The 130,915-nt window shown below is 35.9% G+C and overlaps 10 protein-coding genes across 13 annotated transcripts; 4 read left to right on the forward strand and 6 right to left on the reverse strand.

Annotated features, from left to right (window-relative positions):
• Positions 1–2,877: 2,877 nt before the first annotated feature.
• On the reverse strand, positions 2,878–4,262 carry LOC129249433 (dehydrogenase/reductase SDR family member 7). The gene has a single exon (XM_054889245.1). It carries the CDS (start codon positions 4,148–4,150, stop codon positions 3,185–3,187), a length of 966 nt encoding a protein of 321 aa, XP_054745220.1. The 5' UTR covers positions 4,151–4,262; the 3' UTR covers positions 2,878–3,184.
• Positions 4,263–5,783: 1,521 nt separating this feature from the next.
• LOC129249434 (rRNA-processing protein UTP23 homolog) lies at positions 5,784–7,073 on the forward strand. The gene is made up of 3 exons (XM_054889246.1): positions 5,784–6,105; positions 6,162–6,362; positions 6,415–7,073. Exons 1-3 carry the CDS (start codon positions 5,986–5,988, stop codon positions 6,847–6,849), a joined length of 756 nt encoding a protein of 251 aa, XP_054745221.1. The 5' UTR covers positions 5,784–5,985; the 3' UTR covers positions 6,850–7,073.
• Positions 7,074–7,481: 408 nt separating this feature from the next.
• On the reverse strand, positions 7,482–8,309 carry LOC129249435 (exosome complex component RRP40). The gene has a single exon (XM_054889247.1). It carries the CDS (start codon positions 8,223–8,225, stop codon positions 7,536–7,538), a length of 690 nt encoding a protein of 229 aa, XP_054745222.1. The 5' UTR covers positions 8,226–8,309; the 3' UTR covers positions 7,482–7,535.
• A 664-nt stretch (positions 8,310–8,973) lies between these two features.
• On the reverse strand, positions 8,974–10,255 carry LOC129249436 (RWD domain-containing protein 4). The gene is made up of 3 exons (XM_054889248.1): positions 9,928–10,255; positions 9,756–9,865; positions 8,974–9,696 (listed from the first exon to the last, which is right to left on the reverse strand). The coding sequence occupies exons 1-3, from the start codon at positions 10,033–10,035 to the stop codon at positions 9,255–9,257; spliced, it is 660 nt and encodes a 219-aa protein (XP_054745223.1). The 5' UTR covers positions 10,036–10,255; the 3' UTR covers positions 8,974–9,254.
• A 1,471-nt stretch (positions 10,256–11,726) lies between these two features.
• On the reverse strand, positions 11,727–15,536 carry LOC129249432 (RUS family member 1). 3 transcript variants are annotated; one of them, XR_008582652.1, is made up of 8 exons: positions 14,925–15,536; positions 14,681–14,863; positions 14,329–14,628; positions 14,047–14,197; positions 13,821–13,977; positions 13,423–13,756; positions 13,067–13,287; positions 11,727–12,787 (listed from the first exon to the last, which is right to left on the reverse strand). XR_008582652.1 is itself a non-coding variant. In XM_054889243.1 (8 exons), exons 2-8 carry the CDS (start codon positions 14,989–14,991, stop codon positions 13,226–13,228), a joined length of 1,254 nt encoding a protein of 417 aa, XP_054745218.1. In that variant the 5' UTR covers positions 14,992–15,122; positions 15,258–15,536; the 3' UTR covers positions 11,727–13,225. The 3 variants fall into 3 exon arrangements, 2 of the variants coding, with proteins under 2 accessions (XP_054745218.1, XP_054745217.1); XM_054889243.1 differs by having other exon boundaries at positions 11,727–13,287; positions 14,925–15,122; positions 15,258–15,536; XM_054889242.1 differs by having other exon boundaries at positions 11,727–13,287.
• Positions 15,537–19,128: 3,592 nt separating this feature from the next.
• LOC129249106 (uncharacterized) lies at positions 19,129–25,234 on the forward strand. The gene is made up of 5 exons (XM_054888740.1): positions 19,129–19,379; positions 21,528–21,694; positions 22,811–22,947; positions 23,338–23,514; positions 25,116–25,234. The coding sequence occupies exons 1-5, from the start codon at positions 19,230–19,232 to the stop codon at positions 25,226–25,228; spliced, it is 744 nt and encodes a 247-aa protein (XP_054744715.1). The 5' UTR covers positions 19,129–19,229; the 3' UTR covers positions 25,229–25,234.
• A 21-nt stretch (positions 25,235–25,255) lies between these two features.
• Positions 25,256–26,773, reverse strand: LOC129249107 (antigen 5 like allergen Cul n 1-like). Its single transcript, XM_054888742.1, has 3 exons — positions 26,484–26,773; positions 25,890–26,296; positions 25,256–25,825 (listed from the first exon to the last, which is right to left on the reverse strand). Exons 1-3 carry the CDS (start codon positions 26,622–26,624, stop codon positions 25,657–25,659), a joined length of 717 nt encoding a protein of 238 aa, XP_054744717.1. The 5' UTR covers positions 26,625–26,773; the 3' UTR covers positions 25,256–25,656.
• A 1,915-nt stretch (positions 26,774–28,688) lies between these two features.
• LOC129249105 (protein pinocchio) lies at positions 28,689–89,515 on the reverse strand. 2 transcript variants are annotated; one of them, XM_054888738.1, is made up of 5 exons: positions 89,175–89,515; positions 87,540–87,762; positions 31,711–31,777; positions 29,400–29,649; positions 28,689–29,238 (listed from the first exon to the last, which is right to left on the reverse strand). In XM_054888738.1, the coding sequence occupies exons 2-5, from the start codon at positions 87,760–87,762 to the stop codon at positions 29,035–29,037; spliced, it is 744 nt and encodes a 247-aa protein (XP_054744713.1). In that variant the 5' UTR covers positions 89,175–89,515; the 3' UTR covers positions 28,689–29,034. The 2 variants fall into 2 exon arrangements, with proteins under 2 accessions (XP_054744713.1, XP_054744714.1); XM_054888739.1 differs by lacking the exons at positions 87,540–87,762; positions 89,175–89,515 and adding an exon at positions 35,235–35,695.
• A 2,347-nt stretch (positions 89,516–91,862) lies between these two features.
• LOC129247615 (TBC1 domain family member 23) lies at positions 91,863–95,583 on the forward strand. The gene is made up of 4 exons (XM_054886802.1): positions 91,863–92,139; positions 92,456–93,347; positions 93,530–94,030; positions 94,111–95,583. Exons 1-4 carry the CDS (start codon positions 92,123–92,125, stop codon positions 94,816–94,818), a joined length of 2,118 nt encoding a protein of 705 aa, XP_054742777.1. The 5' UTR covers positions 91,863–92,122; the 3' UTR covers positions 94,819–95,583.
• A 1,034-nt stretch (positions 95,584–96,617) lies between these two features.
• On the forward strand, positions 96,618–119,794 carry LOC129247886 (uncharacterized). The gene is made up of 5 exons (XM_054887248.1): positions 96,618–97,377; positions 106,415–107,077; positions 107,672–107,876; positions 117,911–118,266; positions 118,336–119,794. Exons 1-5 carry the CDS (start codon positions 97,215–97,217, stop codon positions 118,452–118,454), a joined length of 1,506 nt encoding a protein of 501 aa, XP_054743223.1. The 5' UTR covers positions 96,618–97,214; the 3' UTR covers positions 118,455–119,794.
• The last annotated feature ends 11,121 nt before the right edge of the window (positions 119,795–130,915 follow it).

Below are 130,915 nucleotides of genomic sequence, written 5' to 3' on the forward strand. Positions count from 1 at the left end.
GCACCTCATTGCTGCCTGCTTCATTTATGGACCTCGCATAAAAACCATAGAAATGGTCAACTAAAGACATAATCTTTTGTCCGCGTAGTTTTATAAAGGGTGGTCAAATTTCAAGGGCCAATGTTGAATGTGAACCACACCTAAACGTCAACGACACCGTTGGACTTCTTTCTTTGGGGTTATTTGAAAGAAATAATAAAGAGAAATGACAATAATTTCCTAAAAAAATGTATTTTATTCAAAATCAACACCGGCCCCTGAACATGTGCTACATCAACTATCACAAATTTTAGATGTGGCAACTCGTATTTTCTTGCAACTTCTGTCTTGCCATCTGGCACTCATGTTTTTGCTTTAGTATAGGGATGATCGATGTTAGAAAAACATCGATGTTGACATCGATGTCATAATCGAAAGCCCAACATCGATGTTCGATATTTGTCGAAAACTAAACATCGATGTTGGCTAACATCGTCGATTTTTGCATTAATAATCACATAAATAAAATTAAAAAAAAAAAAAAAAATTAAATTTTAAAGTAAACAGAAAAAAATAAAATATAGTTTAAACAAACTGAAAATGTATATATAAAACACAACTAAGATCAAAAAGATACACAACTAAAAATAACATAAATACAGATCAAATTATTACAAATTCCTATATTTTTTATCCACTGACTGAAGGAAAAGTAATTTTGATAGAGAAGAACCTTTCAATCTATTTCTTTGCTGGTAAAGAGGAGAGCCAGCTTTTGAAAACAGTCTTTCGGATGGCGTTGATGTAGCGATAGTACTCAAATATTTCACTGCTTTTTTTTTAATTTCGGATAAGTGGAACCGATGGCATTATTCCAAACTTGGATAGGATCTTGTATAAGATCAGACACTGGATGAGATCAAATGAGTAAATTATGACAGCCAACGCACGCACAACATAAATATTTATCAACAAACAAAAAACGAAACGAACAGAAAAGAGGCTCTCTCTCTGTTTTCTGTTCTCTCTCAGAGAGCGTGAGCGCGAGCGAGACGACGAAGAACGTCAACGCAGGAAGGGAACAACCCGTGCGCAGTGCGCACTCGCTCTACTCGCTTGATACTGTAGATGTAAGTTAACATCGATATTCGATGATCGATTCCGTTAACATCGATGTTATGATATTTTTCGTATAGCAACATCGATGTTAAAACATCGATGTTTTTGCTTTCAACATCGATGATCATCGAACATCGATGTTCATCGAGCATTCCTACTTCAGTATCTCATCCGCCCGGTATTGTTGCCAGGTCAACTAGTTCGACTTTCCCCTGTATACGATATACCACATCATTCAACCTTTTAAATACCTTGTATGGACATTCCCAGGTTGCAGTTTTGAAGAAGCCCCTTTCTTTCTTTGCGAATTATAAAGAAGTTACATTCACTAAATCCTTCAGAGTTCCCACGATCGGCGGTAGCCTTAAATCGCTTTAAAAGACGGTTCTTGCGAATGATTGGCCAGTAGTTTCATATGCAGCTGACCGATAGACCAACAGGACATTTGGATGTGACAAAACAGAAGTTGACAGAAAATATGAGCATGAGTGATTAAGCTTGAACATAAATAAAGCAAGCAAGTTGTGTTGCCATTAGCATATGACTTTTATTTAGAAATCCAGTGATCGAACTCAGAGGAATTGTAGAGAGACGTTTTCTTTGAGGAAAAACGTAACAACATGAAACCAGTTGGCATTTAAAATAATCGAAATAAGCCTACAACTAAGGAATTTTTATGACAATCAAAAAAAATACGTACGTCAGAAGGTATATATATATATATATATATATAAATATATAATTGGCGCGTACACCCTTTTTGGGTGTTTGGCCGAGCTCCTCCTCCTATTTGTGGTGTGCGTTTTGATGTTGTTCCACAAATGAAGGGGCTTACAGTTTCAAGCCGACTCCGAACGACAGATATTTTTATGAAGAGCTTTTTCATGGCAGAAATACTCTCGGAGATTTGCCATTGCCTGCCGAGGGGCGACCGCTATTCGAAAAATCTTTTTCTTAATTTTGGTGTTTCACCGAGATAAGGTATATATGTACGTATACATATATATTTATGTATATGTATATTTATTTATCTAGAAATTAGTCAAACTTGTAAAATAACTCCTCCTTTATAAGCCGTCTGGCGGTGGATATACATATATGCATGTATATACATACATATGTATATATAATTGGCGCTTACATCCTAGTTGATTGTTTGGCCGAGCTCCCCTCCAATTTGTGCTATACATCTGACTTTTTTCCAACAATAGAGGCCTAATTTTTTATGAGGAGCTTATTCACGGCGGAAATACGATCGAAGAGTAGAGTTTTAAATTATCGTTTCCTGCCGAGAGGCGACCGCTATTAGAAAAAATCTTTCCTATCATTTTAGTGTTTCAGGCTCACAGAGGGTTTCGACAGTTCCACACCAACCCATTTGATTACAGCAGCCGTATTGCTGATATAACAACAACATTGCAGCAGCCCTTCCCATGACAGTCGGTTCTACGTTACCGGAACGACCCGGATTTGTATTCAGCTAAGAACTATCACTCCAAGAGCATTCCCCGTGCATGTAGGGGAATGTTTGCGCTGATACATCAACAACAACGTTGCAACAGCCGCAAATAGCCGATTATGGATTGCATCTCTTTTAATGCACCTTAGTTCCAATCGGGCCTTATCTAATTTAAACAATCTTTTAGCATGGTGAAGGTCTCAAATTCTATACAAAATATAAAAAGGGATTGCAGAAATACTTACTAAATCTGCATGAGTATTCCGCACAGAACGTTTTTAAATAATGTCGCTTTTTTATTTTTTTATTTAATAGTTTTTATAAACAAAATTTCAATCGTTTTTAATAAGATATGGCAAATATTTTATATAAAACAAGTTAACTTATGATAAATCTTTATTCGAATTTTTCTTTAAAAATTTAAGTTTGCGAATACAGGCGTCAAAAAATGTAGTACGAAATATGCAAATGCTTCTTTAATTTACTTAAATGCAATACCTCCAAATGTGAGGTTATGTTAATCGCTGCACTTTATTATTGCTGCATCATTTTTATTACAACCATTTAATATTACGTTACGTTACGTATATACATATGTATGTATATCAGTATTCATTGTGATTAAATTCACAGCTTTCCTTCACGTATTTTGTTCATTGTGCTATTGCCCATTAACTTGAAAATAAGTTTTGATAATCCCGGGTATCGCGATGCATAGGCCAAAAAATTTACCGGAAACAAACCACACCAAGCCAAGTTCAATTTATTCGCAATCGATGCGGCAAATAGAGCTCCGCACCGTTCTGCAGACATCCGTTTTTGGTTAGCTGTGCTCCGCCCGTATTTTTTTTCTGGTTCTGAAGTAAAGGCTTCCTGAAGGAAATCCGTAGCAACTGGGCCCGGACAGAATGTGGTGACATCAATGTTACGGTGCTCCATTCGCAGAGTACTTAAATATGCATTTATGGCAGACTTTGCAGCACAATATGTCGCCGAAAATGGGACGGCACAGAATCCAGCAATGCTTGATGTTACTACAATATGTCCATGTCCACCAGCCTGTTTTAAAAAGTAACGAACAGCGATTCGTGAAAGATTAATAACCGAAAAAACATCTAACTCAAAAAGGTCCCGGTCAACTTGAACCGCTATCTCTTCCCAGCTTGCGCGCTGGGAACGTCCCGCGTTATTAACCAACACATCCAAACGCCCGAAGTGCTTTAGAACGCTCTCAAAGCAATTTTCATGAACAGACACCATTAACATATCCATCGGCAATATTAAAACATCGCGCTCAGACAACAAACCATTCGATCGCTCCAGGCAATCTTTTTTCAATGACTCGAGCAAGTTTTCCCGTCTAGCAGAAATTACTAGTCGCACTCCATATTTAGCAAACACAAGCGACAGAGCTCTTCCAATACCGCTTGAAGCTCCCGTCACCCACACAACTTGTCCACGCATCGACGAAACGGGTAAACCGAAATATGAATTATACCATAGTCCCAGATTACAATCCAGAATCAGCCAAAAAATTACATAAATGAAGTAGTAGCCAACTAAAAGCAAAAATAATAACTCTAAAAATGTCATCGCTCTTTCCTATACTTTAGTCTTATTTCCCGAAGAACAAATTATTACAAAACAGTCAAGACCTTGATGAGGAATGAAGATTGGCGATAGAAGCGAATACAGAACATAGAGCAAACATTGCTTGCACTTTGATAACTAAAGATTTTCACCACCAACGTAAACAGTTTTCACCTCAAACCCGGTAAAATATACAAATAAAGTAAATAAGGAATTTATGTAATACATTCCCAATATCTTAACAAATGTTTGCCATTTAATCATCTCAAACATTCTTTGTGGCAATTTTTCCATCGAATACAACTCCCAGTGGTGATAACTAAATAAAGTAGTCCCGTGCACTACCTGCCTCTAAAATCACCATGCATTAAATCAATTCTTCAAAAGGTAAAATTCGATATTTTTCCAATATAAATGTTTGTATTTTATTATTTTTGCCATGAAAATAGCATCCTTGCACAATAAATAAAAAAACTCATATCCCGGCGAATTCGTTGATGTGTGAATTCGCCTGGAATCAATAGCTGTCAACTGCAAGACAATGTTGGAAAGCGTTTTAAAATAGCAAGTAGAGAAAAAGGAAGTAGTAAAAATTATGTATGGGTTTGATTTTACAAATACATTTAATTATCAGTTAAGGTCTGATTATGCATACTTGGCATAAATCTTAAGCTATCAGGCAAAAACGTGTTGAATTTAGATGCTACTCAAAGTCTTGTTAAGTGACATTTCATATGCAGCGATACCAAACCTTTATTTTTTACCAATTTCCATGATTATAAATATAATAAAATTGTAGCCATAATATGATATTTGTTTTTAGAAATACTGATTTATGTATGTACATATATGATTATAGACGAAGCACCATTAATCTTAAGTTTTCTAAAATTTACCAATTTAATGTCTTGTTGTTCGAAATATATATTTAAATATTTTAATATCAAATATAATTATTTTTAGTTGCATTCAATGCGCACTGAAATTGCGCAACCGAAATAACAGCTGATGTTAAGGCAGTGATGGCCAGAAACTCGGTAAGAGAGATATGTTTTAACAATGATGTTCGTGGCCTACACTTGATATTTTTGTTCAGATATTTTTTTAATATCATTTAACATAAGATGTAAATGTGCCGGAAAATACGAATTGACACATTTTAAACTTACAATTATGTTGAACGTGTGAGAGTTAAATTAAAATTAAACAAAACAAGCAAGTTGTGTTGCGATTAGTTTGTTAGTTTTATTTGCCAATCTAAAGATCAAATGGAATTATAGAAGACGAATACTTATGTTTCCCTTGGCAATTGCATCTTTTGCATACATTAATATAATTAATAAAATCACACAAACGCAATGTATAACAAACAACTAAATAATGAAATTCGCAATGTAAATGTTTTTCAGCGTTGTTGCATATAAAAAAATACTGACAATTATCAGCATTCGAATTACTCGAGAATAGCTAATAATGACAGTTGTTGATCTTATAACGACTAATTTTAATTGGATCTGTTTTTGAATTATAGATGGTATTGTAATCCGAATTTGTTTTTTCGAATATTCAATTCGCCTTGGTCGTAGAACAATTAAACCGAGAATGATAGAGAAATGATACTCAATTCGCCTTGCAATTAAACAAGGAATAGGTGTGGTGAAATAGTTCACGTTGGAGTTTTGCTGGTTTCTGTAGTTTGTTTTTAATCTTGCCTTGTCTGTTTATTTTCTTTGTTCTCTACATCGTGATTCTTGTTAGGCTGTATTTGATTTGTTCCTGTGCAGGTCGATTTAATTCATGAACTAGGATAACTTGCGGTATATATAATTAATGTAGGGATGAAGATTTCACGCTTTAAGAAGTCACTCAAAACATTGAAATTTTTTGTAACAAATTTCGATTACCATGAACCCTACCAGGTTCTAATTGATGCCACGTTTTGTCAAGCGGCTTTACAAGTGAGTATACGCAATTATATTTAATATAAATTAAATCATCTCCATCAATTTTGCAGAATAAAGTTATAATCGAGGAGCAACTAAAAAAATATTTTCAGTCAACTATAAAATTGGTAACTACGCAATGTATAATACTTGAGGCTGAATCCCTTGGGACTCCTCTCTCAGGTGCCACTATGATTGTCAAACAATTTCATGTGCACAAATGCGGCCATGAAGGTGTTCCGGTGCCGGCTTCACAGTGTATAAAATCTATGGTAAATTATTTAAAAAAATATAAGAAAAGTTACATATAATTTTGTTTTGTAGACACAAGGTGGACGGTACATCGTAGCTTCACAGGACCGTACTCTGCAAACAAGCCTTAGAAAAGTGCCCGGCAGATGTTTGCTGTATTTGCATAAAGCGACGCCAGTTTTAGAGGAGCCCTCGAAAGCTTCAAAGAAATATATTTTCAAAAAATCTCAAAAGTTGTTAAGCAGTGATGTGGAAAAGCACATTGAACGTTTGAAGCAAAATGAGGGTTTACAAAATGATGTTCTTAACAAGGCACACAATAAGCGAAAGGGGCCAAAGAATCCAAACCCACTATCGTGTAAAAAGAGTAAAAAGCAAAAGGCTCAGACACAAAGTCCACCAAATTCGAATGGCCTTAACGAATCTAGAAAAACGAACATGAAGAGCAAAAGAAAGCGTATCAAGATACCTACACACGTTAAGGCAGTACTTAAAAGCCCTCAATAAGAAGCAAAAGAGGTGTTGATATATTCATAAATGTTATTAGTAAGTTTAGCACATATGTATGTTTCAAATATGTACATCTAATGAAAAGTGTGCCAACATACATATGTATGGGTGTATGTATTTGGACAAATGTTCGTTCATAATATTTCACAACTATCTCTATCAGAAAGAAGATATCAAATATGTAAATATCGTTCAATAAATTATACTTTGTAAACAAAAAATGCCACACCACGTCCAGTATGATTTGTTCGACAAATATTCATCGTGATACGTATGGGGTATCATATGTAGGATTGTAGTATGGGAGATTCGTTTTTTTTTGTCAAAACTCAGCCAAGTAAAATAAGGTGCACTAAAAGAATTCAGAAATTTTTTCTTGTAACTCCCTGGGGAGCAAGAAATAACCAAGTATGGTAGACTATTCTCTCAACTGTGATGTAGCCAAATAATCATAATTTAAATAGTAGTTTGAAGTAAATACTCTTTAGTTTGGTAAACTATATTTCTTGTAATGGAAAATAGGGATTTATAATAGATTAATCCCTATAAAGCAAATATTTGTTTCATCTACGCCCTCAACTTACAAACTTTTTTACAAATTTGCTCGAATAAAAAGGATCATATCATAATTAATTTCTTATAGTATGAAGTACGTTAGGTTAAAAAAAGTCTAGCGAAGTTTATTATGTAAATAGTATATTTCCAATATTTTCACAAATTTTTGGCATTTCCTCGTACGATGCATTTTCTGCTGCTAATATTGCATTTCCTAGCGCTATTGTCTCCCGATGGCTTTTCGCTTTAAGCCAAATACGTCCGTTTAATCCGACCGCGATTTCAAAGGGCATTTCTTTAGTTAATGCTTTCAATAATGGACAATCGCTGCGTAAAATTAAGCGCGCTAGGTTTAAACTACAGTTCATGACAAAACCGTCTGTCAGTACACCTAGTTTACCTTTCTTTCCTGCTGAATTAACGCACACCAATTCTGGCTCTAAATCGCGGCTAGCGACAATTAAGCGGCCATAAAGTACATCTCCTGGATTTACATCTGGTCGATTCTTCTTAGTAGCAGACTCAAAGGCTAAATATGAAAGTGAAGCCTGCTCGTGTGCTCCGATATCTACTCTGAAAATATCGCCTGCCTTTGCTGTTACTACACCGATTACAGCTTCACCTCTAGCAGGAACGTAGCGTTGCTGATAACTATCAACCCAGTAGGTGTTTGGTCCCTTGTGATGAAGTCTTCCTCCCTTGTAAGCGATCACTTGCTCATTTTCTCGTCGTAACCCTGGCCCTAGAATTACTTTTTTGCTCTTGGCTAATTCTTCAGCAGCTAAAATGCGATCACCTGGTAAAACAATTTCTTTCATTTTACAAATGTCCGGTATTTAGGAAGTAAATGAACTTCAAAAAGAGAACGTTGAAGAAACGTGAATAATACGGAAATAAAATAAAAACAGAAGCTGTCAACCAAGTCAATATGCTGTCAATCAGGCCAGTGTTGCAAAGCTATACCACTTTTGTGGTAGATCTACCTTTTTTTGCTAAATTCTATATCCATTCTATACCACCATAAGGTTAAAACCAAGGTGGATTTATTAAGGTGACAGCATTCACCCAGCTGAATTTTTCACCGTAGGTATGGCTTACGTCAAAATGATATGATTTGTTTGTATGTTTAGTGGTATGTTTACATTCGTATGTTTACATTTGCTTGCTGATTTTGACGTGATGGTTGGACCAATCGCAACAACAAATACATGTAGGGTTTTACTTATATGTGTTTGCTGTCACCTGTAATAAATTCGCCTTGCTTAAAACCTACCACATTTTAAAATTTTCGGTAATTAGTACTTGACGTTAATATTTTCAAATGTTCCTATAGACACGTGCAACTTGTAGTACAAAAATGTGATTTATAAAGTATATGTAATGAAGTCGAGTTCCTTTCATGCAATTACTGCAATAGTAGTATTTCCAACTAAGTTGTACAAATTGGTTTGTGGTTCAAAAATAAAAGATGGGTGCTCTGAATAAATCCCTTTCCATTTGAAAATTAGTCCAAGTATCATACATACAAATGTCAACTATTTGCATTTTTATGAAATAAGTGTCATGTAATAATGAAATATGGATGTGTATTTCTTTCGCAATAGCAATACATTTCAAAATATTGTAGTTTTAACAAATAGATAAAAGATGAGATAGCCCTATCACAATGTTTTGAGCCTATCTACCACTAAAAAGCTTGTTACACACTGAATTCACTTAAAACCTTTTTTCTATTCCAGTTGAAGCTAAATTTTTATTAAACTCAAATTTGTTGCCCATCTGTTTTGACTGTTGCTATGTACTTGATTATGGGAAAATCATAGTTTAAAAAAATATGAATCTAATTTTTATATATTAAGCGGCTGCAAAAGTGCACTCCCCGCAACCACACCAACATTCGCACTACTCATTGAGGTGCTCACTTCGTCGCTATCTTTACTACCGGTTTGTGAGAGATGCTTTACAATATCTACCCAATCCCAGCCACGTGGCCTGTCGCCTTTGTGATCCGTGCGCTCCCATTGACGGCGTTTTTGAGCTTTTGTTAATTGCTCTTTTTTTGGTTCTTTTTTCTTGTTAGCATCCGCATTGTCTGAGATCTTTAGTGCACTAACGCCAATACTTTCAAGATCAATTGATTGCGTTTGCACATGCTCAGGCTGATCAATAGTTAAATCATCATGCCGATCTTTGAGGCATTCAAACAAGGTGTAGGTCATGCCACATCCCAACCACTGTTCCGCCTCTTCCGTCAATGCTTGTTGTATTTTCTTTTTAACATCGGGTATTCTGCATAATTTAACACATTTGGTAGTTATCATCTTAAATCAGCTTAAAAAGTTACTTACAAATTGCGATTATAGAAGGTATCCATATTGATGTTCGGCAATTCATCCGGATATTTCTCAGTCCATTTAATTTCTACCAAAAACGATTTGTAGTGATCATCTTCGCCATACTAAATTTATATACACAATATAAAATATACAAAATATATAATTCAACTATTGGGACTATTACCTTGTACTGAAAAGTGTTTGCGTCAACCTGTTTAAAGTTTATGTCACCTTCGTATATAGATAGCAGTGCTTCTCGTTCATCAGCTTGTTGTTCCTGTAGTTCCGCCATTATTTCGCTCGCAATTATTTTTATTTTAGAAAAAATACAATAAATTTTTAATAAAATAGTATCCAAAACTACAGAAACAAAAAGTCAAAAACTAAACAATCAAAAGAAACAGCTGAGCGAATTTGCAGAATGTTGTCAGAAGAGGTAGAGATGCCAGACAAGCCACGAAACTACGAAAAATCGTGCGGATCGTCTAAAACCATCAAAACTGGCAAACGCAATTCACCGTAAGCAGTAAGTAAACAGAGCTGAGCGTAGACAGAAAACAGTTTGTGTATTTTGATAAACGGATATATTGCTCTGGCGCAGTTGTTGACTTGTAAAGCTAGACATACACGAGGCAACCGTTGAAGCAACGGGTTGCAGCAATGTGTTGCCTTTGTTTAAGAAACACGTTGCGACCGTTGCTTCAATCTCAGTATTGTGTATAACTGTGGTGCAGGAAAGGTACAAGCGGAAGATACGTAAAACTAAATTTTTTAAATGATCGACGAAATACGTAAAATTACTTCTCTTATTATAATTGACGAACTTTTGTACGAAAATGAGGAGAAGAGATGCAACAAAAGAAGAGAAAAAAAATTTGGTCCAAAAATTGAAAAAAAATCGAATTTTCGAACGAGAGGCTGCTGAAAAAACTGAAGGAAAATGAGCCAGCGGACTATAAAAATTACATGAGGATGGACGAAGCCCTGTTTAGAAAATTGTTGGACTTCGTAAAGGCCAAAATAACGAAACAAGATACTATAATGAGAGAGGCAATATCAGCAGAAATTAGACTGGCAATAACTTTGCGGTATGTTGCAACAGGAAACTCTTTTGCGGACTTAAAATTTTTATCAATTTTATTGTATTCATTTTTTAATTGTTCGTATGCTTTTTTTCTAAAATTGTTATTTTTATATTTTTCACTACTTATATCCCACAGCTCTCTCAAATTTTTATATTCGTTAATAAAATTAACATAATTTTCATTATTTTCAATTGCCATTTTTTCCTTTTTCACTTTATTTCACTCCGCACAAACCTTCTTCTTCGCTTGTTTTCAACGAACTGAACGAGTAAAAGCAGTAAACAATGATACACACGAAGCAACGGTTGCAGCAACCTATCCCAAAAATCAAATTTATTTGATATTTCAGGCAACGGTTGCAGCAACACGAAAATCAATTGGCAACACAGCTACACACGAGGCAACGGTTGCTTCAACATGGCCGTGTTACTGCAACGGTTGCCTGGTGTGTATTTAGCTAAAAGACAATAAAATCGTTTAGGCTATGTGAAAAATATGAGCGAAATAAATCGCATATAATTTCATTATTACGCAGAAATATTCCAAATATTCCTTATATTGAACCAACTCAGTTTCTTTACTTCTCTGTAAACGGTATGAAATGATCCATCAAAATTAGAAGAAGTTTTAATCTTGTGAAAAAACTTTTCATTTGCATTACAAAGTTCATAAACAAAAATACTCTTTTTTTCAATTTTGGTTGTATAAATCAAATTGCGGGATGCCTACGAATTTGCTTTTAAAATGTTTACTCTTTAAATTTCTGATTCCAACTAAATATTGTATTGGGTAATTAAAAACTCACGCCATGACCCGAAAGGGCTATATATCCAAGACTTCGTCGAATACTCTAAATATAAAAATAACTCCGATTCCCAAGGACCAAAATAGGAAAATTAAAGTTTCAGAAACCACTTCATAAAAGTAAAATTTTTATTCTGCAGATTCTTCACATAGCTTTGTATACATAATTTTTAATTAAATTTTAATATTGCGACGGGATGTATACACGGCCATAATTGAAACGACTAAGGAGTTATCTTATTGTGATTAGAACGTGCCTAAAATAGTCTTAATATTATTAAACCATAATTTTTTTGATATTTTTAGTTATTACATTCTACAAAACAACTCTTATTTACATAATAATTTGTTTACAAATAAATAATGTAAGCCTTACAGTGAATAATTGACTGAAACCTTAAATGTACAATATCTCATTCAAAAACTCAGCAACGAATTTCTAACGATCGAATCTAATTGCTATAATACTTTCTAAAAGATAAGTTTTCTAACAGATGTTAACCGATTTGAAATAAAATTGTGAAATACAAATCTAAGTAAAAATCCAATGATGGTAAGGTATTTTGTCAGATGTTATTTTTTCATACATACATTTTTAAATAAATTCACTATATACTTCCACCACCTCTTATAAATATTTCTACTTTATATTCGTAAAATGTTTCGTAAAATATGTTTATATTATATTTATTTTTGGTAAATCATTTAAAACTCTTCTGGTTTGGTATTTGAGTCTTCATAGTTGAAGTTTTGTATTTTCTGAGATTACATATGTATTTGAAACAAAATTTTGCGCAAATATTTTTAAAATTTATACCTTTTGTATTATTGACATTTCTTTAGTTGTTAAATAAATTCATACAATTCATGAACATCCCCGAAGTGGTAAGGCTATAGAAGGTTTTGTTACAGACTTTACAGTTATAGATATATCGAGTGAAAATGGTTGAATTATTAAGTTGCACTTTTTATTTTGTGTTGCCTAATGACGAAGAACGGCACAGAAAAGGAGTATGCGTTAGATTATTTCAAGCATCTTACAAACGGCGTCCATCCGGTCAGCTAACGACATTACATGACATTCACCTGAGATTAGTGAGAGGAGCCCGACGAAACAATCAAGCTTAAATGCTAGAATTAAGCTGCAAAGTGACTCTATGAAGATCATATTAAAGAGGAAATAAAATTAATAAAGAATTTATAACGGCTGCTGTATCTACTACATATACATCACAATAAGCTATGAATATTTTATTTTGAATTATGATATGAGATATGTGAATATCACTTCCTTACATTCTAGTATCAAAAAGAATTTCTCAATCCAATAGACTATTTTTTAATTAATATGATAACATTGGTACAATAGTTGATTCCACAATACTATTATTAGTACAAAGCTCAAAATATTTTTGTATCAAAATGGGAAATTACCATCTTATTTCTTCGATGTCTCTTAAAACAAAAAAATTCTAGCAAAATTGAGATCTTGCTTTACAATATATGTCAAAATACTTTTTCTAAAAGCCAAAACTGTAAAATTGCAAACTCTCTTCGACCAATCGGAATGTGGCTTTGCTATCCAAGATATACCTAAGCTTTCCAGTCCAGTCGATACTCGTCAACCATAAGTAAATGCTGAGTCGTAAGCCAACCTAAAAAGTAATTTAAAATAATAACCAAACTCTGGCGCTTTCACTTGCGGTTAAATAGTTGACCATCAGCCATACATATTGCAGAAAAATAAATATTACATTGCTTCTGGCAACATTTTAACAATAGAAACTTGCCTTCTTTTTGTGCCAGAGATACAAATTCTTGCCATTTGGATTGGATTTCCCAATATTTGTCCTTTATTTGATTACGATCTTGTAAAAAGGAAACAGCAAAAAAATACGCTTTCAAAACATCTTGCGGCCTCGTGTCAAAATGCAAATATACTCCTATGTTTTTGTTGTTTTCAGCAATGATAAAACGTTCGTGCGGGTCGAAAGATGAAATTATATTTTCTATTGCGTGAGTTGTTCTATACTCGTCGATGAGTGTTCTGATGGACAATCCTATTAAGATCTTGAGCGAGACAGAAACTGTTTGACCAATAGTGACGCGTTCTATCTTATTCACCTGCCAAAAAAAAATTACTTTCGGTTATCAAGAGCAGCTTAAATATTTGTCAACAGTTAGTTACCTGTTGTGGTGTTAGCATCCGCCCAGATCGAAAATACTCTTCCAAAGTAATTAAATAGCGGGACTCATTGAATGTGCGCAAGCAGACAGCTTTGACTGCTTTCAAATTGGAGTAAAGATGAATAATAATTACGAATATAAAAACACTGTACAGTATACTGAAAAACACAAAAAAATAATTAAGGAAAATAAAAATCTAGAAGAACTTTGTATAATTTCAATATTACCTTTGTGATTTAATGAGTGTTAGCAAATAAAGGCCTATAAATGAAGCAATCAAGTTCACGAAGGTTTCTTGAGAACTGTCTTTCGATGCGACATCGGCCAAGTTGCCACGAATCGCATGATGCTGCGTAAGGGCCGCACGAGTTGCACCGCCTAAAAACAGCACTGTTAATCTATTTGTACTGGAAACTTTTCGTTTGTCTTAATTTACAAATATTTTTGCACATAACTCTTGCCAGTTCTGTCGCAATATAACCACTTTTTTATTAACTAAAATCACCTACCAGCTACTCCAACAATAGCTTTTATTACAGAAGTGACACACAATAGCTGCGTACTTAAATTGGGGTATTTGGGAAGCACATATATCTCGATACTCATTGCCAAATCGTTTAAAAAATCGGCTCGCAATCTCCACTTCTTTGAATCTACATCCAGCTGCGAGCCCTGCCACCACGAGAATAAAATACGCCCCAAGTGTCCGCTTCCCTCCTTAAGTATCCAAGCGACTGTAGCTGAATAGGCAGTTATGTTATCATTGCCTACTCCTATACCCTTTAGTATAGCGTGTGTACACAATGTGCCTGTAAGTAGGTGTGTAGTAATTAATAAGCTTATTAGCAGTGCTATGCTAACCACAAATGGTGCTGCAAAATGCTTGTATTGTATCCCACACTTGATATGCCGCATAATCTTCGCTGACGCTATCCGGATAGCCCTTCGGGAGGAAGATTTTCTGCAGAAACCGGAAAAGAAAAAATTTCTCCTGTATTACCAATTTGTCAGTTCGCAATGGCACGCGAACTATGCTACTTTGATCTGCAATCAGTAAAAATTAGAAAATTATTGAATTTCAATACGTAAAGATTATTAAAGTCACCTGCGGGGGTTATATAGAGGATTTCTTCTCCCTTCGTGCCGTATTGCTCGCGGAAATGCACCTTCATTTTTTTAAATGCCACGTTTACTTTGTTTTTTAAAGCAATATAATAGTTTTATAGATTTTTGCATTAAAACTAATAAATTGTCCCCAAGTTTAACTCACAACCAAGTTTTCTGTACTCGTCTTTCTGTTGACCTTTTTTTGTTTTTGAACTTAATGTAATTTTTTCATAGAACTTCCGCGAAAATTATTCTATTGAATTTTTGTCACTTGCTCTCGCATCTCTTGTCTACTCAAGTTCAAGCCAACACACAACACACATATACCCACCTCATCGAGACTACAAAATTGCGTGCCATCATCGCATTTTCGTACACCAAGGGCCTTGACGTTAGTTGGCAACGAATTGCTTAGATTTTATTTTGTTTTTTTTTCAGCACTAGTATTGCGGTGATTTAATTAACTAACTGCTATAAACAATTTTTAATCGTTGCTGCTGAAACAAAATGAAAATTTCAACCTGTTACAAAATAAAATCAGGAAAATAATCAATTTTTTATTTATAAGGACTTTGTGATCCTTTTACTCTTCTTTATATTATCTTTCTGTTGACTTTCATGTTTGACATCTTCTTAGTAGTGCAGCCAGATCGATTAATAAAAAGAAGGTAACCAGACACTCGTATTGACTACAATATTTTAGAATATTTGAGAATTCAATACTCTAGATGCAGGTTTTTTTCAATAAAAAGGTAAACGGAATTACTGCATTATAAATTTGTATATTCATGTACACTATAAAAACTCAATCATATTGAACAGCCAAAGCATGAACTAAAATCATAGATGCTAACTTGGCGTTTACACAGGACATTTTTGCAAAGTCAATAGCAGTAAATTCATACTTTTTATTAATGTATTCACAATTATCTCATTGTTTCGTCACTGCCTCTGATTTTTCGAAGACAGCAAATTTGGCGAATGGTTTGACGTAACTGGCCAAATCGTGACGTTTCGTTGCAATTCGTACGAAAAGATCAAGTAATTTGTACGAAACGACTCTACGCGGTTGTGTAAAAGTGACCTGTCTTTATAACTATCTAAACTCTTAGGCTACCCAAATAATTTTTCTCCCTTTTGACAGCTAATACGTATTTTCAATTGCCTTCAGAGCACTGTCTTGTGTGAACCAAAGGTAAGTGACGAGCTGGTTGAAGCCAGACACAGGAAAACTTGCATAATCATTGTTACCGACGGAGTCCCCACCAAACCTGCTGGCGAAGTTCTGATACAAATGCAAGAGGTAAGTCACGTTCTGATTTTAGTCTAAGCGAAAACTTGATTATTTGTAAAAGATTAAGGGCCCCACTTTCATTACTGCGGTCAACGGAACTCGTTGAAAATTATCATCCTACAGTCTGTAGGATTAGATCCCAAAGCACCTGGAGAAAATGTAGATATTTTAGAGAAGTCAATCGACGAGCTAGTAAAGATATTAATATTTTTAATTCATTAAGAAGGAAAAGGCGAATGAACTCTCTGAACTTTGTTCCACAGTCTTTTAATAGAGGATGGAGAAAGAAGTCTCTGTCAGGATGAGATGGAATTAGAAATCTATAAGTCCGAAAATAGGAAAGCTAGGCGGAGCTCATGGAGTATAGTCGTGATTCTTAGTCAACAAGATTCCGAGACATTCTCTCAAGGAATTCCATGTTCATGTCGTATTTGTGTAACGAAACGGAGTGCTCATTCAAGTTACTTAGTTTTCAATTTTGTCAACTATTAAAAACAATTTCGTTTCTCTAGTAATTGTAATCTTAACAAATATTTAAGGCTATCGTCGCAGAGGAGGTCAAGTGGTGTGATCATACTTTTGAGTTGAAGAGGGACAATTTGTTCGCCTATTTTGCAGTTTTAAATTTTCAAGGTATTATTTGAGTAATCTAAGCCATTATATTGGAAGTAGATAAAAGTATGCCTTTAAACAGCTTTTACATCATGAAGAACAGCAGCCGCTTCTGCAACGAGAATAAAAACGGCAGCACTGGTGTCAACAAAAAAATAAAAATAGCACATGCGCTAAAAGGTCCCGGGCCTAACACATAGTGGGCACTAGTTTTATTGCATTCCCCTCTTTTTCGGTTACCTTTAAAATACAGCTGTTAAATTTCATGATATTCTATTCATTAGTTCGTAGGTTATTGTGCTAAGAGTGACGCTACTTTTGTTATTTTCCAAGCAATGGATAAAAACGAATTTTGTGATTTCGAAGAATTTTACATTTCTTCTTGCTGGGGAAAAATACCGTTCGTATTTTTTCGTACTTAGCTCCCAATCTGTAATTAAAAAGCGAGATTTCCCATACAAAATTGCTCTCCCAAAATCTGAGTTATAAAATAATCCTAGATAATAACCATACTTTTTGACATACAATGTTTTTCTGTGTAATAGATCATTATTTTTCTGCTTGTAAAGGAAAACGTCAAAGTAAAAACTAAATAAAATGGATGCCGGCAAAGAAAACAGGTTTGTAGACATAGTTCTAATAAAATGTTTGTAAGGTATTATTAACTATGCACTCATATAACAGAAAAAAGCGTGTGTCCATAACGCTTTCTCCTCTTATTACTTATTATAAAATGCGATATTGAATTTCGTTTACGGATTTCCTGCAACTGTTTATTGCTAGCTGCCAATTGTGCAATTAAGTTAGCTATAACTTTTCCTCGCCTTTTCTTCATATCGTAAATAATAATTAAACAAACCAAAAACACCGAAATATTCCACCAAAATAGTTTCTATGAGGAAAAACCTTTCACAACAGTATTGACAGCTGATTGTCAATTTTGCAGGTAATCTACCAGATGTTAATGGGTAGATTAATTTTGTGGATTTATTGGTAATAAATGCATATGCGAACGCACTTTTAGCTGATATCGTAAAGTTATGAAAGGAACGTGTTGGCTTTATATTGCATTAGCTTTTTACTATGTTTTGTTTCTCACTCACTGTTTTGTTTCATAAAGACAACGCACCGTGTCACAAGTCATTCAAAACAATGGCAAAACTACATGAATTCAACTTCGAAATGCTCCCACATCCATCGTATTCGCCAGATTTGACTCCCTGCGACAACTGGCCGTTCGCAGACCTAAAAAAATGTTCGCTGGTAAGAAATTTCGCTCGGATGACGTGTCTTCGCTGAAACTGAGGCCTATTTGGAGGCAAAAGATAAGTCCATCTACAAAAGTGGTATTGTGTAATGCTAGAGCGGCACTGGAATGATTGCGTTATTCTTGATGGAAATTACGTTGCTGAATAAAGCTAATTTTGAACAAAAAAAAGTGTGTTTTTGTCAGGCCCGGAAGTTTTCAGCCCATGTGTTATGGAGCAATAACTGTTGCTTTTGGTGCTATTTCAATGCAGTTCATTTTCTTCGCAGCATTGTGGCTTCTTAACATACTTATGCGGGCTATTCATATTGAATGGGAATTTAGAATGATGTATACACTCATACTACCACACAAACAATTTTATAAACAAACCTTTTAATGCACTTTCTTTGGCAGTGCATTCATATCTTCGTGAACTTTTTAAATGCCTACGTACAGTACATACAAGCGTACATACATATGAGCAGCAGGTAGTTATGTACCCCATTGGAAATCCTACCCAAATGAATTGAAATTTAACCTTACCACCATGGCTTACAACTAAGTACAGGGTGATCCATATAGTGATTTTTGTTTTAATCAAATGTTATTTTGAACATGACAGCTCTTGACAGGAGATCTAGGAAAGTCAATATCATATCTCCGCGAACCGAAATGAATCGCCCTATGCTTGCACAACGTTAGGAAATATTAAAAACTTATGCTACTTCCTACTGGCGGTTCGAACGAACTGAACTTCTATCTGCCGAATCAAACACTATCCCTATGCTGTTAAGATAACTGACACTTTCTACGAGATTGAATTGTAAAATTATTGGTTTGTCGTATGGGAAGAGTTTCATATGGGGTATGTTTATGAGCATATTTACCATGCATACATACGTACACCTGTACATAAATATTTTTTTAAAAGAGTAAAGAAGGGTCACAACGAATGCCCACATTAGAAATTCATTACAAGATTTAGTACAGTATAAATTTTAGTCGAAGTCATCAGTATAAACTAATCTGTCAGAGCAGCCAGTTGTGAGCTGCTTTACATTTTTTTCTATTTTAAAGAGTTGAATTTGTGAATTTACTATATACCTCCAATAACCTTTGTTGAGAGCTAGGAAGCTAGCAAGGAGGAAATGAGTCGCCGTGTTTCATTTGCCTCAGATAAGCATCAAAAAGGGAATGCTCCCATCAACATTTCGCCTGCTCGTGGTTCTACCGTGATAATGCATCGACTCTCCGTATATATCCCTCATTTAATATCCCCAATTCATTCGACAAAAAAGGTATATAAACGGTATTTGTTGAATTATTTAAATAATACAAAAAGTAATTCCCATGCGTGCGAATTGAGGTGCTCGGAGCTAATACCGGTCCATTAAATTACATATACTATGAATAGTTTTTAAACAAAATACAACTGACGCTAAATGCACATATATATTTCATTATATATTGTTTATTATTATGTACATATTTACTTAATATTTATTTTTCCTATGCCACTTCTTGTGGTTGAACAGCTCATTAAGTTCACTAAATCATTTACATACAAATGTATGTATGTACTTAGCGGTCTTGCTAAGTAGCTGTTGTTGTCCGAAATTAATTGTGTGGCTGGACTTTATTTGCACTTTTCAATTATAAATTTAGAGTTAAAGTAGGTCCGAACTTTACACAGCGAGAAACTGAACGCAAGTGGCGTGACAAAATTCAATCGTTTTAATATTAGGCTTACGGTTTATTAAAATATAGTAATCGAAAATAGGATAACATCTACACGTATCTATAAGTACTAGGCATGTTACTGCTAGGATAGAGTGAACAAATGCATAGATCAAAAGAAAATATTAAAAGTATAATCGAGTGTGTGAAATACGAATGTAAGGCAAATTGAGCGATATCTAAAGGGCTAAAGGGTGCTCAACATGTATGTAAAAGGAGATCAATTTAGAGATATCGGATTTTAAATTGAAATAGTACGACGAAAATTTAAATTGATTGGGCAATCTTTATTATTTTTGTGTAGAACCATTCATAACAATTATTTTTTTAAAAATAACCCATTTCAAAGTTGGCCGCAACTGCGCCGTAATTCGGCCATTCATAAACATCAATTTTGAATGACTCGCTGGAGGACTTCGGTCGGTATCTCGTGAATAACTTTGGTAATGTTTTCTTCTAATGCCTCAAGCTGGTTTATCCACAAAGCATTTAGACTTTACATAACCCCACAAATAAAAGTCCAAAGGTGTGATATCACACGATCTTGGTGGCGCACCGAAAAGACGACGCAGTAAATCCATTGTTTCGCGGGCTGTTTGCAAGTAGCGCCGTCTTGTTGGAGATACGGGCTTCAATTACTGACATCAAAAAGTTGTTTGTCATGGGGATATTGCGTTCGCCATTCGCTGTTACATTGGCGCCAGCCTTGTCTTTGAAGAAATATGTGCTGATGATTCCTCCAGCCCATGTACCGCATCAAACGGTTGTTTTCAATGGCCGCAATGGCCGTTCTTGAATGGCTTCGGGCCTCATAGCTATACAACATAAGTTGGTCTTAGCGCGCAATAAACACGTAAACAATTGTACGATTTGTAAACGTTGTTGAGGCGTAAGTCTTTCCATTATGAAATTTCGAAATGAGGAAGGAGCTGTTGCTGTTTTTTCCAAAAACTAATCAGCTAAAATTCGACGAAATTTAGTCCCAATAAAAGGGCGTAATTTGCCACACAGCGAACTTAACAATTGATTTATTGCAATATTCAAGTCACCACTGACGCCATACGCACATTGAACTGCACCTATTTGAACACGGTGCGTATACGCAACATACATACGGACATATTTTGTCTATTTGGAAGCATCATCTTTAGAAAATTATAGGTATTTTGATTTTCTAATCTTGAATATATGGCAAAGATGTCTACTGCAAAGAAAAATTACTTTCTATATTCAGTCCTCCCAATAACTCCAGATAAGTGCATACTGGCACCAAATAAAACCGCAACCAAAGACAAAAATATAGACAGCACCAAATTGAGAAATTATAGACTATATTTTTTGCTATTACTAACAGTTTTCCTTATTCAACAAAAATTAAGATTTTGGATGGTAGTCGTTTTTTCATTGCTTTAGACTGGGCTAGTTTTGAGAAGGGCCTACACATAGCATTAACAATTGCCCTTAATGGGTGCAGCATTGCACCACCTTGTGTATTTATATTAATGTTTATCTCAATAAAATTAGATCCCGTTCATAGCAAGATTCCGTTTAAATAATAAGTCTAATTTTAAGAAGGTTAACACCGAAATGTATATCTATGTATGTAAGTAAATAAATCATATTAAGTCTCATAGGGTTATATATTTTGAAAGTAATAGCAAGGAATTAGTGTAATCGATTAAGATCTTTTGGTTTTCCTTTTTAATCAGCTTATCGTTGAAATCAACAGCCATGTAGCCTTGTTCCGTGATAAATTAATACTGGTTGGCCAATCAAGGGATTGCCCTGAGCTGCGAGAAAAAATACGAAAATTGCGCCGAATTTGCGTTGATACTTGTAAGCACACAGGACAAATAATATTGCCGCAAGTGAAAAGGTAATTTTGTAATACGACACTGAAAATTTATTTATTTTTATTATTTTCATGCTTAGACAAATTTTAGGCTTTTATAAGTTTTTACAATATGGATGTTTTTGGGGTTAGCCGATTAGCGGTAAATGCATACGAATGCACATTGACTCTTTAAGCAAGCTGCCCTGTGGTTACAATTGTCGCCATATCACTGCTTACTGACTCCAATCTTTTGTATATTTTTTCCATCAATTTCTTCTTGATTGGCGCTATAGCTGCCCAAGTGCTTGTTGCGTGTCAGTTATATACATAATTTGCAGGTAAATCCTTTATTGGATGACCGAGCTTTTCCTCCAATTTGTGGTGGACGTCTTAATGTTGTTCGCCAAAATGGAGGGATTCTCAATTTTTTGCTACCTCTGAATTGCAGATCATTCTTTATGATAAGCCTTTTCATTCCAGAAATACATTAGAAAAAATGTTTTCTATCTTTTGGTGTTTTATGGCCACAGTGGATTTCGACCACGTTCCCTACCGAAAGGTAGTCACGCACAAACCATTCGGCTACGACAGCCGATCTTTAAAAAAGCTCATAATGCCGTTAAAGTAAATGCTACACATGCTGAGAATATGAAAATTTAGAAAGTAAAGAAAATAGCAAATTATTACTTATTAAAATGTGCAACAGTAAAAGTTATCCAGGGAAAATTGCATATGCACGTGAAACTATAGATTTTATAAAGTAATGCAGCATAGCCAGTTTTCAATTTCTCATTAATTGAATTTTTTAAGGCGTAAATTTTCAGTAAATACTTACACTTACTCTATAATGTTAATGTGGATATCAAACGACTTCAACCTCGGTCTTCTTCTTGTTTTAATGAAGCGTAAAAAAATAGATCAACTTTCCTTTGCAAAATTAAGTATACGCAATGGATACCTCCTCTTTGCAACTATAAAGCCCTTTAAAAAATTAAGGTGATCAGAAAATAAAAAAATATGAGTGCATAACATTACTGCAAATAAATAAAATCTATAGTTTCAAGTGAAATATGAATTTTTGCTGCGTAAAAATTTTTTTTTTTGCCTCTCGGTGTTATAAAAATTAATAATTGCTATAGTTTTATACTTTCTCTTTAGTGCAATGGAGGACGGTATGTTGGCTGAAAACCCAAACTTAGTTTTATTGTTCTACTTAGTACAGCTATTTTTACGTGAACTGCTAAAGAGTTATCGGCTGGTTCAAGTGGTGCCAATGGATATGTCTGGCTATTACGGTAATCGTACGAAAATTTATATCTATATTATTTTTTGTTAATCCTTTATGCTAAAGCAGAAGAAAAATTCATCAATTAGGAAGCTATAACTTATGTGCACTTATGCTCATTTATGATCGGAGCTGGTAAACATTTTTTAAATACAATTAATTCTCATTTCATATTATTGAGCACAAGAGATTAAATGTGTGCGATTTGCTGCGATTCGATGAAAATTTAATTTAATTTTTACGTACCAGTAAAACCATTTCAGACGCAATTAAACATCTACTACAAGCCATGTGGAATAATTAGCTGCACATTTGTGCATACGTGAATAAAAAGCATTTTTACTGAAAAAGTGTGCCCCTAAATTATTATAGAATTTATTGAGGAAAATTGGTTTTGCAGAAAATCGTGCTGGACCATCAAATCTGGGAAACGTTATGAGTCAAATTTTGCTGTGCAAACAAATAACACCCGATTTCAATCAGGAAGAACTGTGCAGTATAGCAAAAGACTCTCACGAAATCGGGATGCTACTCACAGAACTGCAAGAATATATGCCACAGAACGAACCCTATCTTGGTGAGTATTTACGAGTACGTGCAGATGAAGTGCATATATATGCATATACTATATTGATTATGCATGTATAGAGATTTCTTTACATTAGAGCTCAAGATACCCGAGCAGTGGAGTGTATTTTTCTATTCTTTTGGAGAGAGCCTACATAAATTCAAAACCAATATCTCTTAAAAATTTGAAATTGAAAAGACCTTGTAATGCCGGTAAACTTAAAAAAATCATGGTCTTTGAGAGAAGGGTTCTATCTTACTATGTTGGCAGGAATTACTCAAAAAACTCGATATAGTCGAGTTCATGCTCGAAAATTTTCGATTAATGAACATCCGAGAGGTATGCGGGTACTCGTTGCTCATACGCCCGGGATGTTCGAAAATGTGCCAACAAAATCTAGAGCTCATTTTTCGCGCACATCCGTTAAGTGTTTGATCGAATTATCCTACAGTTTATGATGTTAAATGGACGGGCCCACAATTCTACAGTCTGTCTTATAGAACGTGACCACCATAACTAGGAAACTATTTGAGCAATTCGGGCAAACTATTGCCCAAATATTTTCAATATGTTTGGCATCAGGCGACTGTGGCCAATCAAACATTTCAATCCCATTTTGCTGTTTCCACTCTACACACCTTCGGCTTCGATGCTTGGGCCGTTGGCTTCTTATAAAATCCAAGGTTGGCTTGTTCTTCCAAACATCTTCGCAGCTGCAGCTAAAAATACTTCAAATAATTCATCAAAACTGCAGAGATTTTTTTAGGTCTTCTACACGTAAACGTCCTCGAATTGGGTTTTTGGATATATTAACACAACTTTTCCTTAAAACCCATTAAGCTTCACACAACGATAAGTTTTGCTTTGCGACAAACAAATCTATGATCTTCTGATCTTGCTTTGGAGAGGTATTTTGTTTTTTTGCCTCGTCCGGGTAAGTGCTCAACGTTTTCAACTTCAGTTTACCCTTCCACCCATTTAATTATGCACGTCTTCCACTCTTTCAAATGTTTAGCTGCAGATGCACGTGACATTTTTGGGCCTTTAGGGTGTGCGGATAGGAACACTGCTTCAAATCGTTTTTCATGCGAGGAACTCATTTTGTAAAAACAACGTACGTACAACAACTAAATTTTTTACAAAACTAACAAATTGCGAAGAGGCGTTATTTAGCAGCATTTCAATTTTGTCAAGGAATTTTGCCGGTCACTCTTCTATTAGACAGACGTATGTCTCTTTCGAAAGGCCCTAGATGCCTTCAAGAAGAAATTTTTCATTTGGCACAAATGCACTCGTCCACAATGGGCATTGAATTCGGTATCAACTGAATCAATTTGTGGTGCATATTATAAGCCAATAGCATAATTTTTAAGAACTTCCTTAGAATAGGGGAACAAATCTAATGAAAACATTATCAAAATATTATGTTCAGGAGAGTTTAACTTGACTATATGGTGTCGCATAATAACTTCCAGTACTTTTCGGAAAATATACATAAGTAGCGCATGAGTACATTACTTTGTTTTTGTTTCACTGATGGAAAAATCTAAGAGAGTAGAAGGTGCAACAAAACCGCATTTATCATTTATATACTTGATTATTATGCACAGAACGCAATGCAGCCATGGACTCCGATGTATTGCGGCCTTTCAAACAAGAACGGAATTATACCCACAAAAATATTAGCTTGCTCTGTTGCGTGTCACGACCGAGTTATCTGTGAAGGAAACGAGGGAGAGAAACGAAGAATTAATTCGATACCGAGTACCCCATGTAATTGAGCTCACCATTTGAAATGTTTGTCACTAATCAGCCAGATGTTTAAAGGAGAGAACATTTATTATATTTTTAGAACGTATGGAAGAATAACACCAAGAATTCTTGAAGTTAGATAATGTGGCAATTAATTAAAATTTATTACGGCGATGTATTTGCTGGCTTATACGTTTATGAATACAATGAACATCAATTGTTGTTGTAAGAAAACACTAATGACTATAAGTAAGATATTAAGCAATAAACGTAATCAAATGCATGGTTTAAGTAAAAAATGGTTAAGATAAGTTCATTTTGGATAATGGCGTCCAATAAAACTGCAGATGTATAAAAAACGGAATGACTTAATTTCGTGTGTTTTGCTTTAAAGATTCGTTAGTTCTTTTGAAAGTTTTTGCCTGTGTTATGGCAAAGATTTGCATACTTTTCGTCCGCAACCGAATCCCATACGTTGCATTTGGAGGCCGCTTTATCGCCCGTTTCTTGAGTGGTCTCGCCTTCCTTATGGTCCATGTCATAAAAGCAAGATATGAAATAGCAATGGCTACAACAAGCCATTCGCGCGTTTAGTTAATGAATACCCATACGAATAGGAAACATTTACTTACTCCTTTTTATCCGCGCAGTCGACACAGTGGCCGATGGCACAGCCTACACGAGACGCCTGGTCGTGCGTGAGCACTTTGTGCGCAGTGGAACTATCAGGCTCCCATTCCTTGAAGGAATTGGATATAAGATGATCGATTTGTATGTAGTCTGAGCCGTTTTGTAATGCAGTGTTCAGACCCACTTTTTCAAAACGCGCAGTTCTGTGGCATTCGCTAGGATTGTTGGAGCATAAGCCTGTATGTGTACGAGCCAAGTACGCCAGCTCATTGTCCCAGATAAGATTCCGCATCCGCGTCGCCTTGCTACTGCCAGCCGTTTTGTCACGTATCTTATTGTGGTGCTCCAAAAAGAGACGCCGCACTTTGAAAGTCAATGGCATGTGGCGCTTGAACGTACCCTGCTCTTTCTGAATATTGGATTTTAATGTAAACATTTAACTATTAAAATATGTGCATATAATCGCATTAGTACAAATTCGTGGGCATTTGGCATGTGCAAGAGAGCTTTCTGCATTTTCATTGCAATATCTGCTGCCTACGCAGTGCACTTTGTCAAGTGCCCACAGCATAAGACGTACATATGTATGTACTCACAATTGCAGATGTATCACACATTAAGTGGTTTCCTTTCGAGCACCAATTATCACTGCTGCAAAAATAATTATAAGCCGCTATGCTCCAACAACAATCAAACAAGCCGAAATAAAAGATTACTAACTTAAACCGAAAGCTCATCGCAAAATGTAGCTGTATTATAGAGAAAAAGGAATATTTACGGCTCAACCAGTTCGATTTATTTAAATTTTTTGAAGTAAAGGTATTTCATAGGCGGATTCGTTTGGTATGTCAAGCTACGTATGTATGTATTTTTTGTAAAGAAGAGTACAGTAAAATACAAAGATAAGTGGGGGCTTCTTCAGGGCACTTAATAGAAGCGGCAGTATTGCGCACCACTTGCAAATGCTCAGCTGATACCTTTCTGATGCTAGGCGTTTGTTTGCATAGGTGCGTAAGTAAATATAAATAGTGTTTTTTTCATAAATATTTTCCTTGATAATTTCGATATTGACGGCAATTTTCTATTGAAATTGACAAAGAAAGCAACATCTGGTTCCATTTCTAGTCGATACCGTATAAGTAATTTGGTTATAGAACTGCTCAGTTTTTCACTGAAATACTCATAAAACAAAAATATAAATAATTATGCATATATACATATAATATCTTTTAATGCACATAACTATTTTGCAAAAATTTCGTCTTGCACTGCAATCGTGCAAACAAAATTGGTATTAGGCCAGAAATCTCATATTTATCAAATTTGGAATCAACTAGACGGACTTCATTAGGATTTCATGTAAATCCAATCCCTCGGCAGGCAATGGCAAACCTCCGAGTGTATTTCTTCCATTAAAAAGCTTCTCATAAAAAATATCTGCCGTCGGGAGTCGGCTTGAAACTGTAGGACCCTCCATTTGTGGAACATCAAGACGCACACCGCAAATAGGAGGAGGAGCTCGGTCAAACACCCAAAACGGGTGTACGCGCCAATTATATATATAATGTAAATCCAATTATTTTTTTATTGGTAATGGTTGGTGGTCCAAATAAATTTCTCGTTGTTGGCTTGTAATCAAAGCAACCAAGGTTCTTCTTCTGGGCATTACAAATTTATCCTAACGATACTACTAAAAATGTGGACGTATGAAGTTTAAAAGTCATTATATGCCTTTATTATATTATTTATATACCTTTATCACAAAGTTTGCTGTGAGGCGCAAAGTAGAAAACAGTTTGAAAACAACTGCGTGCTTGCTTGGGCATGCGCGCCTTTTAGTATCTTTTGCCTTTTTGCGAGCTCACAATCGCTTATTTGCAATATTTTGTTTTAATAAAATATGAGTAGCAGACACCACGCCCATGAACATTATGATCATCACTTGAGGAATAGAAGTCGCGATGTTCCATTTAAAATAAAATGTTCAATTTATTGTAGATTTTTTATGCTATATACACAAATGAAATATACTAATACGATATAGCGGAATAGAATGCAATTACATTCAAAAAACTTATATTTATTGTTTAAATAATAGCATAAAAATAGAAAGATTTTCACAGAAAATCTAAAAACGTATACTTCCGTTATTACTTCTACAAATTGTTTAAGGCTTAGCATTAAATCCGAAATTATTTATTAGACGCTATTAGTTAAATAGAGTTGGGTTTAAATTTTTCTAAATAAGTACGGCTCAGCGCTTATCAATTGAGCATTCGAAATGTATTTGGAGCAAAAGTTCTCGCCAATATTATAATGAACCCAAAATGTTGACTTAAATTCGGTTTCGAAAAACTTTTTCATACGTTATTTTGTAAGGATGCAAAATGCAACCATCTCATTCATTCAAGCTATCGTTAATTTGGTTTGTATTACAAATTACTTCAAAATTCTGTATATAATTAATTTATGTCAAATTCTTTCCCTTTTCTATAAAATTATTTTCTTAAATTTTTTAATTTTTAACTATTTATTTTTAGATAATTCCGAAGTCTCTGTTTTGCTATTCTAAATCTATTTCCCTTATAAATTCACAAATATTTCGCCCTGAATTACAATACATTTGTCAAAGGCTACAATCACTCCGTCGCACTTAATTATCCTAATTTAACTTTACAAAATAAGCAACTCCCTTCTTTTTTATGTATGCAAGTCTTAACAGAAAAGCCACAATTACAAATATGGCAAACTTAAATACAAAATCTTTTGATGATAGACCTTTTTTTGCTGATTACCAGGAAGTAGTTTCTATAATGCGGGAATTGAATCAAAATCTCCTTAATTCATAGTTAGCATTACTGAAGTGCAATTACAGAGCTAGAATTGTCTAGAGAATCACTACTGAACTATCTATAGAGGCTTAAGAGTAATGAAAATAGTTATAAAGAATTTTTTTTAATTTAAGATAACATATTATGTAAATTATCTACGACGTAGATGTGGATGCAAGTATTGATGCATGTAAGAAGATTGAGTTGAGTTGGTTCAGTTTAAATTTAATATTGGTTTTCAATGGATTCAATTGAGGAACTTTCAGGCCACTGCTGCACTCGCTTATTCGCGTCTAATTGTCGAAATGAAAAGCAATCACGTGTGAGCACTTGCCGAAAGTTGTTCCAAACGCAGACATAGTTCCTGTGCCAATCGCAAATGTGTAGCGGCATTGGCGCACGTTGATGGAGCAGCAGAGGAAGTAGCGGTGGCAGCAGCTTCGAGAGGATTTAAATGTGTCATCACCTCCTGGTAGCTGGGACACACACCATGCCAGCGAGCTTTGCCACACGCATGCGACTATAAGAAAGAGGAGAGGAAATGGTATAAGTAAATGTCTTATGGTCAGGCGACTTAAGAAAGAGATTGATTGCGAAGATCTTAACAAGCCACTGAAGCTGTGCGCATGCTGCACTTTCAGTTTCTTTTTTGTAGTAAATTTAAATTCATGTTATACCTACCATGGTGAAATCACGCTTCCATTGGACGTCACACTGGCCATCACATAGCGGGCAGGGACGCTCTAAGCTATAGCCCCCACATTCACTACAGTCAAGGGAAACATGGTCATCCGTCCAGGACACACCACATGTAAAACAGGACCCCATTTGCTGACGCAACTCCTCAATAGTGAGTACGTTGTCTACGGAAATTTCTAAAGGACTACCGACTAAATCCGATAACGACGAAGACATGCTGATACTGCTGCGACTGTAAGCAAAATAAGTAAATAGATTAATTATCATTATTTGAGTTGGAAATTTGTATGCATTCATGTATGTATTGTCGATGTTCAAATAAGCTGAGGACTTTAGCTCCGTGTCATATGCAAATATGGATGATCATTGGCGCCGCGTGTTGGGCGCGACGGTTATGCCGACTACTGATTTCAGCTGGGTTCCACAAGTGCAGATGAAGAGAATTCTAAGCATGTAAGGGACACGACCGTGAAAACCAAAAGCAAGACGATGCCGGCGTGGCAAAAGGCAGTTGCTTGTGCGAAGATCTACCTTGACGTGATGTGATTACTTTATTATGGTTACTTATTTGTAGTAAATAGTAAAATATGACGATGCTTTCCATTTCAATTCAACCGGGCTACTCGGGTCATGTTCTTCGATTTCGATGTAACTTAAATATGTTGCTCTTTGGTCAAAATAATGAGACACGTATTTTTTTGTTCGCCCGAAAAAAATTTTTTTCAAGAGTTATCGGCAATTTTGTTTTTTGCCTCAAACTCGATTTTTTTTAATTATATAAGAAAAAAATTTTTTGAAATGCCCATAACTTAGTCAAAAATGAACCGATTTTAATAATTCTGGGTTCAAAATGATCGTAATTACTTACACAAGCGACTTCATGTAGAAACAATTGCAAAAAAGTAGTTGAAAATTTTTTATTTAGTAAAAAAGAAAAAAAATTTAAATTTTTTCAAAATTCAATATTTCAAAAACAGCATTTTTTTTTTTTTATAACTTCTTCCAAATCAAAAAAACATCTCAAACTTTAATTGAGCTGCATGCCTAGTAGCTAAAATGCGTTGTTTTTGAGTAATGAATTTTTAAGTAAACACCCTGTTTCGCACTTTTTGTTTTTTGCAAAATAAAAAATTTTCAACTACTTTTTTGCAACTATTTCTACATGAAGTCGCTTGTGTAAGTAATAACGATCATTTTGAACCCAAAATTATTAAAATCGGTTCATTTTTGACTAAGTTATGAGTATTTCAAAAAATTTTTTTCTTATATAATTAAAAAAAATCGATTTTGAGCCGAAAAACAAAATTGCCGATAACTCTTGAAAAAAAATTTTTTCGGGCGAACAAAAAAGTACGTGTCTCATTATTTTGACCAGAGAGCAACATATTTGAGTTACATCGAAATCGAAGAACATGTCCCGAATAGCCCTTTTGAATTGAAATGGAAATAATCTATATAAGAAAATTTTTTTTAATTGCTCATAACTTAGTCAAAAATGAACCGATTTTAATAGTTTTGGGTTCAAAATGATCGTAATTACTTACACAAGCGACTTCATGTAGAAATAGTTGCAAAAAAGTAGTTGAAAATTTTTTATTTTGCAAAAAACAAAAAGTGCGAAACAGGGTGTTTACTTAAAAATTCATTACTCAAAAACAACGCATTTTAGCTACTAGGCATGCAGCTCAATTAAAGTTTGAGATGTTTTTTTGATTTGGAAAAAGTTATAAAAAAAAAAAATGCTGTTTTTGAAATATTGAATTTTGAAAAAATTTAAATTTTTTTTCTTTTTTACTAAATAAAAAATTTTCAACTACTTTTTTGCAATTGTTTCTACATGAAGTCGCTTGTGTAAGTAATTACGATCATTTTGAACCCAGAATTATTAAAATCGGTTCATTTTTGACTAAGTTATGGGCATTTCAAAAAATTTTTTTCTTATATAATTAAAAAAAATCGAGTTTGAGGCAAAAAACAAAATTGCCGATAACTCTTGAAAAAAATTTTTTTCGGGCGAACAAAAAAATACGTGTCTCATTATTTTGACCAGAGAGCAACATATTTAAGTTACATCGAAATCGAAGAACATGACCCGAGTAGCCCGGTTGAATTGAAATGGAAAGCATCTGACGGCATTTTTCCAATGTAATGCAAGCGATAAGAATAAGAGGAAGAATTTCTATAGAATTCTCAGCATTGTTTAAGTTAGTTCATATTTGTACTTGCACGCATACAAACATACATACATGCATGCACATGCACGTATATATAAAAGTTGATTTATTGAACTTACCCTAGGGGGCTGCAGATATCCGTGAATTGTGGACCATGTACACTGGCTAAAGACATTGTTGTTGGAACTGAAAATAAGTAGAAAAATATATAAACATTAAATATCGATAAACGAATCAATTACATATTACATATATAATTAAGCGCTTATAAATCATGAGGTATTATGGACGAATCTCTTCAAAAAAATATTCACGCTATTCAATACGAAGCTGTCTATGATGCACAAAAAGTAGTCTATACAAAACTTTTGAAGGTTTTTACAAAACAGTTCGCAACCTCTTCCTGCATCCCCCTACCGATGGAGTTAAATGTCCATGAACTGAAAAATCAGCTGCTGTCAATCGCACTGCGAGCAAGCACACTTATGCAAATATGATACTTACATACATACATATGTACATGAGTTTGCATTCCCATTTTATTTGTGTACCTGGCGTGGTGCTATTTTCAGAAAATGTCTATTTTTGATTTCAGAGCAGTGTATTTGAGTGGGTGCGACTGTTTTGTAGTTATTTTTGTGCTTTTCACATGACTAGAATACTGTACTTACAGCACAAAAGCACATCATACAAACATACATACACACATGTAAACGCCTATGTAAAAATGGAACCATGCAAGTAGGTGCTTTTGCATGTCGTCTAGGATAAATGCGGGTGTAAAAATTGCCGCACATCTGTATAAAAGTAAGTACATCTGTGTGTGTGAATATGAATAATGCATCGAAATAGATATACAAATCAATTTACTCGGCGCACAGTCGTTTATAGTGAGTCACACATATAAGTATGTACGTAGATACCCATGAATGTATAAGCAAAACTTTTTAGTGAATGAGATGTAGTGGAAACTTGAGAAACAAAGACACTATTCTAAGTTTTTGGTAAGTACATAAGCGTCTATGTATGTATGTATCTGTATTTGTGAATAATTAACAAGAGGTATGAAATATTGGGAATAACCGCACAAATTATCTGGAAGTTATAAAATAATTCATATTACTTGAATGTATCATTCCGGTTAAAAACATTGCAAAAATGCAAAGTATGTTGGTTCGAAGAAATTCAAAAAATAATAATTAATCGAGCAACAGGTTTAGAAACAAATTAGAAATCTAAGCAATGTTAATGCTCACACACAAAGGCCGTCGAACAATTTGCAGTCATGTAAAAATAAATACGAAGGTTCAAAGAATATTGTCCGAGTACGATTCATTGAACTCAATTCGTTGACCTTTATTTTCAAAATTATTTGCAGTACCTCCTACCTACCTACTTATTTTTGTGCATTTTGATGTTTTAAATACATATTTATCATACATGGCCAACTAGTTACTATTGCATACAAGTGAAACAGAATATGATACAGCGAACGCTCCGAAATGCATGAAATAAATCAGAATAACTTTAAAATGTGAAAAATAAAAAGAAATTCTTTAGCGTTCATGGCTTTGTAAACCGTTTCCCGTTTCTCTTTTGATATAGACATTTAATAATGGGCATATGTGTGAATAAGTCTCAAAATACAACTATGTATGTATGCATGCATGTGGACATTGATCTTTGGATAACATAGTCCATATTAGTGAGACGAAAAACGAGGCGTAGACTTTTAATTGCCGTGCACCAGGTTCACAGTCATGGGTATGTACACATGTTAATTATTTTCGAGAGCCGGGTAAACGTCCAAAAACTGGTCAAATGCGCTTAACGATTTCGTAAAACTAGATTTTGGTTTTTACTTAAAAAGTATTTATCATTTTATTTGCACTCTTTGCTACGACTACATCAGTGTAAACCTACATTTGTATGTAATGTGACATTGCTGAACACAAATGTGCATATGGAGCTAAGTGTGGACCTAAAGTTTATTAGTTCCCCGCTAATTAATGTCAGCTTTAATACAAATATGAAGCACACGATCTCTTGAATGTATCAATTTGCACTACTATGCTGATGGAGATACGCAAAATTTGCTCAGCTGTAAGTTGACACTTGTTGTTTCTTTTCCTCCACCTGTTTTTTATTTAATGTTTGCAAAGCCCGTTGACGTCAATGCCGCATTGCAGAAAAGTGTCTCTGATCGTCAACTTTAAGTCACACACGACAAAGAATAAAGCACTCATAGGAACATGTTCCATTACTGCAACAATTGATGCTCAGTGTTGGAAGATATTTTACAATAAGAGACTGCAGATATTCTCTCTCATATACTTAGAAAGCTAATAGAACTGAGCTTTATACTGTTATAGTATTTTTATTTAGCATAACTGTGATCAATGCCACGAACTGCGGAGAATGCTTTATTAGAAAAAATCTACATTGTCTTTATTCGCCGGAGCTTCTTTGGGGAATCGTATGCTAGAGCCGACGATATTTACAACTATAAAAAATAGTAAGATTCAACAGTACTAAGCAAAACAATAGGAAAGAGCAGACCAAGCAGAATTATTGGTCACGCTGTTGGACACATGCAATGTGCAATGCAATATCGCATTAATTGCCCCAATAGCAGCTTCTGCAACAACGGATGGCATGCAGCTACTGAACAAACGTACACACGCTCGTGTAATCAAAGATTCCATCATACAAATACACATAGAAAATTAATTGAATTAAAAGTGAAAACAGGAATGCAGAGTACAATCAAAGCCAAAGGAAGCAGTGCAAGCATTCTTTTATGAAATTAACTAACTACAGGGTCTTTAAAATTTGAGTATCTTTATTTACAGTTTTTGTCTTAACTTTCTACAGTTGTTAAACGGAATTCTACAATTTGTTAAAAGGAGTTCGAATTAGCTCTATAACGAATGAAAAAATAAAAATCCGCTACGAATATTCGGCGGACCTGTCAAGGCAAATAAAAAAGCAACAGATTCGAATGGAATTTCATGGGGAAATTTTAGTCAAATGGGTTGGCAAAAGTTCACAGAAGTCCCGGTCGTTACATTTAACATATCGCTGCTATAAGACAAGCATTGTAGCACAACAAAATGCAACTGGAATGGGTTTACTGTCAATAGATTGTGATATTGAGATATGTGAACAATCTTTCTTGGCAAGACATGACACATGCCACATGGAGAGTTAGACGAAATGTAAGGCCAGGTTCGATTTGAGTTGTGCGTCTAACGCTGAGCAATTAACAATAAAATATATAAAAAGTGCTTATTTGTTTCTTTTTTAAAGCATGCAACTAGTAGCAGAAGGGGCTTTTGGTAAATATATTTTGGTTCAAATACTTAAAAGGCGTCCAACAGAAAAACGTTTGTAATATGAAATTGCAAAGCTGTCAATTCTGTCGGCCAGACAATCATTTTAGAAATATTTATGTCCTTTACTTTTAATGTTTCTTCATATAGTATACATGTATAATATGTCTGCAGTAAGTCTATTAATGCAACTAGTAAAGTAAGGTTACTATGGCATTGGCTACCCACGGACCATTTATTTATACTTTGACGCTCACATTACAATAATTTAAAATTCACAACCAACGAATTTTGTACTCAGCAAAACTTACATATTATATTTCGACCGAAATGAAATCCAAATAAAAATATGCACTTTATGGAGAGGCTTCGACCTCTTGACAAAACCGTAGCACAAAGTTTCAATCTGTTTGCGTTTTGACTTTTGCTGACACAGTTTCATACACACTGTTCTCGGCTATTGTATCGACAATTTTATCAGCGACACAGTTCACAATTTGGATTCACGATTAATGTTTTTTTAACGTTGATGTTTCAACTATATTGAGCACCTGACTTTATTTAGACTGCAGCTGAACAATTTTACAACTTTTCCAGCTCAATTGGTTTTACTTATTTAAGCTATATTTTTTAAATTCATATCAATTTGGTTGCTTCCGTTATTTGTCCGCATTCAACTCTTTTGCTAATTACAAATTTACGTTATTTGCTTCAGCTACGAAGTGAAAGGCACGACTCAACTCAAACGACTGAAATCATACGCTGTGTGTGTCCGACTTTTATGAGATTTCGCACACAATGCAGCCACTGCTACAGCTGCTTGTTGCCTGGCGTTTACAGTAAACTGAGTCGACGACATCCAGTGTATCGGGTACGCTTTGGGTCCCAGCAAATGACTAAATGATATATACATATGTACATACATACGTACTTGCATACATAACCATATGTGTGTGACGTGTGCGTGCATACAAGTTTTCAAATTCGTGTAAGTATTTATTTCGTACATATGTATGTATGTATGCAACTGTGCCATTTTCAATGGGAACACTGAACCAAGGAAACGGAAAGAGCACGCAGAGGCGGAGAGGCGAGAAGCTTTGGGATAGAGGAAGCACCGACAACCAACGTGTCGTATAAGTGGTCTGCCAGCTCACCGCCCTCCCCACTACAAATTTTTTTATGAGCCGTTAATATGCGAATTCGTAAAACTGATCGGGGAGAGAGAGAGAGAGAGAATGAGCGAGAAATTACAAAACGATAGTGATAAATGCAACTGTAGCAACAAAATTTGGTGTTAGTATGGTTGATTTGCAATCATGAGTGTGGGGCACGCGTGTCTGACATGATGGCGCCAACAACAAATTCATTTTTACTTTTGAAAATTTTTTTTATTGTCTGGTGATTTTTGCGTTGGGTTTTTATTTTCTTCGCTGAGTAGTGAAATCCGTCTAAGTTGATAATTTGTTTAGCTTTTATTACGAAAATGAGACGTAGAAACAAAACGTATAAACAAATGCCGACACTACAGACACACATGCACATATGTACGTACATATTTAAGTACATAAGTGTATAGATAAGAGGCTAAAGACAAAGCCAGAAAGCAAAAGGAGAGTGATGAGGCTGATCAAACTACACCAACAACGTATACTACTACAAAACCTCGCCACAAGCTTCTAAAATCACACCGCACCGAACACCGAATACCGTGTCAATACGATTTCTAACACTTACGGCATATGCCCAGTCATTCTTTATCTTATTTGATTTACAATACAATATACGCGTAAGGTTATACAGATATATGTATATAATTTTATTGTGAATGAACTGAGTCAGGCGTGAGTTTAACGCCGCCCTCAATTTGAATTCTCTATGATTTAAATACTTACTAAATTTCGGTGTGTAATTTAGTGCAAAAATAACCAAACCGTCATTATTTCAGTTAATTTATTAAAAGTTTTCAATGGGAATCCAAAGGAAATGGGTTAAATCAGGTGCTTGGTTATGCATAAATTTCCAAGAAATGTTGAAAATAGTCACTTTTCTAGAGCCAATTTTTTCAGCCTATAGACACCTTTTTACTCAACTCAGCAAGTGTTCCTTGGTGCCGCGTGTCGTAAGCTCAAAAGAATTTGCTGTCCTATAACTCCAAAGGATAAAATTAATCAACTAGATAAATTCATGTATGTGCAGTTCGATAATTATATTTAATTACAGGTATGCCTCATCGAATTAAATTAAGAAAATATAGAGGGGACCACATATATTAATTTCTAAAAAAATTTTCTAAAATAAAATATAAATATGCGCTAGTTTAAAATACTTAACGACGCTCACGACATAGGCGGGGACTTGATTTGTTGTCAAGTAAACGAGCTGATAAGAACGAATCGTTTGCAATCAATTAAATAATGGTGATAACGAATATAAATCAAGAGTAGCAGGAATTCCACGACGTTGGCGTGTGTAATCATACATATGTACATATCAGCGTTTGTACCAGTGGCATCTTAACACAATCGGATGCGCGGGTGAATTTTTTTCTGGTGCTCTCGAATTACTTTCTACAGTACTGGTTATAATGGAAACAAGGTTACGGAAATGCGGCCTAATGGATCGGGAGAATTATGTGCCATGGCATTTGCCATGATTATAAAAACTTGTATTTGGTTACCACTATAACTGCGCACAAAACAATTATACAAAGTAGTCACGACGGCCTCTGTAATCAATTACGCGGCAAAAACTCATAGGCCCCTATTATGAGTTGCATTCGATCTTCGATATTCGTTGGTTGTCGAAGATCGAAAATCGAATGTCAATTTGGTATTATTGGCCTCTGGTGACGATACAGCATGCTTGACTGCGCTTTGTATATGTTAGTGCAGTCGGGTGGCGTCGTGTCACACATACTTGTTGTCGGTAAAAATCAAAAATTTTAGATATTAGCGTCAAGCACCCGACACGCACACATATAAAGTTCTTGTCAAACAATGCTTGACCGTCACCAGAGGCCATATGAGCGGTGCAACGCTGTCGAAATTTTCGTTGCATACCGAATTTAGAGTCGAATGCAATTTTGCTTTCGATTGTGTAGCGTATTGTGGGAAAACTTGTTAAAATGTAAGTTGTTTGCGATTATTTATTATTTTATAGTAACCAAATAATAAATATATACTAATTTTGTTAATATTATGCAGATCGAAAGTCGTGAGTACCAAACAGCAATTATAAAGGCTAGTTGGATTAATGGAAGAGAATCCACAATTCGCAAAAGGGATTTCCACCAAAGTACAAGCAGCAAAAAAATGGGAGGAATTTACAACGTAGCTGAACTGCTTGGGACCACCAGTTAGAACGGCAGCAAAATGGATTAAGGTTAATAATGGTTTTTTTTTTGTGATGTTTATAGAAATACATTTTTATTTTCCCTTGGCAGGTATGGGCTGAAATACGTAGAGGAACTGAAATACATATTTTTTTCGAATGACGAATAATTGAATAAAGAAAATTTATAACAAAAATAAAACAGAAACTGTGGCGTAAAGGTTTCTATTTAATACTTTTTAGATTTTTCTATAATATTCCAAGAATTTCATTTCTTATGTTTTCTGCTTCTCCGTTATTTGGCTCCACTTCAATATCTTCATCATCATCGTTGAGGGTCTCATCGGATAACTCTTCATCCGGAAGTTGAACATTATAAAACAAGCAAATGTTGTGCAAAGCTGCACACACATTAATAATTTGTGTTTCTTTTTTTGGATAATAGTGAAGAGCTCTTGGCTCGGGTGCACTGCTGCAACTGGTTTTCTGTACTGGACAGTAGGTTCATAAACGCCTCTTTAGATAATCCAAAGTTCTTTAAAAAACTGTAAGGAAATTTCTGTAATATTAAGTACGTCAACACATTTTGAAAATACTAAACTTACTCAGTGGAAGCCATTTCAAGGGGGTTGGATGCGCCCCTCAGCTGTTTTCTACATCTAGCTAGTTCCACTAATCTTTCATCGAGCGATGAATCGTCGCACCACAAGTCCGTTGTACTAATTTTCACAAAAAATACTTTTTTTAACTTTTAAAATTGTTGTTAGCAAAGAATTTCAATACAATCGAGTTTTCTTTTATTTTGATTTGCTGTATCAGCTGGGAAAAATTATCTATTGTAAATGCGTCGAGCGATCGAAATTCACAATAGTCCTATTCTTCAACGAATGAGCACCATAATACCAAATGAAAATTCGTTCGATCAGCACTTTCGACTATAGTCGAAGATCGAATGTTGCTCAAATAAGGGCCATATATAGTTGTCAAAAAAGTCTTGCGGTATTTTTATTGAATTTTCAATTGTTCATAAAATTGGTTATAATAATGCGATTTAAGTCAAATATGCGCCGTTTTGTTCGATGACGAGTTCCCAACGAGATGCCAACTTCATAATACCCCTCTTATAGAAGCTCGCTTTCCTATTGTCAAAAAACTCGGAGAGCCAATTTTCACAGGACTCTCTTGTGGACAATTCCGACTACCAAGCTCGTTCGCCATGGACAGAAATAGGTGGTAATCACTTGGTGCGAGATCCGGACTATACGGTGGATGCAAAAGAACCTCCCATCCGAGCTCCCGGATCTTCTGGCGCGTCACCAAAGATGTGTGTGGCCTGGCGTTGTCCTGATGGAAGACAATTCGGCCTCTGTTGATCAAAGATGGCCTCTTCTGCATGAGTGCTGCATTCAAGCGGTCCAGTTGTTGGCAGTACAGGTCCGAATTGAGCGTTTGGCCATAGGGGAGCAGCTCATAGTGGATGATTCCCTGCCAATCCCACCAAACACACAGAAGAACCTTCCTGGCCGTCAATCCAGGCTTGGCCACCGTCTGGGCAGCTTCACCGCTTTTCGACCAGGACCGTTTGCGCTTCACGTTGTCGTAAGTGACCCACTTTTCATCGCCAGTCACCATCTGCTTCAAAAACGGGTCGATTTTGTTGCGATTCAGAAGCGATTCGCATGCATCCATACGGGCAAAAATGTTTTTTTGCGTCAAGTCGTGTGGCACCCATACATCGAGCTTCTTTTTGAATCCAAGCTTCTTCAAATGGTTTATAACGGTTTGATGACTCATGCCCAGCTCTTGGCCGATGCTACGGCTGCTACTACATCTTCGATCACCTCTGCACCAGAACGAAAACGTTGAAACCATCGTTGTGCGGTGGAAATGGAAACTGTATCGGGTCCATAAACTGCACAAATTTTATTGGCAGCATGAGATGCATTTTTGCCTTTATCGTAGTAGTACTGTAAAATATGCCGTATTTTCTCTTTATTTTGCTCCATGTTTGCGACGCTATAACTCACGAACGACTAAAAGCTAACAACAATTAATCAAACACGTGTTAGCTCGTGAAAAGAGCTTTCCAAAAAGCTCTAGCGTGAACCGATGCGACAAATACAACTAGAACTACGCGCTTGCAAAGACAAGCTTTCGGAAATACCGCAAGACTTTTTTAACAACCTTATATTTTGATTTTATGTCGCTGTTGCAGAGCCAGCGCTGGATCCCATACCCAAAATCTCAAAACGCTTATTCATGGGTTCGAGCTTATTTATCTATTGGTTGGAAATATCTATGGTAAGATTTATTTAATTTATTACAAAGATTTGCAGCAGAGTAAATGCCCATTAAGGCTGTTAAGGGTTGGGCTATTATTGACAAGTTTTGCTAGTTTACTTGTTTTTTTTTTTATTTAATTTGACTAATTTTTTACGAAAATATAGTTCATTTTCATTTACAAAACCATTTAAATTCAAGTTCCAAACTTTGTGCAGTTTAAAAAATTTGAGCAAATTTTCATCAAAAAAGAATATTGACAAAAACTTCGAGTATGCCATTAAATTCGCCATTGAATTAATAAAGTGCAAATTTGAAGTTTCTCAAAATTGCGTTAATTTTTGATAATTACTGTTACTAGTGGTATTTTTATTTATTTTTTACAAACACAACAAAAAAAATATCAAAAATCAATAAGAATTTTGAGTCGCTTTAAATTTGCTAAAATTGAATGGACTACAAATAAAACTGCAACTCAGAATTTGTCTAAAGCTTCTGACCAAAATATTGAGATTTTGATGAAAATTTGTTGAATTTGATTTTAATTTTATACAATACAATGTTTGGAACTTTGAGTTATATAGTTTTGTTGTAGTATATTCTTCTTATTATTTTTTATAAAATAAAAATAAAGAAAACAAAATAAATAAATAGCAAAATTTGATGCTCTGTCCAATTACGTTTATGTGTATGTATGTGCATTGTTGCCAAGTTTGTTGATATTTTGCCTCAATGCATAATCACAGTTTTGCGTCTCAGTACCTGACTGGTTTGGATCCAACTTCATTTGAGGTATTTGAGACGTTAAAAATGAACTCGAATTTTCGGCATTGTCTACAGAGGAGGAACTAGCGTACATACATTAAGCAAATTCATAAAACTGTGCCTACATTCTACATACAAGCTCTCTTTCGCCATGCCACACCAAATAAATTACATAGTATGAGACTTTTGTATTTTTCTAACGAGTTTGTTTATTGTATACAAGTAGTTTTTCAAGGAATCATCTCAAAATTGTGTGCAACAAAAGAAGCAGCAATTAGAGTGTCATATGTTAAACATTTCAAATAAATATTAGAATATTCAAATAAATACTATTTGTACATAAGTACATACCTCCATTTATATGTATATGTATTTGTATATTCAAAATATTTGCACCCAATCAGCGCCTATTTGAAATTGTTAGGGAGAGAATTAGAGATTGTCTTTTAAAAGATGTTACTAAATGAACTGGGGATAATGTAAGATCCGACTCCGTCTATACGCCATATACTCAGCTGTATTGGTAAATGCTGACCTGTACATTTAAATATTTTTCAAAGCTGAATGCCGCAGCTAACTGAGAGATTGCTTGAAATTTTATTTATTTTAGCTGCGATTTTGCATTTTATTGCTTATTGGAACGCATATGTTCATGTATGTACATATGTATGTGCACGTATTTTTCTTTATCACGGTGCTGCATCATTTGAGGGGAAATTTTCCATGAATGCAAAATTTAATATGGAATTAAATGGCATTCAAATTTTTGTTTACACAAAAATTTACAAGACTGATGTGCCAGATTTTTATATAACTATAACTCGTGCATATGGCTGTATGTATATGCATATAAGTATGCATGTAAATATGTTATTATATGTTTTTTCAATCTGAATGTAAATATTTACACATGCCCGTTCATAGTCATAGGTGAGAAGTACTCGTGTAGGAGAATGATTTACTTTGCTTTGGTGATCCTACTGCTCATTTTCACACCTGTGCTCGATTTACATTCCAGAAAGGTGGTCCGGTCGGAGGCGCGAAATCGAAATTTTCCTAAGTAATACAATAACCAAACATACATATGTATGTATGTGCACCGTTTCCAACCTAAGTATTAGACTCAATAAAAAAATGCTTATATTCAGGTTATCGTATAACAACACTGTCGCTAGCGTCTCCTCATAATTCGCAGTATTTCAGTAAAAGTGAAGTCACAAAAACTTTTCTAGAAGCTTAACTTTAAACGATAAAACTGAAAGCATTAACTGAAACTGTAAATTTTCTGAAAAGGTTCTCATTAAAACCAATAGCCCTTCACTTACCTCATAAATATTGTGGGAAGAATTAAGATGTACCCGAAAGTTTTACAAGTAAATACACCCGGAGAATTACTCCGAAAAGGCTCGTGGTTAGCTAACTAACAAAATTAGGCTTAACAACAGAAAATTATAACCCTTTAAATATAAAAAAATTAAGTCGAATTGTGTATTCGGACACAGCTCAATAGGAAAGTGGAGTTCAGGTTGCACAGACTACATGACTCCGTACTTTAATTGAGAGAGAAGGTTTCGTACTACAATTGAAGAGGAGGGATGGCACAAAGGCATGAATCCTGGCCATAGGACCTTTCACATATATACAGACGGTTCTAAAACTTTAAACGGAGTGGGAGCGGGCATTTACTGTTCAAAACTCGGGATAAAGCAGCCTATCAAGCTGCCAGACCACAGCAGTATTTTCCAAGCGGAAAGCCGCGGAGCTAGCCTACACAAGAGGAAGAAAGAACTCCACAATTAATATATACGTGGACAATAAAAGCAATAAGCTCATATTCTATTAAGTCCAAAAATGTTCAACGGAGCAGGGAGGCCATAGAAAGGCTAGCCGCAAACAGTAAGCTGCATCACAAAGGTACCTGGTCACAAAGGTATTATGGGGAACGAAATAGTAGATGAGATAGCAAAAAGTGCTATTAGACTATTATTTGAACAAGAGAACGGCATACCAAAACCGCTAAATACTATGTATATACAACGAAATGGACGACTACATGAAAAAACTAGTGGACGCTAGGTGGACTAATCTGAAAACATGCAAAACAGCAAAAGGTATGTGTAGCGCTAACGACAAAAAACTGACTCAATTCGTACTTACGCTCTCGCGAAAGGACTGCAGAACTATCATAGGTATGCTAACAGGTCATAATCTATTGGCTTCACATGCATACACGATAGGGATTGCTAACACGGATAAATGCAGGAAATGCAGGGGATGTTGAGGAAACTTTAGAACACCTTCTGTGCGTTTGTCCGGCATTATTAAAAACACGTTTAAAATGCCTGGGAGCCCCATTGCTTGAGGGTTTGGAGGACGTCTCAAAAGCGGACCTCCCAGCTCTGCTTCGATTCGCCAAAAGCGCTGACATCCTACATGATGTCTACTTTCGGTATCGCTAGGGACAAGAAAGGTCTATGCGTGGTTTATTGCTAGCCAGGCTAACCTAACCTAAAAAAATTAGGTTGAATTGGGTATTAACCTCAACATTTGTAAATTTGGGTATTTAGAAGGGTGAGGTGCTGAGTGTTTCCCTTATTCTTGCAATAAATTCTGAACCCTGCGTTGTCACTACTACCAAGTTAAAAAGTTTTTTTCATTCCTACATATTTGATGTCTAACTATTTCGCTGGGAAGTGATGCAAATTGAAGTCCTAAGTCTAGCCCTTTAAATCCAGAACGAAAGATATGTATTTATTTAGATCTAGGTATTAATACCTTTAAAAAAGTTTTCCTGCTATTGATGGAATGGCTGAAAAATTTACTTTTTTTGTTACATAGAATTACATACACTAGCATATTTCATTAGTTTTTGTTTCATAATTGGGATAAATAACAAAGTTTTCAATTTAGTAAGCTAATAAAAACATAACCAGCAAAAATTTTGAGACTACAGTGACTCAAAATATACATAAAAAACAAAATTTACAGGATGCGTAACATAAGGAATACAAAACCAGGTTTTTATTTGATCAAATGCATATTTATTTCAAAATCATCTAACGAAAAACAACAACATGCTCTTTCAGTTCTCTGCTATAAATAGATCTTAACTCGCTCAGTAACGACCAGCAACACTTTACCAGTATTTCATAGGGTTTTTTAAGAGGCCCAGACGGAAAAATGATGCAATTTGCTGAAACCAGCAAAGTTCCTTTCACGTTGTCTTTATTCTAATCGTTCTGGACATATTTATCTCTTGAATAATACTGTGCGCGATCTCAAGTGCTTCACAAGCACAATTTCAACAGTACTTCGTATATCCACTTTAAAGTCTCATTATAAATGCTATTAAATACTTTATTGCCAGCCACATTTTTGAAATCGAGTGTAAAGACTGTTTTGATATCAAGATTTATTTTATAGTGTCATATGATTCCTTTACTGGCGTATAATTGTCATTATGTAAAAGTGCAGTCTTTCTTACTTCCATCTTGATTCTTTTGCTGGGAAAGATGTGGCGTTCCTTTGCAAAAACAAATCGTGTATTTTTCCAAACCACTTTGCAAGGTATTCACTGCACTATAGCACAGGTAATACGCACTCCTATAAATAAAAACAAAATACAAGCCATTTAATACAGATAATACCAGTTGTACTCGTAAATGCTGATTATAATAAAATAATTTAATAATAAATATACTTATCAAACCTACCATTCAATCGATCAGTTTCTTTAGCCAATTCTAGTCTTTCAATCGCAATGGCAGTAGTTCCGTCCTCCTTTCCCTGTAAGTAGTAGTAGTTGAACACACGAATCGAGTCATCTACCAGCTATAGTCGTCACCAGGTACGGAGGTACGTTGATACAGATTTCCATTGGAAGTTCATATCCTGCATCGGGTAGAGCAAGCACGGCAAAACTGTTTTTCTCCCAGTGTTTCATTTTTTCATTATAATTCCACGGATGTTTGTCAACCAAAAATAGCACTCAGTGTTATGTTTTACAGTTCTCCCCGAATTATTGGTTTTGCAAATAACATTTCTCCTTGTTCTCTCAACCAATTTAGCAAATGCAAAGAGCACATGGGGCAAAGTCGGTGTCCATGAATTGCCCTCTACAATATACAGCATAAATATGGACGATAAGCCCCATAAATTTTATCATTGATAACCTTGCGTTCGCTGACTGATGTAAACAAACCGCATACATACATATGTACTTATGTATGTAGCAAAAGTTATTCGGGGAGTTCGCACATTTATTTCCCCATTTATTTTCCATAACTTCTTTACAATTTTGATTTTTCGGCAGCATTTCTATAAATTTATTGTACCTAAAACACTGAACAATAAAAGTGCCCGTCTTCAGTAAGCAAATGTTTTTAAATACCACTAAGTGCAGGATTAGGTTTAACATAGCGGATAACCATAACAGGTAGCATTTTGTATTCACAAGCCCTTCCAGCCTTTTATAACACATCATCGCACATTAAATTACTACAATTAGGATATATCCTAAATCTAGCATTGGAGAAATATGTGATAACACAAAGTTCAAATACAAAAAGTTATACCAAAATTAAAGTTAAAAATTAACATCAAATAGCAGAAATTATCATTCCTTACTTATAAAAACTCAAAGACTTAATTAAGTATACGAAAAAAAGAGAAGATAATAAATAAGTTGGAATCACATTCATCGTAAATAATTAAAAACAATTGTTTTAACCTTAATATTATCAGAAATGGAATTCCAGATCCTCACAGCATTAGTAAGAAATAGGCTCGAAGAACACAAATGGGAATAACTAAGGATAAGCAGATTTTGATGCCGAAATTCTGTATGTACAAAATTCTAAAAACAAAATTCTGCTTTTTAAAATTCTGCTTTTTTAAAATTCTGCTTTTTTAAAATTCTGCTTTCTAAAATTCTGCTTTCCAAATTCTGTATTACAAAATTCTGTATTAAAATATAATGTTAACAATGTTAAAGAGGTAATGTAATTATTTAATTTATTATTATTATTATTTTTTATTATTATTCGAGATATTAAATAAAAAATAATAATAATAATAATTTTTTATTCAGTTTCGATAGAATCCACAGTATTTTTGCGTAGAACTGTTTTTCGCCTGGGCGGCCTTCGGCCGCGCTTCAAAAAAATAACCCTCATCAATCCAACTCCGGCTACACAATCCACAGTATTTTTGCGTAGAACTCTTCTAAAAAAACGAACAGCTGCGAAGAATTATTAAGAAAAGAAATGAATTAAGTCACACTACATATTTAAAAAGAGTTACAAAAAATATTGTAATTGGCTAATCAAAATATTGTTATCGCTTAAACATATACATACATACATATGTATATTTATGGAATAAATGTTTATTTTGTTACTTCTTGTATGACGAAAATCACAAAACTTGAATAAAGCAGAATTTTTCGCATTAAACATGCAGAATTTTGAAAAAGCAGAATTTTAGAAAGCAGAATTTTAAAAAAGCAGAATTTAAAAAGCAGATTTTTTTTTTGCAATTTACAGAATTTTGTCACCCAGAATTTTGTAATACAGAATAATGACACGCTCCCGTAGCAAAATTGCTTAAGCAAATTCGTACATCTCAATTTTGCTTCTTTGTTTCGGTTAAAAGATGTACATACATACATGCATAAATAGTATATCAGACAGGTATTTTCAATTGCGGGTATCCATGTACACATTTATGTAGGTCGCACAATCAAAAATAATAATAATGACAAGAAAACAAGGAGATGTCAATAATTTTAAAATATTTACTGTTAAAATTACAAAGGGAAGATTTGCTTGTGTGAAAATGATAAGCAAATTAGTTGAGTAATTTCGCACCTTGTTGCAAATAGTCCATAAAATTAACATTAATTAAACTAAAATCATGTATAATAATATTTTTTTCCTCTTTCCACTTTCATTTGCTATGTTTTATTTTAATTAGAATTTTGTATTTAAGCAAAATAAATTATTGAATATTAAATACCCATGTACCTCTATACTACGGTAAATATGGATGTATGCATATGTGAAGTTATCTGAGTATTGCCAATCAACACCGATATTTATGTATATAATATGTCGAATAAGACAATCTATATGCATACCAAAGTAAACATGTTTCAGAAAGGGCTTCCGCTGCCGAGTGCCCGTTATTTAATAATTTCTTCATTAGCAGGGCAATTTGTACTAACAGTTCCAAATTAAAAAAAATATTGTTGATGTAAACAAACTTATACGTTTATAGCTGGCTCTTCCCTTTTCATATTTTAATAATATTTTCTTTGTGCAGTGGGCTAAAGCAGCTCTAGTTAATGCAGCATTATCAAATATAGTAAGCAGTAAAATCAGAATTCAAAATAGAAAAAAGTAAATTCGGAAAAACCCGGGCTTTGTATAACCGGCGAATGATTTCAGTGAAATGTCATAACCATACTCGTACATATGTAGATAATATTTATAACATTGAGATTGTGTGCATTTAATACCCGTATTATACTTTATTAGCCAATGGCGCATTGCATTTGGTGCGATTAGATTATGCCGAATTCCATGCGTAAATGCATGTACAGGTGCTGTTTCAAAAATGTGGACAGGAAATCAGCCTGCATTTGAAAGGATGAAAGGCCCAGCAGGTACTAGATTCAGCGGATATTCTACTTTTTTCTACTTTATAGCGTTTAAATACAAAAACAATGAATATTTACTTTGTATTAACAAATACTTTGCTTTATATTGTAAAATGTTTCAATAAAGTTAAAACGCATATTAAAAATAACTAGTATGTCAAACATTTTTTAGGCACAAGTGAGATAATTGCGTAATTTTACTTACATATTTAAGCGGAGTGCGCAAGATGTGCAAGATATGTAATAACTTTACGCCTTTTTAAATCATAATTTTGTGTTTTGTTAAAAATGGTTTATGCAATTGCAGTTCAAGTTAATGTATGTACGTCAAAAATGTGATAAAAAAGGAACATATACAAGTAGAGTAAAAAGTATAATATTTCTTGAAAAACAAGGTTCAGTGATCCTCGTGAAGACATCGAGTTTCCATTTTTCAGCCAACATTTCAAAGTCGATCTTCATGAACAATTTGATGAAGGCCACAACAAACCAATTTATCTACAAAGACTCCTCTGCTATAAGCGACAAAACAAAAATTAATTTACTTGGATATGTGGAACGAAGTGCCCGACGTCCAGAACCCAAATAGTTGCATGAACGATTTTAGAAGAAGACTGTTAAACACGGTGTTTCTAGTTTTTAAGGTTATTAGTAAAATGTTAAGGCTATTTCAATCGTCTATTTCTAACTTCTTAATTTTTTCACACAATTAGAAATGCAATATTTAATGAATTTGCTGGTCATTGGGAAAAATGCGTATACATGCATACAATTACCGAGTGTGCATTAACGAAATTTATCATATTTCATATTTATTTTGTTTGATTTCCTTAGCCTGTTATGAACAACAGTTTTGTGAACACAGATACATATAATGCCCTGGAAGAAGAAAATGTTTATGTACGGCTGAAATCCTAAATACAGGAGCCACTGCAACTTTCAGAAGTATTGTAATTTCAAAGGCAGTGGCATCGGTGTTGCTTGAGTAGTATGAACCCTTATGCAAAACTGTGCCATCACTGCATTCGATTGTGACATATCGAGCATCACTAATTATGAAAAACAATAATGGCAAATGAGCTTATTTGATTCGTTTTTAATCATGAGACAAATTTAGGAAGTTTAAAATTAAAAGTGTTCGCCATTCCACGCTTGAAATGTGAAATTGCATAATTAAAATTGCTTGCAGTGTTGTCGAAAAATCAGGGTTGCATTCGAAACTCCTTTTGCCATGCTTAAACTCTACTACTGCATTGCAACTGCTACTGCAATTGCTACTTACCAATTTCTGCCTATCAATACCCAGCAACATATTATAATAGTTTATTTTAATAAGATCTATACTAATTACTCTAAATGCCAAACCTGCTTAAATCAGATACATAAGTTGATTTCTCAAAGGTTCACAGATATGTAAGGCAGAAAGTTTACAGATATTAAAACTCACTTAGTAGAAGGTGTAGTTAAGGCGTAAAGATTTCAGTTTTTATTACTGAAGATATATTCGTTGCCATGGTGTGAGTAGCTCAACTACTGTTAAGCCTTCTTGGATTTGCTTTACGTACGAGTACATACACATTTACGTTTATATAAATAGAAAGCCGTCGCTATGAGGAGATACAGAACAATTTCAAAATAGAGTTCTCGAAGAGATTTGTTTATGATTTACGTTTTATTTGGGACCATAGGTAATTATTTTAAGCACATACAAGTTAAAAATAAACTGTGGAATTTCACGTGATTAGTACGCTTTGGCGGTTGTCTGGCTGGCTTTCTTGAATTTACCTGTACCTATGTACAGACATGTTTATAAATTCTTATGTTTCACACTCTTGCATATGCATACATGCCTACAGCCCAAGGTGGGGAAGAGTATATGTACACATAGCCCGAAAAAGTCTGTGTACACCTTACAAATGTTTTTAAATTTACACAATATAAATTTGTAGCTGAAAACAAATTTTATTTATTTATCTTTGATTACATTCTTAAGTTACAAAAGCAAAGGAAAATAACAAGATTCCTCACTTTATCGCCTACATAACGGTAAGTAATTGCCGCAGTATGTAAAAAATGCAACCAGAAAGTCTGCGTACAGTTTTAAAATACATGGAAAAGTTTTATAAATAATATACAAAAATGAAAATTAATATTTTGTTGGATAGCCACGAAGTTTTAGGGCTTCACTCAGTCTATTTGACATTGAGTTTACTAACTTTATAACACTTCGCAAAGCCAGTTTACTTGCTAACATGATCTCGAACTCCTTCAATTCCTAATAGATCCCACAGCAGCTCAATCGGATCGATATCGCCACTTGCCGCCAGGCACTCCCACACCATAACTTCGCCACTGCCGTGTTTGACTGAGACAAGATTTTGTTTTTCAAGAGCAGTGCCTGATTTGCCTCAAACAATTTGACAACCTCCCAAAAATAAAAACTTTACTTTCGTCTGAAAAAATGACTTGTTTCCAAAACTCTTGAGGCTTATTTATATTTTGTAACTTAAGAATGTAATGAAAGAAAAATTAATAAAATATTTTTCAACTGTAATTTGTATTGTGTTCTTAATAAATTTGAAAATATAATATTTGTAAGGTGTACGCATACTTTATGGGCTATGTGTATGTATATATACACTGTGAATCTACATAAAATTAAGTGACGTTGGTTCAGTTAAGATTTCCCCAAACTAAGAAGGATGTGCATTAGGGTGCGCAGGGTTCTAGTAAAATATTATTTAGTTTTAAGTATTTATGTTATAAATTGTGACAATTTTCTTTTAATTTTTTTGCAGTGAGTTTCATTAGAATTTTTTCGATTCAGAATTTGTTCATTGTTAATAATTGAGCATGATTCAATAATAAAAGGTTTGCTCAGTAAGCAGTTTCTCGTCATCTCTTGGCAAGTTCCCTTAGCCAGGGAGGAAAAATAAAATTTGTAATATAGAAAAAACATTTCTTTTTCAAAAGGGTGTGCGCTTATAAGCAGTAATTCGATCAGGGGTTTTTATCTGTATGTCTAGCACCAGAATGACATGAAATGCATCCTGGCATCCCGTTATAATCATAGAGCATTTTTTTGGGCTATGCGTGCGAAAGTTTAGCTTTTTGAGAAAACAAGAATGTATCCATTAATTAAAAATTTACACAAATAAATTCAAAAAATAAAAAATATTACAAAGACGCTCTAAATATAAAAAATAATTTATAGTTATCATGATTTGGTGGTCAAAACTCAGAATTTATGTAGGCAAAGCGTAGTAAAATAAGGTGTAAGGACGTTGAAAGTTTTGTTTAGTCAACTTAGAAAAAGTGAACTTAATAAAGAATAAGATTTTGCATAGATAACATAATAGCTGCATATTAGCGGAACTTAAAATTTAATTCACCCAATATAGTTCTTGGATTAAGTTAAACCATTTTTTGTTTTAATGTCACACTTGGCGATTTCCGCTAACAACTTCTATTTGTACCATATATTTATTTACGCACATAAACATGGACATATATGAAATACATTTACATTGTCAATAAAATATTCAAATAAATATAAAATAAAAACATATTTTCGGCTGTTTGGCCGAGTTTTTCCTCCAATTTGATGTTGTTCCACAAATAGAAGGACCTACAGTTTTAAGCCGACTCTGAACGGCAGTCGTTTATTTACATCCAAATATAAATTTAAATTTATTTTTTAAAACATTCGCAGTTTGTTTCTATTTAATTAAAAAACATTTTTTTTACGATTTTAATTTTAACTAATAATTATTTTTTTAACCATTCGCAGTTTGTTTCCATTTAATTAAAAAAAAACTTTTTTTATTGTACCATTTTAAGAAAAAGGGATTTGATTTTTCCCCACTTTCCACACCCTTTTTAAATGCAACCTTTTGTAAGGGAGTGTCAAAGCTCTAATGTCTCAAGTAAGCAAACCTTTAGTAATTCAATTAAGCTAATTAAGTATATTTTAAAATTAGTGCTGAAAATAAAAAAACTTCACAGGCTACTCATTTTCAATACAAAAAAAATCGGTACTCTTTTTCTAAGACCTTTTAAGCTTAAAGTCTTGTCTCTGCGTCATCTGTCATCTGCGGTAAATTTGAGGAGAAAATATTTTTAATAATACATGCATTTTATTTATAAAAAAATAAACTCGATTTCTGGAGGTATTTTCAAATCGGTCAAGCTCACGTAAATCTTAATATTTTTCTGAAATATTTTGGCAGAAATCTTAAAATATAAAAAAATCTACCTACCTAATATGCCTACATACTTATACATATATTCTAGTCAACAAAAATTAATTTATTTAAGTATTATTTGCATTTTTAATACTATCCATTTATTTTGGGCGCATGTGTGCTTTATTCTAAGCGAAACAAAAACTTATTTTCCCGAGACAAACACTTTATTTTATTTTCATCCAATAGGTAAAAAAGAAGAATCAGTGACAACAAATTTGTGAAAAGCCACTAAGTCAATAATTTCCATTGACGCCAACTTCAAGTTAAGGAAGAGACATTTGCACGACTGAATACACGTACATACATACATAGTACTACATAATATATTGGCCGTAGCAGACGTTGGCACAGAATTGACGTACCAAGTCAACATTATTTAATCGATTGAATGAATGACGAGATGTATGAATTTCGCATTATTTTATTAATTGAGTGCAAATAAAATATAAATAATGTATTATAGTATTACTTGCAAACGTATGAAACTTGAATCAATGGAAAAAATTACTCTCCAAATGCCAAGACGTAATATAAAACTGTTTGCATATTTTTGTCAGTAATATGGTATATTAATTAAAATGTTAATAATGGTTTCAAAAAGCAAAAACTATTTACTTTTTGTTTTATTAAAAATTAGAAAAATATCTGTAGCAGTATGAAGCAAAAATAACTAAAGCAATAGAAGTTATTGCTACTATTTCGCAGATTGTCACATCAACTCTTCAGACTTTCTAGACTTTAGCGTTGTGAGAATAGTTGTTGCTATTTTCAATTTCATTTTCAACCAAATAATATGGAACTCAATTACTTCGCCGCTGGATTATTTTCAACTGCAAGACAGTTTTTTATAAAATCTAAATCGACTGGGAGCCATCGGCCGGTTTCAGAAATCAATAGTTCAATGAGTCAAATCTTATTACGTGTTTAAAAACGTGGCAGAAACCCAGTTTTATAATTGCGGTTTACAGAAGGGATACTTTCCCAAATTGGATGATGTGTAAAAAAAGTTTGTTTTACATGCACTCTTAAAAAATTGAGGGCATTGAAAAAGAAATACTGAAGCGTTTATTGAACTAAAATACAAGATAAGTTGAAATTTGAAAAGCTATTTATAGCCAAAGGTGTATGAATAAACGTGCATGTAGAAGACAAGTGCAGTCGAGGAGCTACTCAGCCACCACTTAAATTTAAAGAATAAACAAATATAACTCATGCGCTAACTGCCGCAAGTAGAAATGAATATAAAAAATAGATACACTGAAAATCCATTTAGGAATCTAAAAATACATAGTATGAAGTTATATAAATACAAGCACTCAGCACACATTCCTCGGAATTATTGAACTGGCCAAGGGTAAAATATTCATACATCCATAATTACGACATATCTTGAAATTTATGCAATCAAACATTATTAGCATTGAACTAAATTTTGTGGAAAAATATTAAAAAATGATTCCTATATACCTATAAGCCCTATGCCATCAATACTTTTATAATGTTTGTGCAAAATGGTCTGCGTATAGGGATTATTGAATGTTATCTCAGGAAATTCAGTGAATTGTTTTCCTTTTTCGACCACTAACAATTCTAACTGCAAGTAACAGGTTTTATCCAATCTCAATTTAACTAGAGGTGTCGCTGCTGGTACTATTTTTGCGTTCGTTCTAGTAATATACTGGTTATTTGAAGGTGTTATGTGAGGTCTCGATCGCAGTAGTTGCCATTCGTTTGAAGTGACGTCAAAAAGGTCTACGTTCGTCCCGAAAAAACAGCATTTCGGAAAGTCATGCTTCATTATTGCTAAAGTGCAGCTAAAACGAGCCGTATACTGATCAATATTTACGGTAATCAAGCTCCATCAAATACAACTTGTAAAGAGTGGTTTCGACGCTTCCAAAGTGGCAATTATCACGTGAGTGATAAAGAGCGGTCCATTTCTTACGAGAGCATCGCAAACTGGCTCAATGAATGGAACAAGCCAAAAGAACTCGAATTTTTCGTCAGAGGAATCCGTATGCTGTCTGAAAGATGGAGTAAAGTTGTAGCTTCCAATGGCACCTACTCACAAATTATCATATATTATTCTTCTTCTTCTTAATTGGCGCGATAACCGCTTACGCGATTTTGGCCGAGATTAACAAAGCGCGCCAGTCGTTTCTTTCTCGTGCTAACCGGCGCCAATTGGACACACCAAGTGAAGCCAAGTCCTTCTCCACCTGATCTTTCCAACGCAGAGGAGGCCTTCCTCTTCCTCTGCTACCACCAGCTGGTACCGCATCGAATACTTTCAAAGCCGGAGCGTTTGTATCCATTCGGACGACATGACCCAGCCAACGAAGCCGCTGGATCTTTATTCGCTGCGCTATGCCTATGTCGTCGTAAAGCTCATACAGCTCATCGTTCCATCGTCTGCGATATTCGCCGTTGCCAACGTGCAAAGGTCCAAAAATCTTACGCAGAATCTTTCTCTCGAACACTCCAAGCGTCGCTTCATCGGATGTTGTCATCGTCCAAGCTTCTGCGCCATACGTTAGGACGGGCACGATGAGAGTCTTGTAGAGTGTTAATTTTGTTCGTCGAGAGAGGACTTTACTGCTCAATTGCCTACTTAGTCCAAAGTAGCACTTGTTGGCAAGAGAGATTCTACGTTGGATTTCAAGGCTGACATTGTTATCGGTGTTAATGCTGGTTCCTAAATAAACGAAGTCTTTTACAACCTCAAAATTATAACTGTCAACAGTGACGTGGGTGCCGATACGCGAGTGCACCGACTGTTTGTTTGAAGACAGGAGGTACTTCGTTTTGTCCTCGTTCACCACCAAACCCATTCGCTTTGCCTCTTTATCCAGTTTGGAGAAAGCAGAACTAACAGCGCGGTTGTTAAGGCCGATGATGTCAATATCATCGGCATACGCCAGCAATTGTACGCTCTTATAAAAAATTGTGCCTGAGCGATTAAGTTCTGCGGCTCGTACGATGCTCTCCAACATCAGGTTAAAGAAGTCACACGACAGCGAGTCACCCTGTCTGAAACCTCGTTTGGTATCAAACGGCTCGGAGAGGTCCTTCCCAATTCTGACGGCGCTGCTGGTGTTGAGCAACGTCATCTTACATAGCCGTATTAGTTTTGCGGGGATACCAAATTCAGACATAGCGGCATACAGGTAACTCCTTTCCGTACTGTCGAATGCAGCTTTGAAGTCGACGAAAAGATGGTGTGTGTCGATTCTCCTTTCATGGGTCTTTTCCAAGATTTGGCGTATTGTGAATAGTTGGTCGATGGTAGACTTTCCAGGTCTGAAGCCACACTGATAAGGTCCAATCAGTTGGTTGATGGTGGGCTTCAGCCTTTCACACAATACGCTCGCTAGAACCTTATAGGCGATATTTAGAAGACTAATCCCGCGGTAATTGGCACAGATTGCAGGATCACCCTTCTTATGGATTGGGCAGAGCACACTTAAATTCCAATCGGCAGGCATGCTTTCATCCGACCATATTCTGCATAGGAGCTGATGCATGCACCTTACCAGCTCCTTGCCGCCATGTTTGAATAGCTCAGCCGGCAGTCCGTCGGCGCCCGCGGCTTTGTTGTTCTTTAGCCGCGTTATCGCTATTCTCACCTCGTCATGGTCGGGTAACGGAACGACAACTCCGTCGTCAACGATTGGGGTATCGGGATCTTCACATTCTCTATGACATGCGCAGCTGTCACCGTTTAACAGGTTCGAGAAGTGTTCCCTCCATAATTTAAGATTGCTCTGTACGTCAGTCACCAGATCGCCGTCTTTGTTCTTACAGGACAACGCCCCGGTCTTAAAACCTTCTGTAAGCCGCCGAACTTTCTGGTAAAATTTTCGGGCGTTGTTCCTATTGGCCAGCATCTCAAGCTCCTCGCACTCACGTATTTCGGCCTCTCGTTTCTTCTGTCGGATAATACGTCTCTCTTCCTTTTTTAGCTCTCTGTAGCGATCCCACATGGCTCGCGTTGCGCCCGATCGCAGCGTGGCTCTATAGGCGGCATCTTTTCTTTCGGCGGCAGCATGACATTCCTCGTCGTACCAATTGTTTTTTCGGGCTCGCCGGAATCCGATTTCTTCTTCGGCGGCGGTACGTAGGGAACGAGAAATGTTGCTCCATTGCTCGCGCATGCCGGTGTGTTGGGCAGTGCTCTCCGAGAGCAGGAGTTCGAGTCGAGTGGCGAATCTTCTGGCTGTCTGTTGTGATTGCAGCTTTTCGATGTCGAACATTCTTTGCGTAGGTAGATGTACGTTTTTTGCTGCACAGAGGCGTGTGCGCAGTTTGGCTGCAACAAGGTAATGATCCGAGTCGATATTGGGTCCTCGGATCGTACGTACATCTAATACACTAGAAGCGTGTCTTCCATCTATCACAACATGATCGATCTGGTTTCGCGTTTTTCGATCTGGAGACAGCCAGGTAGCTTGGTGAATCTTCTTATGCTGGAATCTGCTGCTACAGACTACCATGTTTCGGGCCCCGGCGAAGTCGATCAGCCTCTGTCCGTTACCGGATGTTTCGTTGTGCAGGCTGAATTTTCCGACTGTGGGACCAAAAATTCCCTCCTTGCCCACCCTGGCGTTGAAGTCGCCAAGCACGATTTTTATGTCGTGGCGGGGGCAGCACTCATAGGAACGTTCCAAGCGCTCATAGAAAGAATCCTTGGTCGCATCGTCCTTCTCTTCCGTCGGGGCGTGGGCGCAAATTAGCGAGATGTTGAAAAATCGCGCTTTGATGCGGATTGTTGCGAGACGCTCGTCCACCGGAGTGAACGACAGTACTTGGCGACGAAGTCTCTCTCCCACAACAAATCCGACACCGAATTTGCGCTCCTTTACATGGCAGCTGTAGTAGACGTCGCAAGGTCCTATGTTTTTCTTACCTTGTCCCGTCCATCGCATCTCTTGGATGGCAGTGATGTCAGCCTTTACTCTCACGAGGACATCAACCAGCCGGGCAGAGGCACCTTCCCCATTAAGGGACCGGACATTCCAGGTGCATGCCCTCAAATCGTATTCCTTATTTCGTTTGCAGGGGTCGTCATCAGTGTTGGAAGTTCTCATCCGAGGCTTTGTTGCTGTTTTCATTGGGGGGGCTTTTTAAGTGGCGGGTCCCAAACCCAGCGCACAACCAGCTATGCTGGGATGCTTCGCCTTCTCACTTTAGCTCACTCCCGAACGGGTGTTCGGAAGCTAACCAGAGGATACGTGGGCTAATCCCGGACGTTGTGAGCTGCTTGAACCATATGTAGAAGAATCGTCCTGGCCACTCCCAAGTGAATGGCGATCAGTAACTTTCCCCACTTGCGTGGACTTCTACACATGGAACCATCCTCCCATATATTATTTAATTGTTTAAATAATTCGAACTTTGGCTAAGGGCGGAAACTTATTCCCATACCCAATATATTATAAAATAGGAGGTGCCACACCCTCTTTTCCACAACCTAATGCTTCTCGCCTTAAGTACGGCACTCGTAATTTATGTAACTATGTATGGTATACGAAATTTTAGTACAATACCTCAGCAAAGGCGGTTCCAGAGGAAAGCTTTATGAAGGTTAGTTTGTAAGCGAGGTGCTACACCCACTTTTCCAACACCTACCACTTTTCTCCATAAGACAGGTATTAGCAATTTGTGCAGCTGTATCAAATTTCATTATCTTAGCTTTGGTGGTTCCGGAGAAAAGCGATTTAGAAATTTCAGTTTATGTGGAAAATACAGGGTGGCTGATGAAAGCCGCTACCAAAAAAAAATTGAACAACTTTTTTTCTTTTTAAGTTATCTGTTATCTGTAGCTGCAGCTATACAAAGCAATCCAAGGGTTTCAACAAGAAGCTTATCTGCTCAACTTGGTGTCAGCCGACAGTCTTTGCAAACAATAATGCACAAAGATTTAGACTTATTTCCCTACAAAATTCAAATGGTTAACAAACTGAATGCAGCAGACTTGCCGATTCGCTTGGAATTTTGCCAGAAGATCCTGCAAATGGTGGAAGAAGACCAAAACATGTTAAACTGCCTTTTCATGTCTGATGAAGCCCATTTCGATTTAAACGGCAATGTGAACAAACAAAATTGTCGAATATGGAGTACTTCTAACCCACAGATACTCCACGAGACGGAATTGCATCCTCTTCGCGTGACAGTGTGGTGTGCGGTTTCTTCACGCTGTATTGTCGGGCCTTATTTTTTTGAAGAAAATGGTCACACCGTTACGGTTACTGAAGACCGTTATTTGAAAATGCTGAAAGAATTTTTCTATCCAGAACTACGCCGAAAGAAAATTCCTTTCAACTCTGTGTGGTTTCAACAAGATGGAGCAACGTCTCACATAGCCCAGACTGTTATGACAGAGTTGCGACGAAAATTTCCCAATAAACTGATTTCAAGAAACTCCGAATTTCGTTGGCCCCCCAGGTCGCCTGACCTTACTGCACCTGACTTTTTCTTGTGGGGTTTATGTAAACAAGAAGTTTATAAAACAAAGCCAACAAATTTGGATGAACTAAAACAATCCATTCGGGCAACAATTGCGGCTATTCCTGTCGCAACTCTCAAAGCAGCAATGAACAACTTTTTACTAAGATGCCGCACTTGTGTCAACGAGCATGGGGGGCATTTAAATTCAATTATTTTTAAAACTAGTTAAGCTACATTTAATAAAATTTAATGACCTTCAACTTGAAAAAAAAAATAAATGAATTCCATACACTAAAAAAAAAGTTATTTGAGTTTCTTAATGTAGCAAAATTCATCAGCCACCCTGTACCAGGCCCCATTTTCCAATACCTACCACTTTGCACCATTAGTACGGTGCTTACAATTTTTGCGTTCGCGCTAACTTTCAGTTCCTTCGCTTAATTGGTTTTCATATTTTGGTCTATATGTCAGATGCTACACCCCCCATATATAGCGGGGTTAACATTTATGCACTGAAAGAAGTTATTTCTTTCAAATCGGGCGCGGAATCACGAGCGCTTCAGAACATCAGTCACTGTCTGTTCAGCTGAAGCATATTCAGGATGAATGAAAGAAAGACACCACTTTTCAGATTTCATGTACGAGTATAATTACGAATGACGCAGTGTTGGCAACTCGTAAGCTACAACAAAATTTCTGGAGAATAGTTGTTACACCTTGTTTCATTTGTAAAGTTGCGTAAAGTTTTGAACGACTTACCATAAAAGTTTTGGACCACAAGCACTATTACGCAAATTCATATAGAACTAAAAATGACTGGAATGTCTTACAGTACAAGTGAAATAAATTTGATCTCAGTTTTCAATGGTAATACAGTCAAGTGTGAAAAAGCCGGTACAAGATTCTAAATGCAAAAAGCAACTACACATCTAGAATGGACTACTTGCCTCAATAGTAGTGAGAGAGAAAATATGAAAAGTAACCATTGTTCCAAATCCTTTGAACCTGCAGCAATTCGAATCTAGTCGATTTCACGAGGAAGAGCATCTGCGGTCATGCTGCGCAATGTATGACTTTCATATGTGCTTACGTATATGTACATACATACATATGTATGTACGCACTCGTATATATATCTACGTACAGAAGTGTCTTTATTGCTTATGATTTGTTACTTGCTTCGAATGCACGACTCAAAGCAGTTAAAACTGGATATTGGTGGAGCAAAGAAGTAAATTTAAACATTTTCTACGCTTCGGATACTATTCCATTGATTCTATTATCATTAAGGTCATTTGTCGCTTCCTAACAAAAAACACACAGCTATTAACATACAGGCAAACATTCAATGTATTTATACTTGTATATCTCCATATGTACATAGGTTTGTATATGCACTCAAATATGTGTGTATGTTCATTTACAATATGTAGATAGTTGTAAAGTATTGTTATATAAAAATATCACTTTATTAATGTTAAAAAAGGCGCTGGAGCAATGGTGACTTCGAATTGTATGTAATAAAAATTCATTTACACGAAAGAAAAACTAAAATTCTGCAAAAAAAAAAAGGAATACGCAGAAATAGTTGGAAGCTACTCTGTATTTTACCATCTTGATCAAAAAGTTCCCGAAAAATATTAAGAAAATTCAAAATACCAATTTAAGTAATATTATCACCTTTAAAGTACTCCGCACAAACTGCTATGCATTTATGCCAGCCTTTGATTCAGCTCTCGAAACATTTCTAGAACTCTATTTTCGGTATAGCCATCAGGAGCCGTCTTCGATTTTTTCATTACTTCCTTTCGGCTGTCAAAGCACGTTTTTCGTAGTGTTTTTTTTCACTCGATCAAACATTAAAAATGTCAGGGAGAAAGATCAGGTGAATTCGATGGCGGTTAGATGGTATTCGGTTCGATCTTGGTCAAAAATTCACGGGTAGTAATGGCACTGTGCGGCGGCACGTTATCATGGTGCAAAATCCATGAGCTGTTTTTCCACAAATCCTTTCTTTTTTGGCGAATTGCTTAATGTAAACTTCTCATAACGCCCAAATATTGGTACTTATAAACTGTTTGAACTTCTGGTAAAAATCCGTGATTCCTTTTTGTGTCGTACTCATGAACCCAGCTCTCGTCTCCACTAACGATGCGTTTCATGAATGTTGCTTCGAATTCAGCCTTGGAAATAATGCCTTTGGCGTTATCAACGCGGCCCCTATTTTGCAAGAAATTCAGGCGCTGTGGGACCATTTTGCAGCAACATGCTGCAAACCCAAATCATTAACTACAATGTTCTGCATGGATCCATAAGCAATGTTAAAGACCTCTGTCAGCTCTCTGCAGGTTAATTGATCAACTTTTCTTCCACTCTCTAGATGTTTTCATCAGTTTTCGATATCGATTACTGGCCACTACGTTCGTCATCCTCGTCGGACTCACGATCTCTTCTGAAGCGTTCATGCCACTCGTAAACGGCTGTTTTCTTTAAAATATCATTTATGAAGTAGGTCTAAGGTTTTCACACCATTGAATCCAATTTTAATGCAAAATTTAATACAAACTCTCTGTTACAAGTTCAAATCCGTTTTTAAAACTGTAAAAAATTGAAAACACGTCGAAATTCTCAGTTAAGCATTTCCAATCTCTACGTGATTCAGGTGGCCAAATTCAGTGATAGCTGAACATTTTTCGTGAATCTTTTCGTACGCTAAGCATCTCCAACAGTTGAACTTCTCCCACTTGTATCACCCTGACATTGAGAAAAAACATGATAATTATCAAAAACAGCAGTGACTAAAAACGCCAGCCCTGAAAATTTGCCGCCCATGGGGCTAGGCCCAAGTACCCATAATATATGTAAATCCAGCGCTGTACTTTATATAGTAAAAAGCGATGGTGAGTAGAGTTTAAATAATTAAAATATTGATTTTTCACACAACAGAAAATATTGAATGATGCATTAAAAAGAATTTAATCGCTTTCGGGTATTTGCAAGGGTAATCAATTTTATTGGATCAGAGTCAAGAATTAGTAGTTTGGTGTATGCTTATAGTATATTCACGATCTGGTCGCCAAGCAGGTTTTGGAATCAGTTGGCGATAACCTACTCCTTGTAGGTAACGGCAAATTCATCCCTTCCAATAAAACCAAAAGACTTTGAAGAATTAAAACTTTTATATGCGATTTCATTTCCGCATGAACTCACCTTTGGTTTTAAATTAATCCAATTGCGCAATAACAGCAATTAGGAGAAAAGGAAAGAAGAAATAAAAATCAAGCCTAGCAAATTTGTATGTCTCAATGTGAGACAGACAAGGTATGAGACAGATAACGTACGAAACAGATAGTCATTAGTGTAAATTGGTTCCAGAATACAAATATAAATAAAGTGAGGAATGTAAATGAATGAATAAGTACACCTGGCGGGAAACTTTCACATTTTTACTACCCTGATAAAAAAGCTGATAAGCAAGACATAATTTATACGCGCATGTATAACTGTATATTTAAACATTGAATTCGTAACGATAATAGTGGGACCCATACAACCTTGGCACCTTTGCAAGCAACTCGCAACTCTTGGCCATAAATCTTTAAATAACCTGGGAAAAAGTATTATTTTACAGCAAGAAACCCATTCAAACAAGTGTGATTTGAAATTATCTCTAAAACTTTTGAAGCAAATTCTTCCGAAATTTTCCTTTAAAACTGTGATGTGGAATGGATGGAAATTGAACTATAATGGCAATCCCGTTATTTCAAGGTAGCCTGAGGGGTAAATGTATTCAATTACTTTTAAAAAGAAAGAAGAACGGACCTGGTATGAAACACGGAAACGTTATGCTGTTAATGACCATGCCCCAGCAGGCAAAAATAGGATCTTCCTTAGTGCTTTCCGACTTTATTCAGGTTGGAAAATGGGCCAACGGTACGGCACTCATCCGTGCATAAGACACCCTGCAATAATAAAAATATAAAATTATTTTCTCATTGCAAGGGTACTGCCTTCACATTTCACGAAAATTAACGTCAGAACACGGGTTAGCTACTCATACGCCAGTTTATTTACGTATGCATCTCATTTTATACATTTGAGTATTCAAATTTATATGCACATACATTTAAGAATTTATACTAACGTACGTACGTAGGTATATGCATATAGCCATAAAAGACCGCGTAAGAGATCAATGAAAACAAAAATACCCGGTATTGAATGCAGCGACAATATTTGATTATTTCGCAGCTGAAGTTTAGCTCCGACGCATGACCCATTTTTTTCTGGCATATGTGACTGGAAAGCGTCAACCAAGACCAAAATATTGAAATAATTGGTTTGGTAGTTGCTGTGGCTTTCCAGCTATCCTTTACACATTTCACAAGAAAAACACGTAGAAATATATGACGATTACGTTAATATGACTAACGATACAAAATGGATGATTTTTTCAGGCAGTTTAACGCATAATAACTTTACATATGAAAAAAGTCTAGACGTTTACTTTACTATTCAAGATTTTAATACAAAAGCTAGTTTTGGTTACTCTTCCCAAATTAGTAAATAATATATTTTAATACTTTACTTTGATTTATTTGGGTTTAGTTGCTTTTTTAAAGTTGTCAAGGATTTTGCGTAAGTTATTAACCTTAACATAATCAAAAAGTACCAAAAGTTCATACTAAATCAAATACCAGCGCCGTAGCCTACCAATTAGAGAGCAGCTTTCCGCTGTTCATCTGAAGTACCGCATCTATAAGCACATGTACATATGTATGCATGAAGACTTATTAATTCAACCCAAGAGTTATGATTGTTTATTATTCAAGCCACCATTCGTGCATAATTAAAATTAACGGATTCGTAGAATTTTACTCGCGCTTTAATACCAGTTGCTTTCAGTTTCACAGTAAAACGTCTGCCACCAGAACATCAGTTTGTAGGCAAGAGAGACGATGGGGTGAGGATTATTTTCTCAAAAAGTTGTCCCAATATCTACCCCTAATTAAGGGGGTCCTCTAGTTTCTTGGGTCGAAAATATCGAATTTTTTTTTTTTTCATAAATCACATTTACAACATGTGTTAAAAGTATGTGCTGAAGGATTTTTCGATATTCGAAGTGGCTCACAAGTTACGGCCTTGAACGGAGCAGGTATACTTAGCGCGCTCAACGCTGCGGGAACTTTGAAACGCGTTTTTCTCGAAACACTATTTTTCAAAATAGTGACCACGATATTTCAAAAACTACTGAACCGATCTTGTTCAAATATATACCTCATCTTTAATATATTATAAGCCAGCGATTGAACTAGGATTATCATGATTGCTTCGATAGTTTTTTTCCTATGAGCGAAAAAATTAAGAAAAAATAAGTAAAAAATAGAATTTAATTTTCAAAAGTGTATACAAAAATTAATTTTTGTAATTAAGAATTCATTCTAGTTCAATCGCTAGTCTTAAATATGAAGATTAAAATGTCGTTTGGTTTTTCGATTTCAGATAAGCCAAACAGCCGCAATCTTGGTCACCGTCAAGCACCTCTTTTACTTTATGTCTTCTTGTCGGCCACTATAACTTTTATTCTATTATATATTTTGTCTTCAAAAAATTTGTAAAGCTCATTTAAATGTTACTAAAGATTATGTGAACACAATGAGATTTATTATTTTGATCGTTTGCCCGTTAAAAATGATTGAAAAACCCGAAAAAAAACAGACGAGAAACTAGAGGACCCCCTTAAAGTGTCAATTCTGCTGCAGCGCGCTAACGCCTGTATAATAATAAAAATGGCGTTTTAAGCTCAAAGTAGAGGTGCCATACTATAACCCTAATCGTAGTATTAACCGTAACGACATTTATGTTATCAATTATTGGTGCCATATCCATAAGCAGTTGATATTTACACACATATAGTATATGTACTATCACATTTGTGCAGTTCGAAGTGCAGAAACTAAAGAAAAGATAAGCTTACTTGTATCCTGCAATGCAACAAATCACAATGCAACACAACGCCACACCATGCAACTGGTTATGGTTACGGCGAAAAACCAAAAATTCAATTGGTTATGACTACGGAATCATGGCATGGTACCTCTAATCGATTACAGTGTTGCCCATATGTTGGTTCGATTAGCAAATTTATAGCGGTATGGTTATGGCACCTCTACTTTGGGCTTTACGTAGCGCATTTACTGGTTAAATACACTCATATATTGGACGCACATATATGTATATATACAAGTATGCGTACACAAATTTCGTTCTATTGGTTTTCGTCTAGTGTGAAACAATGAGAACAATTATTCTGTCACTCTAATGTGAAAAGGCCCAATCACTATACACTTACATACAGTACATACAGTTTTTGTGGAAAATATACATACATATGTATGTGTGTACAAACTCATGTATATTTAGCAGCTTCCGATAAAGATTGGTGACGGCTACTCATGAAACAAGATTGTAGTTTTTGTGATGAACAAAGTACAAAAGTATATCCAAACGATTTGTATAGGTCGCACGACACTGGCGAGTGATTAATATTATACAAATCTGCAAACGGTTTGCTTTCCAATTTTTATTAAAAAAAATTATGTACAGATGTATGTAGATAGCTTTCCATAGCAGCGTGAAAAAAATCACATTCTGCTGAAACCATACTATATATGTACGTACATACAAACACAACAAACATACGAGCTGTTTATTTTAAATTTTTTCCATTACAAAAGTAAATACTTGCAACACTTTGGGTCAGACACTTTATTGATCAATGATCATTAAGAATGTGTGATTAAACATTGACTTGCAAATTTGTGCAGTTGATATGTATGTCCTAATCACATACATAAGCCACACATACATACACGTACAATTATGTAAGAAATTCACAATAATTCAAAAAATCGTTACTTGACTTGACACTTATCGCTAGTGGAATTCGCCAGCGCGTAAAAACAGCTAATACGTAAATATTGATTTGAATCGTTGAAATTTTAAAACATTTCCAAGTAAATAATGTTTTTTTAATTATTATTATTCAGATTTAAAATAGAAATTATATTCAGAGAAAATATTGCAATTAGTTATTTTCAACTATTCTAAATATATAAATAAATATAATCAATGATGCATTTTAAAAATTATCTGGTTGGCATTAATCGAAACATCAACGACAAAAACAAGATGTTTATTATACTTCCTTTACATATGTAAATATTTACAAATGCTACATATATTATATATAATTATAAGTGTACGTACTCGTATATATAGTAGTTGTCGCTTAAACCCTTTATTGGGTGCTTGGTCAATCTGCTCCCCCTATTTGTAGTAGTAAATATTTTGCAGTGAAGATGATTAGGGAAATTTTTAAATTTTTGTGATTCTTTTTATTTGTTTACAAATTATTTCACAAGTTATAAAAAATAAAGGTTAATACTAATAAATAATTCAGCAAAACTTAAAAGTAATTGTTATTTATCATATAAACTGAACAATACGAGCTATGAAATATTTCAGCTTTAAGTTCACTTTTTGATGGAATTTTGTGTCCCGCTCTATATGCGCGAGCCAGGCCCGAAGATTTGCTATAGTATTTATGTCAGGACTTTGAGGAGGTGCACCATTCGTTCCAATTTTTTCTACACTGGTATGCGGACTTTCCTTGAGAATGGATAAATAAAAGATGTTTATCTATTCACGCCACATATAAAAACAGTTTTCCAATTTTCAAACTATAACAAAACTCATAACAAAACTCCGTTCGTTCTTAGAAATTTATTTATTTAGAAATTAACTTAATTTGGCTTCCGCCATCCATACGACGACCTTCCAATCCCAAAGTGTTACACCTGCGTCACTAAGGATTACGGTCTTCCAAAACCCAAAGCTTTTTTTTATGAGTGCTGGCAAATAAAAGCCGCTGGTTTTTTCTGTGCTACGCTACCGAAGATGTTGTTACTCCTGAGCACTCTTCGCACTGCGTTATCGAATACTTGGCTGTGAAGAGTTTTTTTTTAGTTTGTCGTTAGTTTTGGGCCTTCATCAATACATTTTTGACTTTATCACAAAAAACTGTAAAATATACCGAATTTTCTCTTTGTTGGCCTTAATCAACGACCTTCGGCAAAGGTCAATAACGAACTTTGAAAAAAAAAAACTGCAAGAAGGCGCAAAAGGAGTTAGGTTGTTTCGGAAAAGAGTGAAAATGCTTTTAATTGCAATATCAAATCCATGACACTATATGAATCGAAATATTTCAACATTGCGCGCTATCGATAATATTCGCTTTAGACGTAGTATTAACGGCGGAGGAAGTTCGACGTATTTACTAAATGCAAATGTGACTTTGTGCGATGAACAAAGGGTCAAGACTCAACGTAATATATGTAAATATGTATGCATTTACAGATAGTGCTTGCATAAAGTGTGATTCGTGTGAATGCATGTAAGTAATGCAACAACTATGCATATATGAAAATTTTTGGAAAAACATGTGAAATATTTTTACGAGTTCTCATGTATAGGTTAGTAAATTATCTAGAATAAATATGCAACTGCATTCGTATTAGTTTGCGAATAAAAAATATGGCTTCTTTTAAAAATATAACTCGGAAAGCTCACGAAAAGTCTCCGTTGCAAGGAATCACCCATTTTCCGGAACGCTTTAGCTGATATGGAATTCTAATTAAAGTTGTTTTTTGTCGTTGTTTTACAGTTATTCAATACTAACAATGTCATAATACAATAAGAAACAGCGGAAAGCTTTATTTGTTCACTAGCAAACCCGGCCCCCTTCGCTGGGCACACTAAAATAGAATAGATATGGTTTAGAACAGAAAATATATGAATTTCATATTATTTATTTCTTTATTCTTTATTCAAGCGCTTTGGCACAAACAATATTTTTTGTTTTTCTATTTGTTTTTGAGTAAATATAAAATATAAATTGAAAATCAGGAAAAAAGAAGATTGTTTTTAAATTTCAAATCAACGCATGTGAATAAACAATCGTCTTCTTTCCTGATCATCCATGAATTTTTCGTTTCAATTTATATGTTTTATTAAGCATTGGAGCTTTTTTAACCATTATCCATTTATATTTATCAAAAAAAAAAAACGAAAAAAATTTTTTTTTCCACGAACACATAATTTCATTCGGATTTCACATTAAATTCTCAAATTTCGTAAGAAATTATTCACTGTTCCAAAATCCACTCCAAAGAAATTCACAAACAATTTTTACATGTTGCACTTACGTTTTCTCCTTATGGCATCCAAATCAGAAAGAAATATTGACACATTGTAACTCACACTGTCAATTTGACAGTTCAGTTCCGCCCCAAGCGTTAAAAAAGTAAGCGACATTATGGCTGGTTCAAAAGAACGCTATACCCGTTGCCACTGCTCCGAATTACAACCAAACTTTACGAAACCCATTTTCAATACTTACTTAACAATGTGCGTAAGTTTGGTTTAATTCGGTGCAAAGACACGGCGGGTCCACGTTTTGGCATATATTTCGAGACCCTAGTCATCAATAGGTATGAAAATTACCCCGTATTAAAGCACTTATCAACAGCTTTCATTTGATACCCATATTGTACATACACAACCGAAGGTTACCCGGGTCCACGTTTTGACCTATATCTCGAGACCCCAGTCACGGAGCGGCATGAAAAATACTCTGTAATAAAGCATTCACCAACAGCTTTCATTTGATACCCATATTGTACATACACGTCCGAAGGTTACCCGGGTCCACGTTTTGACCTATATCTCGAGACCCTATCTACCAATAGGTATTCAAACTATACGGAAATCATCTTCAATACCTACTTAACAATGTGTGTAAGTTTGGTTTAATTCGGTTCAAAGACACGGCGGGTCCACGTTTTGACATATATTTCGAGACCCTAGTCATCAATAGGTATGAAAATTATCCCGTATTAAAGCACTTATCAACAGCTTTCATTTGATATCCATATTGTACAAACACATTCTAGGGTCCACGTTTTGGTCTCTATCTCGAGACCCTAGTCACGGAGCGGATGGAAATACTCTTAACTAAAGCATTCACCAACAGCTTTGATACCCATATTGTACATACACATCCGAAGGTTACCCGGGTCCACGTTTTGACCTACATTTCGAGACCCTATCTACCAATAGGTATCCAAACTATACGGAAACCATCTTCAATCCTCCTTAACAATGCGTGTAAGTTTGGTTTAATTCGGTACAAAGACACGGCGGGTCCACGTTTTGACATATATTTCGAGACCCTAGTCATCAATAGGTATGAAAATTACCCCGTATTAAAGCACTTATCAACAGCTTTCATTTGATACCCATATTGTACATACACAACCAAAGGTTACCCGCGTCCACGGTTTGACCTATATCTCGAGACCCCAGTCACGGAGCGCCATGAAAAATACTCTGTACTAAAGCATTCACCAACAGCTTCAATTTGATATCCATATTGTACAAACACATTCTAGGGTCCACGTTTTGGTCTCTATCTCGAGACCCCAGTCACGGAGCGGCATGAAAAATACTCTGAACTAAAGCATTCACCAACAGCTTTCATTTGATACCCATATTGTACATACACGTCCGAAGGTTACCCGGGTCCACGTTTTGACCTATATCTCGAGACCCTATCTACCAATAGGTATTCAAACTATACGGAAATCATCTTCAATACCTACTTAACAATGTGTGTAAGTTTGGTTTAATTCGGTTCAAAGACACGGCGGGTCCACGTTTTGGCATATATTTCGAGACCCTAGTCATCAATAGGTATGCAAATTACCCCGTATTAAAGCACTTAACAACAGCTTTCATTTGATATCCATATTGTACAAACACATTCTAGGGTCCACGTTTTGGTCTCTATCTCGAGACCCTAGTCACGGAGCGGATGGAAATACTCTTAACTAAAGCATTCACCAACAGCTTTGATACCCATATTGTACATACACATCGAAGGTTACCCGGGTCCACGTTTTGACCTATATCTCGAGCCCTATTTCCAAAATAAAATATAATCTATGTTACTCGTGGATGATGTAGCTTTCGAATGGTGAAAGAATTCTTAAAATCGGTCCAGTAGTTTTTGAGCCTATTCATTACAACCAAACAAACAAAGTTTTCCTCTTTATAATATTAGTATAGATATAAGAATAATTAAAGTTAGTGTTCTAATTGTATAAGACCAGCTTTTTATACACACTACTACAAGGTGGCGCAAAAGTAACCTTGCGATGTTTTTTGGCTGTAATTAAAAAAAAAAAATGAAAAACTTTGATTCTTCTTGTGGATTATTTTTATTTGGTCTTTTAATTTCTTTTACATCAAGTCGAGAATATGATGTCATGTAAATGGCCGCTACCACAGTTTATTGCCATTTGAGCCCTTTTTATGGCATTTTCCATCACTTTGGCCAAAACTTCCGGCGATAGGTCCTCATATTCTTGACGAATATTGTCTTTAAGAGCTGCAAGAGTCTGAGGTTTGTTGACATAAACCCGCGACTTCAAAAAGCCCTACAAAAAGAAGTCTGGAGCGGTCAAATCAGGCGATCTTGCTGGTCAGTGCAAATCGCCAAAACGGGAGATTAGGCGCCCGGAAAATGCATCCTTCAGCATATCGGTTGTGGTACGTGCAGTGTGTGCCGTTGCACCGTCCTGTTGGAACCACATGTTTTCCAATCCCAATTCATCAAGTTGCGGCAAAAAGAACTCGTTGATCATTGCTCTGTAGCGCTCACCATTCACAGTAACCGTTTGGCCCACGACGTCTTCGAAGAAAAAGGTCCGATGACTCCTCCAGCGAAAACAGCACACCATACAGTGACTTTGAGCGGGTGTAATGGCTCTTCGTGGGTTACACGCGGATTTTCAGTGCCCCAGAAGCGTAAATTTTGCTTATTTACGTACCCGCTAAGATGGAAATGGGCCTCATCACTCATGATTATTTTTGATGAAAAATCATCTTCCTCTTGGTGGTGATTAAGGATGGCTTGAACGTATGTTAGACGCGATTAGTGGTCAGCAGCTAACAGCGATGCACCGTCTGGACTTTGTACGGAAACATCTTCAAATCTTGTACCAAAATTCGCTGTAAAGACCGTCGACTGATACCCATTTGCATGGCAGTCGTCTGGTCGATGTCGACGGCGCTTCCATGACATCCTCGGCTACAGCAGCAAATATTCTCTGCAGAATGGCAACTCCGGGGTCTGCCACGCCTGGCAGCATCTCGTGTTGTGCCAGTCTCTTCAAGGCGAGCGGCTAAACGTCGCAGTGTTTCACCAGTAGGCGTTGGACGGCGAGGAAATCTGCGACGAAATTCACGTTGTGCCAAAGTCACCGACCGATTATTGGTCAAATAAATTGTCACCAATATTCCGCGTTCTGGAGCAGTGTAGCGTAACATTGTTTATTAACGTTTATTTCGCATGTGTTTACTACACAAATGTCAAAACAGAACTGACATTAGGGGCCAATCGCAAAATTGATAGCATTTTCTGATAGGAGGATTACTTTAGCGCCACCTGTTAGTAGAGGGGTTTTCAAAATACGCTCGTAAATGTTGTTTTAAAAGTAAACATGTGAAAACTTACAAACCAATTTTGTACGACAGTTCTGTTTTGATCGTAATCTTAAATTAAAACGCAGGTACGGCGGCCGCCGTGGCCAAATGGATTAGTGCGCTAATACCATTCGGAGTATGTAGCTTCGAATCTCCATACATGAAATACCAAAATGAAGAAAAAGTTTTTTCTGATAGCGGCCGTCCCTTGGCAAGCAATAGCAAACCTCCGCCAAGAAAAACCAATCATAAAAAAATCATCTGGCGTTAAAATTGAGTTGGGAAAAGGTTTCGAAACGTGCTGTAAAATGTAATATTGCTTTTCTCAATTTTTTGAAGGGGCAATGGCTACACTCAGTAGTTGTGCTGCCAACTGACAAAACGGAGTTGATGCTATTCACCAGGAAATACAAGCCTCCACCTTTTAAGCTTCCAAGACTAAATAACCAGAGTCTTACACTCTCATCGGAAGTCAAGTATCTGGGTGTAATACTTGACCCCCACCTCCACTAGAAGCTGCACATAGAAAATCGGAAGGCCAGTATAGTCTTCTACGCCTGTCAATCTACGTTCGGCAAAAATGGGGTCTCAAACCACGTGTCGTACTTTGGATGTACAACTTAGTGGTTCTGCCAATTTTGACATATCGCACCCTAAATACAAAAGGGTCACAACTAAAAATTTTCCAAAACTGAGTTTTTTGCATAAATTAATTCAGAGTACACATTTCTAACTGCTGCAAATATTTCGTTCACATAACTATCTTCTTTAACTGGAAAAATACAGTTATGTCTATTTTTATGTCAAGTGTGTTGCTTTCGCACGATCAACTAATGAGAATTATTTTTAGTTGCGTTAATGGGCTCAAGAACAGCTCATTACTTTTATTACACATAAAGAGTTTTATTTTGAGTTCTGCCTCAATAACTGTAAAAAGTGATAAATTTCGTGGTATATTATATTGCATTGTGCCTCTTTAGTTGTAAAAAGTGAGTTGAATTAGGTTAGGAAACTTATAAAATTAAAACATTTTATCAGTTAAAAAGGCACAACTTAAGATAATATCACTAGTTAATCGAAAAAATTTCAGTTAAAGAGTCATAAATCAAAATTTTGTTTTATTTTCGCAAACATAATATAAAATTGAAAAAAAAATATAGTAGAACCTTCTTCAATGTTGTATATTTTCATGATGGAACAATATTTTCTTTAAATATTACAATAATTTTTACATAAAACCTTTTTCGTCTCTCCTGAAAATCTTAGTATTTTGAGTTGTGACCCTTTTGTATTTAGGGTGCGATATGATTGCCTAGTTTGGTGGGTAGCTCTTCAGAAGGGCTACAACATCACTAAACTAGAGAGAGTGCAGAGAACTGCATGTGTGGGCATCACTGGTGCTTGTATAACATGTCCCGCTGCTACCCTCAACGTCATTCTGCACTTACTTCCCGTGGATCTTCAAGTTAAATCCATTGCTACTCAGAGCGCAAGGTTAGGTTGAAGGAGATTGGCCTTTGGAGGCAACTTCCCCTTCTTTCTCTGTACTTAGCAGGGTTGTGCTAGGGCTATCTTTCTGAGCAGGCAAGATTAGCAAGAGGGGAGAGTCGGCACGGATATACACATAGTAGAAAAAGTCTGCGTTACCTATGCAAATATTCTTTGCATTAGAAAAAGTTCAAAACAGTAAATATTTCAGAAATTTTTTTTAATGAGTTTTATTTAGTTCACTTAAACGTAACTATCACACATATTTCGCTACCAATAACGAAATCACATTTAAAATGAGATCACATAAAATTAAAAAGGCCATTCAAACTAAACGGAAAAAGTTTGCGTTCACTTCAATAATAATAAAATAAAAGGCTTAAGATCATAGAAATGTTTTAAAATTAATAGCTAGTTGGATATCCACGCCTATTTATGACTTCTAGAAGGCGTCTTTTCATTGATCCAACTAGTTTGGCTGTTATTTCTGGACTTATGGCTTCCCATTCCTCTTTAAGCGCGTTCTTAAGCATTTCCTTGCTAGTTATTGTACGCTCTCGTATTTTTTTTCTAGAACGTCCCATAAGTGCTCAATGGGGTTAAGGTCAGTTGATTGTGGGGGTGTGCGAAGTTGTTTTGGAACATTATACAACAACCACAACGTAACAATCTCTGCTGTGTGTTTCGGGTCGTTGTCCTGTTGGAAAACAAATCTTTCACCGAGTCCCAGTTAGATTGCACTTTCTCTCAAATTCGTTTTTAAAATATCGAGATAATCATGTCTGTTCATTATCGGCTCAATAAACTGTATATTTCCAACGCCTGAACTAGCCATACACCCCCATATCATGGCACCTCCTCCCCCATGCTTTACCGTAGGTACCAGATTTTGCTTTCCAAGTGCCGTTCCGTTTTTCCTCCAAATAATTTTACGACCTTTTATCCCGAAAATGCAAAACTTGCTCTCATCTGAAAAAATCTGCTCTGCCGTAAAATCCGATTCTTTTTAGAATTTTTCTTACTGTATCTGGATGTACTTTCTTTTGGTATTTTACTTCTACATATGTCTTTTGAAATTTGGCTTGCTGTTAGCCGTGGATTAGACTTCACAAGAATAGTTATATTACGTTCTTCTCTTTCCGTCAGTTTTTTTGCCTCCCAACAATTTTCGCGATTTCCCGATAGCTCTTACTATTTTGCCACAAACTTACAATGATTTTCCTTTCACCAATATCTATTTCTTTTCGCCTTTGGTCCATAGTAACAAAAAATGTATTTCTAATATCAATTTTTCCCTCTTCAGATTTGTTCTTAACTGCGTCAACTACATGAATGATTTAAAATTAAATTTAACGTAATTGCCATGCTAATAATCGTCACTATTCGAAATGAACGCACACTTTTTCTGCTCAGCCTATTTAAGTAACTGTACTACAATCCCGTTATCTGAACACGACGCAGCTCAAACTCCAAAAAATTTTGTTCATACCCTCTACGAATAATTTTCTTTGAAATAAGTGAAAAGAAATAACTGAGAGTTTTAAGATAAACACGTTAACCCATCTTCGGCCGCTACAAGAATTCGACATAATTTTTCCATTTCCTTTTTAGTCAGTGCTTATAGGACCATAATCAAGAAAAATTAAAAAAAAAAAAAATTCTGACCATCGGTGTTTTAGATACAGACTGGTCGAAAAATCGAACTGTCAAATATATTTAAAAAAAAAATACATTTATGAAAAAAATTTAGCACACGAAGTCAATTTATTTCATTTTATTTCAAATACAAGTATTTTTTTGTTGTTTTATTGATAGAAAAGTCAGCTTACAAATTTTTAAGATAATCATCAAAACATTTAGTATGTAAATGAATATTGCATTTTTTGCAAGTAAAAATAGTATGTTTCTTGCAAAATTTACACCGCCGAAATTTGTTTTCAATGCTTCTCATGACGGAGTGTACCCTTTCATTGAGCCGACGAAGGTTCGTCCTCGTCCTTGTCGTAATTCAATAATTCTGTTCTGACTTTGGAACGAAAATCAAATTGTGAGAGTGGTTTTATCTTTTCAATTTTTGCCATCATACAATGAAGTTTCCATGCATTGACCATTGCGTTACCAAGAGCATTTGCCCATATTGGCCACCACCATTTTTTTCCTCTCATACATATTCTATAATTTGCCACCGCATTATCATGGAGATCCACATCACCCATTATACTCTTGAATAACTGTTGGCTGCGGGATAGTGATAGTTTGTTTTTTCTTCCGACAATATCTTTTACTGCTAATAATTGGATTGACTGTGGAGTTATTATTTATAACATTGACTACAGCATTATCATTCCACCGAAAAGTCAATATTTCTTGCTAATGATCAAGTAGTTGGTCAAATGTTCCTCGTATTTCTTTTTTTAAATTTCTCAAAGGAGAATCGCCCATTCTTATTATTTTCGCGTATAGTATCAGTTGCAAGAAATCGACGTTCGTTCAGAAGGCACATTAGATGGTATGAAGAGAAAAAATTATCAAAGAAAATTATGTGGCACTCAGGGTCAGATACGTTGGCAAGCAAGTCTAAGACTGTTTGTGCGCCTAGACCAATAGTTATATCGTGAGGGGTTGCTGCTCCCCCATACAATGAACTAGAAAATAAGTACCCACTTTCAGAGCATAAGCACCATGTTTTAAACCCAAACCGGATTGGCTTTCCCACATTTTACAGGAGTGGCGTCCAAAGTATGGAATCATCTGTTCGACTATAGAGAGATTATGGCTAAAGACTCCAAGCTGCATAAACTTTTTGTTGAGAGCGTCAGTAATAGGACGAACCTTCGCAAAACGATCTGCTGCGTTTAAATTCGTGTTATCAGCGAGATGGAAAAACTGCTTAATTTTTTTAAACCGATTACGACTCATAGCCTGCTTCACAATTGGGACCCCCATGTCCGGTCGAACAGACCAGTAGTGGTCCATGTGTGGCAAAGTATGGTAACCCGATAGGTACAATATTCCAATAAACCTACGTATTTCGATTGGCGTGATGTTAATTGGAGCATTGTGTTGGTTTGCATACTCATTTGTGAAAGTGGTAATATTTGTGATAACATTATTATCAAAAAACAATGTAAAGCGATCATAGGGGGATTTTGAGCCTACAAAATGGTGCAATTATACCTATATACGTATACAAAAAGGATTGATTGCTTACCAATTTCAGAAAACATTTCTTCCAATTTCAGAAAACATTTCTTCCACAAAGATACTCACTTCCATCTCTTTCAATAAGAAAAACATATTGCTAATATAGATTTTGTTCTATCCTACATGACAGTTCCTAGCCAACGGTCGATTTCTCGACCACTAAAGTTTACGTCCATGAAACAGTAAAAATTATTGCAATATCGATATGTTACTTTTTTGATTCTCTTAATTTCATCTTTTCTCTTCACAATAAATTAATAACAATTATTTGTTTTTTTGTTTTTCATTATTTTTTCATCTGCACAAAAAACACGTAAAAATAGTGATAATTTCATTCTTTTACAAAAATCTGCCCTGAACCTTTTTTTCTTAAAAAATTATGCTCTAGAAATTAACTATATTCCAAATTTAAAACTTGTGAAGACTGATCATTAAATTTACATTTAGTTTCTGAGATATTGGAGTCCGAAGTTGGTGGTCGAAAAATCGACCAGCTGCCGAAAATGGGTTAAATTATTTTAATACTTTATAACAATAAACCTACGTATTTCGATTGGCGTGATGTTAATTGGAGCATTGTGTTGGTTTGCATACTCATTTGTGAAAGTGGTAATATTTGTGATAACATTATTATCAAAAAACAATGTAAAGCGATCATAGGGGGATTTTGAGCCTACAAAATGGTGCAATTATACCTATATACGTATACAAAAAGGATTGATTGCTTACCAATTTCAGAAAACATTTCTTCCAATTTCAGAAAACATTTCTTCCACAAAGATACTCACTTCCATCTCTTTCAATAAGAAAAACATATTGCTAGATTTTGTTCTATCCTACATGACAGTTCCTAGCCAACGGTCGATTTCTCGACCACTAAAGTTTACGTCCATGAAACAGTAAAAATTATTGCAATATCGATATGTTACTTTTTTGATTCTCTTAATTTCATCTTTTCTCTTCACAATAAATTAATAACAATTATTTGTTTTTTTGTTTTTCATTATTTTTTCATCTGCACAAAAAACACGTAAAAATAGTGATAATTTCATTCTTTTACAAAAATCTGCCCTGAACCTTTTTTTCTTAAAAAATTATGCTCTAGAAATTAACTATATTCCAAATTTAAAACTTGTGAAAACTGATCATTAAATTTACATTTAGTTTCTGAGATATTGGAGTCCGAAGTTGGTGGTCGAAAAATCGACCAGCTGCCGAAAATGGGTTAAATTATTTTAATACTTTATAACAGTGGGTGAACGCAGACTTTTTCTACCATGTGTAGGTACCTCAGTTTTCAATGACGGATGCAAGATGGAATCTGTTCTACGTTACCGAAACAACCCGGATTTATATCCGGCCAGGGACTGTCACTCCCGCAGCATTCCCCATATGTAAGTAGCAGCAGCGTTCTTCAAGCAGAAGTCTTCGCGAAACCGCAAGCTAACAAAATGCTTAGGGGTCGCTGCTGGGAGAGAGACATTAATAGTTTTTCCGATGCCAAGCTGCGATCAAGGCCCTGTCGTCGCCGTATTGCAGCTCTCTTCTGGTAAACTCCTGTAAGGAGGAACTCAAACGTCTCGAACGTGCAGGAAGCATTTCCATTATCTGGATTCCTGGGCACAGGAATATAGAGGGAAATGAAATTCCCGATGAGCTTGCCAGGAAGGGGTCTGCAGAACCGGTTTCAGTTGTTCCCTTCTCAGACATCGGTGTCCCCTTGACTGTTGTTAAAGGAAATTACAGAATTTCTTCCTAAAAGAAGTGCAAGACAGATGGAGGTCTGTCTCATCGTGTGCTATTTCGAAAACACTATGGCCTCAATACGATATAAACAGAAAGCTTAAGGTGATGGGAGACCCCCCGCTGGATAGCTGTAGACGGTTTTCTCTTCCCTAAAATTTTTTGCAGATTGTGGTCCACTTTATGGTATTAAAAACGCACGTAAGTCCTACTTGTAGTGCGCCTGGGGTAGTCTTGTCATCTAACCTACCAACCTACCTTCTCAATTTTTATCTTACTCGAAAAATATTTTCTCAAAATTACCTAAAAAACCTCGACCAAAAAAATCGAATTATATTTTCGGAAACTGTATGAATCTAATTTAAAGATCTGTTTTTTTACAAGTCATCTTTAGCGTGTACATTTATAAATCTATTTTTTTTATCAAAAAGAGAAAAGATGTAAAATACTTGCCCTGATCTATGATCATTTGATTGGCTCTTTTAGTAAAACTTTATTTAGGCTGGCTGTTAATTTTTGGAATAAATCGTGATAAGGAGTAAGTGTTTCAAGTTTCATTGAAATATTTTTTTTTTTTGCTCGAGTTATCGTGCACACGGCGGCCGCCGTAGCCGAATGGGTTGGTGCATGACTACCATTCGCAATTCACAGAGAGAACGGCGGTCGAATCTCGGTGAAAACACCAAAATTAAGAAAAACATTTTTCTAACAGCGGTCGCCCCTCGGCAGGCAATGGCAAACCTCCGAGTGTGTTTTTGCCATGAAAAAGCTCCTCATAAAAACTTTTGCCGTTCGGAGTCGGCTTAAAACTGTAGGTTGTTGTTGTTCTTGTAGCAGTATCTTTGCCCTGTCAGTGTAGTGTAATCAGCGGTCGTCTTCGTCTAGCTCATCTAACGGTAGGCCCAGGAAACCGGTTGTTTTGACGGGTTGGGTCCAGAGGGAGAGAGGTGTTAGATGAGTGGGTTTGATGGGGCATGTGAAAAGGTGGTTAGTGTCGTGCGGGGTGCCTTCACATGCCGGACATATGTTTAGTATGTCGGGGTCGATTCTGGATAAGTAGGAGTTTAACCTGCTACAGTATCCAGAACGTAATTGTGCCAAGGTTACGCGGGGCTCTCGGAGAAGCTGGAGCTCTTCGTCTGCAATTGGTGATGGTTGGACTCCGATAACGGCATTCGGGGGTCGGGAGCTTAGGAAGGTGGTAAGGGTCTCCCGATGAATGTCGTTTATGGCCTGTCTGTACACTATCTGATCCTGGAGTGGTCTGTCTGTTTCGTCCAGGATCTCGTCCACGTAGTTGAGGAAACGTCTCCTGATGTGCCTGGGAGGTGACTCAGGCTCAAGCAGGTGTCTGCATGGGTGAGGCCTACGGTGACACCCTAGCAGAAACTACTTGCTGAGCAGTTTGTTATGCTCCTTTGCAGGAAGCATGTGAGCCTCGTCATGCAGGTGCTGTATAGGGGACATCAGGAGACATCCTGTCGCGGTCCTTATTGAAGTATTTTGGCAGGTCTGGAGCTTCGTCCACTGCGTATCACTGGTTCCAGGCGACCAGACAGGCGCAGCATAGTTAAGAACCGGTTGGCCTATTGCTTTGAAAGTCGACAGCAACATTTCTTTGTCTTTTCCCCAAGTGCCACCGGCAAGCGACTTGAGGACCTTGTTGCGATTCTGTACTCTCGTTGCAATAGCGGTTGTGTGCGCTGAGAAGGAGAGAAAGCTGTCAAAGGTGACTCCCAATATTCTGGGGTTGTTGACCGTTGGTATTGATACCCCAATATCCAATCGACGTGAACATGAAGTTGCAGCTTGACCTCCTTTGTCCAGGTGGTAAAAAGGGTCGCCGTGGATTTAGTGGGAGAAAGTTGTAGGGCTCTCGCAGTGAAGAAGCGGGAAAGGCTGGCGAGGTAGTCGTTTACTTTTGTGCATAGGCTATCAATGTCATTGCCCGACGCCATTGTCGTGCAGTCGTCGGCGTATGAGACCAGTGAGACTCCCTCTGGTGGTTGGGCGAGTTTCGAAATGTAGAAATTAAAAAGCAAGGGTGAAAGGACACCACCTTGCGGTACTCCTTGCTTTATTTTTCTCTGTTTTGACGTTTGGTCTCGAAATATTACCGACGAGTGACGACCACTCAGGTAGTTCGCGGTCCACCTCTTCAGCCCTGGCGGGAGTATCGACTGTAAAATGTCATCTAGTAGCGTGGCGTGGCTGACTGTATCGAAAGCCTTTTGTAAGTACAACGCTACTAGGACAGTCCTCTCACAGGGGCGGTTTTCGTTTAGTCCGCGGTTTACCTGGGTGTTTATGACGGTGAGTGCCGTGGAGGTGCTGTGCACTTTTCGGAAGCCATGCTGGTGTGAGGCTGGAGTCAGGGGTTGTGTGAGGAGTGGGAGTAGAAGGGCTTCAAGAGTCTTCACTACTGGGGAAAGGAGAGTTATCGGACGATAGGACTCCCCTTTGTTGCCGGGTTTCCCTGGCTTCAGTAGTGGGACCACTCTCCCTAATTTCCACTTATTAGGAATGATGAGAGTGGCCATAGACAGGTTGAAGACCTTGGTGAGAAATTCTACTCCCAATGAACCCAGCTTTTTCAGCATCAGCATGTTTAGTCCATCAGGGCCAATGGCTTTAGATGGTTTCATATGTTTGATGGCCCCCTGAACCTCGCCGCTGAAGAAAGCAAGCGGTGCACTGCTATATGTCAGTTTGTGCAACCGTCTGGTGGCACAACGTTTGGATCTGTCGACCGGAGGATGCAGTATAAATTGCCGGCTAAAATAGCTCGCGCATCTCTTCGGATCCGACGAAGTACGACCGTTGAAGGTGATATCCACCTTGTCGTTGTGCTTCGTCGGGTTCGACAGGGACCTTTCGGTGGACCAGAGCTTGCTCATACCAGAGGTGAAGTTGCAGGACTTCAGATGCTCTACCCATTTGGTCCGCTTATGTCGGGTTACCAGTTGCCGGATCTCCGAATTGAGATCCTTTATTCGAGGATCCCCGGGATCGGCCTGGCGTAGGCGATCACGCTTATTCGCCAGAACAGCTGCTTCGGCTGGGAAATTGGGACGTATGTCCCGGATCCGTCCAGCGGGTATGAAGCGAGCCGCGGCGGCTGTGATCACCTTGCGGAATGTGCGTTCGCCTGCGCGCACATCGGTGGGAATGGGTAGGGCTGCGAAGATGTCCTCAGTAAATTCCACGAATCTGGTCCAATCAGCTTTGTTAAAGTTGATAGTTGATATATGACCGGTGATCCGCGGAAACAAAGTCGGCAGGTTTCTCGATCGAGATGATAATGGGCAAGTGGTCTGATGCAAGCGATAGCATAGGTCGCCAGGTTATGCTATTTATCAGACCTGCGCTAGCAATTGCGATGTCAGGCGAGCTGCTGCAATTGCCCACTACCCTAGTGGGGGCGTCGTCGTTTACATTGCTGAATGTCGAATCGTCTATCTGCTCTGCCAATAGCTGTCCCCTACGATCATTTGGCACGCTTGAGCGCACCAATATCGGAGGTATATAGATATTATAAATTTCGAGCTCGGCATCGCCTGACCGGACAGCTATACCTTGACGTTCTAAGGTGCTGTCCCTGCGGTCGATGCCTTCATCAATAAGACGATACTGCACTGAATGGTGTACTATGAACGCTAGGCCACCACCGTTGTCTCGCTCGCGGTCCTTTCGGTGCACGTTGTAGCCGTCCCTGGTAATCAGGGGGGAGCTAGCGTGCAGTTTTGTCTCCTGGACCGCAGCTATCTTGATACCATACCGGCTCATGAAGTCGGCTATTTCATCAATCAAAATTAGTAGTGGCCAACGAAGTCGCGTGTCCACTCACGGGTGATGTGCCGGCCGGAGCACCTCCGAAAATGGCACCAGCCACTGCAAGAATTGTATTAGACAGTTGTCAAGTTCCGAGGAACTACGGTCTGACACACGGAGCAGACTGTGCGGAGGACCAAGAGCTGCTGGTTTGTCCCCGCACTGGGGTAGGAGCAGGAGGGTTGTGGGTCAGAGAGGGAGCTATGTTGCTCGTGGGGGCTCCTTACCGTTGAGGTGTTGTTAGCAGCGGCAGTTTGACGTGCCGGCACTGAGGGCAGTATCGCCGTTGAGGCAGGGGCCGCCTGTGGGCGGGAGCAACACGTGCCCACATACCTTGTGGACCACTTCCTGTGAGTCTTAAGGCCTGAGCAGGTCTTAAGATGGCACCACCCGTTGCACTTATTACACCTAACCGAGGTGGAGTTCGGGAGGAGCCGTTTGTGGCAAATGCAGCAGTAAAATACTTCTGGTCCGGGGTTGGGTTCGACGCCAGCCCGGAAGAGAAGTATTTGGAGCAAACGTGCTGCAATGAGTTGCTCCTGTGACGAAAGATTGGGGGTGGGATACGGTACACTAGACAGGGCTAGTTTACTCGGGCGGCAGCCCTTGGTCGGGAAAAACCCGAGTCATTCCGGTAACGTAGAACCGGCTGCCATGGGAATAGTTCCCTCCATTTGTGGAACAACATCAAGACGCACACCACAAATAGGAGGAGGAGCTCGGCAAAACACCCAAAAAGGGTAACCGCGCCAATTATATATATATATATCACGCACACGAACGAACGGACAAACAGGCATGACTAAATCGATTCCTCTACTCATTCTGGGCGTTTTGGGATATACATCCATATATGTCTATATCTATCTCCATTGCTTTATGCTGTCACATACAACCATTATGTGAACAGAATTCAAATACCCTTGGATACTACTAGAATAGTAAATACTACTCTGCAAGCAAATGCTAAAACCAATTTAGACGTACGGGATCCAGCTATGGTTGCTCAAGCTCCAGCAACATACTTCAAATCCAAAAGTTGCAGAATAAAGCCTTGCGCTGCGCTACTAACGCGCCCTGGATGTACGCACCAGCGACCTTGAACGCGATCTCAGCATAGAACTAGTTGCCGTTGTTATTAGAAAAAAATATGAATAGGTGGTCTCATCATCACCGATCACCTCACCGACCAACGCAAACGGTTTGAAAGGTAGAAACTACCTCATGCATTAGTCAACTCCTTTGCAAGTCTCGTGCAAAGCATCATAATATTAATTGTATTATACAAAAACCAAAAGAAGATTGTTCGTTAATTTATTTATTGTTAACTAGTTACAATGCAAACTGGACGGTGAACCCTACTTTAGCACTCTACCGGACGAAAAAATTTATGAGAGTAAATAAAAATTTGCCTGGACAAGAACGATCTATGCGTCTATATAGTCCAGGCCGTTCGAAACGTGCTTTTCTAAAGTTGTTACATAGATCTATTATTATGAAATGCATACATGTGTGGGAATATTTAAAAAGACCTATAATTTGTACATATATTTCTAGTAATTTGTGGATTTATGAGGCAATAAATTATAATAGAACAGCGTTACTGAATTAATACTACAGAGCTGGAGAGGGAAGAGAGATAAACATTATTCATAGTAATCCAATTTTCATTGACGTATGTCTGATAGGGAGTGATACTGAATAGGTAATAAATTCTTAAAATTCTAGAGTAAAATAAAAGCTTACCATAAGTTAATGAAAGAGTGAGTTCAATATCACAAAATGTTCAGATATAAGTTAGTATATAAAATAATAAAAGTTCATTGATAATTAATAAGCCAAAAGCTACTGGATCGATGCAACCGAGACTTGTCTGTTAGATGATAAGAAACACTGTAAAAGCGAAAAATTGGAATGTGATATCTTAACAGCTATGAAACAAATGGGGTTTATGTGTTTAACCAATTTTGCTAAGAATATTCAATTTTTTTGCCTAAGGATGTTGGCCAGAAGCAACGAGCAACAACCAAGAAAAACTGAGGGAACAGTAGGCCAGATTGTTGCTACGGTATTGTACAAATACATATATAAATTCTAATCTGCAATAACAGTAAAGTAAGGTACTGAAGACTGACAAGTTGAAAATCATTAAAATTGCAAATTTTGACTCAAAAGGTAATAAAGTTTTTCTAGCAGACACCGACAACTCGTTCAAGGGTTATGGTTGTTTTTACACTCAGTGCACAGTGCAGTTATTTTTACACTATTTGCGTACATACATGCAGTATCGAACAAAACATACTGAAGGGATACGTAGTCATAATTCATCAGTCTATATCTTTATGAACATACAGGGTTTGATTGAAAAGTAATGAGCCTTATTTTTTTAAGCAGTTTTATTAAACCTTTTGGCTTATACAACTAATATTCTTCAAAATAGGATCCTTGAGCGTCAATACACCGCTGGTAGCGGTCCTTCCACTGTAGGAAACATTTTTTAAACTCATCCGCCGGAATCGCGTTAAATTCGGTTGTCACAGTTTTTTGGAACCAATTTGGCATACACTTTGCGCATTTCAAGTATTCCGGTCACGATTTCCCGCACATTGTAATAAGTTAAATTTAACTCTTCACTGATCTCACGTAGACTAGCACGACGGTCAATGTTCAAAAATTCACGAACCCGGTTCACATCTTCGTATGTTTGCGTCGTCGAAGGCCTTCCAGATCGCTGTTCGTCTTCGACGTCCTCCCGGCCTTCCTCGAACGACTTGTGCCACCGCTTTACCTGGGCACTGGACAGAGATTGGTCCCCGTAAGCCTCCTTGAGTAGCCCAATGGTTTCGGTACTCGTTTTGTTTAGCTTTACGCAAAATTTGATCGAGTAAGTTACTCCAACGATCGCTGCATTTTCGCAACTGCAAAATCCTAACACACTTTTAAAACAGCTTTCACGCGTGGAGCGATGTTGACTGCACCGCTGTTGCCAGCGAACTGGGACCGGTTTCTAGTGGAAGAGGAAGGTCCAACGGAAAGGCTCATTACTTTTCAATCAAACCCTGTATTACTAAATCTTATTCATAGGCATTATAACGCAAATACAAATACATCTTTATTATTTATTAAACTGCTACAAAAACAGCAACAACAACAAAAGCTTCAAATACACATCATCAAATATATGTATACTCTATATAGCAATAAAAAAACCCAAAAAAATGGTCCATGACTTTATGACATTTTGAAATAACCTCACTTTTGTGCAATTGAGTGAAAAAGCAGAATTGAAGTGCAAGTGATTCGTTTTAAAAAACAGAGTAAAACGTAAGTACTTTTTACGAAAAAAATATATTTTCATGCAGTCGATGTACTCATCTTTCTCGTCGAATAATAACTTTTCCGCTTTTAACTGTTTTCTATACTATAATGTATTACCATTCGCAATTCAGAGAGAACGTAGGTTCGAATCTCGGTGAAACGAAAAAATGAAGAAAACGTTTTTTCTAATAGCGGTCGCCGCTCGCCATGCAATGGTAAACCTCCGAGTGTATTTCTGCCATGAAAAAACTCTTCATAAAAAATATCTGCCGTTCGGAATCGGCTTGAAACTATAGGTCACAAATAGGAGGAAGAGCTCGGCCAAACACCCAAAAAAGGGCACGTATTATATATATATATATATATATATATATATATATATAATAATAAACTCTTTGAAAAGCTAGTTTATGATTTGATTTTTTTCCAAATTTCAAATCTCATATCGCCTAATCAGCACGGCTTTGTTAAGAGTAGATCTACTGTTACGAATTTAGGGTTATTTACAAATTATGTCTTAAACCAATTTGAAACAGGCCAACAATGCTATGTCATATTCACTGATTTTTCGAAAGCGTTTGATCGAGTCAGCCATAGTATCCTACTTAAAAAGCTGGGTTCATTTGGTCTTCATCCTAGCTTACTCAAGTGGCTTGCATCTTATGTAACAGATAGAACTCAATTCGTTCGTATAAACAACATAAAATCTGATGCCATCAAAGTTACCTCAGGCGTACCTCAAGGTAGCCATCTTGGGCCACTATTGTTCTTAATGTTTGTTAATGACATTCCAGACGTGTTCGGGACATCACGTTGTCTGATGTATGCAGATGACCTGAAAATTTACAGTCGGGTAGAGAACGTAACTGACTGCATAAGACTTCAGGAAGACTTAGCCAGATTGGAAGCTTGGTGTGATAATAACTCCTTACCTCTTAATGCTGGTAAATGCCAGCACATGTCATTCAGTAGACGAAAAGTTACGATTGATTTCGATTACAAGTTGGGCACTACCACCCTCACAAAAATTTACGAAAAGAAAGACTTGGGGGTCATATTTACTTCGAAAATGTCATTTTCCAAACATATAGACCTTATGATTGCCAAGTCTAGATCTATGCTTGGATTTGTAATAAGGAATTCAAGGGAGTTCCAGGATATCTCTACGCTGAAAAATTTGTATTTTTCTCTTGGGAGATCAAACCTCGAATATTGCAGCATCATTTGGGATCCATTCTATATGGGTTCATCTTTAAGAATTGAGAAGGTTCAAAAACGTTTCACACGATTTGCTATTCATTCACTTCGTTGGCCTTGCAGTTTGCCTGCATATAAAAGTAGATGTCTTTTGTTAGCATTGCCAACTTTAGAAATGCGGAGAAAAACTTCATCGGTAATGTTTATAAGAGACATAGTTACGAATCATATCAAATGTCACTTCTTGCTGGAGCTAATACTCTTTAATTGTCCCACTCGTAACCTAAGACTCAGCAATATGTTCCATTTACCTTATCACAAGACCAATTTTAGTCGAAATGAACCGCTCACACGTTGTATAAGACAGTCTAACCAATTATGCAAACATTTGGATATATTCTCTAACTCACGAGAGACTTTCAAATCAAGACTTAATCTGGAGATACACTTTTTGAATTGTGCCTAATGTATCTCACAGTATTGTTTACCATAAATTATATTTAAGCTTTAATATTAGTAATCTATTTAAGTTATACTTTAATTGATGAATAAATAAATAAATAAATACGTGCCCTTACTTATAATAGATAATTAATAATTAATATTTTCTATACTGATTCAGTTTAAAACTTGTTTTAGTGTGTGCTCAGAATCATTGCCATGCTCGACTGACTACGAAAGGGACATGCTCCATTCTGCGCAAGGAAGCATCACGTTTTGCAAGAAGTGCTTATACATAAAACTATCGATTATGCCGTTGATTCGATGAAGAAGTCAAATAGCGTCCGGAAAGGCAACCCCGTCCCATAACATCATGTTGCCTCCTGCTTGATAGTAGCGATCATCAGTAGGATCAAATCGCTTATTTCCTGGTCGGCGCACCCTTTGATTTATCAGAAAACATGAAGGTTTTTCATTTCTACTCTGATTAGCTAAGCAAATTTTTAAAGGAGCACTTCGATTTTTCTCAAAAATGAATGGATTTTTAGCTACCTATAACTTTTTAACACAGCTGCGCACGTCCTTTTCTCAACTGTTCTTCTGCTTACTGTTAAGTTAAGGGACTTTGAGACGCTGACAATTATCTTACTATGTGTGCCTTCTTTAAGTTGCTACTTCATGATTGTTTCCACAGCTCCAGAATACATAATAAAATTCCGTAAATAATATTTATGGGTAAACTGTAATACCAAATCTGTTTTTTTTTCTACGTAACCGGAACGACCCGGATTTATATCCGGCCAAGGGCTGTCACTTCAGCAGCATTCCCAGTATATGCATGGGGATTGTTTATGCTGCTACAACAGCAACAACATTCTAAGTTACCGTAAATACCCATACACAGTTGTATTCAGCCAAGGACTGCCACTTCAGCAGTAATCCCCAAACATTTATTAGTAAATTTTATGTTGCTACACAATAGCAGCCAGATATTATATAATCGCATAAACTCTTTTGAATTAGTAAACGATTTTTAATGCGATAAACGATTGTCTTACCTTTCACGTTCAATGCATTTAAACTTCCATTTGTGGTGGCTGCAGTCTTAAACACAGGCGGTGGTACCACAATAGATGCTGCGGTTACCGTCGCAGTACTTGTATTGAAAACGTTTCCAATGCTCGGAGATATACCACAGAAATCAGGATCATCGGCATCAAAGAGGACATTATCTTCCCACTCTGTAACCATGGTTCTGTTTGAAATGGGACGATTTTTCATCTAAAAAATAAGCAAGAAATCAATTGGAAATTCATTACTTAGCAATCTTTTCATTTCCTTTATTTCAGTGAAAGACATTAACAACCTTGCACACTAAACAGTAAGTTAAATCAAACTAAGAGCGCAAAGATTCAATATTCGATTTAAAAGCGATCGATGCAGTGAAAACTTAATATTAGATATTAATTCTAAAGATTGGTGTTGCAAAATAGTTTGCTTGAATTAAGGGAAATAAAATGGAGGTTGAAACCGCACCACTATGTTGAGAACATTGAAACATTTCTGTTTAAGTAGATCGGGGCAATCAATATTACCATCGATCAAATTATATACAAACAATAGTGACTGAAGTTATTCTGTTTTCAAGCAATTTCAATTCGGTAATGTTCAAAATGGTGAGAGGAGTCGATGTATCCACATTTACGCGTCCGTCCGTGTACATAAGAACTCGAGCAAAATTTAATATAATTGTTACAAGCTTTGACATACCTTACAACCCTGTCTTTTTCTGAAAATTATAATTTGATATAGGAGTGTGCGCACCTAGAGGAGTTCTTTGCTGATCAAACAGTAGGCCGATAGGCAGGTTTTTTGAACGGTGTACAGAATACAAAGTGTTCCCAACATCAAACCGGTAATCTAATGAATATTGAAGATGATTTGCTGACGTAATAAAGGATACGTCAGCGGTTTGTCTCTCAAGTGAGACCGACTAAACAGTTGTCCGATACAGTGAACGGGGACTTTTATCAAATTTATTGAAAGGTTGTTATCTATCCAATGAATGAAAACTAAAAAAATGCATGAGGAAAGATTTTACCACATAGTTACCAAATAAAATGTTTTGAAAAACACTTTTATCCAGAAATTTCTCCAAATGGTCAAAGGACTTTTTCCGTACAACACAGAACTCTGAGGATTAATTAAACTTCTACGATACCAAATATCAAAGAAGTGACTAATCAAATAAATAAGTACAGAAATACAGAGATATATAGCAACAAAAATAAAACGCAGTCCCACCATAGATCTATGGTCACATTCCTGCAGCTAATAATGTAAGTATGTATGTAATGTATAAACATGCACTTGTGACATACTCTCTAAATTGCCACGTAGGGTATGGTTGTGAACTTAGGCAGAAGCACGGGCAATATATTTCGCAGTAGTACCCGCTTAGGCACATGCGCATAAATCGTACAGGTTCGAAACACGCTTCAAATTTCTATAAATCGTACTGCATTAAATGTACTTAACTGCAGCATCCCATACATTCATATGTATATGTCAAAGTTGTTGTATGCATATGTAAATATTAAGTATAAAAATCGATGAGACCTTCACAGCGCCTTTTTTGAAGTCTCTTGTTTTAAGTTTTTGGCTTAATCACATTGAGAACAAATATCTTTTACCTTTCCAAATGTTTCGCGTTCCACGTATCTCCAGTTGTGTTTCCCTAAACTCCAAACTGCCCTGAAAGCTTCTTTGTTAATAATTCCTGGATTTATGAAGGTTGGTACGATGGATCCGAATAGTAATAAACAACGACGCGATAGGATCCAATAGGCCAATATATATTAGGTTTTACAGCCAATGACAATGAAGATTGCACCGTAGAAACCTACCCACAAAATAAAAATAATATTATAATCGATTTCAAAATGCAGCGAATGCAGCAAATTTTCCAGCGGTTGATTGAAAAACTGAAAGAAACTTATGAAAAGGACAAACTACTTCAATGTCTCCTGCCAGAAAACAACCAACAAATCAACGATGCTAAGGCGAATTCATACACAAAACAGACAACAACAAATAGCCAAGAATGATAGAATATACCCTGTACACCGCGCAAAGAAGCACACCTCTTTGAAATTCACACCACAAATTGCAAGAAAAAAATAAATCAGCTGCTTTAACAAAGTCACCTTGTGCGAATTCGCCTTGGTGCTAACCAAACACCAACAACAATTTGCGCGCAGAAAATTTCAAGCCATTAACGTCCAGTTTACATGTTCATGGTTTTGCTTTCAAACTAATCACACATACTGATGGCCCTTGGTGCATTAATAAAAGGATTGCTCAATAAACACCCCTTCGTTCCCTCTTGACAAATCGGGAATCTTAATAGGACAGAGTGTACTTATGACCACAACTCGTATAAAGGTTTGAATAGGTATGCCCAGTGGATCAGTATATCATAAAGTATTTTTTGGGGCCATTCATGCGAAAGGATATAGGTTTCAGAAGTATATACTTAGCAATGTTGCTTTAAAAATACATAAGTTAATATTTAACAATATGCAACTAATCACAGCCCGCAAAACCGCAAGTTCTGGTGCTCGTGGTAAGGTGCAAACTGATAAAACTGATGAAGTGTTCAGAGCACGTAAATGCTAGCGTAATAAAGTATCAATTGATTAAAAATGCACACAATCAATCGGTCAAGCAGCTAGTAATATAAGAAGAAGTGACTTGTGGGTGAAAAATCCAAACTTCGAAACGTTTACACAACGTACTATAACCGGTCTTTATTTCACGTAAGACGTTGGTTGATGTGAAAATATAAAAATACATACATTTTACATGAAGACATATTTTTTGGCTAGAATTTAGTATAATGCCGATCGCTTTGGAAAAAACGGTAAAAAGGGGGTGATAGAGGGGTGTATCCCCATCTTAAAACTGAAAACAGAACCTGCCGGAGGCTTATAGTTTTTAAGTAATTTAATGTTAAAGTTCTATAATTTTGCGAAAAGTTGGTGTTGCCATACACCTGAAATGAAAACGAAGTTCGCACGCAGGGATGTTCAGTGGAAGGTTCATTGTAAAACTGCAGTATTTTTTGCTGTAATTTAAAGTTGAGAAATGAATTTGAAAATAAAAACATACAACTCATTTAAACTTAAAAACAATGATATTAAGCGTATCACAAAAAATAATAAAGTAATTAAAATTAAATTAAATTAATTAACATAGTATTTTTGCGTGGAACTATTTATCGCGTAGGCGGCCTTCGGCCGCGCTTCATAAAAATAACCCTCATCAGTCCTACTCCGGCTACGCAATCCACAGTATTTTTGCGTAGAACTCCTTTTCGCGTGGGCGGCCTTCGTCCGCGCTTCAAAAAAATAACCCTCATCAGTCCAACTCCGGCTACGCAATCCACAGTATTTTTGCGTAGAACTCTTTTTCGCGTGGGCGGCCTTCGGCCGCACTTCAAAAGAATAACCCTCATCAGTCCAACTCCGGCTACGCAATACACAGTATTTTTGCGTAGAACTCCTTTCCGTGTTAAAACCATTGAACCCAAAATTAAAACGTCATATGCGCGTATGTAGTAAGCAGGCACAATAACCCCCATTCCCATCATTAACTAAACTCAAGTACTTAATTTTTGTTTTCATTTGCAGGCATCCGGCAACACCATACTGTTGTAATTCCAATCTTCTTCTTGTTGGCGCTTAAAATTGGAATGTGATTGCATAGGCAAATGAATTTGCATTTAATTTTAATAGATATAATTAGAATATTAGCATAAAAATCGGTACAAACACGCGTGTGAGTGTATATTTGGTGATTTATAGTGAAATGTTAAAAAATATAGAGTGTAATGTGGCAAATTATACTGATGTTCCCAAGGGCATTTTGAATGTAAATAATTAAAAAAATATTATTTCCCGATTAATTTAAAGTTATAAAGAATGTTCCTTAACACCTCACTAACATCTCCACCAAGTTTCATTAACAAAAACATTATAGTTTGCCAGAAATTCCAAGATCGGCATTGTTCTAAATTCCAGCCTATTTTTTTAATTGCTTGTTGTTCACAACTTCGTGTTATTGTGCAATTTTTGTTTTTGACAAAAATAAAAAAAGAATCCTGTTTAAATTAATTGTTATATATTACAAATCGCCGAAGTTTAAAGTTTATCACATATTAATATATATTCAGAAAACACTGATGTACATCAATGTATCATATTTTCTGATATAAAACATACTTTTCAGAACTTTATCAATTCAGTGAATACAACCAACTACCCAGCAGTTACAACCCTGTTTAACACCTGACGTTCTTAACAAACGTCAAAAAGGGCAAAGTAGGCAAGAAACAAGTTATGAAAAAATAAATAAAACCTTTTTCATATTCGTAAGCATTGAAAAAATATATATAAAATATAAATTCAAAAGCAAATATACAAGAAAAAAATTTGCAGTTAAGATTTATTCGAAAGGTCTTACGATGTTAGTAGCACAAGGTATTATAATGCGCTACTAGACAGTTGTAACAAAGTTATTACTAGCAACAAAACAAAGGAGAAATATTTCCAGTTTACACTGCACGAACATTATTGTCGAAATGGATGATAATTTATGGTAAGATCCTGCTAAAATTTGTTCAAATTTGCATGGGTTAGTCATGAAAATCCGGACCAATAGTTTCAAAGCCAATATGGCGATATGAACCTACGTGTCGCTTCCGTAGTTTATTGTTATTGTTGCAGCAAACACAGAAGTTGCCGTTTTTCCGCTTTACTATATATGTAATTTCGTTATCACCTTGTCTTATCTCAAATGTTGGTTCAGGTATCCAAAATCGTATCATTATTTATTTGTTCTTAATTTTATCTCTATACTTACAAATATATAAGTATGTATATTTTAAATGTCTTATTAAAGATTACAATTTTAGGCTTATTGAATTAGAGTCAGCGCTCTTAGATGACTGCAATGTTAACGACATTTATGCAATTTGCCGTGGTAAATCCATGCCGGAGGCTCTGCGCCCCGATGTTTGGCAAGTGTGTCTCGATGTGCGTCACAAAAGCGACCAAATGTCACTCTTCAATGAAATTTTCGATTTACCTTTTCAAAACACATTACGTGAGGACTGTCAAGTGGTAGTAGATCGCATTGGCAACGATGACGAAGACAAGGTTTCAGTGATTTCTGATTTGGAGTCGATTCTCACATTCTATTGTAAGAATCGAAATCTTCAGTATGAAAGGAGCAATGGCTGGATTGAGTTGTTATTGCCATTGTTGGCATTGAAATTAAATAGATCGGACACATACAACCTATTTGAAGCCATACGAGATACATACATCCCCAAGGGCTGCAAACCCAAAGGCAATGTTTTTCACGTGTTTCGTCTACTTATACTGTATCATGATCCAGAATTGTGTACTATGCTGGATACGAAGAAAGTTATACCAGACTTGTACTCTATGCAATGGTTCCAGTGCTTATTCGCTTCGAGCTGTGGTCTATCGGTTATTCTTTCGATGTGGGACTTATACTTTCAGCATGCAGACCCTTTTATGGTGTTTTTCTTGGCCTTAATTATACTTATTAATGGGCGCGAAAAAATATTAGCAATGAAGGATTCACCGAAGGAAGAATTGGTTAAATTCCTTTCGAATATGCCTTGTGCTCTTGAGCCGGATGATGTAATCGATTTTTGCTCACTTGCTCAGTATTACGCGCTGAAGACACCAAGCTCGTTCAAAACAGACTTCTTAAAAGCTCTTTACGGTTCTCAAAGTGAGAAAGATCGCAGTAATGAACCCTGTACCGTATCGCAGGTTAGTAGAAATAGTTTATTAAAACATGCCTACAAATAAAAAAATAAGAAAAACAGATAATCGTAAACATTAACACTTTCTATAAATCCAAATACATAAATATTTAATTATTACAATATTTAAATATTGTAATTTCACACTAATTATGTGTACTTACATATGTAAAACCATAACTTTTATAGGCGTTGTGTCTTCCAGTATCGGTCTATGAATTAGTAGATAATTCATCAATAGAATTAACAACCCCCGATGCCGTTCGATTCTTTTTGGTTGATTGCCGTCCTGCAGATCAATACAATGTCGGCCATCTGTCGACAGCATTTCACCTTGATTGCAATTTAATGCTTCTAGAGCCAATTGCTTTCTCTACAGCTGTGCAAGGCTTGCTGAATGCGCAACGTCAGGCTATTGAAGCAAACTCGAATGCCGGTGGCGAACATCTTTGTTTTATGGGAAGTGGCCGAATGGAGGAGGATCAGTATACGCATATGGTAGTGGCTTCATTTTTACAAAAGAACACACAATATGTGTCATTGCTAACTGGAGGCTATATGGCCATACATGATTATTTTGGAGACCATATGGCCGATTGTCTAGAAGACCACGACGTCAAAAAGTGCATTGTTTGTTCGAAAAATAACGTTGAACTAAGGAATCCAGGGCGTGTGGGACAAACACATCAGGTATACTCCTTAGATATATATTTGCAAATTATTAGTTCATATTATTAAACAAATGATATGGGTTATACTGAAATTTTCAGTCGCGACGAGACTCCCATCGACCAACCTCCGATATATTTAGTAGACTTTCTGCAGCAATGAAAATGAAGTCAGTCGAAGTGAAGGACAAACTCTTCGACATTATTACGAACCCATCAAATGGTGCTGGTACTACCGCTAGCAATCATCACGCTGCTAGTGCAAGTGGTCAATCGGCCGTTCAGGATCACCATGTTTCGGCTACTGAACGCAATGGAAAGCGATATCGAAATGTAGCGCCTGTTTTTAGCATTGACGATGAAAACGATGACCATTACAACGATCATGAAGTAAATGATTCTCCTGATATGGCGGGTTCCAAGTTGCCCGGTGACGCCAAAGAGATTGTCATTTTGACTCAGTACTTAAAGTCGCCGGATATCATAAATGCATTCCGCTGCCAGGAAGTGCATATGAATGGGTACATGTACGACAGTCATTTGATTATTACAGCGACACACTTGATTGTGTTGCGCGAACTTGGACGTGGGCAAGCTCAGATAATTGTTCGACGTCCCCTCTCTAGTATAGTAAAAATAACTGCTAAAAAACGACACCGTGATTTAATTACATTCAAGTATGGATTTCCGAATGGAGATGGTCTTCTTATTACTGACATGGATCGATTCCTTATTCCAAATGCCAGTGAAGCGACTGCAATCGTGTCGAAGCACATCGTCCAAACGTTAGACGGCTCTAAATTAACGTAATGTAATTCTTGTGACTTTGATTTTACCGTTAAAAACTAATTGTATTGAGCGGTGAGGCGTTGGTTGGTAACTTTATTTGATAAAAAAAGATTTTAATAATAATGGATATACATACTTATGTACATTCTAAATTCGAAATTCAAGTCAATATGTGTATAGTTTGTGCAAAAATATTTTGAAGAAAACGGAAAATTTGACGAATAATTGGGTGTTCTATGTTTTTTTAGAACTAGGGAGAAAGCCACTTTTTTGATATATTAGAGACAATTTCTCTTATCCTTCCTGTCTTGTTGTTGTTTAACAGCATTCCTAATATATGTACATATACAACTTTTGTGGAATTATTATGCCCTTCTAGTAAGTGGAACACATCAAGTGTCCGTCACTTGTCTCTTTAAGAATTATGCTATAAACGTCTCAAATGTGCATTGTCTAAAAGTATGTCTTACGTTTGTATGTGTTTAATGTTTGAAATGTACGTTAACTAAATTTTCTTTTACGCTGTAACCGAATCACTTAAAGAGACACACGAATTCAAGCCTTCAGTTTGGACGAGGTATATTTTTCAATTGAGTTTTTTCACGATGATGGAATAAAGTGGTAAAACTATTGAATATACACTTTTTATAAAAAAATCCCATATGTAACAGCTAACCAATTCCCAGTGAGATAAAAAATATTATGTATACATGAAAGCTAAAATATGCTTCACAAACAACAGTAGAAGAGATGTAGCCAAATAAAGAAAACTATGTTAGATTTTTATTGCATTTTCGTTATTTGCTAAGATTTGGTCAGTTATTTAATTGTGTCCTTTTTTTCGTGTGGACTTCGAAGGTTATTCGAATGGGCGAGAATCACAAGTAACGAGAACAAAACTCTAGGACCAGGACCTATTTCGCGCACAAAGGAACATAAGGCAATGCTCTCGTAACAGCTTTTATGCATTTTTTAACGAAAGGACTACTCCAGGAGATAGTTGAAGCTGAACGTCTGAGTGCAAATTTGACTCTGCTTGCCAAATGAACTAAAATTTCAGCAGAGAATCTTAATCAATGATTCTGATTTAATTCTCCAATCTCACACTTACTTTAAAAATTCACCACAGTAAAAAGTCGCACAGAAATACGGATCCTAACAAAAAGCAATCGCCACTCTGCTGCGTGGTTCTGAAATCGAATAAGCAAAAAAGCTTGGAGGCGCCCTAGCACCAGAGAATGTTAATGGCACGAAGCACGAAGAAGTTGAAAGCTCTGAGAGGGGTTAAGTTAAGTGCATGCGCATTGACCCGAAAATGCCAGCATATGAAACAACAACATATGCACATCAATAAGCCTGCATAGCTACATAGACACAGTGGTTCATTAATCAAATTAAACCCGATTAAATTTTCAAAACCTTAGAAAAGAAATACTTTTTCCTAAAATAATTTTAATTTCATAGAAACGAAGTTTTGCTTTTACAAATAAGTTCAGGCTGAAATTGAGAATTATTTGTCTTGATGATAATAAAAAGTGGGCATGAAACTTCCAATTTTTTTCCAAATAATAAGGTTTCTGTAAGCAAATCATCTATATTTATTTCTGAAATGTCGCTTTTTTAGTTTAGCCTTACACCAAGAAAAACATAAAATGACCAATTTATTCCAGTTCTTTCCCCGTTCGGACATACAGACATTCCTACATTGATTCCTCTAATAATTTTGGTACTTACAGATATCCATTTCGATTCTGTTATGATATGACAAACTGTTTTGTAGGCTGTTTTTTTTCATTTATTAAATATTAAATATGGAATATGTTTTTAGTTTCTGTGTACGTAAAAGTGTATGAAAAAAGCGAATTGCGTGAACTGTGAACCACTGTGCGGCTGGGCACTAGAGCAAGTGCAAGGTGGGACTTGCATGAATTTACTTGCGACATGTTATGAATTAATTCTTATCAATGACGTACGTAGCCAAGTTTTGGGTGAACAAACAGCTGGTGGAGGGATATTTGGAAAAAGCTAAGCTCGCACACCATTGCAAGCGTTCTGAACGCCTTCGTTCGCTACGCTGAAAAGATAAATGCGAGCATATGCACAAAGGCACAGCGACGAAAAGGATTTTTACGCCCGCATTGGCACAAAACGAGGCCAATTCAATAAAAATTGTTGCGCCATCAGCAACGGCAGCAGTTCATTGAGAGCTTTAGAGCAGTCAACAACGCCGCTTCAAGGAGACCAGTGATCGAAACCGCTACAATAAACGCCTTCATATAATCACATCAAAAACAAGTGCAAAATTTGATAAACTTGTGATTGTTACACTCGAAGCTAATATTAGTTTGCTATTATTTTATTAAAAAATAGCGGTTTTGCGCAACAACAATAAAAGAACGATTAGCAAGCAAATTAACATGAGCTGCGCTAAGTGTTCGAACCGTTATTTAGTTTTGGTATGCGTACTTGGAGTTTTGGTGACAACCGCTGCGGCTGTGCCAACATCTGTGCTGGTCCAGAACTCCGAAGTTACATCCAATATCAATGCAGCCAATAATAATCATAATCTGATGACGAAAGGTATGTACCGAAATAAATTTTGTTAACAGCTTACACTGAGTTTGCATGTTAGACAACAGTCCCATTGTACGGCGGACAACAGGTGTTTTTTATGACATAAAAATAATTAATAAACAAATTTAATACCTAACGGGAGAGTTCGAGAGAAGTGCTTATAGGAAAATGCCTAATATTTCAAAAATGCCTTTATTTCAATTTCTAACATTTATTTCTGTGCATTATGCGGTAATTTAGCAAAAAAATGGAAATTTTACTATATAATCATAAAAAATAACAAACAACACTTTAAATGGTTCGTGCACTAAAAAAATCCGAAATAGAGTTGAAAGAATCGAGAACAATTTTTGTGGAAATCGTTAGATTATTATTTGCATTGGCTACCAGGACCTTCGGTGCTAAGGGAATTGTTATATTATATTATAATAAAATGTATACTCAAATCAAACCCAACAAAAATAATGAAATAAAGTCTATGAAAAAAAGGCAATATTAATTGGCTTCAAAGGTTTTGGTTTTATTGGAAAAAACATTTTAGGTCTAAAATAATGCAGCTTACCTTAAAAAGGTTTATACGAATCTCAGTGTTAAAAACCCAGAAATCCGGTGAGGGTTGTTAGAAAAATAAAATCTAAAATAAAATCGGGTTAAAATCTCAGTGCAATCAGGGTAGTTATTTTTTTCTTGTTTTTGTAATACATATGAAAAAAAATATTCATGGGTTTTGGGCTTAACAAAGACTAAACAAGAATTCTTCTCGCCCAGTTAATGCTTCAGTTGAACACCAAGGTGCTTTTAAATTGCAAAAAAGGTTTTCTTCTTCATAACTGCATTATTTAAATATGATTATCCTTTGTTGGAATAAATATGTATATATGCCGTGGAAGCGGATAATGGTAAGGACATTCAATATTGCTCCTGGTGGTTAATGGCTGCCGTTTGTGGATTTTTGTTGTTGATGTTGATAGTGGAAGCAGTTTTTGCGTTGGCGTTGGCGGTTGTGATGACGTTGACACTCTTACTGATTCTCCTCTTACTTTTCATACTCCTATTCCGGCTTTGATTGCCGAGTGTGTGTGTGTGAGAGTTTCTATTTTTAGAACAGTACACAATTCCTGCAGATTTTCTTTATTTACAAATTCTGAAGCGAGTAAACAACAAAACAACAACAGCACATTTAACAACAACACTCTTGCAAATTGGAAAACGAGCAGTGGCAGCCAACTTTGCTCGTTCATTCGTTGATTTTTCTTTCTACAAACTCATTATTTACCTACTCCTCAAGTTTTAAACATGTGCACATGATTAAATACACATACATATTATATGTGCATATGTCTGTGGCTGTGTGACTATGCATCTTTACATCCATTTATATAGTTTTCTTCTAGCCAGAGTGGAATTTCCCAAAATAGACACAAAAGTAAGCTTCGCGGTCTCAATGGCTGCTCTTTTTCCAATGAGATGTATGTATGTATGTGGATAGATGGATGCAATATTTATGTTGCTCATACGCACTGTTGACCCATTCGTTGCATATCGCTTGCTTGGCTTAATTGCCCTTGTCTGTATGGCTATGTAGGTAGAAGTGTACATATTTTTAAAGCTATTTAAATGGCAACGACGCATAATTAAAAACGAAAAGATTTCCAATTTCGAACTGTTGCATATGTATTGAAAGAAATTATATTTTTAGAACAACGCAAATGTGGGTATGTTTGTTTTTATGCGATATAAACATTTTATCTTAAAATCCTAGTTGCGCATAAAATAAGTAGGTATTTACTCATTCAGTATTGGACATGCACATAACTTTCCGGAAATAATATTTCATAAGCACACAAGCAAGCACGTATTAGTGTTGGGGTTTTCGACCTGACCTATTTGCTGAGTGTTGTTGTCTAAATGGCTTGCAAAGAAAAGGAGAACCTGTTGCTGCTTATGTAATTCCGAGCAATTTTATTTTTCACGCTTTGGGTTGGACGAGTGAATAACTTTGCATGTTTGAATTTTTTCTGACAACTGCGCTCACTCCACATATTATACGCCTAAATATATCACAATTCTCCCAGCCAGTCGCATTAAAGTTACCACAGAGTATCTGCGTGGGCGAGCTAATATGGGAACATGCGCAAGAACATCGCAAAGTACGCACCCTTCAAGACTCAGCCGCTCTACTCGCATACATACATACGTACATATAAATTAATTGTACTCGTTTTTAGTATTTACATATACTTTATTTTATTTTTGAGCACGACTAAAGTTACATATGTGAATAATGTTAAATGTTAAGCGATACGACTCGCCTTTCGTACGTTCACTTTTGTACTGCCTGATCGCTGACCATCCAACTGCCATTGCCCGCAATTGCTGTTGCCTTTGCAATCTTTAGCGTGCATGTCCCAACAATAATGCCAGCACCCACAACTGGTTTTTGTTGGTCTCACCTTCAACTGACCTATGCTATTCTTGCAAAGGTGATCTTCATAACTGTTGGCACTATGAACAATAGGCAACGGTATGGGCAATTTGTTTTTTTGCTGTTTTATTAGTGCAAAGACATTGCACTTGCATTCCACTATTGGTGTTGCTAGGCGCATTGGAACTTCTACCGCCCAACCCAGCATCCAATCTGATACGTTGACTTAACCCAGCATACAAAGGCAAGTAAAAGGTTGATTGGTCAGAAGGGATACCTTAACTTATATATTATCCTTTTTCAGGTACTTGGCCCAGCTTGTGGGTGAGTCTTGGGATTGCATACAAACAGAGGACGTACAGCTTTATGCCGTCGGAAATACAGTTGGTGCTGCCATAGCCAGCAGAGGAGCGACCGCTATTCGAAACTCATTTTTCAATCTTTGATGTCTCATGTTCAGGGTGGGCATCGAACGCGGTACCCAACGAAGGGTATCTAGGTGCATGCAAGAGCTTAAGCATCTCGGCATCCGCTCTACTTGTATACGCATATGTATGTATGTGAATAAAAAGTTTTCAAACATGCGTTGAATTCTTAAACGAAAGCTGGACTTTTTTTACGAAATAATTTTATTTTCACAAGTAAACACGTCAAGTTTCAATGGAAAAGACTTGCATGCTCGCATAGAATATTCCCACTTGAACTACACACACGCATACGTGTATGAACGTGTTTAAGCATATTTGCCTTATCTGCACCGCTTTTTTGTGATGTCTGATAGACAAGTAACACATTTAATTCTTCATACATATGTATGTATATCTCCTACACACAAACACACACACGCGTAAATTACATTTCAGAATGTTCGCATTGTTGTGACAATATTACGCTAAAGCCACAAAGTAATCCTTTGAGATGTCTAATTGTGTATACGCATTATTGATAAGTACGTATGTAAAAACCCATGCAGGTACATACGGCTGTGTGTATGGAAATGTGTCAAATGCGAAATCAACAACATATGGCGTTTTATGGTTCATGGCTGTTGCTATCTGAATTATCATAATAACTGTTATTTTCATTCTGTAGTTATTACTTTGGCGCAATTATCGTTTCGTTAGGCGTAGTTTTTGGTTGCTGGCTCAACCAGCTATGTATAAAAATTGTTTGAAGGAGTAGCGAGGCCAACAAGTTAGACTTCTTCTATCTTCAATTGGGTTAATAAAAACAAAAACATAATAACCTTTTATATTCACATTCCGTTTTTTAATTTTTCATAAATACAGTTCGGTGTCCACCGTGACCATTTTCTCATCTTACCAATAGAGTAGGATTTACTAACCGAGACGACGAATTGTTCCTCATTTTAGAGTGCCTTTTGACTCTTTACGTTTTCTCAACAATCCGTCAAACAAAAAAATTAAATTATGAAGTTAATATCTTATCGTCCAGCCCTCCGAATGACCTATTCGAACTAGTGCTGATTTTCCAAATGACATACATACAGGAATTTCAACATAGCGTGTGATTACTGTTTTATAACCATTGCTTTATTACCTATGAAATGAAAAAGGGTCACAAATAGAGATAATCAATGGCAATCTATTATATGCCTTTTTTGGGTGCAATGCTCGTATGTGCAAAATGTGTATCATATGTACATGGTTTTGTGTGACTGATAAAATAATACAAAACAACAAAAACGTTTATGTATGAAGTTCTTTCGGTCCATGCTGAAGAAAATATAAAAATTACTACACGACTATGTTCTAACTCCCCAACTACAATAAATTCTCCTATGGGATAATTTCTTCGATTTCATATGTATGTACATATGTGTTTCAAAGAATTAATTTTAATGGCCCCAGAGGTTAGAGATTATATATTAAATAGTTTATCGTAAAGCCTTTTTCAAACTGTTTTTCAAGAGAAGAATGTGCCAACTCTGGAAAACGGTTTGCATGAAAGAGATGTGCATAGATTGAAAGTTTGCCGTTATTCAGAAAGATAAGCATTACTGTATATTGACGCCGCTCGACTGCCGTGTTCGTCGCTGTGTATTCTTACTGATACACACATACATACATATGCACATTAAAGCGACAGAAGCTGCTGGAACATAATATCAACAGGCGTTAAGTGAGTTATAGACCTAACGCGCTAAATGATCTAATTGAGTTACTGAGATTGGAAATGCCACACCTTCGCGCACTATTACACCAGGCTGTATGAAAAAATACAGTGCGTCAATAAGGAAATAAAAACAATCCCCTCTTAAAATGGCCGGATGGAAAACTAATCTAATAAATTGTGCATAACGCGTAATTCGTAGGAAGCGGCAAAGAAAATCATATTTAGCTATATTTGTGTGTATGTCAATATGTACATATATATCCATGTGCATACATACACACATATGCATCTCCTTCAGTATTACGTCTAAGCGCTGCCTACTGATGCCGGCACAAGGATGCGCGCACGCACTTAATACCGCTGCTGCCTGCGGAAGTGCGACAAGTTACGTGAGGCAAACCATCAAAACATTAGCAACGGCGTTAATTGTATTAAACTAAATTGGATAGACATTTTTTACCAGTGCCAGATGTATTTAAAGAAAACATGCGTATACTCGAGTAACCCACCTACAGAGAAAGTATAAAAAACTGCAAAATAAAAATACGGGGATAAGTTTTCTCTTTTTTTAACTTTCTCTCATTTTTTGATGACTGTTAGTTTCCATTATGCAGGAAGGAAGGAAAAGGCCAGATTTCCCATACAAAGTTTGTCAGCCGAAATTCGAAATTACAAAATAATCTCAGATTATAAATATACTTTTTGCTGTACAACCCCGTATTTTCTGTGTTATCGATAATTATTATTATGAACGTGAGGAGAAACGTCAAAGTAAGAACTAAATAAAATGGACCCCAGAAAAGAAAAGATGTATTGGACATAATTCTAGTAAATTTTTTGTTAGATTTTATTTTATTAATTATGCATTCATACTACAGAAAAAAGCGTGTTTACATAGACGCTTCGGCTTGTTAGTGCTTATTTTGAAATGTTATATCGCATTTCGCATGCGTTTGAGCCATAATTTTTTGCAACCTCAGTAGTCATCGTTTACGGATTTCCTCCAACTTTCTTTCACTAGCAGCAAATTTTGCAATTAAATTAACGATTGCTTCTTTTTGCTTTTCTTCGTACCGTTAATAATAATTGAACAAACCAAAAACAATAAAATATTCCACCAAACCGATTTGTACCTTTTAAGCAGCCTTGGCAGCTGATCAATTTTTCAGCTAATCTGCCATATGTGAACGTACTTTTAGAGCCTTTCTGTGTATGTATGTTATATTATTTAGATTAAAAACCACAGCTGCATCACCTAGAGAATTGCTACACTAATCATTAAGCAGGGAAACACCAATTGCCAGGTGGACGAATAGGGTAAACTCCAATCATTTGAATTCCATTCATTCGTAAAGTGATAAATGCACTTCAAAGGTATTGTATTATTAGAAAAAAAAATTATTATTTTGAAAAAATTTCATATCACTCATACTTAAGCTATTTTCAAGTATAAGTATATTTAATAGGTGGCGTATTCATTCATATTTTTCCATAGAAGAACAATTTTTGCCGACCTTAGAAGTTCTGGTACTACCACCAATTGTCTACCTGCATACCTGTTTCTACATACACGTGCAAATATGTATTTATAATATAAGTATATACAAACGTACACACATGCATACACATAAGTAAAAATGCATAAGTTCGGTTGCCTAGGTATCAGACTTGTACAAAGATTATCACAGAATGAGCATTACCCGTCGATAATCTTGCTTATTGGCTGTCTGTGATTTTCCTGCAGCTTAAAAACAGCACAGCTTATGTCCATTAATTAGTATCAAGCCAAATACATGCACATATTCTCTTTATATTGTAGAGCTTTTGTCATTATTCAGGCAGAACAACCTTTCCATCAGTGTACCGAACCTTTAAATTTTCTAAGTGAAAAACTGGTTCAAGCGCATTTTGCACAATTCTTATGAACTCGACTTTATTCCATCAATAAAGTCCTATCGTGGCCAAAAAGTTGTATGCAGTCAGATTCAATGGATCATTGCTAATACCTGAGGGGCTCCAGCCCGCTTGGCTCATGAATTTTTTTTTACATTAAAGTCGCATGTGCTCTGTTTTCAATCGCTTCACAAGTGGCTCGATTTCGTTCTGCTTCAACCGAGTTTTATAGATGCACATTTTTCAGAGATATTTCAATGGGCACCCAATCATCGAGCTTATATTTGTATCCAGCTCTATTCGAACGGTTGAAAACTGTTTCGTTAAAGGGTATTCCATTATCTATCAGAAAATATACAACTGCCAAATACACAAACTATTCCATTTAGTGAAATTCAATTTGCTTCACTCTCAATTAGTGCAGATGTAGTCAGCACCAAACTCGTCAGCTTTTCAGATTATTCCTGCAGGGTATGGCTATAACTTAAACATAGGAAAAATAAGTACAAATAAAAAAATCTATAAAGCATTCTTCTCTAATTAATAACTGGTAAAGCCACTAATGCGTAAAATTTGCAACCGTCTTCCCGTTAATTGGCAGTTGATAGATAAGCGTGGGCGTAATGAGGAAAACAAAGAAATTAATTCTTTATACGTCAATTAAACCTGGAAAAGAAAAACATATTCATAGGTGAATATATACTGAATTGTTACATTAAAGTATCGTTGTGGATTTCTGATGGATAACCTAAATCCTCATATTTTACCAAAAATTATAACTTGTTTAAAAAACGTTTGTGGGCGTTCTGAATTTTTTTAAAAAAGTGCCCTTGTGCAACCGTTCCTTGAAAGAGCTGAAATTACCATTAGATTTATAGTGGGAAGAAGACTGCACGAGGGAAGACAAGGGAGCGGTGAACATTATTCCTAAGCCTAATCCAAGAATATCTTAATTGTTGCTTAAATACTCGTTTACGCGGCATCTATTACAGCATCAACACGTTATAGGCGTCTGCCCAATTTATAAAAATTTGATTTTAGATTTATCTAATATTATAAATATCTGTGAATAAATGGCTGTGATGGTAAAGCTTTGTATAAACAGTTATCCTGTTGTCTCAAATATAGGGAAATGATATTAAGTGAGTTTAAATAATTATATTTTATGCATACTGAAGTTTTAGTTATTTCTGCATTTTATAATAAAACTTTTGAGCCTGAATCCTTTGAATTAAAAATGAAGAAAAATGTGACATCATATACTTATTTGGAATTATTCCTACTGACAGCATATCAATGTCATAGTCATACGATCTACTAGTTATAAGTGCTCATTGTATATATAAAAATAAAATAAAGGACATAAGAACAACTCATTTACGAATATGTTGCGAAGTGACCACTTCTCATTACCGACGTTACATTACCTGATTACCATATCTTTATAATCTCAATTTTCACTCATTTAAAGCAGTTTGTATATTCAAGATGCGTGATTTGAAATTCGATAGAAAAATTAGACAATTCTTCCCTACATTTTATCTGTTTCGAAGATCAAGTGAAGAACAAATCTGTGTAAGCAAAAACCTTTTTGCAATTTTAGTTCCAGACAGCTAAATTTATTTCATTTTAAACGAATTTTTAACTAAAGTATTTTCGATTTTTCCACAATTGGGTAAGATAACCTCAATCAATATGCTATCTTCTAAAGAGACTTTTTAATTTTTTAAATTCAATGCAGTTGTATTTACAAGGCTTGCCTTTCGCTGCCTAAAGCCTCCAACTCTATGAAGCACTCGCATCTACAAGCAGATAGCAGCCATCTACCGTGGCAGGAAGTCAATTTCCGCATGCTTTGAACACTATTTCCTGCCAGACAACTTGTTTTGTACATAAACTTGTATTTATTGAGCATATGCTTCCATATTGTTTGTACCTATTTTCAGTAATTTCCTTTTACTTTTCGCTTTCCGCGTGTGGCCATCAATATTGCAAGAGCGTGGAGATGCCATTAATGCTGATGTGCTGATAATTTCAATGGGTGTCCATTGTTCGGTTTGTTGAATGGCGTCAAGTCGTGTAGTTGTTGCTTTATTGAAACTCATGGACAACTTCGAACGGTCGTTTGGCCTTGGCCTTATATGATACAAACGGATACACTTACATATATATATGCATAATTAATAGAAAATAAGTAGTCACAAAGTGGCCTGTTCTAGAATGCTACACGCAGCGTCTTGCGGTCATAAACGCCGCATTTATGGAATGCGCAGTAAAAAACTGCGGGAGTGGTTTGTAGCACTTCCGCAGGAGACAAGCTAAACCACAATGAAGTTAATAAGATTATCGTTTTATTTAAGTGAATTCGCCAATTATTCGCTGTAAAGTATCCTTTTTCAAGTACCTTTCCTTTTGAAGGACCTAACACATGGTCTTTGACGCAATAAATTTAATGTTTGAGTCAAGCACTTCAACTCTGATCTTAGCTTTTTGTGTTTGTGTAATAAAGAAATACATATATTTGCCCTAATTAACAGCTTTAACAGTTCAATATTTTCTAATTAGAGAGTTTCTTATTCAATTTAACAGTGAAACGTTCTTCTAATAACGCAAATGAAATGATGCCCAAAAAAGCTTCGATGGAGGCATCTGCTACATCTGGCAATAAAAAATCCAGCCCTGAAGTTCTTCCGCCAGCCTTTAATATACCTGCCACACAGCAATCAGCCGGCAATAATTTGGCAAATGGTAACAAAGTGAGTGGCGATAGCAACTCTAACTACATTTCGGATGCTCAGGCAACTGGTGTTCTGCCTATGCCATCGAACGAAGACATTATTAATTCAGCTATTGCTGCTGGCCTTACCGCTGCGGCAGTGGAAGCGACCGCTACGGCAAGCCAACGCGATTCGGAATCTCAACAGCATTTAAATCCACAGGCTGATGAAGAAGCACCCACACTCTTGCATAAGCGCGGAATTTCGACTCCGCAGTACCTCTACGGTGGAATGGGTGTGGGAGGGGCTTATGGATATGGCAATGTGAATGACAATAGTTATGGCACCGGAAGCGGTAATGGTAACAGTATCTATGGCGGTGGTGAATACTACAATAATCCATACCTGACTAATCCGTTGGCAATTGGTGGTGAGCACTTGGCTGCGGTGCCAGCTAGCGTTTGGACCGATGAAACGGATCCATCAGTTGTCTACACCGATATTAAGGATGACGACTTCTTGCCCGTACCACGAGGTGAGACATAAATGCATACTTGTACAAATTAATGTATTTTATATATGCGTGTGCGTACATGTACACAGATGTATACATCACGAAATCCTTTACAGTATCATGTTATTCGAGTGGACTAGTGGGGTAGATCCAGGGTTCGAAACCCACTAGGACATTAAACACCAAACGTTTTTTTCAAATGGCGATGAAAGGCGATTTGACATGAAAAAACCATCTGTCGTTCAAAGGCGGCATAAAACTATGGGCATCTCTATTTGTGTAATAAAATCAGACGATCAACAAATCGGAAAAGAAGGGTGTCCGAAGGCATAAAAAAACATATTCCCGACAATTACTTATTATATATTCATATACACACATACATATGTATGCACATACATAATCACTTTTCCACAGCTGTTCAATTCATAAGAATTTTATACTATTTTGGCTTGAATCAGTTTTGTGCCACACACCATCATTTTTGCTCCTTCTTCTGAACCACTATTTGAATAAATTATTCTCTTTCCATTGTTTCTTTTTGCCCACACTAATTTCTTTATTATTATGCAATATTCATCGCTCCCTTCCTCGAAAATCGTTCACCGAGGGCAGCATCTTCCTATCGCAGCAAGGCTTACGATAATTTACAAAATATTCTCAACGCTGAGGCGTATCCAGAATCAATGGCATTGCCACTGCCGCAAACTCAACACACGAGCCGCTATTATGGCGCCTTCAATGGTAATAAGCGTTCGAACAGATACGACAACAACAATTATGGTGACAGTAGCGGCAGCAGCCGTTTCGCCGATATGCGGTAAGTGATTGTGTGATTGTCGTCTAGGTAAATATTTTTCAGCTTTTTTTCAGCTTTCAGCTTATAGCTTTTTCTACAAATACACTTAGAAGTAAAGCTTTTTGATCAGAAACGTTTCAATTGAGTTACATTTTCTACCAACACCAACTTTGATTCGCCCCTTTTGTTCCTAATGTACGTACACACATATATCTCTCATATGTAGGAAAATACTTGCAATATACAAAACAAGGCAAATAGTGAAGTGACAGGCAAAGCATCGAGTTAAGTGTAGAAAAGCAGCGATTAACTCGAAACATAGTAAGGCATCGAGTATAGCATCAAGCGAGCATAATTTAATTAAAGATTTTGCGATTGCCGAGAGCTACTGTATTTTGTTTTGTTAAAAATGGATTTGATATCAATCGAATTTATTCTTTAAACACATTTTAAACGAAAAACTTTAAGTAGAACCATAGTTTCCAGATGGCTTTAGACTGTAATCGACTTTTCTGAACGTGAACAGAAGACACTAGCAGAACAGAAAAAATTATAGTCTAGGTACATACGCGTTATGGAGTCGCGCATTTCTTCTCTCTTCTTTTACATTGTGTAGGTGTTCGACCCGAACTGGACACACACACGTGCAACTACGCAGGCTAATGGATGTAACGCCAACGTAAAAATAAATTCGAACATGAAAAGCAAAAAATTGCACCAATACAAAATAGAGGAAAAGAACTACACCATTAAAAGGAACCTGCTACGTAAAAGGCATTTGTTGTATTACTATCAACGTATTCGCCTGGTGGCATGAGCGCCGAAAATTCCCCATTGAGACATTTTGTCCTCTCTATGAATACCGAGCGGACCGTTTAATTTATTCTTCGCGTTTGATGTGATAATGTCGTCAATAAAATGATTTGTACCTTTGTATGTGTTTACTTCTTCGTATTGCCTAAAGCTAAGCATGATTTCATAGCGAAAAGGGCGGAGTATGCTTGATTACAAACGTGATGCACAGCGTAGGCGGAGCTGCCTATCCATACGCACCACTTTTGTCTATCTCCCTAGCCACACACATTTATCTCCCTACCAACATTCATACTTTCGAACTTGCAAAGCTACTTGCAGGGCTGCTGACAATGAAATTCCAATTGCAGTACATTTGGCAGATGCAGAAAGTAAATTTCAAAAATGTCAACGAAAATGAAAAATATGTAAAAAATTACTACAAACGTGGAAATGAAGATAAATAAAATACGATTCATTAAATGAATAGAGCTGCATACATATATCGCTCTCACGAATTGTAGTGGAATATGAGGAGCGCATCATAGAGGGGGAATGATTTAACAGCAAATCGCACACCGAAATACAAAAGCGAAAAGATGAAGTTTTTGCGGTCTACGAAATACAGATCTGCTACAGAATCAGTGTATCCACCAATAGTATTTTGGTACGACAGTTTGGGCTTTGATAACCACAGGGAAATCATGCGGTATTGCAAACCTTTAAACAAGTCCCTCTTCAAATGCACCTCCAGATCGTGATCAGTTCTTTTCATAAGAAACGGTTTGAAACAGTATTTTATTTTAATTTTATTTACATATGTACATATGTACATATTTTAGCATAAGGATCTTTCACAACATTTCTTTGGATCTTAATTCAATGGATGTCCATAAATTTATATATATATATATACAGTTATGTGAAAAATAATAGGGACAGTGCCTACCCAAACTTACATTATATTTACAACCGAATAAAAAATCGAAAATTCTTTCTTGTTTAAACGATTTATTTTTTCTTAAACGGTAGAAAAAAGATTAATAACAAAATTTTTGCTATTCCTATAATATATTTTGTTTTTTTTTGTGATTTTATATGAATTTATATAGTTTAACGTGGGAAAAAAAAATAAGGACACTTCATGAAATTTTAAAGCTATAAATAACTTAAGGGGTAACACCACTGTAGAAATTTCAAAAAATTGATTTTTTTTTATAAGCTTAAAAAATTCTTTGAACCTTTTAAAATACAGAACGAAAAGTTTTATACGTTACCGAAGTTTATTTCATAAATATTTTAAGCTTTTAACCAAGCGTTAATGACTGCTACCTAACGACTTCTCCAAATTTCCAAACTTTAAACGCGTTTTTCACAAAACACGTTTTCTGAAATTGGCACGCAGCATAACTCAAACAATTTTAAATATTTTTAATCAGGTTTTTCACTACGTCTGTATAATAACCTTCTTAAGAGAAGAGCGTAGGGGATTTTCGATAGATTAATTTAAACGATTGTTATAATTATTTAAGTGCTGTTTTTTTAGTCCAAAATAGAGTTTTTTCCTTCAAATGCTTACTAATTCCACAAAAATAAATATTTTTTAAATCCCCTATGTGTTTCTCTAGCTATTCTTATCTAGATTAAGAAAAAAAATGTTTCTTTGTTCCAGATTTAAATTTGCACCCTCTGTGCTGCGTGCCGCGGAGCTCCTTCAAGAGAAACCACATTACAAAAATGTCTCCATTTTGTAAAATTTTTCGATCAAACTTTGTAGTTTTGTATTTTAGTATATAAGTAATAACTTCCCAAATCAGAGTGATTGTTTTCCCTTTCCTTCTATACAAAAAAATTCTTTAAAAATCGTGTTTATTTTACGCGTGTACAGTGGTGTTACCCCTTAAGTAAAACTAAATAGATATTTTAACTGAATATTGATGCATAAAGCCTTAGTGCCATATTAGTACTTTGTTGCGGATCCTTTGTTATCCAGAACAGCAGCACATCTTCTAGGCATTGACTCGATCAAATGTTTACAAACATGTACCGGTATTGCGTTCCACGCATCCTGAATAAGCTGGTCACAACTTGATGGACACTCTCTCCTGATTGCCCTCTTAACTTCGTTCCACAAATTTTCTATGGGGTTCAAATCAGGGGATTGTGCTGGCCATTCTAAAACATTGATTTTGTTGTCCTGGAACCACTTCTTTGTGGACTTTGCCGTATGTTTTGGGTCATTATCCTGCTGGAAGACCCATATGAGTGGCATATTTTCTTTGGCATACGGCAGCATTGTATTTTTCAAAATTTCAATGTAATCAGCCGATTTCATTATGTTCTGGATGCGATATAGAGGACCCACACCATAATAAGAGAATGACCCCCATACCATAATGCTACCACCACCGTGTTTGACCGTCTTTAAAGTATATTCTGGATTGAATTCTTGATGGATAGGCCTTCTTACATGGTGGACACCTCTATCAGAAGAAAACAAGTTTACTTTTGTTTCATCGGACCACAGAATGTTACGCCATTTTTCTTTAGGCCAATTGATATGATTTTTAGCAAATTGCAATCTTTGTTTTATGTTCTTTTTGGATAACAATGGCACTTTTCTCGCACTACGGGCTCTCAATTCCTCACCGATGAGTGTTTTTCGAATCGTTGATGTGTCAACGTCAATGTTTAAATCATTTTTTATTCGTTTAGATGTGATAAATGGACCTTTTTTCACGCATCGAATAATACTTCTCTTTATAGTAGGTGTAATTTTTGGTTTTCTACCACGGGTTTCATCCTTGGGAATCCATTTAATAGCATTTTCGACCATCGTTTTTGAAGTACCGAGCATTTGTGCAATTTTTCTGTACGAATTTCCGCTTTTACTTAAATTTTTAATATTATTTCTAGTAGCGTGGTCGCAGGGCATATTTCTACCCATATTTGCCTAAAAAGTTACAAAATTGCAATTTTTTTTTTTTTTATTGACAATTGTATTTATAGTTAACTATAAAATACAAAAAAAACTTATAGCTATGGCTACTGCGGCCTTAAGCTAATATACTGGGTGTGTATATATGTGTATGTAGGGTGTTAGCTAAATTTCATTTAAGATATTACAATATTTTAAATAGTTTATAAGTTTAATAATGTTCTCTGTAGAATTGTTTAAAAGTAGATCAGTAGGTTTTGTGTTGTTTAGTGATTTTCTGTGGTTTGTAAAATGTGTGCAGTCGTCTAGGATGTGTTTGATGTTTGGAGCTGAGGTATTGCAGTATTTGCAGATATTTAGGTCTTTTTTTATTAAATATTCGTGTGTTAGTCGTGTGTGCCCAAGTCGTAGTCTAATTATTTTTGTTATTTCCCTTCTAGTTATGTTAGTATTATGTGTAAATGTGTGTTCATTGATCGCTTGCTTCTTTGGGTTAACAAATTTGTACCAACTTGTTGTTTGTTCGTATGTGGAGTGTTGTGTATTTTTGAATATTTTTGTTATATGTTTTTTAATATCTGTGTGTAGGAGGTTCAGAGACATAGTTAGGGGGCGGTTTTGTGCTTCTTTTGCTGCTAAATCTGCTAATTCGTTGCCCTTGATTTTAGCGTGTCCTGGTATCCATATGAGTTCGATTTTATTTTTGAATTTTAGTAAGCAGTTTCTTATGTAGTCTGTGTAATAATTATTATTGTTTATATTTTTTATCATTTCTAATGAGGCTAAGGAATCGGAACAAATTGCAAATTTTCCAGGTGTTTTGCTAGCATATTGTACTGCTTCAAATATGGCTATCGTTTCTGCAGCAAAATTTGTGCTGTAATAAGGTAAAACCTTGCTAATTAATATTCTGTCATTGTATATAACGCTGAAGCTTGTTTGGTTTGCGCTCTTTGAACCGTCTGTGAAGATTAGTTTGAACTTTTTTTTTATAAGTTTGTTGGTTAATTCTGAGAAGAGTTTTTGGAATATTGTTGAAGGCGTATTTTCTTTTTTATTTAGCAATTAATGTGAAGCTGGGAATTTGTTTTACGCACTTACTTAAAAAAACAAGTCTCTCTAATTTTTAGTATTATATTTTTACCAAAACGAAAAACTGTCCTTATTATTTTTCACAGCAGAAATCGCGCACTTCTTAAAGAAAATAATTTGTTATCTAAACGAAAGAAAAAGACACACAAATTGTAACGGGATTTCTCAATGTCGTTTACAAGCTTTGCTATACAACTTTCTTTTAGCACAAATTATTTCATTTTACATGAATTCGTAAACACAAAAAACGGTGAATACAACTGTCCTTATTATTTTTCACATAACTGTATATACAATTGGCGCGTACACCCTTTTTGGGTGTTTGGACGAGCTCCTCCTCCTATTTGTGGCGTGCGTCTTGATGTTGTTCCACAAATGGAGGGACCTTCAGTTTCAAGCCGACTCCGAACGGCAGACATTTTTTATGAAGAGCCTTTTCATGGCAGAAATACACTCGGAGGTTTGCCATTGCCTGCCGAGGGCGACCGCTATTAGAAAAACCTTTTTCTTCATTTTGGTCTTTCACCGAGATTCGAACCTACGTTCTCTCTGTGAATTCCGAATGGTAGTCATGCACCAATGGCTTTATTAAACTAATGTGAACCTCAAAATGGTATCACAGTGCGCCGGTTGAGCCCAAACTTGGAGGGTGGAATCATTTATAACCGCTGTTTTTATATATATGAAATGGCATTTTTTATCATTCTGTAGTATATACTTCATTGGCCAAAATGGGATGGCTGTTTCAGAGCTCAAGTGCTTTCTTCCATGAGCTATATCCCATGCCAAAATAAATGTATGCTTTCAAAAACAGAGTAAAGGATGGTCATTTATCCTTATTGGTTTCAATCGCAAATAAACTTCTTCTGCAATCTAATGAAAGTTAATACCTTACGAGAAATTTGTTGCCATATGGCAACAAGCTTAGTTTTAAAAATTAGCACAGCTTTTAAAGCTGCGAGCGAAAAAATATTTATATGCCAAATGACAGATTGAACATTTTTCTATGCCTAAAAATCTAAAAATGCAAAATACAAATTTCAGAGTAAAGTGCTATATGCCAGAAGGCTTTCTTTAAAAATGTTGTATTACCGATATATAATGGGCAGTTATTATTTATTTTATTTCTGTTTAACCATTAAAATTCAATTTTTGAAAATATGTAACAAAAAAGTTGATATTTTTTACAAGAGAGTGTTGACGGCCTTTTAAAGTTTACTGTTGCCATATGGCAACAATATCGCGAAAGGGTTAAATGGAAGCCCAAATTAGCTTATTGAACTATTTGGAGCACGCAAGGGATACGAAATGAATGTTAGTAAAAATGTGGGCACACAACTTATTTTCGAGATCTTTGTAATACATTCGTACATACATTCAGAAAAGTCAATTTTGAAGGGTGCTGCTAAGTAATTAATAATGAACTAAATTTTTGTTCTTATGCTGTAATATTTTGTAACGACCAAAGCCAATTGCTTTTGTATGCTAGAAATAATATTTTCGAACGAATAAACGTAAATACGCGTGTGTCTTCACATCTTGCAAATTGATATATGAGATATACATATGTAGATATAGCAATACGCAACGCAAGTTAAAAAATTGTTTGCCCAAGGAAACTGTTCCTTACCTCCTAAACAACACGAATTCAATCCTTTTTTATATTATTAATATTATATTTACGCATAATATATGTATATGTAGTGGTTTAAATACAAGGTGAAGTCGTCTAAATAAACAAGACTGAGCTAAAACAGAAACGACAGGAGCCTTGTTCTATTAACTTCGAGTTCTGGCCTCGATATACTATTTTGCGCGATTTAAAAGCTTTCGAAAGAGTGTTTCAGGTCATTGACCGGAATGTCCTTCAGGATGTCGGTACAAGCCTTTTGGATGATCTTTCATGGCCAAATGCAATTTTCCGAATAGGTAGAAGTCACAGGGAGCCATATCAGGCGAATGCGGTGAGTGATTGATGGTTAAAATGCGATTTCTAGTCAAAAAATCAGTCACAAGAGTGGGTCGATGAGATGGTGCATTCGCGGTATTCGACGAATGCGATGCAACAAATGCTTCAAAAACGCCAAGATAGAAAACTGCATTGACGGTTTGGTCCGTTGGCACAAACTCATTGTGGATAATTCTCTAGAAATCGTAAAAACAAATGAGCATCGACTTGATTTTGACTTCTCCAAACGCGATTTTTTGGATGATGGCTCGTCTGGGGCCTTCTATTCGGCACTTTGACGCTTAGTTTCGGATTCATGTTGGAAACACCACGTTTCATCACCAGTTACAATGTTATAAAGGAAGTTTTCGTCTTTTCTCGCCCCTTTAATGAGGTCTTTCGAATGTTGAATTCTGCGCAATTTTTGGTTCTCAGTTAACTTGTGCGGATTGAAACGTGCACAGACCTTTCGTAAGCCAAAGTGAACATTTAAAATGCGATAAATCGATGTTCTGCGATAAAAAAAATGTTCATTGCCATTTATGTCCTCACAACCATCTCTGAAACGAGTAAACCACTCATGAACTCTGGCACGAGGTAGACAATCATCGCCTTAAGCTTTTTTCATCAATTCAAATATTTCGGTAAACGTTTTACCGGTTTTAAAACAAAATTTGACATTAGGTCTTTTTTCGAAACTCATTTTTGTACCGATGACTGATACTTTAGACGCAATAACTTCGCTTTCACTAAACCGAATGTCACCAAGCTTCACTGGAAGTCTAGATATGGAAATTCCAGCACACTAACTCATTAAAAAAATGGCGCCATCCAAAACATTTTTATGGTGCCAGTCTTGTTTATTTTGGACTTCACCTTGTATAATTTCCTTGTAAATAAATAAAGTTTTAGTAATGTTGGGGTCGAACTTATGAACAAAATAAGATTTTAGAATTGTCATTCTCTGCCAACGCGTTTGGATTTCTCTTGTTTTATAGATCTTACATACTTATATAAGGTGTAAAACCTTTGAAAATTTGTTTGTCTTGAAACTATGTAGACTGAACAATGACATAACAATGACCCCCGCCATTCTCTTGTAATACGCTTTGAAATTTAGTTTATTAAAATTTCTCTTGGGCTAATATCGAATTATCACTTTAACTTGTGGATCAAAGATTCGTAATTTTACGTCTCTAAGCGTGATGAAATAGTTCCAAGAGTAATTTTATTAACTTATAACGCCTTATTATAGGAGATATCATGCCCTCTCTCTTCTTAAGGGGGGGGGGGTAACGTTAATTCATGGAAAAAAAGGCACATTTTTATGATTTTTTTTTTGATGACACAGTTAAAATTTATTCGTCAAATCTTTTACTACATAAAACTATAGCATTTGAAGTATATTTTGTGAAATTTTCATCCAAAAATATTTAAAAATACGGCAATGGCAGAAATTATTCGGACGCATCTCAAAAAAAAGTAGTTTTGCGGTGCCCCTCATAACTCGGTGTTAAATCATCTGAAATCAAAAAACCAAAGTTATTTCGTTAGATAATTGTTTTCTCCGGGTAACGCCGAGCGGGTTTTTTGAAATTAAAAATTTTTCGATTTTTGGGAACACGTTAAAGTCAAAAACACGATTTTCGCGTAAAAAATCGGTGAATTAGCTACCGTAAAAACAAAAGTATCAACAAATTCGAAAAAAACTCTTCGGCGTTACCTTGTAAAACATCTACAGAAAAAGTGTTCAAAATTTCAGAAGGATCGGTGCAGTAGTTTCAAAGTTATGAGGGGCACCGACTTTGAAAACGTAAGTTGTGGGAACAACGCTTTAAAGTTCAAATGGCGCGCGGTTGAGCCAGGTAGGTAGCAACACTTACATGGCTGTATCTTTGTAAGTTTTGCTCCGATTCATCTAAAATTTTCACAGAATATTCTTGAAAGGTTCTTCATTTAAAAAACCAAATAAAAAAAAAAATGCACAAAAAAAATTTAAAAACGTTACCCCCCCCTTAAATCAACTATCCACTGTCCAACTATCATTATTTCTTTCAAATCTGTGGGGACTTTACAAACCGATACCCTATGCCTCAATACTTGAAATCAATCCATATTTTAGGATTTCTATGTACTATCTCAAACACAGAGCCAGTTAAGCAAAAATATTTATTCGTACGTAATTAATATAAATCTCTAATATGACTAAAGTCATCACTTTCTAATAAATATACACCCAATCGAGCCATAAATGCGACTTTTTGAAACATAACGATCGGTATCTAAGACTATTCCGCTAAATTGGGGTCCCACTTTCAGCTAAAATATTTCTTTTCCTAAATATGGGCGATAAATACTTAAACATTTTTCTTTTTTACAATCATACCCAAGCGCCATCTAGCGGATCTCTTGTTCCAAGCATTTCTTTTCAGATAGATAACGGGACGAAAAATACTATTTTCCGGAATATTTCTGCCACAGGGACATCTAGTGGGCCCATTTTTTACGGTAGTCTCTATATGTATGTATTTATGTTATTCCGAGTATGAACTAAGTCAGACCAGACACACCATCCCTGCGCCACTTAACAGATGCAACCAAACTCATAAGCATTGCTTTACATGCTCATCAAACAAAGCAAACTTTCACATTTATATACCTACATACTCGGCGTTTGAGAGCTAGCGTTTGATTCATTTAAAACCTAGCTGCCAATTTCTATACCTTTGCGATTTTTGCTACAAGTGCAAAAAAATATTGTATCAGTTTCATTTCGATAGCCTTGGCCATCTAGCTTAACTATGTTGATTATTTTGATTCTAGTGTTTGCCATATGACCGGAAATTTTACGCTGATTTAAAAAAATGAAATAATCAAACACTTAATAGACTGAAATGAAACACTTTTGTTTACAATGTAAAGTCTGCTGCTGGTCTATGCTCGATATTCATCTCACTCACGTGCATACAAATAAGCGAATATATAATAATTGTATATGTACATACATATGCATATGAGCTGACAGGTTGTTACGAAAATACATGCATACATACATATGTACACATAAGGAAAAGCAAATATCCTTTTTTTCGAATGCCGTTAGTAGACTAGTACAAATAAGTTTGTATGCGCCTAATTTGGCGTGACAATCGATTCGAAAGCCTAGGAATTAATTGCTGGCGCAGTATTTTTACACTTCGGACAAATGATTTTTTTCTTGTTTGACACAAGAATAAACAATACATCTTACCAATAATAATATAAATACATCCTCTTTGGTTTTAGACTGAAACGCGATACTAAACTAACTCCAGCTGATATGCTAGCTCTGGTTGCGCTAGTAGAGGCAGGGGAACGTTCACGGAAAGACACCGACACCGAGACAAGTAACAGTTACATGTACCCGTCGCCTGGAATGGGGGATGCTCCGGAAACCTATAGCAACTACAACGGCATTAAAACCTACTATCCAACTGCGGCAAATATGTACGACTACCCCGGAAATGTGGACGAATTGGACGGCAATGCCGGCACGTGGATAGAACCAAACATGGTGGACTACTACGGTGTACCAATGAATATGGCAACAATACCCAAATATGAGCTCCCACCAGAACGCATTGGTGGTGGCAATGGAAATCGTAAGTTTATCGACACGCAAGAATATCTCTTATAAATTTGACCCCAAATTATTTGCTTTTGTGACGCAGGTTATGGCCTCAAACGTTTTATGGTGGCCAAGAAGAAGCGTTCGATGGGCACCTTTCTTAATGAACCGGTTTCCAAGCCAAGCATCAGCTACAAGGTCAATGGCGAAAAGTTCTATTAAAATGTTTGTGCAACTCTCGCTTTTCCCTCGTTGGCAGAGCTCATCATTATGAAATAGACTAATTAAAGCTCAAAAATATGTCAAATTATGAAGAGGTTACTAGAGTGAAAAATATAATATTTATGTACAACAAATATCACACTTTAAATGCGAAATAAGTAAATAATGAAAAACTGCTGAAATCAAAATGTTTTTTAAATTTATCAAAATCACTTCCAACAAAAAAATTAATTTATACTTGACATCAAAATGTTTTAAGCAAAGTGGAATAAGTATTTGGCGTACGCTTATTTGACAACATGAAACTTAATTTTTTTGTGTAAATTAACAAGTTTGTTTTTTCTCTTAAAGGCGTTCATATCAAAACCCACTTGCTTTACATACGTGTGTATGTATTAGTACTGTAAAATAGAGTCGAACAATTCATTGACTCTCAAAGTTATAGTTATTTCAATAAGTGGTCGGAATTATTTTAATTTATAACTTTTTTTCAAATAATTGCATTTTTCGTTTTCAAATTTAACTATGTTTCAATTGAAATTAAGATTGCATTTTTTGATTTTTTGATTGAGAGAAGTAAAAAAACGTTAAGTCAAATTAAATGTCATATACTTATTTCACTTTGTTTAATACGCGTACTATAAACTTATAATGAAAATGAAAAAGTGCTTAAATCGTAACATTAGCTTAAATTGGTATAAGAACGCTGCGATGATCTGCTTATTGAAAAGTGCTCCGAAGCAAAACATGAATCTCAGTTGGAGTAATAACTTAGCATGATTGCATTAACTGTTTTCTAAATGGAAACAAATTAATATGTCGATATAATCATTTCTTCTAGGTCATACAGTAGTCTGGAACAACAAGTTGCTAGATATGAAAAATCTAGAAATATTTTCAAGGAAGATTTTCTCTCCCGTTAGGGAAATCGGTTAAAGTTTTATTTTCGGCTATAGCTCATGAAATTAAGTTATTTGAATTATGAAAACTATTTTTTATTACACGAAGATTTTATGGAAGTCAATATTTTTCCTTTATAATTTATAAAAATATATTTTAAGCTTGAAAATATTTTTTTATAAATTCAGATACGAGCACTTTTTCCTTTTCATTACAGAAATATTGAACCCTATAAATATTGAGCAAAACTAATCTGAAGTATTTAATACGGATTCTAATTTCTAAATGAGAAATTTTGTTTAATCCAATAAACTTTGAGACAGAATGCGGTGCGTGCACATACGAGTATATACATATGTTTTATAAGCATTTAACTACAACTCTCAATGCAGGATCTATTTTAGAAATCACAAAATTATCAATTATGAACTACACACATACCTATACATAAATAATTTAATGTTGAAAAATAATAGTTATTTGAAATGAGGTACGTATACATAAATAATTACATACACATGGGAAATATTCCAGATGTTACTGAAAATACCTGAAAGAGAACAAAAACCTGCTGTCTTATGACTTGGGGTAAAAAAGGGAATCATTTGCAGGGTGCATTTGTCCGAGTTACATGGTTTCCCTTTTAAACCACTTGGTAAAACTGCAACTTCTCTAAATCTTTAATCCATAAAATTCGGTCTAATTGTTATTAAAAATGTTGCAAATAAATACAAGCGCACATTTGCAAATATAAATACAAATAACAGATGAAAGCCCATGCCGCCAAGTTATTTTACTTCAATGATAATTCAATTCCTTCATGCACATGCGTGTTGGTGTACATGTACTTGCATATGCATGTGCATACAAAATACAAGTACGAATTTACTAACATACCTATGTACCGAAATCATGGACGGTATTTATATTATCCCAAATATTAAACGTAATATATTTGTTTAAAAACCTAATTGTGTTAATGTAAATACATAAAAATTATATATATGTATATGTATGCATATGAAAATATATGTAAAATCATTAAATTTGTAGACATTAAATAATCAGCAGGCAGTAAATGGCTCAGAGCACATTTGAAACATAAATGAATTTAAAATTAAATAAAAAAGTAAATAAACAAACTAGTTGCATAAATCTAGAGAAAATATATGCAAAGGAAAGTGTTTGCATATAGTGCTTAAAAGAAAGCGTATATAATTGACCAATTTATGTAAAATTACTATGAATGTAATAATATTCTCTATAAAAATATGGCATCAGTGCAATCAATTGAAATTTTGTCTAACAATACTTAAGTACACTCTTTAATAATATTATTATATGTACATATATACATAATTTAAGAACAAAATTCCTTAAGTCTTTTCCAATCCATTAATTACAAAAAAATTATTTGTTGTATGGCTGTTTTAAAAAGTATTGTTTGGTAAAGATATACTGTACTTCCATATCTTGACTATTTGTACTTTTGTAAAATATGTATCCAAACTATAGCGACTTTTAAGCTTTACTTCAAATTTTTTTTTAAATAAACTATCTTAAGTTCAAATGTCTATTAAAACTGTTTTTCTCGTACATTTCACTGAAGAGCCAGCGCATTTACCGTATCATCTTCTCCGGTATTCCGCTCCGAGCGTTCTCTCGCTCTGTTTTTATCTATTTATGTAGTTTGTTATTAGAGCGGTGTAATGATAGGGTGATGCCAGTAAGTTAATCTCATTTTTTGGGCAGATCTGTTACGGCCAGGTAAAGGGTGATTTTTTAAGAGCTATAGCCAAATTTTTTTAAAAAGCACACGTAAAATTCAGAAAAATTCATGACATTTTTATTTAAATCGATAGTACAGTCCATATAATTTAATGTTTGAAGATTATTTCATGGAAATGTTGACCGCGATTGCGCTTCAAATGGTCCATCCGCTTAGTCCAATTTTGGCATACTCTTTCCAATGTTTCGGCCGGTATCTCACATATAAATGCTTTAATGTTGTCTTCCAATGAGTTAATTGAAGCAGGCTTGTTTGAATAGGCATGAGCTTTAACATAGCGCCACAAAAAATAGTCTAAAGGCGTTATATCGCACGATCTGTCAATTACAGGTCCTGAACGTGAAATAAAATGTTCACCAACCCGCCTCTCAACAAGTCCATTGTTACGCGTGTTGCGTGGCATATGGCACCGTCTTGCTGAAACCACATGTCATGCAAGTCAAGCTCTTGCATTTTGGCCAAAAAAAATTGGATATCATTTTACGGTAGCGCTCAACATGCACAGTTACGTTACGATTCGCAGCATCTTCGAAGAAGTACGGTCCAATGATACCTCCATCCCATAAACCGTGACCTTTTATGGATACATTAGTAGCTCTTGCAATTCTTCTGGCTGATCTTCACTCCAAAATCGACAATTCTGTTTATTTACGTACCCATTGATCCAAAAATTAGCTTCGTCGCTGAACACAATTTTTCGATAAAAAAGTGGATCTTCGGCCAACTTTCTATGAGCAAATTCACCAAAAATTCTGCGTTGGGGTAGGCCGTTCGGCTTCAATTCTTGCACCAGCTGTATTTTGAAAGGCTTCACACCTAAATCCTTTCGCAAAATTTTCCACGTCGTTGAGTAACAGAGGCCCAATTGCTGCGAACGGCGACGAATCGATAATTGATGATCATCATTAACACTGGCCGATACAGCTGCGATATTTTCTTCAGTTCGCACTCTACGTAAGCGTGTTGGTGGTTTGATGTCCAATAATGTAAATTTGGTTCTAAATTTAGTCACAAAGCTCGAATAGCCGCTACAGTTGGTCGATTAAACTGGCCATAAAATGGAAGAAGCGCGCGATAAACTTTCTTAACAGAACACGCATTTTTATAATAAAATTCAATGATTTGCAAGCGTTGTTCGTTTGTAAGACGATTCATGGTTGAATTATAGACCAAACTGAAGATGTTTGACAGTGAAACAAAACAAGAAACGTGTGTTAGCAGTTTAAACAGACTGTTTAAAAAGATAATAGCTAAAAAATCACCCATTATTTAAAAGTATTAAAAAGTATCCAATTTGTGGGTTTTTTTGGTTTAGTTTTATAAACTACGACATGATCTTAAAATTTGTTGATATTTTACTTATTCCATACAAGTTAAGTTGCCCTTAAAAAGTATTCACATCTTAAGGTGCTGGCCCAATGCATGCTTGCTTCGATAACTGTCAAAAAATAATAGATATGTACTGGTGTTGTAAAGGGTATTTTTCTAAGGACTGAAAATTAGAATAAAAAAAAAATATATTGTTGGAATGAATTTTGTTTGCATTAAAATCTGGTAGATAATTTAATGACATTAATTTTTTAAATAATGAAATGTGATGGCACATGTCCACAATGGCTACGAGTTACATGGTCCATTCGATCAGTCCAATTATTGACTACCATTTCTAATAAATCTGAATACTAAATATAAATGAGCCCGATCAGCAAAAATGTGACGCAAACGATGGTACGTAAAATTTTCCAGGTAGTCGAAAGGTAAAGACCAAAAAGTTGAGAATGAGGACGAATCGATATTTCAGCGTCGTCTTCAACACTTCGTTCTATGAACCTCGCGAATAGATTTATTCTTTTCAATATAAATTTCTGCAATTTTGAAACATTGTTCTGGCGTTAAACGATTCATGACGCCTTGCCAAACCTTACTGAACAGAAATGCTAACATACTTTTCCATTCTCAGCTGCCAAACCATAGTTATCGATATCGATAGTTCTCATGCAGTTAAAAAAACACCCGGTATGAAAGTTGGCAGCTTTGCTTCACGCGCTTGGAGCTCTTTTCGAAAAGCAACTCTCTACCAACCCATCTCTTAACAACATCTCCTCCATTAGCCGTTGTCTTCGCCACTAGTCATTTCACTATCGAAGAAAAAACAAAGGCCTTTACGCATTACAATCTACGCTCACACTAGAAAAGCTCACCTCACCAACGACACCACCTGCACCGTTTTAGTCATCGTCCCTGCTTGCATAGCTGCAATGGGAGCAACTTAAGAAAAACACAGTCACTCGACACACGTGGCATATCCGTCGCTTTGTACAATATTTTTTTTTTTTTTTTTTGAGTTACCTTCCGCACTTAACTATATATACATATATAAATAAAGCTAATATAAAATATAAATTGCATTGTTTCATTTTTAAAACCAAAGTAAAGGAAAAAGCTCCGCTTGCTATACCACTCGCCTTTGTCATTTCCATTTCAAGTGTCGCTCCGTTTTTTCCTATTACTTCGGCAGCTTCAAGATTAGTGTTAGTGTTACGTGTTGACATATGTAGAACGTAAAAAGGTAAGTAAAGCGCGCAAAGCCAGTAAGCAAGCCTTAATTGGAATTAAAAGTTTTGAAATTGAGATATAAAAATTCGGCGGCCATCAGAGGCGAATGGGTTGATGCGGTTGACTACCACTCCGGCTGGCAATGGCAAAATTTCGAGTAAGCTTCTACCATAAAAAAGCTTCATCTGCTGTTGAGGTGGTTTAAAACTAAAGAAAAACATAAAGACGCACACCAAAAGTGAGAGGAGGAGCTCGGCCAAACAGCCGACAAAGAATGTAAGGGCAAATTATATATACTTATATATAATATAACAGCTGTAGCTGAATAGGTTAGTGCGTGACTACCATTCGGGGAGCTGAGGAGCGCCAAAGCTAAAACAAAGCGTAAGTTCGGGCAATCTTTCTCTTTTTGTGTCCGTTGACAATTAGCAGACACAAAAATTGTGAACGCAAGCGTAAATTTAATAAATTTCGATTAACCCATTTCTCAGTTTAAAACGTTCGCTGCCAAAGCGTTCAGTTAAGCAAGCATTTGCCTTGCGCCAAAACGAAGCAAACGCGAAAGCCCCAAATAGATCGACACCCTTTCTGTTGATCTATTTTGATCGCTTCAATTAAATTGCCATTTAAAGCATTACACTTCTCGGCTTCAATCCTGGATTTTCTACCATTTTCGTATATAATATGTAGATGTATGCTGTTTAGGCCACACCCTAATATCTTATAAATTTGTACTCACCCTAATGGTAACTGCGCCTACCGTTCCGACTGTTGCTAACCACCATTTCCAGTCGCTGCAACGTGTAGGCCGTTAACCCTGGGATTTCCCCGCCGAACAGTTAAATCGTTTACCGTGTTAAACGCTGTTCGGCGAGGTTACTTTCGCCTCAATTTTAATTCTAACTTTCACTGCGATTTCTCAAATCCTAGCATCAGGACGTGTCAGCCGACTCAGAGGTAATTTAATTATTAATCATTAATTATTATACTTAACATTATACGTAGGCAACGTATTTCTATATACATATATATGTACAATGTGTAACGCTTAAAGCCATATGTATATACTGCAAATAAATAATAATAACTATACACTGACACGCCTTTGTGCTTTTTTTATTTTTCTAAAAAATATCATCGGAGCGACCATGGAGGCCCCACATTTCTAAACCGCCCACTGCGTCGCACTCCGATGATAACAATGTACTAAATATGCTTTGTGAGTCAAATAATTATTTGTTTCCAGCCAAACGGACAGCGACTGTAGATTCCTGGTTTCATATTTTCTTTGATTCGGTCCACTTAATTAATTTCATAATAAATTGCTGAATGGCGTGGCACATACACATCGAATTTTCTTTTGTACTCAACTCATTTTCAAATATTGTTTTACGGTTATCACAATTTTTCAATGACTCCATTGACTGTTATATGGATTCGTCGACCAGGTCGAGGTTTAATCTTCCTCCAATTGTGGGTCAAAAGCAAGTCACCGCATCGCGGTGGAAGAGAAGTGATTTCTGAGCTGTCTAGGTTAACGCTTTAAAACTGTGTTAACCCAATCCGTTTGTTTGAAAATATTTGTGCTAAAATTTTTATGTATGTTTTCTTAGCTGCTAACTTAAAAAAAAATCACCTTTACTTACTTATAGAAAACATAACAAATATTTCAACTTGAATGCAACTTGCACCAAAAGACTCTCTGCAGGAGTTTTAGCATTTTTCGGACTTATTGGACTATTTTTCATATTATCTTGCTGTAAAGTGATTTTTTCGCTGTATAGACTACCGTTAGGCCGAGTACATACAGGTATGTGTTTATTTTTAATAAAACAAACTCCTGTTTATATATGAAGATACTAATTCTAAAGAAAAAGGAAAGTCAAGGCAATTGATGCTAGAGTCCGACCGATCAATCAGCAGCGACCGTTTTTGGCAGATTCTTTGTACGAATATTTTTTCGCACATTATTTTTAAAATATTATACCTTTTCTATCTAAAAAGGCTTACTATTTTCTGAAATAATATTCATAAAAATTTTATACACAATTTTTTTTTTATTTTAATGAGGTGAAGTTGGAAACACTTACTGAAAAATCGTAAATTCAAAATTTTGATGTCAATTACTCAATTTTTTTATTAATTGGCATATGGTACACACCCTTTAAGTAAAATCTGAAAAAAATCAGACACTTGAGCATACATTTATAAAGTAGTGAACGTACAAGCAAACCAAATATTTTTTTAAATAATCCTTAAAATCGAATATATCTCGTTAGCGGTTAAGTTGGGGACATCATGTCATATAACCAAATCAATCAAAAAATATTTAAATAGTAATGCCCTTAAGTATTAAGGACGACAATCTCGTTAATCCTGGTGACTCACGCCTTCGTGTTTGCTTTATAATTTTTTGTTTGTCGTTGCAACAATAATTAACATCATTAAACATTAACAACGGCTGCCGCCGTAGCCGATTAGTTTGGTGAAATTTACGGTCATTGTTTATTAACAAATTGTATTAAAAATATGTAAATTTCCGAATAGTCATAGTCAAATTTCCGCCATAGCCGATTGGGTTGGTGAAATTTACGGTCATTGTTTATTAACAAATTGTATTAAAAATATGTAAATTTCCGAATAGTCAGCAGAAGCCCTCATATCAAATGTCACTATTTGTTTACATTGAATATGAAAAATTCTGTTGAACAAAGTATTGTAATGCAATGTTTAAGTGATATACTCTTTTCTAATTAATAATTCAATTAATATTTATTATTATTGTAAATGTTTATTTATTTAGTTATTTGGTAAACTTTTTTTGTTAAAAATATTTGTTCACGAATGAATTTATATTCAGATAGTTTTTTTAAAGAATCGGCATCGCACATCGGCCAAAAATTGGCAATCGGCATTCATTGGTACTCTCCCAGTCCATTCACCGGTTGCTAACACGGAAAAGAGAAGGAAAGCACATTAGTACATAGCACGAATAGTACATATCGCACTTGTTACGTTAAAGCGTAACAACTCAAAATCTGAACATTTTCAGTAGAGACGAAAAACTGTTTCCGTAAATATTAATAATATAGGTATTACAAGGGAAAAAATATGTAGTTGCACGAAAATATCATTAAAAACAATATAACGGTTGTTTCATTCTTATTTGTTTAGTAGTTGCGCTAAAATAACAAATTTTTGAGTGGTTACTCTTTTCCTTTTCTTTTTGAGTTGTTACGCTTTAACGTAACAAGTGCGATATGGTAGTACATATGTAGCGTGCACGAATGTAGTATGCATGTATGAATGTATAGTATCCAGCAGGAGAGACATCAATAAATATTTTTAAAATTGGTGAAATGTTGAATTTCGTAAGGCAATCTCACTCTTGCCTCACACATCAAATATTCGCATTTTCATTGCTACATTACTAATTTGTCATGAAGAAACGTATATGCGTATACATATGTATGCACATATAAAAACCACTGTAACTTGTTACGTGCAATTCGAAACGTCACGAAGGCCAAATAAGAGAGTTTCATTTCTCTTTCACTTTTTCTCCGCTCATTTGGCTCTCTCGATTGTACTACTTATATTCATTCATAAATTTAGCGTACGCGTATATCTAACAGGAAATAAATGCATATGTAATATACATAAGCGTTCATGTATAAGACGCAACGTTTCAGGGTATAAAATATACTGGGCAAAAGGAAAAACTTTCGTTGCACATTTGGAAAAAATCAACATCTGCACAGCGTAAACCGAAGAGTACATTGACATCAAGCAGTAAATTTTTCAAGTCAAAAATCTAAACAAATTTCTAACACAAATTAATATCAATAATAGAACCATCAAAATAAATTTGGAACATTTTACGTATTATCGTCATACAAAACTGAAAATAAATTCCCCAATGTGACCCTTTCAACCAATCAATAAAATTCTTAAATAAATAAGACATTGAAGCGGCACGCGCATACTCAGACACTTTCATAATAAATAAGAAAAAGTATTCAATTAAAAGCAAGTCTTAATAGAATGAAAATTATTTAATTTAACTGAGTGGACAACCACAATTTCATCTCCTACTAAAACATAAGACCAATTTAAAGCGCATAATGCCATGCCGTTGGAACGTAGAAAATTTACAAAGAAGGTAAGAGTATGAAGCAAAGAATACCAATCTGAGTAAGAACTTTCAAAGAGAGGTCCAAAATATATGCTAGCAATAAAAAACTTTGTATTTTTAGGTAATATATGCAACTACAATATATGTACTTATACATAGATTGGTCTAATATCATTTGTGGCGAAATAAATAAATCTAACAAATTATAACCCGCACACGATGATGGTAACATCTCTAGTTTTTTTAGAGTATTTCATATTTTTAGACTACTGCTTAAACGAGTGGCTTTATTCGAAAAATATGAAAGTAGGGGCAACGAAAGAACAGTAAGTATATTAGAAAGGTGGAGCAAGGATGTGGATCAATATCAAAAAGGTGGAGAATTTAGTGGAGGTTAAAGACTTATAGGTTCCAAAAAAAAACTTTATTGTTAATTCGAATTTTCACTGTCATGAAGTGGATTAGGGCGTCATCAATTTAGTTTATGACATATTTTGAATTTATGAATGAATGACGAACTATAAAAGGTCATTTTCGGAACGCTTTAAAAACGTAAAAAGTAATAAAAAATGCACAGCTTATACAGCTAAAATGTGTAGCAGTTCGTATAAGTTACCGATGAATCTCAAATCTAACTAAAACATTATATTTAAGGTGTATTTTATTCGGTCGTAAGGTTTTTGTTGTGGTATGAGTGGCTGTGTTTCCAAATAGATGCTGGGTTGTGCCTAGAAAGAAAAGAAAATACTTGAATTCCCGTCCTGAATTTGACCACCTCGGATAATTGTAAAGGCGATAAAAAGAAGTTTCCTTCTCCTCCACTTCTCCACAATTATGGTATATATTATTGTGTGGTATGTTTAACTTCGCCACGTGCTCCCATACTCTTTTAGCGTCCTGTGAGATTCATGGCTAGTCTTGAAATGTCGAAACTATGCCCAGGCCCAAACTATGTTTGGTCATTGATGTGTTATACTCAGGTCATGTCTTCCTGCACATTGCACAGGCTAGTAGGCTCTTCCATTGGCAAATTTCTCGTCAAGTGAGCAGAACCCAGAGATAGCGAGCAGAGAAGTAGTGAAGAACAAATTTATCGCCCTAGAACTCTAATGGGAGAAAAACTAAGCTCGAAAAAAGTTGATTTTTATAAATGTCAAACTCGACTAAACACCTAATAAAAAATATATGTGCATACATACATACATATGTATATATACATATATATATATATAATTGGCGCGTACACCCTTTTTTGGTTGTTTGGCCGAGCTCCTCCTCCTATTTGTGGTGTGCGTCTTGATGTTGTTCCACAAATGGGAGGACCTACAGTTTCAAGCCGACTCTGAACGGCAGATATTTTTATGAGAAGCCTTTTCATGGCAGAAATACACTCGGAGGTTTGCCATTGCCTGCCCAGGGCGACCGCTATTAGAAAAACCTTTTTCTTCTTTTGGTCTTTCACCGAAATTCGAATCTACGTTCTCTCTCTGAATTCCGAATGGTAGTCACGCACCAACCCATTCGGCTACGGTGGCCGCGTATGTATGTACACGTATTTAAGTAATATCCTATGTATGTGTCTATCTGTTGAATGCTAAAAGCAACGCACGTTTCGTAATTGCACGAATTAATGCGAATTTGGCAAACTGTGCAAATTTTAGTATTCTAAGTTTCCGACTGCTAACTACTTTTTTTATTAACTTAGATTCACATTCTCCTTCAATCAGGCATATAATAGAATTTAATTCAAATTGCTCCGACAAAAAAGTGCGATTTTTCGACCACAACATCTCAGCTACATCTCTCTGTGGATATACCCAACAGGGAAAACTTGAACTAGTGAAAGAAGTTTCTAGTTCAGAACTAGTACGATTTCGTCACTTTAGAACCACTTCAATATTTAACTGAAGAACAGGGCAAATATCTTCAAAGTGTGGCAGAGACATACGCAAGCAGTTGCCCTCGCTCCGCTTATGACCTCGCCGTGTAGGTAATAGTGTCATATTTAAAAAAAATTAAGTTATAGTATTTGTAAATTATAAATTGAAATTTTACGTGCCGCTCCATGAATCAAGTTTATGACCTCATGAACGGTACGCGAATGCTCTGCGCTATCGACCATTCCGACAGTGACTTTGTTATAGATATAATTAATCGAATACAACGAAGAAGGGAAGCCGCAGAGACAATTGATACGCTCGGATAAATACTTATATACATATACACACAAGTTAACCGTATATATCCATATAAAATTTGTATGCTTGTGTGAGGGCACAAAATTATTAAACATGTTAAATTCGCGTGTTCATTCATAATTAACATTGAATTTATGCATTTTAGTATTCAACCACTTCTTCACTATATACATCAGTATATACCGATAAAAAACTACCCACTAGCGAAAGAATTCATTAGTGAAAAAGTACGCTAGTTGGTAATAGACTGCGGGGCAAGAAATAAGAAAATTTCGTTTTAAAGTTCCGATATTCTTTGTTATTGTTATTTTGTGTATGTCGTTAATACTAAACGCGTCGACGGCAGCTACTGTCGAGTGAGGGAAAAAAAAATTATGTTAATATGTACAGTACGACACCAAAAATGTTTAATAAGCGCTGTGAAGTAATAAAATAAATACCATCTATAATTTGGTAAATTTTGGTCTTATTCTTTTGGTCTTATTTTTGACGTGATAACGTCTTATAATTCGATTTAGTCGGGTGCACGCATGAAAAAATGTGTCGTTATCGTGCTCAATCGTCGTTATCTTGCTTATTCGTCGTTATCTTGCTCAATCGTCGTTATCTTGCTCAATCGTCGTTACCTTGCTTGAACTGCAAACGAAAGCGCGGAACGAACGACAAAGAGCACAATCGGCCCCCGCATTCGGCAACGTTCGACATCTGGCTCTCTCCTACTTAAGTGAGCATATATATGTATGTATATGCGCATATGTACATATATAAATTCACATAATTGTATTTGCATATGCCTTCTTCTGTGTACATGGTAATGAACCATTTCCCTGTTGAGAATAGGACGATGATAGGAAAAGTAGGAAATGGAAGGGAGTGTTTCGAG

This window comes from Anastrepha obliqua, chromosome 5 (assembly GCF_027943255.1).
Source record: "Anastrepha obliqua isolate idAnaObli1 chromosome 5, idAnaObli1_1.0, whole genome shotgun sequence".
Classification (NCBI taxonomy): domain Eukaryota; kingdom Metazoa; phylum Arthropoda; class Insecta; order Diptera; family Tephritidae; genus Anastrepha; species Anastrepha obliqua.

What these genes read in the sequence shown, in the direction of transcription:
- LOC129249433 (XM_054889245.1), bottom strand. Translation starts at nt 4,150, where the DNA reads ATGACATTTTTAGAGTTATTATTTTTGCTTTTAGTTGGCTACTACTTC.
- LOC129249434 (XM_054889246.1), top strand. Translation starts at nt 5,986, where the DNA reads ATGAAGATTTCACGCTTTAAGAAGTCACTCAAAACATTGAAATTTTTT. An exon ending in TTTGTCAAGCGGCTTTACAA is followed by an intron (nt 6,106 to 6,161) that starts GTGAGTATACGC and finishes TCAATTTTGCAG; the next exon opens with AATAAAGTTATAATCGAGGA. An exon ending in CACAGTGTATAAAATCTATG is followed by an intron (nt 6,363 to 6,414) that starts GTAAATTATTTA and finishes TTTGTTTTGTAG; the next exon opens with ACACAAGGTGGACGGTACAT.
- LOC129249432 (XM_054889243.1), bottom strand. Translation starts at nt 14,991, where the DNA reads ATGAAGGTGCATTTCCGCGAGCAATACGGCACGAAGGGAGAAGAAATC. An exon ending in AGCTATTGTTGGAGTAGCTG is followed by an intron (nt 14,198 to 14,328) that starts GTAGGTGATTTT and finishes TGCTGTTTTTAG; the next exon opens with GCGGTGCAACTCGTGCGGCC. An exon ending in ACACTCATTAAATCACAAAG is followed by an intron (nt 13,978 to 14,046) that starts GTAATATTGAAA and finishes TGTGTTTTTCAG; the next exon opens with TATACTGTACAGTGTTTTTA.
- LOC129249435 (XM_054889247.1), bottom strand. Translation starts at nt 8,225, where the DNA reads ATGAAAGAAATTGTTTTACCAGGTGATCGCATTTTAGCTGCTGAAGAA.
- LOC129249436 (XM_054889248.1), bottom strand. Translation starts at nt 10,035, where the DNA reads ATGGCGGAACTACAGGAACAACAAGCTGATGAACGAGAAGCACTGCTA. An exon ending in CAAACACTTTTCAGTACAAG is followed by an intron (nt 9,866 to 9,927) that starts GTAATAGTCCCA and finishes ATATAAATTTAG; the next exon opens with TATGGCGAAGATGATCACTA. An exon ending in ACCTTCTATAATCGCAATTT is followed by an intron (nt 9,697 to 9,755) that starts GTAAGTAACTTT and finishes TAAATTATGCAG; the next exon opens with AATACCCGATGTTAAAAAGA.
- LOC129249106 (XM_054888740.1), top strand. Translation starts at nt 19,230, where the DNA reads ATGAGTCGCCGTGTTTCATTTGCCTCAGATAAGCATCAAAAAGGGAAT. An exon ending in CAATTCATTCGACAAAAAAG is followed by an intron (nt 19,380 to 21,527) that starts GTATATAAACGG and finishes CTTTTTAATCAG; the next exon opens with CTTATCGTTGAAATCAACAG. An exon ending in GGATATGTCTGGCTATTACG is followed by an intron (nt 22,948 to 23,337) that starts GTAATCGTACGA and finishes TTGGTTTTGCAG; the next exon opens with AAAATCGTGCTGGACCATCA.
- LOC129249107 (XM_054888742.1), bottom strand. Translation starts at nt 26,624, where the DNA reads ATGAGCTTTCGGTTTAAGTTAGTAATCTTTTATTTCGGCTTGTTTGAT. An exon ending in TGTGTGATACATCTGCAATT is followed by an intron (nt 26,297 to 26,483) that starts GTGAGTACATAC and finishes TCCAATATTCAG; the next exon opens with AAAGAGCAGGGTACGTTCAA. An exon ending in GACTGCGCGGATAAAAAGGA is followed by an intron (nt 25,826 to 25,889) that starts GTAAGTAAATGT and finishes GGCTTGTTGTAG; the next exon opens with CCATTGCTATTTCATATCTT.
- LOC129249105 (XM_054888738.1), bottom strand. Translation starts at nt 87,762, where the DNA reads ATGAAAAATCGTCCCATTTCAAACAGAACCATGGTTACAGAGTGGGAA. An exon ending in AAATGCATTGAACGTGAAAG is followed by an intron (nt 31,778 to 87,539) that starts GTAAGACAATCG and finishes ACTTATTTTCAG; the next exon opens with TTCCAACAACAATGTCTTTA. An exon ending in GATATCTGCAGCCCCCTAGG is followed by an intron (nt 29,650 to 31,710) that starts GTAAGTTCAATA and finishes TTTTGCTTACAG; the next exon opens with TCGCAGCAGTATCAGCATGT.
- LOC129247615 (XM_054886802.1), top strand. An exon ending in AACCCTGTACCGTATCGCAG is followed by an intron (nt 93,348 to 93,529) that starts GTTAGTAGAAAT and finishes TAACTTTTATAG; the next exon opens with GCGTTGTGTCTTCCAGTATC. An exon ending in GTGTGGGACAAACACATCAG is followed by an intron (nt 94,031 to 94,110) that starts GTATACTCCTTA and finishes TGAAATTTTCAG; the next exon opens with TCGCGACGAGACTCCCATCG.
- LOC129247886 (XM_054887248.1), top strand. Translation starts at nt 97,215, where the DNA reads ATGAGCTGCGCTAAGTGTTCGAACCGTTATTTAGTTTTGGTATGCGTA. An exon ending in CTTCTTGCCCGTACCACGAG is followed by an intron (nt 107,078 to 107,671) that starts GTGAGACATAAA and finishes CACCGAGGGCAG; the next exon opens with CATCTTCCTATCGCAGCAAG. An exon ending in AGCCGTTTCGCCGATATGCG is followed by an intron (nt 107,877 to 117,910) that starts GTAAGTGATTGT and finishes CTTTGGTTTTAG; the next exon opens with ACTGAAACGCGATACTAAAC.